The sequence below is a fragment of the Podarcis muralis genome, chromosome 6 (genome assembly GCF_964188315.1).
Source record: "Podarcis muralis chromosome 6, rPodMur119.hap1.1, whole genome shotgun sequence".
Classification (NCBI taxonomy): Eukaryota; Metazoa; Chordata; class Lepidosauria; order Squamata; family Lacertidae; genus Podarcis; species Podarcis muralis.
The window spans coordinates 68,931,474-69,053,369 of NC_135660.1; the positions used below are offsets into that span (position 1 = coordinate 68,931,474).

Here is a 121,896-nt window from a genome sequence, read left to right on the forward strand (position 1 = left end):
AGTTATACTGCTTACTCTCTTAAGTAAAATACAACAGGAACAGGTGCTTGTGAAGTGTGTGTGTGTGGGGGGGGGAGATAAAAGGAGAGGTGAAAGAGAGAGACCCATCCTCACCTTAATTCACCCCTGCCCTTCACCTGGCCAGGTGGGCACCATCACCTGCCTTGTCCAACTCCTTCTTCCCAAGGACTTCCGCCCAGTCAAGACGATGGCATTTGCTTACTGTATGGTGGCACTTTTGGGGAAGGGTGCCCCACTACAGGCTCACCATGGGGGGGGGCAACTTGAATAAAATGGGGGGGGTGAGCCCCGCCCTGTGTAATTGATTACATGATGCATGCACACTATTTGAATGGTGATGCCCATCAACTTTGGGGGGCTCTATCCCCCTCAAGTATTTGAGGGGGGCCCTGAAGGAACCTTGGCGCCTATAAGATGGCACAGCTGAGGAGGAAGAAAAGGAGAAGCGTCCTTCCCTTCCCTGCTTGGCCGGCAGCCTCACGGGGCTCCGGGGGCTCCTCCTCCGGCCACTTTTTGCGCCCGTCCCGCCGAGAGAAGGTGCAGCCGCCACCGCTTCCTCCTCCTCTTCCTCCGCAGCAGCAAGGATTGCCAGGGTCGTGCTGGCCAGCGGCGGCGGCGCCTCCCCTGCCCTGACTTGCCGCTTCTGTTTCGCCGGCCATGCGGGCTCCGGGGAAAAGGGCGGGCAGCGCAGGAGCTACGCGCGCAAGGCGCCAAAACTGAAAAGGGAGAAAGCGCGCGCGCAGGGTAAGCGGGGAGGATTGGAGGTCTGCAGGCTTTGGAGGGGGAGGGTGGGGTGCAGCAAAACAGTGAAAGGGGGAGAGCAAAACTGAGACGACTAGTACATTTTTGTCCCACCTATCAGTTTCTGAAAATATCATCAACTTGCTCTTGGACTCTTCGACTTCTTCCTAGGCGGAGAGGCAGACAGCCCTCCCGCCTCCCTCGCGAATATCGCTCGCCTCATTTGCTGCCTCAGTCCCGGCGTAATTATTCCTTATTTTAGCAAAGAAAAGGCATATGCATTATAAAAGCCTATGGCACCAACCATGTCTGAGGGAACCAAACAGTTGTCGGGACCCATTTGGTAAAGACAAAAAATGTAGAGTCCTTTAAGTCATCCCAATGAGGACTGAGCAAATGTGAGCTGACTGCGGAGTAGCGCTAGATTTAGGGCCGTGCAGGACAAGCCCAGGGGGCACATCCTCCTCCTCTATTTATAGGGTGTACCAAATTTTGTCTTTGCTCAGGGTGCCATATTACCAAAGTCCACCTGGGGGCAGGGAATGAGAAGTAAGGAGTTTGGCTGAGATCCTTACTTAGGCCCCACTTTCCTTCTTCAGCATCCTTGGATTTATCACCACAGTCTCCTCCTGCACCAAATCCTCTGTTCCCTAGCACCCTCCTTCGATGCCCTCAGAATGCCTCCTCCATAACCCCTCTCCTCACAATATTGCACCTTCATAAATCCTGAGCTCACAAACTTCTATTGCTGCTTTCCCACCTGAACTCCAGGTGAAAATCATTGTATGTAGTTTTATGTTCAAGAATTGCCTCATCCACTCTTACGGATTCAAAACTCCCTTCACCTTGGATCTTTCACAATTCTGCCACAGGCCTACATTTCTCAACTTTTTAGCAATAAACTCCCTGCGTTGTCTTCCTCCTGGCCTAGAAGTCTGTTATCACCATAATCAATTTAACCACAACTCTCACAACAATCTCTCCAATCCCACACCAAATTCCCTTTCTCCAGACTCTCCTGCATGTCATAGCAAGAAATAATACCTTCCTGACTCATCCTCACAGCCTCCATGGTTCTCTGATTCACTTTATACCCTCACACCCTCCGTAGCTTTGAATTTCTTTTCAGGATGCAACTTTACATTATTAATTATTATTTAATAACACCCTTTAATATAAATATTTCCAGGGCTTCAAACACTTCTTAATAAAAGCAACAAAACAACAAACAGATGTAACAAAAAGAGTAGTGATGTATGGAAGTGAGAGCTGGACCATAAAGAAGACTGATCACCGAAGAACTGATGCTTTTGAATTATGGTGCTGGAGGAGACTCTTGAGAGTCCCGTGGACTGCAAGATGATCAAACCTCTCCATTCTTAAGGAAATCAGCCCTGAGTGCTCACTGGAAGGACAGATCGTGAAGCTGAGACTCCAATATTTTGGCCACCTCATGAGAAGAGAAGACTCCCTGGAAAAGTCCCTGAGGTTGGGAAAGATGAAGGGCACAAGGAGAAGGGGACGACAGAGGACGAGATGGTTGGACAGTGTTCTCGAAGCTACTAACATGAGTTTGACCAAACTGCGGGAGGCAGTGGAAGACAGGAGTGCCTGGAGTGCTATGGTCCATGGGCCACGAAGAGTCGGACACGACTAAACGACTAAACAACAACAAACAACAACATGCTGTCTGGCAAACGAGTAAATCTGCACACCCAAGTTTCTGAAGCTACGTCCATCCTTCGGCGGTTCAAAACATGCACTGAGCTTTAGGTTTAAGTTCTGCATAATGAGGTGTGTGCAAAGAAAGAAAGAAAGAAAGAGGAAAGGAGGGGCGGGGCCGAGTGCTGCTTTTTCCTGGGACGGGCGCAAGAGCAGTAGCTGAAAAGAGCCATCTGTCTGCGCCGGGAAACAGCTGCAGCAGCTGGGAAAGCGCAGCCGGCTGCGCATGTCCCTCCCTCCGCCGCCGGCGCTTTTGTGCGCACATTTGTAGCCAAGCGAGGGCGGCCGGTGAGCCTGAGGGGGTTCCGTCCGCTGGAGAAGAAGCGGCGATCGGAACCTGGAGCTTCGGCAAGAGGCAGGAACTCCGCCCGGCTCCTTGTTTTGGGGAGGGCGGGCAGCCCCGAGAGGCGCGCGCGGCAGTGGATGCGCCCCGGGCGCTGGGGAGGAGGAGGAGGAGGAGGAACAAAAGGCTGGCCCAGGCGGCGCCCCTCGGCGCAGCTCCTCTCTCCAGAGCCGGCAGGGGATGCCGTCCCTCCGGTGAGTGAGTCCCCTCCTTTGGTGCTCCGCCTTTTGGGTCCGTCCCGCCGCCCTCGCTCCCCGCGTCTCCTGGCGAGCTGGCAGGAAGTGCTGCTGCTGCCGCTGCTGCTGCCTGAGTCTCGTCTCCATGCACCGGTTTACCGCTAAGAGCCACCGGGAAGGAGGAGAGGCATCAGGGGCCGCCTTGAGTTCCCCAGCCCTCGTGACTCCCGCAGCCCGCCGGGGATCGGAGCCCTGCCCTGGCGAGGGCAGCTGTCGGGGCTGAAGGGCAAGATCTCAGCCGTCGCCCCTGCAGACTTTCTTGGATGCGAGACGCTCGCTGGCTTGGCCAAGGGAACCTCGCGTTGGCATCCCGGCGCGCTTCATGCCTACTCGTAAGTAAACCCCACGGGGCTCATTGCAGCTGGCTTCCTAGGAAGGGGTCTTAGGGTTGCAGCCTCACAGCAGGCCGGTCCATACATGTTTACTCGGAAGTAAGTTTCCTTCAGTGGGACTGAATTGGGTTCGTATCCTATTGCATGCATGCATACTCTGAATGGATACTCTGTGTGCGATCCAATATTTTTCCTTGAAAAAAAAGAAACACCCCATTCCTGGTCGGAGACCAAAAGGCATTGTTAAAAGGCATCCTTTGCATAGGTAGGGGAAGATGTGGGTGCAATTCTCTGTGTGGGTCTCTAAGGCAGTCATCTCCATCCTGACCTCTCCAGATACCTTGGAGTACCAGTTCCCATCAGCCACAGCCAGTGGGGCTAGTGGCCAGGGGTGATGGGAGTTTTGGTCCAGAACATCTGGAGGGCACCAGGTTGGGGAAGGCTTTGTAGAGGGTATGAGCCTCACTTTGGAAGAGACACAGAGCGAAAGGTCCTGTGTTCAAAACCTAGGCACTCTCTTACATACAATGGTAAACAGCCCTCTTGCGTTAGTTTGTGGCCATCATCTAGAAATAACTAATGTGAATCTAAGTAGGATCTGGGTTTTTTTGTATGTGTGTTTAGGATCAGTTTTAAAGTGAGGTAAGTGGTGGTTAGTGCATGGCTAAAAGAATTCACACGTGTATTATTGTTGGTGTTTTTACTCAGAGTAGACCTATTGAAATTAATCAGCCCAACTTAGCCGTGTTCATTTATTTCAGTGGGTCTACTCTTAGTGAAACTTAGTGGAATGCCACCCTGTTCTGTTCTGATCTCTTGTCTCATGCCTTCTGTTTTAAGCACTTCTTTGTTCACATAGTCAATGGGGCTGTCTTATTTCTCTGCAACAGCCTGATAATCCACAATGTTGCTAAGTGGGGGGGAAACCCACCTTCCTAGGAAATTGAGCTTTCTCTGCTTCATCTGCTTCCCTTTTGACTCTTTAGCCTTTACCCTAAAAATATATACAGTATATCTTCCCAAAAATACCCTCAGGGAAAAAAAGAAGAAAACATTCCACATCTCCCCATGGGATCCCTGATGGAATCAGTACTCTGTAGTCTAGCACAAAAGCCTTGCAACCAGAGGAGGCAGTTCCTTCCATTAGGAAGGAAATAGGTTTGCTTTGCCTTGGGAGTTACAAGGCCTGCACTGACTGGGAGCGATATTTAGCATTTTCGAGGCTTTCCCTTCTAGACTTGGCCATGGACCAAACCACATTGTGTGCTTACTGCATGAGTCTTCTCCAAATGCAACTGTAATTTCTTTGCCTCACCTCACTTGCTATGCTGCAAGATACAAATGGACACGATCATAATAGAAAACCCTTACTGAGTCAGCACAGGCTGCTGTTGGTTTCCATGGCATGGCTTCTGCTTTTACTTAAATACAGTATAAATGGGTGCACCCAGACCTGTGATGTATTGCCCACCCTCCATCCCTTGACATGCCGCTGTTGCTCCTTTCTAAGTGAATTTTCTCACAACAGCACCTGCTTCTCCTTATAGATCTCCTACTGCAAATTGTTTTGGACCCGTCTTTCTGAACACTTCCCCTCTTCCCAGCCACTGGCAGTGTTTGCGCATAATGCTAAGCCAGCATCCGCCAGCCTTTTGGAGCCTGTGGGCACCTTTGGAGTTTTGAGAGAGTGTGATGGGCAACATTCCCTCTGGTTGCTTCTCTCTTCCACCCCCCCCCCCGGTTCATGTTCCCCCTACAGAGAAAAAGAGGTTTCCTTTGCATAGGTAGGGGAAGGTGTGGGTACAACTGGGGTCCAGGTAAAAGTAGGATCCCATGGAATTAAAAACAAATCCACTTGAATTCGCATAACTTTACAAGGAGACTCCAAAAAGCACACTACAAAATGAAAGCTTACAAAGGTAGTAAGGCATTGTAGATCCTGTGCCTGCTATTAACAGGGAGAAAAAACATTGATCCTCCTAGATATTCATGACATAAGATGGCAGCAACACCATCAACAAATCACAGATGTCATCTGTAAACAATAGAAGAGACCTATGATTTAACAGAGGTTTTGAGTGGATCCCTTGCTAAAAAAAAAGTTATGAGGATCAAAAGGATTCGTGTATCAGGGCCATGTTTTTGCAGGTCATTCCATGGAGATGTGATTTCAGGATGGTTTGGTGGGGATGGAGGGGAGGCAGGATCCATGGGGAGATTATTCCATTTCAATATTATTCAATTTACTGTGTAAATTGCACCTGCCTTAGTTCTCTGGCATTCCCTCTTTTCCCTCTCTGGCACTGTCTCCCTCTTGACTCCTGCAACTCCCAGCTTTGTCTTCTTTGCCTCCCCTCCGATCACTGTTTTCCTCCCCCCCAGCCGCTCAAACCCTTTCTCTCCTGCCCTTCTTAGTTGCTCCAATTTCTGCTCAGGTGCCGCTCTGGGCCTTGAGAAGCATATAGAGCTGAAAGAGGAAGTGGGAAAGAGCGCCACTCTTCCCATGCTTGCCTTCATCTCTTCATCTCACAAGAAGAAAGGTAACCCTTGCCCCTTCACCAGGAAGTGCGGAGGACGAGCACTGGAGTGTGTGCAGTAGCTTTGTGTGCACTAGGGAAAGTCTTCAAGGGTGCCATTGTGCCCAAGGGCATCACGTTGGGGACCCCATAAATATGGTTTAGTAAGCCATAATGTGCATGAGCTGTGTCCTGAGCACTCCTGCTTTGCTCCTGTCTTTGCACAAATGCGTAAACAAACCATGATGGGGATAGCTTACCACAGGGATCAGCAAACTTTTTCAGCAGGGGGCCGGTCCACTGTCTCTCAGACCTTGTGGGGAGCCAGACTATATTTTTTGGGGGGGATGAACGAATTCCTATGCCCCACAAATAACCTAGAGATGCATTTTAAATAAAAGCACACATTCTACTCATGTAAAAACACGCTGATTCCTGGACCATCCGCGGGCCGGATTTAGAAGGTGATTGGGCCAGATCCGGCCCCCGGGTCTTAGTTTGCCTACCTATGGCTTAGCATGACGTCCAAGCCCAGGATCATGGTTGTGCTTGATTGTGGTTTAATAGGGTGAAACAAACCAAGATTCTGGATTTGAATACCGGGCTATGCAGCTAAACTATCTCCATTGTGGTTTGTTTTCTTGCTTGTGCAAGGTGGAGGAGCAAAGCAGCGGTGCTTGGACTGTGTGCACAAGTTAGCTTGCTAAACCGTACTGAATGGCTTAGTGTAATGTGCAAACACTTGTCTTTTATTATCATAGACTTTTTTAAAACAACAACAACATTTTTTTGATGAACGCACATTGTTGCTGCTGTGTGCCTGGTGACCTATGCCTCCGTGTTAATTTTATCTGTTGAAAGGGAAGGACTCAGATCTCAGGCAGAACACATACTTTGAAAGACATTTGATAAGAGGCCTTTTCTGTCCTTGGAGAGCCAATCAGAATATTAGACAATACTGCACTGGCTTTGATAGAAGATTGCTTATTACGTTCTTCTTAAAGAGGCTGTAATGTCACCCCTTCACAATCCTCTCAAAGCTTCTCCTATTTTTGGGCTGTGGTTGGAATGTGTCTTGTTGTTGTTGTTGTTGTTGTTGTTGTTGTTGTAGCATACAGCTTATATTTTACTGTCCTTGCATCTGTGGGTGTTAAAATTCAGCATTATTCCCACCTGAGAGTGCCTCTCTTGTCATGCGGATAGTGCATCAGTGGCATAATCAAGTGGGTGCTCTCGGCTGGTCTGGCAAACTGTCTGTTGTTTGTTCTACTCATTGCTTTCTGAAGCAGAAATCCTTGTGTGCTTAGCTACACCTGTGCATAAAAGACAGCAGTCACAAGCTTGCAAGGGTATCCTAGAGAGCAGCTGGGCTTCTGGTGTTTTGGCTCTCCAAATGTGGAGCTACTAATGTCTTGCCCTTGCTTAGACTGGGTTATGGAGCCTTTGCATGCCTGTATGTTAGTAGTAGTAGTAGTAGTAGTAAGTAAGTAAGTAAGTAAGTAAGTAAGTCCATCTGACTGGGTTGCCCCAGCCACTCTGGGTGGCTCCTAACAAAATATTAGAAACAATTTAGGCTTTAGACCTAAAGCAGTTACCAGAGAATAATTCTCCTTAAATTTCAGTGTAGGCTTACTTTTGAATAGGCATGTATAGGATTGCCCTGTTGATGACAGTTTTGTTCTAGAAATTTGTTTTTGTTGATAGAGAATCACTAGGGTTTCTTCTTGAGCGTTTGTGCTCTGCAGACAAATCCAGAATGGTCTAGAGTGGATCATTAGACTTCCTTTATTTGTTGCTTTTTCACAAAAAAGCCACAGAACCCCGTCACCAATTGTTATGTACAATTCTTATCCATGCATCTTTTAAAATCTTGTGTTCTTATTATACAGTTACAACCACTGCTTTTCTCTCTCTCTCTCTCTGGGGGTACTCAAGAGTACGCAGTACCAGAACCTTTTTTTCTCTAGTAGAAAAGTATAGGTTGCAATTATTTTGTTCTTTCAGTCATTCATGCTGGCATCTGATGGGTCTGCAACCTGCAAGGTTTATCCAAGGAAGGGGGTTAGACAGGCACATCTGTAGGGAGAGTCCAGCTCTCCCTCCCATTCATTGTGGATGCATACCTGAGGTATAAATCCGAAAGCATAAGCAAATGTCCTGGAAGCAAATTAAAATGCACAAGGCATTAAGACTGGTGTCTGAAACAGGTATATCTATATATGATCTTCACGGAGCATTGTCTAGTGGCAGGCATTTTGCACATAGTTTCAAAGTCTAGAGAAGAGTTTTGGAATTAATTTCCAGTCTGCATACCTCACGTTGCAAAAGGGCTCAGTAAACAAACACAAGACCTGTGTTGTTAAGGCTGCAAGCTTTTATAGCTGTTTGCTGAGGACCAACTTCAATGGGGATACAAATTAAGAATTTGATGATAGCATTTCCCTCTAATGACATACTATAGTTGCTTTATATAAAATTGCTGTACATACATTGCACTCTTTACAGATAAACTTAAGCAAAAAGGGGGGGGGGAGGGGTTGCTTGCAATGTAGAGACAGAGGCAAAGGGTTTCAAAGAGTCTGAAAATGAACAAGTGCAATTGCATGCATTTAGGTTATAGAAGAGGAGGATTGTGAATGGCAACTTGCAATTTTATAAACGAAAGCTTTCTTGCACTTCCTTCACATTCTCAAAAGGGCACCTCTCCTGTAGTTTTAATAATATGCAGATGTATCCAAGCAAGAGGAGGTAGTTAATCAGCTGATAGCCCTGTGTATTGTAGGGGGGAAACACCCCACAACGTGTAGTGCTTACCCATGTTTTGATTAGTGTTTGATGTGGGTCAGTGGTGTGAAGCAGTACCTGAGCCCTGCTCCACGTTCCAGATCTTAGGAATATGTCATTTGTAAGTTTGCCTTCAGTTGTTGAGCTGCCCACCACGTCTAAATGGGTAAAATTTCTGTAAAACCTTTCCCAGCACAGTAGTTTCAAACAGAGCTTTCTGAACTTTTCATGTTGGTGATACAGTACTCTTTTAAAACATGCATCATTTTGCGAAACAGTAATTAAGTTTTCCTAGGGAACAGGAGGCTAAACTAACCCTTTCCAGCCCTGGTAGGAGCAAGCTCTGGTTTTTTGTTTAGTTAAAGATTTTGTTGATTTACAAAAGTGTGCAATATTTCTCTCTCGTGTTTTTTTCTTCCCATGTAACATTTTTACAAATCAGTTTCATTTGTTGAGACATTAGGAAGAAAGGGGGGGAAAGATGACTGGGGGTGGGGTCGGGTGGCGATGTTTCTATTTTACTTACTATATGTAGGGCATAGCTGTCAAGTGTCCCTTATTTGAAGGGACAGTCCCTTATACCAGCGCCATGTCCCGCTGCTGTCCCTTATTGATAGATGTCCCTTAAATGTCCCTTAAATGATGTCCCTTAAATTTCAAAGGAAGCAGCTCCTCTCCCTCTCTCCCTGCCAGCCAGGGAGGAGGGAGGCTCCAACTGTGTTGCTTGGCTGTGTTGCCCACCCAATAAGAAGTCTAAGAACGAGTGGGGGGTGGAGCTTGCATGCCTTGTGTGTGGCTAGTTAATGCAAGCTGAGGGGTTTTTTGGATGTTGGACCCCATTTTGTTGCACGTGCTGCTGCAAACTTTGCAGTGCAAAGCCAGGCCGGGGAGCCATCTTAACCTGAGGCTGCATAGGCCTTGTGGTGCATGTGATTCAGATTCTATTCAGTTGAACCTCTTGTTACAAAGTTGGTTGGACAGTGTTCTCGAAGCTACCCAGCATGAGTTTGACCAGACTGCAGGAGGACAGGAAGACTGGAGTGCCTGGAACAGGTGAGGCTGCAGGTCCCTTATTTTGGCTGCTGGTCCCTTATTTTCAAATCTGTAAGTTGACAGCTATGATGTAGGGTTTGGTGTCAGCGTTGCTTGTGCAGGTTCTTTGCTGTTCGCTTGTGTTCCTTTGGTAGTGAGAGAGGTTTGGTAAGCTCTGGTTTAAAGGAAGCAGTTTGTGTGGGAATGCCTTACTTTGCCAGAAGAGGTCCCCATTTGACAACTTATTGAAGTTTTTGATATGCTATAAATAAAAATAGAACCGAGCTGTCCCCGCGTTAAATGTGATGGTAATGAATAAAAGAATACAGCAATGAATAAAAGGTATAGATCTAGTATTAAAATAGCTGTTGACTTTTGTGGTTCATATTGATGGCTTTGCTGTGCACCATTTAGAGATTTTGAAAATATGAAGTGGTTTAGAAATGAGCTTTAGGTGTGGAAGGAAAACAGCAACTGATTGTGGATGAAAAGTGGTGGGAACCCACTGACCTTCTAGATGTTGCTGAACTACAACTCCCATCAGCCCCAGCAAGCATGGCCAATAGCAAGCGATGATGGAAATTGTCATTCAGCATCACCTGAAGAGCCAAAGGTTCCCCGCATGTGGGATAAAGGAAGTAGTACTATCGTGTTTCCATGTAACTGTCTCTTTTTGGGATCTCAATGCTGGGAGAGATCTGAAAGTCATTCAGAACTACCAACCATTGTTAGGTAAAGGTAAAGGGATCCCTAACCATTAGGTCCAGTCGAGGACGACTCTGGGGTTGTGGCACTCATCTCGCTTTACTGGCCGAGGTAGCCGGCGTACAGCTTCTGGGTCATGTGGCCAGCATGACTAAGCCACTTCTGGCGAACCAGAGCAACGCATGGAAACGCCGTTTACCTTCCCGCCGGAGCAGTACCTATTTATCTCCTTGCACTTTGATGTGCTTTCAAACTGCTAGGTTGGCAGGAGCTGGGACCGAACAACGGGAGCTCACCCTGTCGCGGGGATTCGAACCGCCGACCTTCTGATCGGCAAGCCCTAGGCTCTGTGGTTTAACCCACAGCACCACCTGCGTCCCTCTACCAACCATTCTTAGATGTGCTCATTCATATATCAGCTTGCATCCCTATAATTCACAGAGAACTTAATGGTATGTGCCATGCCAGAGGCACCTGAAAGTAAAAATAGTGTTTCTGATCATAACTTTCCACATTTATGTCAACAAAGAGGCTTGTGGCATCTTAAAGATGGAGCAGATTTATTACGGCATAAGCATTTGTGCATCAGGGTGCACTTGGCTCTTGGTGCATGAAAGCATATGCTACAATAAATGTGTTAAGGTGCCACAAGTTGCTTTACTTTTTGTGGCAAACAACTAACAACAGCTACTTCTCTGGAAGATGGCACATTTATGACAACATCAAACAACTTGCGCTGCTTGAAGGAGAAAGGCAGAGATTTTGGCAGTACCCCCACTCCCCCATTTGCATTATCTTTTCCAACCATCTTCTAAAACAAGCCGGCTTTTTAAAATCCCAAAACCCATTCACTCAGGGGACTTAATGGAGGCCTGGGGCTACTTGACCTTTACTGAAGTTAAAATGGTTACCAATGCAGAGGATTGTCCCATATTGGGTTGCTGTTGGTGCCTGTACAGCAAATTTGCACGGTTTCCCTACAAACATCGTTTTTCAGAGCATAAGCGTCTCTCTCACCACGGAACAGAACTCTTGCAAGCTTCCTTTCCTTAGGAAAGTTAATGCTGAGCTGTTTCCCCCTTTCCTCTTGAGCTCTCCGGTTTCACAAATAGCATTGTGGCAGCAAGAGTTAACAACAAAGATCTGTGAAAGGAAATCTCCACCACTTGGAAACAGCTTGGCAACAGTCCTCATTTGAAGAAGTGGGGGGGGGGGGGGAGAAGAGAAAATAAAATGAAAATACTGTAAATCCATTCTCTGGGCAGCTTTGCAACAATTAGCAACGACAGAAAAGTATCCCCCACCCGCCCCCCGATTGTTGCAAAATTCTGCTTAGCTTCGAATTTTGCCTTAAAAAAAAAAAAAAAAAGGCAATATCATGTGAACTTTTAGCTCTCTTCCTTTGTTGGCCTGCTGTGTCTTGCCCATTTTATCTGTTTGAAAGGACCGCTGTAAATCTCCACCACACATTCCTTGCAGGGGAAATTTTCTGATTTCTTATGCCATGCCTTTTAGTTTTCTTATCTTGGTGCTCAGACTGACATATGCTTAAGCCTATGGAAAGCAAACCCAGGCCACAGCACCCTCAGCAGCGTGGCCAACAAGGAGTTCCTGGGCCAAGCCAAAGTAAAATGAATTCCTCATGCCAGCTTGTAAGGAGCCAGTGTAGTTTGGCTAGTATCTTAACAGCCCATAGCATGAGCATTGTATTAACAGCCTTCCAGGCCTTCAAGCCTTACCATTTTCGGGCACTGCCTGGGTTCCCTTTACATTCCTCCTGATGTTTATTGGGCTGAATGCCTTTTCACTACTTTTCCTTTGGCTCTGTGGCCTCCTATAAATATTTGGCTTCTGCTTGGCAGCTGCAGTGCAAGTTGGCAGTGTCGTAGTAGGAGGAAGCATAATATTTAAAGAGCGTGTCTCGTTTATGCATGGTTGCCACTTAATCCAATGCTTTCTCAGATGAAACTTACTGACCGTAGAGAGAGACTCCAAAAGGTGAGGGATGTGATAATGTTAGGGTGGGCGAAGATATTTCGTAGCCCTACCTGGAGTTGCCAGGGATTGAACCTGCGATCACCTGCTTACAAATAATCAACTCTACAACTGAGCTAGCTGCAGACGTTAAACAGTTTTCCACAGAAACATTTTAGAAGCCAATGGCGAAAAGGGTCACAACCATTTACTAGCAGAGCTGGCCCTACTATTAGGCAGAGTGAGGCCATTGTCTCATGAAGCTGATTTTGGGTGTCATGAAATAATAGCAAATTACTGTTTTGATTGTTGTTGTAGTTTCACTCCCAAGGTGAGATGCTTGTGAGTCCCCCCCCCCACATTTTGGGGGCCAGAATGTGAGTACTGCACACCTTGACTGGGGGGAGGGCACTAGGAATTTCTGCCTCAGGTAGGAAAATGTATTGGGCTGACTCTGTAAAAGAAACAACACAGCAAAAGGCTATGAGATTGGGAGGATTTGGATGCGTGGTGGGTCTCCTTAGGCAGGACAAGATCTGTTTTGCTGGGTCTGGTGTGTGTGTGTGTGTGTGTGTGTGTGTGTGTGTGTGTGTGTTCTCTGTCTCTGTTCTGATGTCTGCAGCTGAATCTGAAGAGAAACCTGAAACTGAACTTATATATTTATATTAGTTGGACCTGGAAGCTTTTGCTTTTCTTCCCTTGTGCTATGGTGCTGCTCTCTGTTTTAGTTTTTTGGGGGTGGGGCAAAACTGCAGACTGCAGGTGAAAATGGATGGTGGATGAGACACGAGGAGTAATAAGCTTGGGGCTGCTTCGTGCATTCAGCGAAATAGTGGGAAAGGGATGCGCAACTGAATTGTGCTTCCAGGTATCGCGAAAGGAGAATGGGCGCATCTCTCCTGCAAAGTGATGCCCATTTGGAACACTGACATCTTGCCAGAGAGGAGCTAACAGTTTCTTATGAAACTGCTGAGTCAACATTGTGCCAGCCATCTCAGGACCTGGTTCACTGCGGAAATGATTAGCAGTTCAGTGCAATAAGATGGATACATTTAAAAAATCGACTGGAAGTATTGTTGCATGTTAAAACTAATGGACCTCACATTACCTGCCCGGAGAGTGGTTAATACTAAATTGAGCAATTTCTGGTGCTTCCACCGACCTACACAGTAAGAAATGAGTCTTGAGTTTTTGCTCCAAGCAGATTATAATTTAGATTTTTAAACAGCAGCGGAAGTGATAAGGGATATGTTGAAAAGTTATCAGCTAGGATGAAATAGAATGAATGCAATCAAGTGCAGTTGCACGTAGGCTATTTTCCATTAGCATCTCCCTTTTCAAAGAGAGAAGCTTTTATTAATTCTCCTCACTTTTCCAAATACTCAAGGCTGCCTATGCTTTTGAAAAAACACGATGAAAACCATAGACACCAGTATGCAGCCCCTGTAAAGCCAGGCAGTCGAAGTAGATAATGACACATTCTTATGTGATTGTATACCAGTCCCTGCCTGTTTAATTTTACATACTGATAGTTGGGTGGGAATAAAATATTTTAGTAATTACCTTGAGAGTGTTGGAGCATTTCAAGGAAAGAACAACCAGCAGTCGATTCCTTGTTTTACGGATTCTGCTTTTCTTCCTGGATTGGTGGTTGCTGAGACATCTCCTGAAAAGGAGAATAAACGCGAAAAGCAAATGATGGCAGAAAGCTACATCTAGAAAAGCATCCCTGTCAGGGGGAGATGGTGATGTTTCTCAAAGGTGCAGAAGAAGCCCGTCCAGTGGTTCGATTCCTGAGCCGAGAAATCTGCGCTTTCCTCATCGTTTGTACGAAACCTTGTCCTGCCTTGGCAGTCTCTCTGGCCTGTGGTCTCCTAGTGCCTTGTGGCTTTGGTTGCCAGGAATCCCAAGCTTTTCATTGGCAGAGAAGCCCACTGAGCTGGCCCTCTTTTTATATAAAGCCCACCCCCCCACACCCTCCAGCGCACAGACAGCCGAGGCTGTTCTGCTCAGAGTGTGCAGATTCCCGGGGCTCTGCCGGCCCCTGTTTTCATTGGCAAACGGGATAGGATTTTTGATCTCTCGAAAACAAAAGTGCTACAGTCTCTCGGCTTCGGCTGAGAAGACTCTGCGGCAGCAATTGTTTTGCCCCCCCACCCCCAGAGATGGTTTTAACTGCCTAGCCACCGAAGTAGCAGCGGCGACAGCAGCAGCAGCAAAGCCTTTGATGGAACGTCCTGATAATTTGCAGAGAGGAAGGAGGGAAGAAGCTCCCTTTTAAATCGCTCCCGGCATCGTTTGAATCGCCGAAGTTTATGTATTTATTTATTGTTGTTCTTCAGTGCACCAGGGAAAGGATACTGGATGCGCTCCCCTGATTCCTCAAGTCAGGTACCTTCGGAATTTTCTCCTCTCTGCTGTTCTCTTTTATGGTTCGAAACCCTTTCCTCCCGCACTCTGGCATGGAAAAAGGGTCAGTTCTTCCATGCATGTAAAATCTTTGATACCTGTTTTGCTTGCCTCGTTTAAACAGGTCCCTCTTCATCTCAGCTCTTCACTTACTGATTTCTGTGGCTATTTAGTAGGTTTGTTTGTTTATATATCTATAAAAGCAAATCAGAAATGTCAGGTGCTTAGCCCCTGGATCTTCTATTTTAATTCTCAGGTTTGTGGAAGGTGCCTTACATTCTTGGGTGTTGCATGTTGTCTTGATGCTGTTGAAATGTAATTTGCTTTGAGCATTGAGGAGCACATTGCTACCTTTCTGCACCAAGTGCCCTTTTTTTAGCTATATGAAACAAAAGTAATCTTTCACAAACTGGAGATTGACTTTGAAAAAAGAAAGAAAGAAAGCAGATCAATACGTAACATTTATATACAGCTTTAGGTTGTTCAGTGTGTTATCTAGATAAAAACCTTGATATATGACCGGCAGGAAGTTATGAATGTTGGGCTTATCTGTGAAATGGAAATTTATTCTCTCTGTAATCAAGGAGGGACTACTCTCCCCTCCCCCCCCCCACTTTTCTGTTATTGTTTTTAAAGCTAGGATTCTGAGATTTCTAATTTGGAACCTGTGGGCAATAAAAAATGTCAGTGAGACCCTAGGTGGGCAGTATGTGGTGCATCTCTGTTTTTATTTTCTTTTTTCTTAAGGACTAGCATGCTGATCTGGAAGTGAATGCTGCTGGCAGTGGAATGCATTTCCAAGTGCGCTTAGAATTAAAGCCATAGTTTTATTTCTTCTCGTGCCAGATTTGGAAAACTCCCATGCAGCAAGTTTCTTTGGCAGCCTCCCAAGTCTATTTGTGCCTCCCATGGCTTGTTTGTAAGCCTAACGGTTTTCAAGACAGTATGCTATAGCAAATGGGGGTGGGGAACCCATTGTTTCCCCAGCAGAGGCAAAAGGCACTTTGTGGAGAAAGGAATGGGAAGGAAAGGCCTTGTGTGATGTTATGCTGAATGGTTTGTTTGTTTTTTAAATGCTTTATTGTTCATACTTGCATCTGTACATCAAAGACATCTCTTCCTTATTTTACACAAGTCAGTTTTGTCAAAATGAAAACCCAACAAAAGAATATAAGTCCTCCTAAAATATATTTAGTATATAAGTTTGACTTCCTGTCCTTTCCCAATTTTTCCACTCTAACAAACCTATTGCCTCAATATATTACTCATGAAACAATAATTTTTGTACATATATAAATCTGTTTTCTCCCTTTTATATGCTGAATGTTTTAAGAGATGGACTTAGGGCCAGGGCCTTTTCAGTGATGGCTCCGATCTAGTGGAATGCTCTGTCCCATGAGACTAGGGCCTTACGGGCCTGTAAGACAGAGCTATTCCACCTGGCCTTTAATTTGAATTCAGCCTGATCTTTTATTTTCCCTTTCTCCCCTCCCCCTCCCCTTTTATGAAGATTCCCACTCTGGGACCCCACAGCTAATTCTCCCCTGGCCTCCTCGCTGGCCCATGTAGGACTAATTCAGCCAGTTAGCCCTGGTGACTATCTATAATGTTTATTGGATGGATTTCCCCCAAATTGATTTTTGAACTTTGAATTTTATTGTCATTCCTGCTTTTATACTGTATATTATGCTGCTTCTATGTTGTATTACAATTGAGTGTTTTAAATTTGTTGTTAGCTGCCCTGAGCCCAGTTTTCTGAACCGGGAAGGGCGGGGTATAAATAACAATTATTATTGTTAATTTTTTTTTTATTAGGCTGCAATCATGTATCCCAGGAGTAAGCCCCCATTGAACTCAATGGAGCTTATACCTGAATATGTTGTTATAGGATTGTGCTGTTAGTTAGCTCGGAGGGCAACAGAACATTTTGCACAGCCATGCGCTGCCCATGAGCCTGTTTGAAACCTTCAGAATGAGGGTATGGGAAGGTTTGAAATGGATTTGTGTCCTGGGAGTGGCTTCATTGGTCTGCTGTAGCAAAAGCAACCTTATAGCTGCAGCTGGTTTACTGTGTTATATACAAATCATATCCACACCATGGCTTCCCCCAAGGAATCCTGGGAACTGCAGTTTATGAAGAGTGCTGGGGATTGTAGCTCTCTGAGGGGGTAAACCACAAATCCCACGATTCTTTGGGGGAAGCGACTTGCTTCAAATGTGTGGTATGGATGTGACCCCAAGGTTTTTGTGGGCTAGAAACTTGCCCCATCTTCATCAAAGATGTTTGAAGTAGTTTTCTTTCTACTCTCTCTTGTATTGCTCAAACCATTGGCTTACCTTTTGTATGGGAGAAAAAAACCAACTATGTGTGTAGGGCAATGGACCTACCCCAGCAAACACTTGATGCATGTGATATAGTAGGATAGTGGTTTTCATCCTTTTCGAGTCCACGTCTTTCTTGACAAGCTACATTCTTTCTGTGGCTTCTTTGTGGAAGCCATTTACACTGGTACGCGGGTTTCACTGTGGTCTAAACCACTGAGCCTCCTGGGCTTGCCAATCAGAAGGTCGGCAGTTTGAATCCCTGCAACAGAGTGAGCTCCTGTTGCTCTGTCCCAGTTCCTGCCCACCTAGCAGTTTGAAAGCACACCAGTGCAAGTAGATAAATAGGTACCACTATGACGGGAAGGGAAACTGAGTTTCCATGCGCTCTGGCTTCCACCATGGTGTTCTGTTGCACCAGAAGCGGTTTAGTCATGTTGGCCACATGACCCAGAAAACTGTCTGTGGACAAATGCCAGCTCCCTTGGCCTGAAAGCGAGATGAGCGCCGTAACCCTATACAGTGGTACCTCGGGTTAAGAACTTAATTCGTTCTGGAGGTCTGTTCTTAACCTGAAACTGTTCTTAACCTGAAGCACCACTTTAGCTAATGGGGCCTCCCGCTGCCACCGCACAGCTGCTGCACGATTTCTGTTCTCATCCTGAAGAAAAGTACTTAACCCGAAGGTACTATTTCTAGTTTAGCAGAGTCACCTCTGCCTGGACTTAACCATACAGCAGTCCTTTACCTTTTACCTTTTTACACTGGGGTTCCATTACGGGATGCTTTCACCTTGAGCAAATAGACTCTTCCTACCCTTGCTGTCAGCAAACTGTAACAATGAAGTCACACTTGACAAGAGGAAGCTCTGGTCCCTATGTTGTTTTTTTGGCTTCCTTAACCAGGCAGCCAAGAATGGTGCCTAGGAACTCAGACTTCCCCTAACTGGTGCCCTCAAGATCTTGCTGGACTACAAGTTCTATCATCCCTGACCATCGGCCATGCTGGATGGGACTGATGGGAGCTGGAGTGCAGCAATATCTGGTAGAAAAAAAAGGATGAGGTAACTGGAGAACCGAAGTCTCCTGAACGATGTCTATGGGGCTGCTGTTTTCTTTTGTTTGTGTTTGGCAGGTCTAATTTTTGAAAAGAGGAGTGCTGGGATTTGGGCTTTTATGGCGCTCACTCTGCCTGATCTGCAAGCCCTACCACACCCTAGATTTGTGAGGTGGGAATGCAGCCTGCATCTTCAGAAACCCTTAGGTTGGTTCATGCGTGCCTCGGCTGAGTCTTGACGTTGGTAATGGGTATCAGGACTGAGGTCTGGCTCAAATTAAGCCCTGGATGTTGAGCAGAACTCTAAAATTACACTTCTGCAGGCACTGAGACGTGTCTATTATGGAGGGTGTCTGCCAGCTGTCTGACGGGATCAGCCTTTGTGTTCCTAACCCGGCTCCAAACCATGCCTTGTCACAGAACTATTGTTAAGAGGAGCTGCTATAAGGAGCTATAAGGCAGTCTGTCTGTCGGCCTCTGGGTGTCTTTCTGTCTTGTTTTCAGTAATTTCGTAGAGTAGTGAAGCAATATAAAGCTTGCATGTGCCAGAAAAGTAATTGGCCTTTTTAAAAATTAAGATTGTTATCTAAATCTAGGACATGTGCTAAAAATAACTTAGATATTCTTGCTGAAGGAGTGGGGAGGAGCGGGGTCATGTCTTGCTGGCCTTTTTGTAGTGTCCTGTGAAAGATCACTTAAAGGGGACAAAATGTGTGGGGCAGTATGAAATATGCCCCTATTGCTGAGACAGTGAGGTTGACCATCCCTCCCTTGCTGTATTGCAGAGAGGATGGCCAGGTAAACTGCCGCAGTGTTTTCTCTGTTTCCTTGGCAGTGGGTGTGGGAATGTTCAGGGAGGCAGGAGAGGAGATATTGTTTAATGATATCCTTCCTAACTTGTGTTAGCAAGTTCTATGTCTTAGCAGACTTTAAACATTCCCCTTTAAACGCACAGCGGTTTGTTTGTTACAGGTTCGTCTGAACCTCTCTATATAAGATTCCTGGTAAGATCCCTTCTTGTCCCTCTTTAAAAGGATAGACACGACAATCTTATTAAAGTCTATATAAAAGTAATTTACTCACATTCTTTCAGTTCACAGTTGGATCCCTGAAGGCAGACTTAGGTTACAAAGGTATATATACATGCGGAACTATCCTATAAGGGATTCAGGTAGGTAGCCGTGTTGGTCCAACACAGTTGAAATAAATAAATAAATAAATAAATAAATAAATAAATAAATAAATAAATGGTCTAGTAGCACCTTAGAGACCAACTAAGCTTGTTCTGGGTATAAGCTTTTGTGTGTATGCAGTCACTTCTGCTAACATGTAGAAAAACAAAACTGAGAAGAAGGAGCAAAAGAAGAACGTGTGCTCCCCTACCCAGATTAGGCCACGCCGACATCTAGTCACATGCAGGGGAAGTTTGTCCCAGCTCAGGAGGAAACAGCATGTCCACTCTAGGAATGTTGAACTTGACTGCTATGTGTTTCACATCCCACTGTGGGTGGGTGGGGGGCACTCCCTTGCATGCAGGGCAGGGGTAGCCCTCTTTGTTATCAGTATTGCCCCACATGGCCAAATATGATATCAAGCATGACTTCATCTTGCTCCCTGCCTGATCCTGGATTGGGTGGGATTACTCAAAGAGGGATATAGAATGGCAGCAAAGTGGAGAAATTTTATACCGCAAAGTAGACAGCCGTGCAAAGAGAGGATGGGCAGGGGGCGTCACTTGTCCCCTCCAAAATCACAACTTTCTTTTTGTCCTGAGAATGTTTAAACATTCAGCCACAGCCCTAATTCACTGTACAGTGGTACCTCGGGTTAAGAACTTAATTCGTTCTGGAGGTCGTTCTGAAACTGTTCTTAACCTGAAGCACCACTTTAGCTAATGGGGCCTCCCGCTGCCGCCGCGCGATTTCTGTTCTCATCCTGAAGCAAAGTTCTTAACCCGAGGTACTATTTCTGAGTTAGTGGAGTCTGTAAGCTGAAGTGTCTGTAACCCGAGGTACCACTGTACAGAAATTAATACAAGGTGGGACTGGCAAATCCACTTATTTATTTTTGCTGTCATTTTGAAAACTGCTATTACTGAAACAAGTAGACTGAGGATTGTGGCATAGGTTGCATTTTTTAAAAATTCAGACTTTGTTTACATACAAATGCATTTCTAAGCTGCATAACATTTTTAACATTTGCAAAATGAAAACACTAAAACAATGTAATAAAAGCTGAGAGGAAAAACAGAAGTCCAGAGGTAGTGGTACAGGGTCCAGTCTTATGGATCAGAGAAAGCCTTTGCGCATATGCCTTTACAAGACTCCTAAAACAAACAATTGATGGTGTTTCTCTTTTATTTACCAATATGATCTCCAGTTTATTTACAAGTATGATCTCAATGGATGTTTGACTTTGGAAACCATGATGTTTCCAATCTATTATGTAACGTTAAAGAAGTGTTTATAATTCATGATTTTGAATCGGGTATGCGCCCTGAATGTTATTTAACCAGGAAAAATAAATATTGGGAGGAATCGACTTGCTTCTCTGTTTTGCCAGTTTCCCCTCTGCTTTGGCAGAGACTGTGGCGATGGGGATGGATCAGTTAAGATAATCTCTGCTCTTCTGTTTGTTCTCCTGCTGGTTCAAGCAACCTTGTCTCCCAGAATCGCAGAATAGGTACAACCCAATGAAAACAATACATGTAAAATCATGCTAGTTACATAAATTTCCAATCTTATGCATATGTGCCCCATTGCATTCAACAAAATCTTACCTGCATATAAGACACCACAGTGCAGGATTGCAACCTCCCTCAAGATCCCTTGAAATTAGTGGAGCTTACTTCTGAGTAGACATGTATGGGATTGCATTAGATGCACGCTCAACTTAAGGAGATCGACATTTTTATGGCATTCAGTGTCGCAAAATGTGGAATTGACTGCTAGGATATAGTTTAAAATAATAATAATAATAATAATAATAATAATAATAATAATAATAATAATGAGGCAGATGATGGAAGATTCGCTGCTATTAGCCTTGATAGCTAAATAGAAGCCTCTATCATCACAGGCAGACCCTGCTTGTCATCTTCCCAAAAGCAATTGGATAGCAATTGTTGGAAATGCCATTTCAGTGTTTCGTATACCAAACGGATCACTGCACTTTGCAAGGGAGGGCCTCCTTCCTGCCAGTAGGATATCTCTTCTGTGCAAGGTAGGAATTATGTATTTTCTGTGGTGGCACCTAGACAGCTCTATTGTCTTTTTGAGATGAGCATAAACAGTTGTGGAGCGTAAAGTGGGACGTCTGGTAAAACCTTTGTTTGCACTGGGCAGAGTGGTGTGCAGGGTTCAAGAGCCCTTGTGCTTTGGCAGCTCCCAGAGAGATGCATAATGAGACGTGGTGTTTGGGAAGCTCACAAGGACTTCAGTTGTTGTCTCCTGCAGTTATATGCTGCTAGCCAGCTCGTATTTTCCATTGCAAGTCTTGGCCTTCTTCCACCTCGCTCACCTTCTTTCATGCTCATAGCTCCTAGAAACCTTATTGACATTTATATTCTAACTTTCCTCCAAGAACTTCAAGGGGGTACACACACATGGTTCTCCGTCTCTCCATTTTGTCCTCAAAAGGCTGAGAGACAGGGCAAATGGCCCAAAGTCACACAGCCAGCTTCGTGGCAGAATGGGGATTTGAACTCTTGACCTCTCGGGTCCTAACCTGACACTTTAACCACTACACCACATTGGCTCTCCTGATGGGAGTTGCAGTCCAACAACATCTGGAGGACCACAGATTCCCCATCTCTCCTGTAAAGGCTGTTAATCTGACAAAAATACAGTCGTACCTTGGTTGATGAATGCTTTAGCAGTTGAACGTTTTGACTCCCAAACACTGCAAACCCAGAAGTGAGTGTTCTGGTTTGTAAACGTTCTTTCGGAACCGAACGTCTGGCGGGGCTTCTGCGGCTTCTGATTGGCTACAGGAAGCTCCTGTGGCCAATCGGAAGCCGCGCCTTGGAAGTTGAATGTTTTGGAAGTCGAAGGGACTTCTGGAACGGCTTCCTTTTGGCTTCCAAGGTACAGCTATAAATCCAAAGTTAGGTATTGGAATAAAATAACTGTAGTGAAAGGGGCCAGACCATCAACACATCCCCTCCTGCCTGTGACACACCTAGATTGAGGCTGCAGTGTACCATATTTGGAGAGCAACTGTACCCCTACGGCTGCTGGAGGAATGATTGGCTGCAGGTGACAGAAAAGCTGTGTGTCACAGCAAAAGGCAGAAGCCCCCTCCCTTTCTCTCTTTTTGCAGCTCCAAATACAGTGGAACTGCAATCAAACTGGTCAGGCTCCCCACCCCCAAATTTCTTTCCGTGCTGCTCCCTTTCCAGTTACTAGCAGGTAGATGGTTCCGAAGCAAGTTTTATTTGGGTGGTTGCTAGGCTGCATGTGTATAATCTGGCCATGGGTAAGAACAACTTCTATGAGTTGACGAGAGCCTTCCGATAATAAGCATATTGCCTTTCTGGGCTAACCTCAGATTGCACTGCAGCAGCTCCAAGCAAAACTGGAGAGCGCCAGGGTCCCCTGCCCTAAAACAGGGAGGGAGATTTTTGCTGATCTGCTTTGTGGTGTTCATCTGGTCCCCATTAACTGGTCTAGTGCAGAGGTGGATCAGGAGCTTAATTCTATTTTGTAAAGTATTGTATTCATGTATTTAGAATGGCCATGTACTGCATTTAATAACTTGTCCCATCATAGACGATCAGGAATCCCATACAGGGGAATGAGCAGGCTGGTGGAGGCAATGGTTTTTGTTTTGCTTTTAAGAAACATAATTTGCAGGGCACTCCCCCCCCCCCCCCTTACAGACTGTGCTCTCAGGTGTCTTAATTCTTCCAGTGTGGAAATATTACGAGTGTCTTGTAAACATGGTCGTTGCTGTTTTCAGGATTCTCTAAATTGGCAGGAGGAACGGTGGTTTTTGCTACGAATAGAACAAAATCATAGTCTTGAGTTTCCAAATATACATCCTTTTGTATGCTGTGTGCTCTTCCCCAGGCCAAAGCTTACACATGAGTGTTTCTTGTTATCTTAAGTGCTATGTAGCATTTGGGTTTTGCCTGGGTGTTTCCTCTTATACTGGGTCAAAAACCTCATACTGATCCTTAGGTTCTTTTCCTTCTCTTGGCTTCTGTACGAAGAGATTTCTGGTCACCACGAAGAGCAGTTATTTGCAGATATAGATAACCACTTCATTCTTCTTTTATGCAGAGGCATCAATAGATGTGGTGCCTGTAGAATCAACATGAGTAAGAACACACCAAACCCAGTTTTGTGGTTTCACACACACCCTTTCTTTCTTGACCCAAAGTACATCACAAGATTGTGGGGCGATAAGATGCATGCCATCCATAGCTCTTTAGAGGAACAGTGAGATACAAAAGAAATGGCAACCCGCTATTTATTGTGTTATGACACCATAATTAGGGGCCTCTCCAGATTTTCCTTGTATTTGTGCATTCATGATGATTTGTGCATGTGATAGTATTGGGTAGGTTATACATGATCCTGCTTTCAAAATTGTTTGCTTTTGCAAAAGCTTTGGGAGCAGACGCTCTGCTTCATTTCTAACCAGTGCATGCCCTGTGGCTTCCTGCTGAAATCCTGTAATTTTTCATACTGCAAACGTCCCCAGGTTGTTGTTTTTTGTCTCGCTTTTGTTGCACAAGAGTGCCCCTCCAGACCTCAATAATGTGATAACACTGGGGGGAGAGCATAGCAGAACAAATAATGAAATGGAATGATGTGTGGATAATACAGTATGAAACCACCACGAATTATTGCAGTTGCATCAGTGGCATGCTGCAGAATTTACCTTAAAAAACCCACCTATCTAGAGGGGCCCAAGTCAATTTTTAACATGTATTTCTCTGCTATTAAAAGGATACTTATGGTCCAAAAACTCTAGTGGTTGTCTCCACCTTGGGGGGGGGGGGGAATCTCCATTTTTAAATTTATCCCAGAATATTCAAGCTGTTCACACCTACCCACTACTCTGTTCCCTTACAATTCAAATTTTGCTGTTAATTGCATGGCTTCAGATGCTTCTCAGATAAAACTCAATTCTGGGCTATAGGATCCCTATCGCAACCCCTGAAATTGGCCCCAAGCAAGTTTTAGGAATAGACCACTAGTTCCTTTTAAAAATGTGGGCAATAGCCTGCTTCAGAACAATATTTTAAGGGATGCTTGGAGAAGCTACTGGAAACTGAGGCTTTAAAACTCCATTTGGCTTAAGTACTCATGTTTCACTGTGCATAACAGTAATAAATTTGGGGGAAAGAAATTTAATCTCCCTCTTCATGTAAACACACTGAGGTTCTAATAAGCCATCTAGATTCCTTGGTTTTTGGCAAGCAGCTTCTTCCTTTGCACATATTTGATGAAAATTATATCTGTTATGTCTAGGTTTCCACCATTTCTCCTTACACTGAAAACAGATGTTGTTAATAATATTTCCTCAGCAGTGCATGCCTCTGTTAAGTTAGTTCTTGTTCTTCATACCACGATTCCAGTTATCATTGTATGATATCCCTTCTATCTTCTTGAAGCAATAGCTGCTTCAGTTAAGTTGCCCAGTACAGTTATACTGGTAGATATAGTTTAGTTTAGAGTAATTTAGAAGCACAGAATTTGTAGAGTCGGAAGGGATAACAGTGGTGGCCAAATTTGGCCCTCCAGCTGTTTTGGGACTACAATTCCCATCATCCCTGACCACTGGTCCTGTTAGCTAGGGATGATGGGAGTTGTAGTCCAAAAACAGCTGGAGGGCCAAGTTTGGCCACCACTGGCACCATGAGGATAATCTAGTCCAACCCCTTGCAATGCAGGTATCATTTGCCCAACTTGGGGCTCGAATCCATGACCCTGACACTAAGGGTCTCATGCTGTACCAGCCGAGCTATACCAGCCACAAAAACACTTGGCAGAGGTGGGATTCAAACCCACACCTCCAGAGAGACTTGCCCCATAAGATAGTCCCTCTTCCCATTGACATATTATTATACATAGTATGAAATATCTGCTTGCACCCTATTGTCATTTTAAACATGAAAAAATAACTCCCAAGTTTTACCCTAATGTTTATCTTTAAGGCAACTAAAACAGCATGGGTTTTTTTTTTTAAATTTCAGCCCAGCAATTGCAGAGCTTTGCTTGACAGCCTCCATTGCAGATTTTATTTGGTGAATTCAGCCCTGTATATAGGCTGGAGGGTTTTCAGGGATATAAATACAGTGGTACCTCGGGTTACATACGCTTCAGGTTACAGACTCTGCTAACCCAGAACTAGTACCTCGGGTTAAGAACTTTGCTTCAGGATGAGAACAGAAATTGTGATCCGGTGACGCGGCAGCAGTGGGAGGCCCCATTAGCTAAAATGGTGCTTCAGGTTAAGAACAGTTTCAGGTTAAGTACAAACCTCCGGAAGGAATTAAGTACTTAACCTGAGGTACCACTGTATTGGTCTAATGAGTAACACCTAAACAAACCTCTACTATCTTGCAGCCGTGCAAAATTTCCTTTGCTGTGCAGTCAAGGTAATTCTCAATTAATTTATGGCTCAGTGAAATGAATTTTCTAAGGTTTAACGTATGACCTACTGGGCTGCGAGCCTATGTACAAGGAGGATACTTAATGTGTTACTGCTTTACCAAAGACAAAGGATTATTGTAAGGCATTTCAGTCTCATTACTGCCTGATTTGCTGTTGTCAAAAGCACTCAGCTCATCTATCAGGCAGACTCTGCTTCTGTGCTGCACAGTCTGAAAGCCCCTTAGTGCCCAGTTTAAGAGGTCTTGGCTGCTGTTGACTAGTTTCTTCTTCACTTATTCTATTCTCCGTTTGCAAGATTGGATTATGGTGCAGCTGCTATATGTGAGAGTTTCATGACTTAAGCGTAGTGCAGTAGAAGGATGGAGCAGGGCCTCTGTGTGGGAGACCCTGCTTTGTCACAGAGCACCTCATGTGCAAAACAGCACCTGCTCAATTGTGAGCTCTAGGGAGACTCTAGGAATTTGGTCTTTGCAAATTGCTTTGCAAAAAGACCTGATCTGCTCTTCTCAGACTATAACACACGGGTCGGAACATAGCTGTTGGGACCATGTTCTAAAGTGTAGCTAGGCAATGAAGCAGCTGTTACAGGATTGGAAAGCTCTGAAGTGCATAGCCCGCTATTTGAAAGGGACTTTGCACTACAGGCTGAGGTTCACCAGTCAGAAGAGTGGTGGTCTTGAAATCTTTGCAGATGCTCATTTTGGAAGTGACACCACGGATGGTACAAGCACTTCTGGAGTATGCTACATGTACAATGGTTGTCTGTTTGACTGGCTGTGCAAAAAGCAGACGACAGTAAGCCTAAGTTCCTGTGAAGCAGAACTCAGTGCTCTGTCATTTTCAGTCATGGATTGTGAATGGTTGATGCAACTGTTTCAGGACATCAGAGTTTCTGTGAAATGTCCTATACAAGTGTATCAAGACAATAGATACTGTTTGGCTTTGTTGAACTCAGAGTTGCAAGCAAAGAACCAAGTACTTGCAGATTATGCTACATTGTGCAAGAGAGTGTATTCAAAAAGGACTCATTCAGGTGTCCTACATGCCAGGAAATGAAATTCCTGCTGATCTGTTGTCTAAGGTTGTTAACAGAGAACAACTTAAGTACAGAGGTTGCAATTGGGTTGAACCACAGGTACTACAGGTTACACGGAAAGGGGGAGAATGTTAGGATATTTCCTAACAGCAGCATGCTTATTTTCTATTTCTCCAGCTGTGGAAACATAGCTTTTGTTAGTTGAGCTCTACAAGTACGCGTTTAAATGTGTATGTTGACAGAAAGTGCACATGTAAATATTTTGAGATGATTTAAAAAACAGACAGGCCTACAGATTAATGTGGGAATGAAATGGAGCAACTCTGCCCCGCAGTGCCAAGGACTGCCGATATCCACACGGCAAGCTTGCTCCTCTCAGTGTTAACTGTGCTGGCAAAGAGGTATAAAGAATTAAAACTCCTAGGCCTTTTTTTTTTGGATAGCCTGTTTGTTAGCAAGATGATGACAGCTTTTGCCTGCTTTGTATAGGTCCTCATGGCTGCAGCCTTCAGCACAATCACTCTAGGTTACAGTCCCCCTGAAACTAGCAACACACTTTGAAAATGAATGGTTTGAACACTCTTAATAAGCCCTGCAAGGGAACTCTGAATTTGAATTGTCTCCATGCTGGAGCCCTGGTCGCAGGGCGTGTTGATGTGCCACAGAGCGACAGGGCCACAAATGTTCTAGGAGCAGGGTGAGATCAGACGAAGAGGTGTTGCCGATTATAAAAAAGGCCTCTCCTGCTGCACAGGAAGTGTCTCTTGGCACGGATTGAGCTTAATTAAACAGCCCGCAAAAGCTGCTGCCTTGGCTTGAGTGGGGGAAACAGGAACCTTTTCCTCCCCTCCTAGAACTGCGTGCCTAATGTTCTTTCCGGCAATTATAAGGGGGCAGGCTGCTTTTGCTTCCAGTCCCTTTCTTCCTTTTTCCAAGAGGTTTTGGTTTCAGTTGGTTTGCAAAGGAACCCCTTGTGCTGAAAGAAACCTGGCGAAGTTTGCCCCCTCTGCAAAAAGTGGGCCACTTTTTGCAATTCATGCTTCTCTCCTTCTGTCACTGTAGACCCTTTGGCTTTTGATTGACCTCTGTTTTGAAGCCTTGAAGAAGCAAGGTGCTGGAAACCACGGCGCAATTAGGAGATACTGTGTAATTCATTGGGACAGCCTTACTCTTTTGTTTGTTGAAAATATGCCTTACTTGCTTTTCTTCAGTACAGCTGCTAGGGGTGGGATGCAGAATACGTATTAAATAACAATATGTATTAAATAAAGTACAGTCAAACCTCCGTTTACGTAATCCTCTGGTTACATAAGCTTTGGGATGTGCGTGCGGCAAGCCCGGAAGTATTTTACTGGGTTTCTCCGTGTGTGCATGCGCAGAAGCGGTCCTCAGGTTGCGGAAAACTCGGGATCTGACCGGACCTCCGAAACAACAGATCCCATCTACAACCAGAGGCACCACTGTATATAATCAAATAAATACAGCAGCTGAAAACAATAGTGCAGCTTAAACAATACAGTTGTACCTTGGATCCCAAACGCCTTGCAAGTCGAAGGTTTTGGCTCCTGAACGTCGCAAACCCGGAAGTGAGTGCTCCGGTTTGTGGACGTTCTTTGGAACCTGGACGTCAGATGGGGCTTCCGTGGCTTCCGATTGGCTGCAGGAGCTTCCTGCAGCCAATCGAAAGCTGCCCCTTGGTTTCCGAATGTTTTGGAAGTCGAACGGACTTCTGGAATGGATTCTGTTCAACGTCCGAGGTACCACTGTAATCAGCCTTAAATGCCTGGGCAAATAAAACAGGTTGTGCCCAGTAAAGATGTCCTGTTTTCACAAGGACTTCTGCTTCTACATACAACAGAAATTCCCCTCCTCTTCCATTTGTGTACCTCCCATATATAATTGTTTTTTGGTGGTGCATTTTGTTGAATAAAACCCAGGGTCTTTTAAATAAAGTATTATTATTATTATTATTATTATTATTATTATTATTATTATTATTGTAACAATAGCAGAAAATATCTAAAAAGTAAAACAGAACTTTCTGCAAGAATACAGAATCGTCTTAGACTTAGAACATATAAGACAAACTGGCACATAAAATTGCACCTACCTGCCGAAAAACTTCAAAAAGAAAAGAAAAGCTGACATCTGAAACCCAACAGAAGATGACTGGCTGTTACTCATTGCTGAAATATATCATACCATATATGGTCATGGGTTGGGGGGGGCTGCTGACCAGGACTACCTCTGTTTATATATTCAGGGAAGCTATGCCAAGTTGTCTCAGAAACAGTGCTGCTTGTGTTATTTCTGACTGCTTTAACCAAACTGAGTTAGCTTCTCAGCTAAAGCTGCCTGCCATTTATTCCTCATGCACGGAAAAAGAGATAGACTTTAAGGCTGGATAAAAGAGGCTTGCATGGCTGGTAACAAATCTAGGCTGGATCTAGACACATCAAAGAAGCGTTTCTGTTGAGCGCGTTGCATACTTTGTATGAAAAATTGGGTAAGCAAATACCAAACTCCACAGCGCCATCTGGTGTCACAGTGTTAGAATGCATAAACTGTCCGTGTAAAGCGTTTTTTCTTTGCCCGTGTAGCTGAGTCCCTGGTGGAGACTTGCAAACTGATTGGGGCTGAATAAGGTTTCCAGTGCTCCTTGCTCTCCCCCATAACAAGCAAAAGCAGACTAACTTACATAAAACTTAGTGGGACCCTCCCCCCACCCACTTGCAGCCCAATTCTGTGCATGCTTACTCTGAAGTAAGTCCCATTGTGGTCCATGGGACTTTATTCCTCACCTTTCTTTTATCCAAAGGAGGCCTTAAAATGGGGGGGGGGATTTTGGGAGGGGCACACATCCCTTCCATCGGAATGAATGTGCATCAAATGCTACTTTCAGGCAGAGCAGTGCTTTAAAATGTTGTAGCATCCATGTCATACTTTTTGCAAATTTCTTAGATCCAGCAAGATTTACTTAGATTGAGTAGGATATAAATAAACAGGGATTCAGGATAACTCATTTTGCCTAGTCAACTATGATACATGTCACCAGATCCTATGCATGTTCACTCAGATCCAAATCCAATGAGTGCACTTATTCACAGCTGAGTGTGCATAGGATTCCTGTTTTAAAGTGGTTGTATGCTGCTGAAGAGTTCAACGTTCTAAAGTTTAACTGATTTTTTTGTTCTGTTTTTTTGCTGCTTAATTGCATTATATAGCCTCCTACCTCCTAAAAGTATGACCTGGTTCACACACCAGATTTATTAAGCCATAACTAAGTGTTATGTGTGAACCCTGCCCAGAAACCTAACTGTGGTTTGATTGCTACCAGCAAACCATGAACTGAAGCCACAGTTGATTGTTGGCTAAATAATCTGTGTTTCAGCTATGGCTTGGTGCTATGTGTGAACCCAGCACCCTTCCTTAACCATAGTGTGTCCGGCCACCCCATGCCAAATGCTCACTAAACTACAAAGCCATGGGGCAAGAGCTGCTGGAGAACAAGACAAATGTTGGACAAACAGGGTCTGTTTGATTATCTGTAGGACAACTCATAGTTAACTCATGGCTTACGAAACAACCATGGCTTAGCGTTATATGTAAACCAGACCTATGAGTTTGCTCTGTTTCTGCAATATGATACTGATATCTGTATACAGTTTCTGAGCTTTGATAAACTTGATTGTTTTCAACTATGTTTTCCCCTAAATTTCCCCAAAGGCCTAAACTAAGACATTTGAATACCTTCGGGTGTGGTTCAATTCTCCACAAAGTTTGAGGTTGGTTTTTTTTTCCTTTTTATAAAAAAGTGGCAACCCTAGAGAGCCTATTTACTTTCTTCTTCCCACTCCCTCCCTGGCTTCAAAATTCCCAGAAATTTCCCATTTCTACTCAGTGCTGTCCACCGCTGCAAGTAAAACATAATCCTTTTAAAATGCCCTTTGCCTCTCCACCGCTTCGTTCTGTCTGAATTTCATCAGCAAGCCTTATCCAGTACTGTTTGTTGCTTTTAAAGTCACTCAAAACAAGGAGTGCAAGCTGGTGGCTGCAATTACAGAGATAAGGTCCCATCAAAACCATCTCTGTTGGAAAGAGGACGCACCAGTGACTTTAAAAATGCTGTTAACTTTTTGACAGAGGACTTGAAAAGAAATGCATGGGATGTGCCGGATGTTCCCTGGGAAATGCCAGAGGACAACCTGCTCAGTGAAGTCATTTCCTTCCTTGTTCTCCAGAGCGCTAGCTGCTGCTTTCTTCCACAATAACATTTCCATTTTTACTGCCTGTTGCTGTTGCCCCATTTTCCTCCCGTGGTTCAGGTCATCGGCAGATGTGATTCTGAATTTGCACGCTGAGCTTTGAAACGGAAATATCTTTGTCTTCCTTGAATGATCTCTCTTTCCTGTCAAACGAGGCCCTTTCAGAACAGACTGTGTCAGCAAAGGTGCAGTTCTTTTTTAAAACAAGTTATTTTTAAAAAAAGGAAATACCAATACTAAGCCTTGGAGATAAAACTAGAATGCTACTTTTGCTAAGGCCAAAACAAAAAAATTCCTTCCAGTAGCACCTTAAAGACCAACTAAGTTAGTTCTTGGTATGAGCTTTCGTGTGCATGCACACTTCTTCAGATACGAAATGCACACGATACGTGCATGCGCACGAAAGCTCATACCAAGAACTAACTTAGTTGGTCTTTAAGGTGCTACTGGAAGGAATTTTTTTGTTTTTTTTGACTATGGCAGACCAACACGGCTACCTATCTGTAACTGGAACTTTTGCTAAGGGTTAGCAATGGTCTAAGGGACGCGGGTGGCGCTGTGGGTTAAACCACAGAGCCTAGGACTTGCCGATAAGAAGGTCGGCAGTTTGAATCCCCACGACGGGGTGAGCTCCCGTTGCTCGGTCCCAGCTCCTGTCAACCTAGCAGTTCGAAAGCACGTCAAAGTGCAAGTAGATAAATAGGTACCGCTCCAGGGGGAGGGAAATCGGTGTTTCCGTGAGCTGCTCAGGTTCGCCAGAAGTGGCTTAGTCATGCTGGCGATATGACCCGGAAGCTGTACCCCGTCTCCCTCGGCCAGTAAAGCGAGATGAGTGCTGCAACCCCAGAGTCGGCCACGCCTGGACCTAATGGTCAGGGGTCCCTTTACCCTTTACCTAGCAATGGTCTAGATGGGTCCTCTAGATGGGCTTTTATTAATCTTCTTGGCTCTGGTTCCCAAAGGTTATGACATAGAGCTTTTCAGCATCCTCCTCCTTTCTGGGGAAGGAGGATATGGGGAGATGCCATGCAGAACTAGTTGCTTGAGATCCCTTTATCCCCAACTCCCATTCTCCTGCTGTACTCACAGGGGCGGAAGAGAATCATGGACCAGCGTGATGCATGGTTATGCAGCCATAGCCCATGTCTTACTGATGGCCAAGGTTAATTCTCCTGGTAGGCATCCCCTCTGACAAAGAGGTGGCTCTGAATGTGTTGCATTCTGTCCCTGTTCAGGTGAATTTACGCCTGACTGCCAGGTAGGGATAGGGGAGCAATTCTGTTCAGTTGACATTTAAAGGCAAACCTACCTGATGTGCACTTTCCAAACTATACACGAAATGATACAGAGCCATTCTTCAAAATCAACATTTCTCTGAGTTTTGCAATGCAGTTCTCTAGCCAAATAGTGTGTACCAAAATGCAAATACTAGGGTAAAGTGTGCATTAAAATGCGCGCATATATATATATATATATATATATATATATATAATATACATATATGTGTGTGTGTGTGTGTGTGTGTGAAAATAGCATTAAAACGTATTAGGGAAAGCTGCTTAGCAAAAAAATGTGCATATTAGCTAAGATTAAATACAGACATGTATATTTGAAGAAAATCACTGATGCATTTTCATGTGGACTCTTTTTTAAAAAATGCAATCTGACGTGGAGAACTGAACTTAATATTGGAAAAAGGAGAAACTGAAATCGACAGATGCACCCATCCCTCCTAATCTACACGATCAGGAGGATCAGCTCTTTCTGGACTATATACTATTTTAGGCGTCAGATGTTGTTTTGTATGCTTACTGTTTGTTTACATGGCGGAGTCATACCTTAGCCTTCAGTAAATTCCCAGCAGGGCTTACGAAACTTAAACCAACATTATTTTGAAAGGAACAAAAACAAACAAAGAAATGATGCCTGGCTAAATATTGAAAACGAGTGCGGGTGGAGCGTTTACACATTTCCTACCTGCAGGCTGAAATAGAGCTTCATTGCAATAATTTAGCTGATCATGTGGCTCAACTTGCTTTGCAAGTCTGCAACACTCTTGGGTTGTTGGTGTGCATTATGGTTTTCTGTGGTTCCAGGGTGCTTCCTCAACTGGCTTTTGAATCCATGTACACACTGCATTACCCACAATGCAGAGCTGCCCTGCCGTTCCTTGAGAAATAGTACTGTTCGATGCATTCCCTCTGTCAAACCACCTTCAACCCAAATTGAAAGCTTAAGCCACATTTACTTCGCAGTTGAGCTGAGGTGTACATATATGAGACCAGCTGTTGCGCATGCGCAGATGACAGCTTCATGAACAAGAGCTAAGGGGATTGTAAGTGTGGGGAAACCAAGCAGATAATGAGCATTAAGGCATCCCCATCTCCTCTGTGTACAACAGTGTGTGAACGCAGCTTGAAATGCAGCTGGGGTGGAAGGGAACTTGCTGTGTTTTAAGCTGCTAACGTGCATCTAGCCTTAAGTTCTGTTATTGAGCAGTAGTCTATTTAACAAGAAAGTAGAGGTTAAAAACCGGTGATTTGCTGAGACCACTATGGTTCTGCGGCTGATGGAAGTATTTGACCAAGTCCAACACTCCAGCCACCAATATTTCACTGGCTTTCAAAGAAGGCCATGAGTCTGTAGAAATCCACTTGTGTTGTGAGTATCTTCTCTGCTTAGGTGTGCTAGAAGGCATTTAAGTGCCAGTATTTGGGATGCAATGGGATGAGGGGTTGGTGGAAAAAGAAGAATTTTCATGGCGCTGCTGTCTAGCTCACTGGCCTTTCAAGGTTTTTTATTTATCACATTTATACAGTGGTCCATGGGGTCATGAAGAGTCGGACTGAACGACTAAACAACAACCTCATTGCGAGAAGTGAGGTTACAGGGAACCAGGCAGAGGGCCTTCTCGGTAGTGGCACCCACCCTATGGAACACCCTCCCTTCAGATGTGAAGGAAATAAGCAGCTATCCTATCTTTAAAATACATCTGAAGGCAGCCCTGTTTAGGGAAGTTTTTAATACTTAATGCTGTACTGTTTTTAACACTTGATTCCCCAGACTGGCTGGGGAAACTCAGCCAGATGGGCGGGGTATAAATAAATAAATAATTTATTATTATTATTATTATTATTATTATTATTATTATTACCTTGGTTTTCAAACAGAATGTGTTCTGTTCGACTCCTGGAACTGTTCAAAAACCAAAGCGTGGCTTCTGATTGGCTGCAGGAGCGTCCTGCAGCCAATTGGAAGCCACGGAAGCCATGCCAGATGCCCGGCTTCCAAAAATCATTCAAAAACTGGAACACTCACTTCCGGGTTTCGATCGTTTGGGAGCCGAGGCGTTCAGCTTCCAAGGTACGACTGTATACCCCTTTTTCCTCCAAGAAGTTCAAGGTTGTTTGACATGGTTTCTCCCTTCCCCATTTTACCCCCACAACAAACCTGTGAGATAGGCTAGGCTGAGTGACTGGCCCAAGGTCACCACGCAAACTTCATGGGGATTCGAACCCTGGTCTCCCAGACCATAGTCCAACACTCTGACCATTGTGCCACACTGGCTGTGACTTGGACAGAGGCTTTTGGGGTTAAAGATGAGTGCCTGCATGTTTGGGCATTTGAGGGCATGAGTCTAGACTTTCCCCCTCCCTTTTTCTTTGCATTGATTCTCTCAGCTCAGAAAGAAAGAAAGAAAGAAAGAAAGAAAGAGAAAGAAAGGTGAAGAGATACATCCATTGAACAAGCCCAGTCCTGGACAGATGTATCCTGCAGCTGTGGGCCTCTTTTCTCCTCCCCGATAGACACACTGTCTATATTTAGTTCCATTGTTATGTTTGTCTCTCTGATTCCTTGCCAAGCTTGCTGCTTTGGTGGAATGTAAATTCAAGATGTGTGAATAATTGTGGCGTTGGACAACCCAGGGAAAGGAACGAGGCTCCCATGCGAGGGGCTGGTGCAGGATTTTGATATTTCTATGGTAGTTAACTCTGCAAAGCAGGGTTTTGAGCAAAGGGTTTTTAGATATACTAAAAACAACCAGACTAGGGCTGAGCGATATCTGGTTTTCAACATCCTGATATGTCAGCAGCTAAATATCAGGATATTCTGATATATCGCAGTGTCTGAAATTGGAGATCAGGCGTGGAGGTGAGGGAAGGAGCAGTCAAGGAGATCTGGCAGGTGGTGTGTGTGTGTGTGTGTGTGTGTGTGTGTGTGTGTGCAGATCAGGTTTGGGAATGAGGGAAGGAGCAGTCACAGAGATCGTGTGGCTTGCGGGGATGGGGCAGCCAGCAGTGGCAACTATCGAAGAAGCACATCCACTGTGGCTGCTGCTGCTTTCCTGCTGACCGAGAAAAGTTGATCTGCCTCAGTGCCAGGGGGAGGTTTTTCCACGGTGCCTTGAAGTGAGGGCGATCAGCTGCCTTGTTCTCCCTCAGTGTGAGGGGAAGGCAGCACCTCATAATCGGCTGCCCTAGTCTCTCTCAGTGTGTGGGAAGGCAGCTCAGATCAACAGCGTTATCAGCTGAGATCATGGCGCGATATCAACGATTCCTTGAAATCGACTGCCCTACTCTCCCTCGGGCGAGGAGTGACATATTGCTGCGTATTGCTGGGTCAAAATCGTTATCGCGGTACGATTTCAAAACCGATTTTGGCCCACATATTGAATATTTGCACAGTGCAAAAACAGACCATAAAATTTGTGATATTACAAATGACAAAAATGTAGTTGGTGGGAGGCACGGATGGGGCCGCGGACCCCCTGGGTGCGTTCTGGGGTCCCCGGACCCCTAATTGGGGGCCACTGCTTGAAAGAAATGCTTGCCTGACAGAATCTGTGTCTTCAGCACTGGGTTGTTGCAGTGTTTTCAAGCACATGTCTCTAATCTGGAGCCACAAGAGCTCAAAGAAAAGATGTATGCTGTAAATTCCAGTGAACCTGGAGAGCTATCTTCCTTGGGAGTACAGTGGTACCTCAGGTTACATATGCTTCAGGTTACATACTCCGCTAACCCAGAAATAGTGCTTCAGGTTAAGAACTTTGCTTCAGGATGAGAACAGAATTGTGTTCCGGCGGCGCAGCGGCAGGCCCCATTAGCTAAAATGGTGCTTCAGGTTAAGAACAGTTTCAGGTTAAGAACGGACCTCCGGAACGAATTAAGTACTTAACCAGAGGTAGCACTGTACATGCGAGGTACCTGCATGTTACTAACTCCTGAGTGACCTATTGTAAAGAGAGAGACAACAAGTTCCTGCAGCAGTCTTGCCACCTGATCTGGTAGTGATTGGGGTTAGCCTAGATTTGGTGCCTTTGTGGATTTTGAAAGCAGGTTTTCATGTTTAATGCAACTGAGGGGACGGGCAAACGTGTACACTTTCTAGTGAATAAAATGAAAAGCAAACGCTGACTCAGCAGTTGAGGCTGCAGCTGCTTTGCAATCTGAGAGCACTTTCCTTGAGATGTTTGGCGCAGAGAGGAAGCAGACTTAATCCATTACAAAAAACCACTTGGAAGACTATGAGTCCTTTTTAAAAAAAAATGTGTTGTTTTTTTATTTGGGGAGAAAAAGGCAGATGGTTATTTCTGTGGATAGTTTGGCCATTCTGGAAAGAAACTCTGTGTTTGTTCACTCAGTTGTGAAGTCCCTATTCTCTTTGCCCTTTGTTTCAACTCCTTTCATTCCCCTTTGCCTTGGTCCTTTTTAATTTGCTGCCCCCAACATTCTTCTGGAAGAGCTGAAGGTTTGGTCTTCTGCCAGACTCTGTTGGTTTTGAGGGGTGCTGCTTTCTGTGGAAACGAGGTACAAGACATGTAGGAATTTCAAGCATTAGAAAGAAAAGCAAGCAAGGTGATTTTCGCTCTCCAACGACTTTCCACAGAATTGCACCAGTCACAAAATTACATCAGATTGTATGACCATAGGTTCTCTCTGCGTTTGATCAGGAATCCTGCACAGTCCCTGGGAATGCACAGTCCCTGATATTTCTTTCTGTAAAAAATTGAGCAAGTTTCCACCCTTTAAGAGAGAGGCTTTAGATTCAGATTTCTACAATACATAAAATTCATTTCCCTACATAGCTTTCTGACTTTGCTTGGCCAACTTTGAAATAACTTGCCGATGAGGTAGTTTAAAAGTATGTTTAGCCAAACAGGTAAATTTAAGCACATAGGCAAATCAGTATTTGGGGAGCCCAAATTGTTGAGGTGTATTCGACGACAGCAAGGAACCGAGCCATTAGTGTCATTGGCCCAGTTCTGTGGAATACTCTGCCAATGGAAATTCATCAGGTGTGTTTGTTTCAACTTTTAAATGCCTGCTCTAGTCCATCTGGCATATTAAGAATTGCATCTTTCCACAACAGTTTTCTGATTTTAACTGTTTTATATGGCTTTTAATGCATGGTTTTATGTACAGCCGTTGTGAACCACTTTGATAGTTTCCTTAAGGATTAGCAGAATACAATTTTTTAAAAAATAAATAAAATAATGTACAGTCCACAGAGTTTCAGTTTTTTTCCTTGGCTGCAGAATTTGATTTTAAGACACAGATTTTTTTTGGTCTCCTTTAAAAGTACACTTTATACTTGACAGTTTACTATGGTCCTCTGCTGAAACGAGCCGACAACAAGCGGCGATGTACTAACTTTCCTGAAGGCTCTTCTATCTTTGGCAATCATTCGTAGCCAAGTAAGGTTGTCTTCCATAAACACTGTTTTAACAGTGAGTCCATAGGTGACTGTGGAGGCCAATTCTGGATCCACACATCCTTCCACATTGGGTACATAGGTTTCTGGGTGGGTGTTTATACTACTGGGTGGGTGCTCTTCTGAAGTTTACTATACAGCGGAAAGGAGCAGCCAAGCATACTAGGACTCAATTTCTCGACTGTAAGAAAGCCGACTTCATAAAACTTAGGGAAGTGCTGGGTGAGATCCCATGGACAGTAATACTAAAAGGAAAGGGAGTTCATGATGGCTGGGAGTTTGTTAAGAGGGAGATAGTAAAAGCACAACTTCAGGCAATACCAATGAGACGGAAACATGGAAGGTGCCTAAAGAAGCCAGGGTGGCTATCTAAAGAACTTTTAACTGAGTTAAGATTTAAAAAGGATGTGTACAAAAAATGGAAAAGGGGGGAAACCACCAAAGAGGAATTCAAACAAATAGCCAGCACGTGTAGACACAAAGTCAGAAAAGCTAAAGCACAGAATGAACTCAGGCTTGCTAGAGAGGTTAAAAGCAACAAAAAAGGCTTTTATGGGTATGTTCATAGCAAAAGGAAGAACAAAGAAACAGTGGGGTCACTCAGAGGAGAAGATGGTGAAATGCAAACAGGGGATACAGAAAGGGCTGAACTCCTCAATGCCTTCTTTGCCTCAGTCTTCTCCGATAAAGAAAACAATGCCCGACCTGAAGAATTTGGAGCAAATGATTCAGCAGAGGAAACACAGCCCAGAATAACTAAGGAGATAGTACAAGAATACTTGGCTAGTCTAGATGTATTCAAGTCTCCAGGGCCAGATGAACTGCATCCAAGAGTATTAAAAGAACTGGCAGATGTGATTTCAGAACCACTGGCAGTCATCTTTGAGAATTCCTGGAGAACAGGCGAAGTCCCGGCAGACTGGAGGAGGGCAAATGTTGTCCCTATTTTCAAAAAGGGGAAGAGAGAGGACCCAAATAATTACCGCCCAGTCAGCCTGACATCAATACCAGGGAAGATTCTGGAGCAGATCATTAAGCAAACAGTCTGTGAGCACCTAGAAAGGAATGCTGTGATCACTAATAGTCAGCATGGATTTCTGAAAAATAAGTCATGTCAGACTAACCTGATCTCGTTTTTTGACAGAATTACAAGCCTGGTAGATGAAGGGAACGCAGTGGATGTAGCCTACCTTGATTTCAGCAAGGCATTTGACAAGGTGCCCCATGATATTCTTGTAAAGAAGCTGGTAAAATGCGGTCTTGACTATGCTACCACTCAGTGGATTTGTAACTGGCTGACTGACCGAACCCAAAGGGTGCTCATCAATGGTTCCTCTTCATCCTGGAGAAGAGTGACTAGTGGGGTGCCACAGGGTTCTGTCTTGGGCCCGGTCTTATTCAACATCTTTATCAACGACTTGGATGATGGACTCAAGGGCATCCTGATCAAATTTGCAGATGACACCAAACTGGGAGGGGTGGCTAACACCCCAGAGGACAGGATTACACTTCAAAACGACCTTGACAGATTAGAGAACTGGGCCAAAACAAACAAGATGAACTTTAACAGGGAGAAATGTAAAGTATTGCACTTGGGCAAAAAAAATGAGAGGCACAAATACAAGATGGGTGACACCTGGCTTGAGAGCAGTACATGTGAAAAGGATCTAGGAGTCTTGGTTGACCACAAACTTGACATGAGCCAACAGTGCGACGCGGCAGCTAAAAAAGCCAATGCAATTCTGGGCCTCATCAATAGGAGTATAGCATCTAGATCAAGGGAAGTAATAGTGCCACTGTATTCTGCTCTGGTCAGACCTCACCTGGAGTACTGTGTCCAGTTCTGGGCACCACAGTTCAAGAAGGACAGTGACAAACTGGAACGTGTCCAGAGGAGGGCAACCAAAATGGTCAAAGGCCTGGAAACGATGCCTTATGAGGAACGGCTAAGGGAGCTGGGCATGTTTAGCCTGGAGAAGAGGAGGTTAAGGGGTGATATGATAGCCATGTTCAAATATATAAAAGGATGTCACATAGAGGAGGGAGAAAGGTTGTTTTCTGCTGCTCCAGAGAGCGGACACGGAGCAATGGATCCAAACTACAAGAAAGAAGATTCCACCTAAACATTAGGAAGAACTTCCTGGCAGTAAGAGCTGTTTGACAGTGGAATTTGCTGCCAAGGAGTGTGGTGGAGTCTCCTTCTTTGGAGGTCTTTAAGCAGAGGCTTGACAACCATATGTCAGGAGTGCTCTGATGGTGTTTCCTGCTTGGCAGGGGGTTGGACTCGATGGCCCTTGTGGTCTCTTCCAACTCTATGATTCTATGATTCTATTCTATGATTCTATGATTCTATACATTTTTTAAGATTTGCCTTGAGACAGTCTTTAAACCTCTTTTGTTGACTACCAGCATTACGCTTTCCATTTTTAAGTTCAGAATAGAGTAGTTGCTTTGGAAGACGATAATCAGGCATCCACACAACATGACCAGTCCAACGAAGTTGATGTTGAAGAATCATTGCTTTGACACTGGTGATCTTTGCTTCTTCCAGTACAATGACATTAGTTCACCTGTCTTCCCAAGTGACGTGTAAAAATTTCTGGAAACACAGTTGATGGGATCTTTCGAGGAGTTGGAGATGGCATTTATAAGTGGTCCATGTTTCATAAGCATACAGTAAAGTTGTAAAGGCTGTAAACACAAGTGTTTTTTGTACTTAGCACATTTCCTTTGTTATTGTAGATCAATAGTCCACCTGGTTAAATGTCCATTTCTGGTTGTAAATCCCCCAGCACCTGATAGCTGGAGATCTCTAAAAGAAAAGTGGAGGTTACATAGGTGACTACCATGGCTCTTAGTTACATCCTTCCTCCATATCGTCATCTAATTCTATTTTTAAGAAATAAAGAAACACTTAACCCCTGTCAGCCCAATACATTTGAAACAGTATCGTGCCTCTTCAAACAGTCATGGTTTCCTCCCCCCAAAGCATCCTGGGAAATGTAGTTTAAGGGTGCAGAGTTGTTGGGAGACCCCTGCCACTTTGTAATGTACAAAGGTAAGTGCCACATCCATTGAACTGCCCGTTTTTGTCGCTAGCCTTGCCCCGCACTGATAATATGGTCTCCAAAAGACCTACCCCTTCCATCACTTCCTCCAGGTAGACTAGAGTTGTCACTGTTTTTTATTGGTTCTGCTCCCGACATTTGGCTAGCAAGCTACTTTTAGCCTTGGCCCTAAGCTGTGCAGGCCTGCCTGGTGTTATATAGCATTGAGAGGTGAGAAACAGCCTGAAATTCTTCTCCCACTCCCCATTTCATGGGTAGGCAAACTAAGGCCTGGGGGTCAATCGCCTTCTCAATCCGACCCACAGACGGTCCGGGAATCAGAGTGTTTTTACATGAGTAGAATGTGTGCCTTTATTTAAAATGCATCTCTGGATTATTTGTGGGGCATAGGAATTCGTTCATTCCCCCCCAAAATATAGTCTGGCCCCCCACAAGGTCTGAGGGACAGTAGACTGGTCCCCTGCTGAAAAAGTTTGCTGACCCCTGCCCCATTTCTTTGCTTGACCCCACCATCACCACACACACTTGAGATGTTGTTCTATAATATTATCCCACTACCTTTGCCTCCAGTGAAACTCCTGCATACTCTGAAGGAGTGAGAGTAAAAGAGACAGAGAGCAGGGAAGAGAATGTCTCTTGTTTCTTTGCAAAGAGAGGCTTGGGGAATAGCTGTCCCTTCTCCTATACACATGTAAATGGGATGCATTCATTCTCTTGTCTTGACTGGAGGACTGTTTGAGGCATGCTCTGTGTGCCAATTTGCCATCTTCACTGGAACTGGGTCCAGGCGCTGCGGCATAATTCTAGCCTGTCAGTTTGGATTGGCTGTTTGGGAGCTTCACTGAATGAAACGGCGTTCTGTAGCAAATGAGGCTGGCTAAAGGTCCATTTTCCCCAGGCCAGAGCACTGCTGCTTAAAACCAGCTGATTTCCTGGTGATGCCGTGAGAGAGAGAGAGGCTGGTGTATGTTTGGCTGGCTCAAATGCTTATTAATCTTCCTTCTGTGGATGTGGACACAGATGAATTGTGCAAAAACTCTGCTGGTTTTTCTACATGCACCCCACACACAGACAGTTGTTTTGCATGATTACAGCATGATGTTTATTGTGTGTGTGTGGAGGTAATTTCATGCACATTATCAGCAAATGTATGTACAGTTAATCTTAGCTAAAACGAGTGTCTTAGTGTTCAATTTTGCATGCTTCTGAAAAATCGTAGATGGATGAATGCTAGATTTTATTACTGGAAGAGCATTCTTGTACATTAGTTGGGCATTGCATTGGTGGTTGATGTTGGCTTCTGTTTTCCTATATAAAAGAACATCATACTTTCCAACATTTCTCCGACGAAATTAGGGACATCCCATTCCATAATGATAATTTTACTATTTATACCCCACACATCTTACCTGGTTGCCCTGGCCACTCTGGGCAGCTTCCAACACATAAAAAACATAATAAAGCATTAAACATTTTTCAAAAGAACTTCCTTATACAGTGGTACCTCTAGTTGCGTTCACCTCTGGTTACGTATCCTTTGGGATATGTACACGGCAAACCTAGAAGTATCTTTCTGGGTTATGCCGTGCACACATGCTCCGGAATGGATCCCATTCGCAACCGGAGGTACCACTGTACAGGTTTGCCTTCAGAAATCTTGGGAGTCAGATAACTCCATACCCTCCAACATTTCTCCAATGAAAATAGGGACATCCTAAGGAAAAGTGGGACATTCCAGGATGAAATCTGAAACCGGGACGGCTTCTCTAAGTCAGGGATGCCCTGGAAAATAGAGACACAGAGGGTCTGGAACCTTGTTGAGGGGAATTATGAAAAAGCTTGTGAATTTAATATAATTTTGCAATTCCAAACACAACTTGCAAGACAACCCAAAGCAAGTTTACCTAGAAATAATTCCAAATGAACTTGATAGAGGCTTGCTTTCTAGGAAGTGTGTGTGTGTGTTTTAAGATTGCTAACTTAGTCAGATAGGGTTGGCGAGGCTCTTTGGCATGTGTGGCAGAAGTCAAGGCCAAAACAGGGGACAGCCTTGCTTTTGTGAAGTATATGGAACATATGCAGTGACTTTTGCTCTGGACTCCTCAGCCCAGGAGTAGGCTGCAGATTAGTGCCAGAAAGGCTGACTCCACAAAGGAGACTATTGTGATTAACTGGGGTTCCTGTTCATGTGAAGGAGCTCCAACATGGGTGCATCTGTATGTGCACAGATACCAGATGCCAGGGAGTATGGCGGAGGCTATGGGGTATGCAGTGTTGGAGTAGGGCCTGGAAATGTGGTCCCACTTTCCCTCTACACCAGTGTTTCTCCAACTTGGGTCCATAGCTGTTGCTGGACTACAACTCCTATCACCCCTGGTTAGCAGGGCCCTGTGGTCAGGGGTGATGGGAGTTGTAGTCCACCAACAGGTATGGACCCAAGTTGGACAAGCACTGGTGTAGAGGGAGAAGTTGGGAGTCCAACAATGAACAGCCTCAGTGACTCCTGGTTTCTTTTTGTGTATTTATTGGCTTGGAGATAAAAATCATACAAGGGGCTATTAACCCATTTCAAGTACTTTTGAGGTCTACTAGGCTGAGAAATAGAAATAAGCCACGAAAATCTCCTTCAGAGTTGTGTGTGGGTTTGAATCCAGGTTTTACAACACTGTGCTGACTCAAAAGCGTATTTGACAGGAAAAGTTAAACCAGATCTTTCAAATAAACATTCTCCTTCTGTCATGTGTATCAGCATTTCTTTTTTTAAAAATAAAAATACTCCCATTATAGTAACAAATGAGGGGAAGGGAGAAGCAGAACTGCCTCTGAAGAGAATTTTCTGCAGCTTTCTCTGAAGTGTCAGCTGTCATTTTAAGGACATCGTGTTTCTGTGGGAAGGGAGTCCTTACGAACTCCTTCATGTTTCAGATCCTGACAATATAGCTGCCGTCTCTGAGAGCATCGTTTCCATCTGTCTCCTCCAAGCTTTCCTACGTCTCTTTGAGACTGTTGCGGTGAAATGTTTGGCAGCAGAAAAGAAATCTTATTTTCTTCTTTGGAAAGTAAATGCGGCTAACCGAGGAGGACTATTAGTAGAGTGATGACACTTGCTTTCCCAGCGGAAAAAGGCTTTATCAAAATTTGCTGATTGGAGATGGTGCTCTCCACTTGAAGCATTGCATAGTGTTTGCCAGTTAGGAGTGATGCTTCCTACCATAGGCGCCAACTCCTAGGGGCCGATGGTGTGTGGGCACCACACCTTGCGATCAGTTATGTGGGGGAGGGGCTTACTTGCCCCTTGGAACCCCTGCTTCCCATCCCCCTTGCCCCGTCCTGCTCTTCTTTCGGAACATAGAAAATAATGAAGCTATGACTGCCAAGCCAGTAGCAACTAGTCTGGCCATTATTCCTTCGCAAGAACAGGGCCGTTATCTGAATACGCATAGCTTCTGCACATGGTGAACTGGATAGAGCTGGTGAGGCCCGAGGGCCAGGCTTAATGCAGCTTGAGGCCTGTTGATATCTTTAATTGCCCTTTCTGAGGCTGTGTGAGGGAAGGAAGGAAAGAGGCACTTGTGGGGTTTCCTGTCCCAGGTGTGGAACATACATCGACCTTGCTATACACCTTGACCAGAACCCCTTCAACCCTCCTCTCCCCTTGCCCCAATTCTGTATTCAAAGGGGGTCATAGCTATGTGCAAAAAACAAAATGTGAAGAACGGCAATGGGAGACCAATGAGCTCACTGGCCCATATGCTTTCTGTGTGATTCTTCTCTTGTTTGCACTTTAAAAAAAAGATTGCACTCCGACTCCAATTACTAGGTCACAAATTGCCCCCTTCCCATGTCACCGCAACTGCTTGGGACTTCCTTCCCTGTAGTGAAATTCCCGTGAAGTGTGGTGAGCATGAATGTGAACAGAACAACCATATAGGTGGGGCAGTAGTATGAGACTTGTCCAGCTAGGAGCGAGGAACATCCCATCCAAATGTTTGTGCGCCTCTAAATGTCTGTGCCTGCAAAGCCCCTCTCAACCAAGGGAGAATGGGATGTATGTTTTCTCGGAAACACGCCTTCTGCTTGATCCTCTGAACGGGAATCAAGCGAAAAGTATTTAGACCTATTGAAGAAGAAGATTGAAAAGGATGAAGCAGGTTTTGGAATCCTACCCAGACACGTTCTTCTATTACGTGTGTTCTTAAACTCTGTCGATTTTATCCATATTTTAATAATTCTGCTATGTCGACTTGTGATTAAAGTTTGTTGATATTGTCATTTTCTTACGCATATTTGCTACTATTTTATGTAAACTCTGTAGATGTTTTTCCCCCCTGGTCACCGTAAGCAGTCTGTAAAACTTGTTAAACAAAATAACAGAAAGGTTGGGATTAGCGACTGCATCTCAATGCATGTTCTTTGCTACTTAGTGCAGCAGCATTTTAGAGACCAGTAACGGCCTCTTCTGCCTGGTTCAGACAACAGGAAAATAATGCCCTTCTTCATAGAAATAGGATGCAATTTAAAAAGAATGGAGAGACTGGGAGAAACTGCCCATACATGCCAACAACTCTTCTATTTCTTGCAACATCTGGAGTTAACTTCTTTTAAAAGAGAGAATTTGAGGTTTTTGTGGCCAAAGGGTTGTTTTGCCTTCTAAAAAGCCATTTATTTTTAATGATGTGCCAATTGCCCTTGTGCTGCATTTCTTCTTATGTGTGGTTGCGGCCAGGAATATGAAAACACGACTAAATGCTATCACAAATGGCAGCGTTTTTAAGATCAAAGATTTACAGATTAACTTTATTGAAACCTAGCTGTGTAGGAAGTTATCCTCCCACACTGGCTTTTTTCCTTTAAGTGTATAGCAATTTCTGGCTGGATGGTGAATATGGTATGCCCAGTTTCTCCTGTGGGCTGTTTTTAATATACTGGGTCTAAGATGGTAACAGTTTCCCATAGACATTGGTGCCATTCAGAAGATTGCGTATGTTGAACTTTGGTTTGCTCTTGGGGAAATTACTGCCACAACAGTACACCAAGTTACAATTCACTATTATAGCCTGCTGTTCAGTCCTGTTTGAAAGTGCTATATGCTCGTCCTTTGGTTAATTTCCACAATAACCCTGCATAGTAGCAAGAATGTTTATGCCACTCATTCACCTCGATTGATTTGCTGAAATACAATCTGGTCAAGTTACTTCTGCATTTTCCATATTCGCATCTGTGCAGTGCAATATGAACGGTTAAATCTTGCACCAGCCTTTTGAAGTAGATTGTCTCTCCGGTCAGTAAAGTCCTAAATGGTCATTTAGGAAGATCGAATACTTTGGGACCTTCTCATATTAATATTTGTGATACGGTTTTTTCTATAAAGGTAAAGGGACCCCTGACCATTAGGTCCAGTCGTGACCAACTCTGGGGTTGCGTGCTCATCTCACTCTATAGGCTGAGGGAGCCGCCGTTTGTCCTCAGACAGCTTCCGGGTCATGTGGCCAGCATGACTAAGCCGCTCCTGGCGAACCAGAGCAGCACACGGAAACGTTGTTTACCTTCCCGCCGGAGCGGTACCTATTTATCTACTTGCACTTTGACGTGCTTTTGAACTGCTAGGTGGGCAGGACGGTTATTTCTATAGTTATATGTAATTTTTTTAAAGCCACCACCACCATTGCTTTTAAACAATTCATTCTAGGATTCCTCTTTAATTTCAGTGCCTTTGCCTTTAATCTTCCTCTACTGTGCTTCTTGCTATGGTATTTCCTATATGCCTTTCTCATCAGTTCATAGCCTTTAAAATTTAACCCACTGAGAAAGAGAGCTTGCAGCGCCCTGATTGTATTGTCCTTCATGAACCACATGTTGCAAGATGCTTTTGGCTGCCGCCAACACAGAGATAGGAAAGCAGGGTGATATTTATTGCCATGTTTTGCTTCAGAAGCCTTGTGAATCAGTGCATCGCAATTGGCCTGGACCAGATTAGCTTCTGCTGCAATTGATCCTGGGGTGTGAAGGAAGTTCAGGTTGGAGTTAGACATTAAGGCAGTTGTAAAGGTGCCGCGGGAATACTTGTGTATCATCCTCCTTGATTACTCCTACCAATATGGAACATGTGGTGTCATTTTACTGCGTGTTTCTCTCTCCCGCTCAAGAAGCAACTAACAAAGCAGATTCAAATTGGGGAAACCTGCAGAATAATGACGACGGTATGTCATGTGTCTTGGGTGACCCAGCAAAAGAGGCGCATGAGAGATGGGGCTGTTGTTTATGGGAGCATTTGCACACCATTCCACTAGAACTCAAAAGTGCACAGTGCACAGGGTAGGGAAGAAAATTGATTCTACCAAGTATATTGTTCTCGACTGGCTGAGTTACAGCAGCAAGTGTAAGCCAGGGGGTTGGGGAGACTTCACCATCGGAGTTTCGTGTGACTGGCTTTCCGAACTTTCAGCTGTAAACATCAGTCTCTGCTGCTTAGAAGTCAGCCAGCTGCTTTGAGCAGCTGGAACACGTCACCACGAGCGTGTTGTTCTTGGGAACTGAGAGAGCTCCAAGGAAATGTTGCGTCCTTCACTCAAAAGTCACCAGTTCTGGGAATAAACAAATAAAGCGGCTAAAACTTTCACCTAAAAGTGAGCTTCGGAAAAGTAATTTTGTGGCCAAGGCTGTTTAGCAGGAAAACATTTCATGGTTCAACCGTGCCCACTCCCATGCTAATATAGTCAGGATGTGTTGACTGGGTGGGTCTATATTTGGTGTGTCTGAAATTGCTAGCAGAATTCTTGACTTCCAGGAACAGAGTCTCTGCTTCTCTGATTCCTAGAATTATTTTCCTCCTCTAAGGTGGCACACAGTTTTCAGTGTGACAACAATTTCATTTTTGCTGTTCTTGGTAACGAAAGCACATCCCTCCATTGCTCTAATGATGCAAAGAACCACTCCACTGCGGGATAAATACACAGTGTGGATGTGACCACTTGGTTAGGCTGCAGCATCCTGCTTGATGGCAAGAAGAATTACATCATACAATGAAGCCACCTGATTAGAAGTCTGGGGAAACAGTAAAATTCTCTTTACCAGTTGGCAGGATGCTGCAGATAAATCAAATGTCCGTGTGCAAGTTACCGCTGGGTAAATGGCAGTCTGAAGCCACCCATGATAAGGCTTTCTTCGATATGTTGCGTCCTAACATTCTCACTAAAAAAACCTCTAGAACACAACAGAAGCACGTTGCAACCCACTCATAACCTTTTGACCCATGGTTTTTTTAAGAGTTTGGGTGGGGTAGGAATGGAGGTAAGGCTATTGATCAAGATAAAGGCTTTCTTGGCCTAATTGAAGTTCTTGGTCTGCTCCTCTGCAGACCAATTAGGGATACGGGAATGCAGCCAGGTTTGCATTTTGTTAATGAAAGATCCAAGCAGGCAAGGAAACGAAGCTCTGATGTTCTCTCCCCCCCCCTTCTAGCTGTCTTATTATAGACCATTCGTATAACACCATCTGTTTTGTGGCACTTGTCAAAAAGAGGTAGGGCTTGTCCCTATCCCAAGAGACTTACAATCTGAAATAGGCACAGGGGAACAAGACAGGAAATGGAAGCATGGGCAGAAAATGGGATTGCTTCAATTGCATGCACTTGGGTTAGTTACAGGGTTGATCATGAGCAATAGACCTAAGTGGGAGAGAATCAGGACCCAGCAAGCAAACAGGAAGTCAGGGAGAGAACCCCACCCATGCTATATCTGAGCTGGAGCAAACTGGTGTGTGAACCTGTGCAGAACTCAATCCAGCATTTTACCTCCAGTCTAAATCCTTCAAGTGCTTTGTCACAGGTAAGGAAGACGAACTTGCAGCCCATAATCCCCCCTGGGATGGTGGTGGTTGGAGTCTAGCATCTGGAAGATCACTGATTTCCTCAGCCTTGCAATAATGTGGAGGGGCTACTGGGATTAAGGAACAGTAATCCTGTGGGCTATACACGAGGGGGACAATGTGCTGAACAATATGAACAGGCTTTTCAGAGGTCTGTTGTTGCAGTTCACAAGGTTGGAGGAGCGCTATAGAGCCCAACGGGGCAAAGATGCCACGCCCAAGCAGCCTTTCTTGACACACAGTGTTTATTCCACCTATTGGCATCCTGCAGGAATATTCCAATTTTAAATATTCTTCTCTGTTTCCCCATGTACACTGTGTACAGCCTGAAGGAAGAAGGAAATGTCATTGAGCATGCATGTAATAGTGCTTTATAAGGGATGTATTGAGGCTTTCCCCCAATGTTGCAGACAGCACATTCCTACGGAAGGCAACAACTCTTTATAAACTAGTCTGACAAAGTAGACTTTGCCAGCTATACAAACAGAGGCCAAGTCTTGTTTAAAACGTTTCAGTAACTTCTGAATATAGTCACACAAATGCTTACTAGGCCTAGCATCTCCTGAGTCTTAATTACCAGGTGTGCTGGGCCAGGTGTTAATATAGTCTGCTATAGAATATCTAATTGAATACTAATTTAATACCTGTGGGTCTGTTGTTGTGGGTGCTTCTGGTTAAGTTCTATTTAAATGGGGGAAGACTGGAGTCAGGTCTTATTAGCAAAAAAAAAGGCTGGTCTCTGCTCCAAGGTGCTTGCAAAATTTTAACCATGAGTGGCAGGACTGGAGGCAAGGGTTACAGGAGAGGAAGATAGGCAATTGAAGTTACACATGCTTGGGCTTTGTTTAGGGTGGTAGTAGGGGTAAGCTAAAAGTTTCATTGAAGAGGTGGGTTTTGAGCGATGCTTGGAATGACCTGATTCAGATTAACCAACTCACTGTATTAATTTTTAAAAAATCTCTGAACTGCACCTGAAAGTAGTTCATATAATTTCTAGGTGAACTGAACATGAATTAAGTTCCTTGGGTGATTTTTAATTCAATTCCAAATTTAATTCATTACGTACTGTATACATGCTACCCCAAGCAAATGTTACTCTATGCTTTCTGGTGAGTTTTCCTAATATTTTTCTTATCACAAATTTTATATATATATATATATATATATATATATATATATATATATATATATGCAGGTTTTGGTGTCCTCGGGTGTCTTCCCGTGTAAAAGTTGGGGTGTCTAGGCGACGTTTCGACGAGGTCTCACTCGTCATCTTCAGGCTGGTGCTTTCGGCTTCTTGTTACTGGAACAGAGCCAAACAAGAAGCCGAAAGCACCAGCCTGAAGATGACGAGTGAGACCTCGTCGAAACGTCGCCTAGACACCCCAACTTTTACACGGGAAGACACCCGAGGACACCAAAACCTGCATTCCTGTACCCGTGAAAATCTACGAAAGCAAATATATATATATATATATATATATATATATATATATATATATATTGGGGGGAGAGTAGGTTTGTGCCCCCCCCCTCTATATATTGTCCAGTAGCACCTTAGAGACCAACTAAGTTTGTTCTTGGTATAAGCTTTTGTATGCATGCACACTTCTTCAGATACATTTCAAAGACTTAAGGCATTGATAGTGGCATAAGCTGCTTTCTCAGGCAATGGTCATTCCTCTTCATCTTTCTAGTCCACAAGTCTTACTACATAGAGGAATATACACATTGTTAAGTGGTTTGCAGGACGTGGGTGGTGCTGTGGGTTAAACCACAGAGCCTAGGGCTTGCTGATCAGAAGGTCGGCAGTTCGAATCCCCGCGACAGGGTGAGCTCCCGTTGCTTGGTCCCTGCTCCTGCCATCCTAGCAGTTCGAAAGCATGTCAAAGTGCAAGTAGACAAATAGGTACCGCTCTGGCGGGAAAATAAACGGTGTTTTCATGCGCTGCTCTGGTTCGCCAGAAGCGGCTTAGTCATGCTGGCCACATGACCCAGAAGCTGTACGCCGGCTCCCTCGGCCCATAGAGCGAGATGAGCGCCGCAACCCCAGAGTCGGCCACGACTGGAACTAACAGTCAGGGGTCCCTTTACCCTTTAAGTAGCTTGCGGTGTGCACCTTTAGGCTGCAGCAATACAGCAAGCTCCATTTCTGCTTCACAATACCCTTGCTGTGAGCTACAACTGTTTGTTAAATTGCCTTTACAAGGTGGCAAGAGAGCGTGGCCTTAGGAATTGCCCAAGTAAAAAATAGGTGGGGTGTATCGGGGGTGGGGGGGCCGCTGAACATTTTGCACATGCTCACGGCCCCCTCAAAATACAATAAATAAATAAACCAACTCAAACAAAACTGGTGATGTTTGGGTCCCCAAAACAACAGACAAGCCCCCTCCCACTCTCAAAACAAAGGGGAAGTCACCCCCCACAAAGGAACAGACAGCCCCCCCCAACCAAACAATCACCAAAAGTATTTTATTTTAAAAGTTGAAAGGGGTAGATGACATTGGTGGGTGCAAAATGTGGAGGCCCGCAGGTGCTGTGATCCCCAGAGGTTGCCAGATACAGTGGTGCCCCGCAAGACGAATGCCTCGCAAAACGAAAAACTCGCTAGACGAAAGGGTTTTCCGTTTTTTGAGTCGTTCCGCAAGACGAATTTCCCTATGGGCTTGCTTCGCAAGATGAAACGTCTTGCGAGTTCCTGCGAGTTTGTTTCCTTTTTCTTAAAGCCGTTAAGCCGTTAATAGCCGCTAAGCCGCTAAGCCGCTAATAGCCGTGCTTCGCAAGACGAAAAAACCGCAAGACGAAGAGACTTGCGGAATGGATTAATTTCGTCTTGTGAGGCACCACTGTAAATGTCACGGTCCAGTTCACAGGCGATCAAAGTCCTGGCAGGGGGACCTCAGGACCGGGAGCAAGATGGCAGGGTAGGAGCAGGAACGGGGGTCCAGAGGCCAAGAGTCCGAGGGTCAAAGATCCAGGAGTCCAGAAGCCAAGGGTCCGAGGGTTAGGAAGCAAGGAGTCAAGAAGCCGAGGTTCAAGGATCAGGAAGCAAGAAGCCAAACGCTGCAAGGCAGGGAGCGTGTTGCTGTGGCAAAAAGCTGAAGGGAAATGCTGACCTTATATCCCTTCCCAGCTCTTGCCACCAGGTGCTGTGAGTTACCAATCGGCCTCACCTCTGGGGCCGCACCTTGCCTCTTCAGAACACACTTAGGAAGGCCCCAGTCCTGCAAAGTCCTATGGGTCACGGGGCCTGGCTCCTGCACGCACTCCTGACAAAAAATATGACTCTTCCAAGTATTGCCTTTGTGGCATGCTAGACACACGGTTAGGAGTGTCATGTTCCAAATATTTACATGTTTCTGCATGGGACCAGACATGAAGGCAGTGGCACTCCTGATGCTCTCTGTATAGCTGTATGTGAATTTGGAGAAAGATGGGTAAATAGATTACGGTGACAGATAAAGAGAAGCCTCCAACGCCTATGTGGATTTGATGCTGTGGGGAGGAAAGGGTGAAGAACAAGCCGTTAATTAAAAATGGGATACTGGCTCCCACTATCATAGCCACAAGCTTCCAGTTCAAATATTGTCTTTGTCACAAGCTCTCTAGATACAAAGGGTGTCCAAGTTCCTGTGAGAGTTGGAATGTTTTTAAGCTATTTATGAATAGGATTAGGAAGAAACAGGGCTCAACTTCGTACTTCGGTGCTGGAGTGTGTGTGTGGTGTGTGTCCTGCATTTTGCAGCTTAACCTGACTTAGTTTCCAAGAGTTTTAATGAAATCGAATCTTTATTGAGTCACAGCTTAGCCTTGGAACCTAGAAGGTAGCACTCAGGATGTATCTCTCTGTGTTTTCCCAGTAATGAAAGAAGGCCCATATATCTGGGATTAGTTTGGGGAGGGGGGAAGTCCGTAGTGGAATCCAGCCACTGCAGTAGGCGGTGCAAAAATATCCTGCATATTCCTCGGAGGATATGGCCACTTCCTCAAACTAGTCCTGTACTCCACTAATGCTTAGAAGCCAACAAAACCCATCTATAAATGTCAAGATAAGCATAACTGGTGGAACTATAAATGGATGGCTTTCAGACTTACTGCTTTCAGCACCAGCTCATCTGCTAAGGATGCTTGGCACATGTGCCACAGAACTCCAGCACTGCAGAGTGGCTTTTTTGGGAGATGCACAATCACTCATTTCTGAAGGGCGCAGGCCATCTTCCTTTCCTGAACTGTGTGTGCAACATTCTCTATCACAATCTACCTACCGTAGGGGAAGATCAGTGGTGGTGGACAAGCTTGTCAGTCATTGCTTACCTTTCTGTTGAGGAGGTAATGGTAAACTTCCATGGAGGTCCAGGGTTTCCCTGAAAACACTGCCGTTCTAAAAGGATTATGTATGTTTGTGTCGAATCCAAATTTCCTCTTCCTGGATATCTTTGTATTCCTTCCTCCTCACTCCAGAAAAAGCAGTCTTTTGATCTTTCCATGTATCTCTTCTTCACCTTCTGATTTTGCACAGTTGCCTGTGGATTATGGGTACAACTGCCAGCACAGCTCAGCAGACGACGACGGCAACATTTGAGAATATCCACGGCAGCAGCGGAACGATGGAAGACCGCCATTCCCTCAGCATCCACTCCTTCCAGACGGTCGGCCTCCACAACAACAAGGCCAAGTCGATTATTACCAATAAGGTGGCACCTGTAGTCATTACGTGAGTTGCCCCCCAACCACTGATGTTCCTGAAATTCCTTGAACCTCTGTGCTGGTAGCTTAGAGAACCGTTGTCTTAGAATTGCAGATCATGGAATCATAGAGTGGGAAGGGACCCACCCTGAGGATCATCTAAGTCCAGCTCCCTGCAATATGCAGCTGTCCTATACAGGGATCGAACCTGCAACCTTGGCATTACCAGCACCATGCTCTAACCATGCTCTTCTGAAATGCATGTGGCTGCTTCCCCCTGTCTTCCTGCGTCAAAGGAATGCAGACCAGATTGTTGGCAGAAGAGGCATCGCTCAGTGTTAGAGCATCTGCTTTCAGGCAGAGGGCGCCAGGTTCAATTCCCAGCGTCCCAGAACCTTGGAGAGCTGCTGCCAATCAGTGTGGACAATTCTGAGCTATCTGAACTCTGTATAGGGCGGCCTCCTCTGTAATTCTGCCTGTGCAGTTTGGTAGAAGAGGCAGTTTGCACAGACACCTCTTTTCATCTATTCTCAGTGCTCCAAACTAACTAGGGGTGGAAAGAAAGTAGACTGGGATCTACTGCCAAATCTTTGGGTGATTTGCAGTATTTGTTACACTGCTAAAAAAAGAAAAGCACATATTTAAAGCCCTATTTAATTGCAGAAAACCCCACTATGAATTTCTTCCATGTGCTTCTTACAGCTACAATTGCAAAGAAGAGTTTCAGATTCATGATGACTTATTGAAGGCCAGCTATACTGTGGGGCGGATTACAGAGTCTACTCCGGAGCATTACCTTGTACAGGTGAGCGCCGTAGACTTGGCTTGGGGCATCCAGCATGCAGGGACTGAGGCATAAGGATGTAAGAAGAGTTTCTCCCCCCTCCCCCCTACTGTGACCAGCCAGATGCTGCTGGAGAAAGCGGAGCATGAAGCTAGTTGCCCCCTCCTGCTGTTGTCTCATCTGGCAAATGGCCTCTGAGTAGGAGGTTCCCTCCAGCCAATACAGCTGGAGGGAATAGCCGTATCATCCATGAATCTGTGTCAATCCCCTTTTAAAGTCATTTAAGCTAGTGGCCATTACTGCATCTTGGGGCAGCAAATTCTGTGACCGATTTATGTGTTGTATGAAAAAGTTGGTTGGAGATGGTTCCATCAGTGTGAGCGTTTCGGCTTCTTGGTTGGAATGATCTCCCCTTTCCTTCCCCTGGACACTGTTTTGGAGGTTCCCCTGACCTTCCCAAAGTCAAGTTTGTGGGGTTTGGGTGCCCAGTAGGGGCAAAAGGGCTCATTGCACTAGCAGAAAACCTTGCACTGTCTTCTGCTAGCAGGACTTACCAGCCAAATCTGGCCCATAGCATCCTGCCTTCTTTTCCATGTTGAAATATGCATTATACTTTTTCTACTTTCTTTTTCCCTTCCCTATTACAGGGGAAATACTTTATGGTCCGTGACGTATACAGCAAGCTAGATGTCCTCAACACTGCCAGCAGTTGCGGTGCTCCAAACTTTCGGCAGGCAAAAGGGGGATATTCTGTGTTTGGGATGGGCCAGCCCAGCTTAAACGGATTCAAGCAGGTCCTGCAGAAACTGCAGAGCGACGGCCACAAGGTCTGTGCGTGCATGGAAGTAAAGCTAATGCATAACTCAGAATGCAAACGGGAACAACAGTTCACTACTCCCACAACCCTCCACACGTTCTTTCAACGCATAAGGGGGGTTCATGTGAAGCCCCTGCTGACCATTTTACTTTTAAAAATCCTATTTGCTTTTCGCTTTGATGTTGTTTCGCTTTGAGGTTGTTGTTTTTAACAACCATGGGGTGTATACATGTTAATGAAACAAAGAATAAATAAATCATTGGGCACCAGCACAATGACCCCCCAAATTTTTGTAAACTTTTAATTATTGTTATTTTTTTTATGCATATAAAACAGAGAGTGCAATTATAACAACCTACAAAAATTACAAGGCGAACAAACTATGAAATAGTAGGATGAGCAGTTGCACCGGAGTCAAAATAACAAAGTCCAAGTAAATCCTGTCAGTTTTATCAGATTGAGGGCACAGGCGCTACTGAAATTCGTTGCCCATCCGTTTCTACATTTGAGATGTTAGCAAAGCATTTTGTGTGTGCCTTTGTGTGCTTCTGATTATGTCGTAAGTTCCTATCTGCTTTCAGCTATGATGTGCCGTTAGCCTCATGCTTCCGTGTCCCTATAACTATACGAATATGTGCGTGGTGTTCTTATACTCCCACTCCCACATGTGTGCATGTATTTGATGAATCCAAATATAGCTGTTGAGTGGGAACAGAACAAAAAGATTCCACTTTAATATGTACATGAAGACCGTGATGTAGCGACAATCTTTTATTCTTCTCGGAACAGCACCTAGGAGCTTTGCCTTGAGCTGTTGTGCATGTAGCACATAGTCCATATAATTAGTCAGGGTCACTAGAGTCAAGAAGAAAATGCTAGAGGTTAAAAAGAAAAGAGGTGACCCATAGGAAAGTGTCAATGCATGAAATGGGCTCTTACCTGATATCAGCTTGCAGCTTAGCTTACCGACATGGCTTAGCCAACACTTTCCTCTCTGTTGCAACAGGAGTGCATCGTATTCTGTGTGCGCGAGGAACCTGTGCTTTTTCTGCACGTGGACAATGACTTCATGCCCTACACTCCCAGGGGAAAGGAGAACCTGCACGAAAACCTGCACAACCTACACAGGGGTGTCAAAGTCGAAAACCTGGAGCTCTCTATTCGGAAAGAGGTGAATTTTTTTGAGTGTCCAAGGAGGTTGCACGGTACGGTGGGACCTGCTAGAGATGGGATAGTCCGTTCATTCCTTGTCTCAGTGCCTTGCCACTTAATTCCACTACAGCAGACATAGGAAGCTGTTCCATGTACCTGTTCCTGGGAACCGGAAGTGGGGAGAATGTCTGTGGTGCTCGGATCTTACTCTGAGGGCTTCCAACAGGCATCTGGCTAGCAACTGCTGGGCCAGTTGGGCCTTATGTTCTTAAAGTCAGACCATTGATCTATCTAGCTCAGCTGGCAGCACTGGAGTCCCATTGCACGTAACGTGTGACCTTTATTCCAGATCTTCTCATTTATTTTTTGGTATTTTTTAAAAATATAGCTAGATGGTAGGTATGCAGTGAAATTATTGAACTGATCATGTAGTTTATTCATGGGAAGTCAGTATGTGTGTGGACATTCGCTGATAATTCTGTGTTGTAGAACTGGGAAGCCATATTATACAACTTCATATTCTGCTGAGAGGACAAATGGGTATATTAATTAGCATGGCATTCTGTGAGCTCCTTTGTCATAGTGTAGTCCAGTGTTGTTTCAGTAGCATCTGCCTTACTGGATAGGACTGGACTAGGGATAGGAAGTGGTTCCCAGGTTGCCATGGTGACCTATCCGTGGCCAAACTCGGCCCTCCAGCTGTTTTGGCACTACAACTCCCATCATCCCTAGCTAACAGGACCAGTGGTCAGGGATGATGGGAATTGTAGTCCCAAAACAGCTGGAGGGCCAAGTTTGGCCATCACTGCCAAAGGTTTCAGCGGGATACACAGATATCTGCCATGGTGCCTCTTGGTTCAGTGGCACAGGTGTGTTTGTAGGGAAGTTGTGAAGGCGTGTTTTATAAAGCAAGGCTCTTCTCAGGTTGGTTTATTGGATTTATCTGTTGAAGATACACGACTTCGCCCAGCTGAAGGAGAACACGTATTACGTCTACAATGATATCGAGCATTTCAAAGACGAGCCCCATTCAGTGAGAATCCGCTATGAAGAAGACATCCACGTGACAGAAGAAGTGTATAAGAGGCCTGTCTTCCTGCTGCCATCTTACAGGTAACTTTTCCATGAGAGAAGAAGATGGTCCCTGCTTGATTATATCATTTGTGTTAACTTGGCTATCTCTTCTTTACAAATGTTCTTTGCCCATCTTCATCTTCCTTTTCTGCAGTGTGTGTGTGTGTACAGTGGTACCTCGGGTTACATACGCTTCAGCTTACAGACTCCGCTAACCCAGAAATAGTACCTCAGGTTAACAACTTTGCTTCAGGATGAGAACAGAAATCATGCAGCGGTGGCGCAGCAGCAGCAGGAGGCCCCATTAGCTAAAGTGGTGCTTCAGGTTAAGAACAGTTTCAGGTTAAGAACGGACCTCCGGAACGAATTAAGTACTTAACCTGAGGTACCACTGTATTACTAAGGGTTCTGTCCCACCCCCCACCCTCGTAAGGTAATAGAACTGTAAAAACATATTGTACTTTCCTCAAGGACAAACATTTTACCTGTAAATAGATTAGATTAGCAGTAGTGTCCCCCTTGGTATTCCTCTGCTTTCAGAAGTGGTGCCAGCCTGGAAGAGGCCTTTTCTGTGGCAGCCCCCCGCCCTAAGTTATGGAACACCCCACAGAGGTGTGTCTGGTATTAGATACAGCCTGGCCTTTGACACTTGAGATGAGTGTTCTCGGGACTATCCATCATATTCCTGTGACTGTAATTTGTTTTAACTGTTTTTAATTCTAAATTTCAAATTATTGTCAGGACAGGTAATAATAAATAACAATAATACAGTGGAACCTTGGTTCTCAAACTTAATCCATTCCGGGAGTCCGTTTGACTCCCGAAACCATTCAAAAACCAAGGCGCGGCTTCCAGTTGGCTGCAGGAGCTTCCTGCACTCAAGCGGAAGCTGCACCAGACATTTGGCTTCCGAAAAACGTTCGCAGACTGGAACACTTACTTTCGGGTTTTCAGCGTTTGGGAGCCGATTTGTTGGACAACTAAGCCGTTTGAGAACCAAGGTACCACTGTAATAATAATGGTAAAAAGGTAAAGGTAAAGGTACCCCTGCCCGTACGGGCCAGTCTTGACAGACTCTGGGGTTGTGCGCCCATCTCACTCAAGAGGCCGGGGGCCAGCGCTGTCCGGAGACACTTCCGGGTCACGTGGCCAGCGTGACAAAGCTGCATCTGGCGAGCCAGCGCAGCACATGGAAACGCCATTTACCTTCCCGCTGGTAAGCGGTCCCTATTTATCTACTTGCACCCGGGGCTGCTTTCGAACTGCTAGGTTGGCAGGCGCTGGGACCGAGCAACGGGAGCGCACCCCGCCGCGGGGATTCGAACCGCTGACCTTTCGATCGGCAAGCCCTAGGCGCTGAGGCTTTTACCCACAGCGCCACCCGCGTCCCTAATAATAATGGTAGTGGTGTTTAAAGAATAAAAGTATTTTTGTTGAGAGGGGAAGCCTTGCACACAGCCTGTAATTTCAGAAAGCAAGCAGGCTGTTACACTGCTGAGGTACACAACAATGGCAAGAACCAAACACGGCCCTACCACAGAGGCTTATAACTGAACAACTGACAAAAGAAAGAGTTGGGGGACAAGTGGAGTGAATATAGCAGGTTGCCACAGGCATCGTATGTGGGTTCCTCCTTCTTTCCATGCTGGCACATTGAATTAACCTAACTTCTGGGTGCGTGGAATTGACAACGCAGTATTTTATTTTATTTTTAAATCGCCTACAGTTTTGATCCTGGCTGCTTTTGTCTCTCTGCTCCCAGTAACACCCCCTGCGTGGGCCTTCTTTCTTGGCAGGTACCACCGGCTGCCTTTGCCTATGGACGGAGCCCCCTTGGAAGCGCAACTTGATGCTTTCATCAGTTTCCTCAGGGTAAGGGCTTCCAAAGAATGTTAAGGTCTACAAGCTACCTTGAGTGTCGCATCCTCTGTTTTAAACAGGCGGCAACATGCAAAGCTGTTGTTGTTCAAGGCAGCACAAGCTGGATGCCATTGGTTGGTGAAAGATTTATCTTTCCTTCCTTTTGCCTGCTGCTGCCATGCACATACAGCTAAAAGCGGTGGCTATTTTTTGGCACTCTGGAGCTTGTAGCTGAATACATGCATTTGTTGGCAAATTCGCTATATTCGTTGGGAGCATGTCTGGAGTTTCGCGACCAAAATGTCTGATGTGAAAAACCCAAATGTCTACCCACACAGGTTTTTGTTTTTTTGTTTTTTTTAAAACAAGGTGTGTGACCCAGCCAGAAGTTTAAAATACTTTTTTAAAAGTTTCATTGATTTCATTTGAAATCAGTGGGACTTGAAACTGCAAGCATAAGATTGTCTTAGAAATGAGATATTGTTCTGTTGATAACAAGGAATGGAAATGTATTTTTCAATATTTCTGCCTCCCAAGCAGTTTTCAACCATGTTTAATATATGAAACTAATTTGAGAAAGGGGTTTTTTGGGGGGGGGTGGGATAAGAAGATATTCCTGGCTTTGGGGGACAGTAAGCCATTTTGGAATGTGTTTCTCTTTTTTGTTGTTCATTTTTATATTCCACACTCCAAAAAAGAGCACTCAAGGCAGCTCATTTTTAAAAACAAACTAATGGTACATAATAAAAAAGAAATCAAACAGTAGTGAAAGAAACAGCAGCAGCATGCAGAAATCAATCACTTTTTATCTTCTTGCCAACTCTTCTGTTTATTTATTAAGGCACCCGGTCAACTATATACTCTATACCACTCCAGTGTAAGTTGGGAGTTGACGCATTCTGGTTTTCCAGATTCACTTTAGAGACTTATTAGATGACTGAAGTTGTACGTTTTATGTAAGCCCCAAATAAGTTTGCGGGTTGGACTCTGTCTGAAATCAGTGGTTTCTTTCCCCCCAAAGGTTGCAATCTAGCCTGAGGTATCAATTGCAAGTCCAGTGTGCTTGGTGGGATACAGAACCCTATGCCCTTCCAGATGGCATGGGACTCCAACTCCCATCAGCCCCAGGCAACACAGCCAAAGGTCAGGGATGCTGGGAATTGGAGTCCCAGCAGCATTTGGAGGGCTACAGGTTCAGCATCCCTGGATTAAACCATATGTGACATGAGTAACATAACTATCAACCCCCGATAGCAGAACGAACAAAATGGCAGACTAGTTTGGGAGAAATGCCGCTCCCCTCTTTCTGCCATGTCCTTTTCCTTCTCTCCCTCCTGTGCTTGTGATACAAGCCTGTTATTTCCCAGATTGTAAGAGAGGCCTCTCCTCTGGCCCCATCAGCTGTCAATCTGAGGGAATGGCAGCCCAAGAAATGTCCTTGCACTGTATTTTTGTCCTGCAGGAAAGTCCAAATGTGCTCCTTCTCCAAGACCCCAGCAGGCCTCCTCCTGCCCTGCTCTTCAGCTGCCAAACAGGAGTCGGAAGGACCAACCTAGCTATGGTTTTGGGCACTCTGGTGCTTTATCACCGCAAGGGTGGGCTGCAGAAACAAGAGTAAGTATGCCTTTTCATCCTGAGCTAGCATAATGGAAGCTGAGAGGGAGGAGTGTTGGTTTGACTGGCATTGGAGATTCTGGCTTCCCTTACATCCAAATGTTGGGTCTGTACTCCATTTGGAACTATATAGTTTCAAGGGGACAGAAGACTCTTTTAGGTTTCGCCTCCTTACACCACTCTCCCATTGGTCCACAGTGTCTCGCTTTCCATTGTTGCTATAACTCGGATTGGTGGGAGCAGGTATGACAGTGCAAATAGTTGTGTCTCAAGTAACTGAGCCACACCATAAACTACAGGGGAAGCATTTGTGGGAACCCTAGACGTTCTAGGGCAGCCTTTCTCAATCTTGGGTCCCCAGCTGCTGTTGGACTACAACTCCCATCATCCCTAGCTAGCAGGACCAGTGGTCAGGGATGATCCCAGTGGTCAGCCCAACAACAGCTGGGGATCTAAGGTTGAGAAAGGCTGCTCTAGGGTTATTATCCTGGGAAAACAAAGCATGCACTGCTTACATTACTACATTGCAGGGGGTTGGACTAGAGGACAGTTTGGGTCCCTTCCAGTTCTATGATTCTGTGATTCTATTATCTAAATCTTTGATTCAATGATTTTAGATGTTGCATGTAGATGACCAAAATGCAGAACAGGAAAATAGGATTACGAAATAATTGGCTTAGGAGACATTATTGACTCCTGCACTAGTATATAAGTGGCCAGCTCTTGAAGTGGAATGATATTTCATTGAGTGTGGATGTAATAAACACCATGGCTTGTGTGTGTCTATATGAGGGTGTTGGTATATGAAGCAGGGGATTACATCTGATGGATATTTTTGAATGGGTCGAATTGTGCTCTCAAGTTGGCATAGCTGTGTGTGTGTGTGTGTGTGTGTGAGAGAGAGAGAGAGAGAGAGAGAGAGAGAGAGAGAGAGAGAGAGAGAGAGTTCACTTCACATTAAAGAAATCATATTTTGGCCTTTTCCAATTACAGCCTTCCACAGCCCACTAAGTCTTTGCCAAGGGATCGATTTCGAATTATTCAGACCTTTATTGACATAGTACCGAAAGGCCAGCAGATAGTTGAGGAGGTAAGCAAATTTGCATTGATTTGCAGATGGAGCCTTGGCAATAAAGTCCCCTGCTGCCCTTGCCCTTCTCTTGACTCCCTTTCTCCCCCCCCCCCCAATTTCTGCTGTCTGAAGTCCTTGCCTGCGGCAGCTACTGATGTAGAACCAAGCACACCATATCTCTTTAAGGCTAAGATGGTGTTATCGGGCACCACTTGTTGTTCAGAAGTGATTGTCAAAGCTCTCTTCACAACAGCTAGTAGAACAGAGCTTTCCAAACTGTGTGTTGCTTGAACACACCCCAAGCTCCTGGGGCTGGAAAGAGGTTAGCTTAACCTCTGGTTTGCTAGTAAAGCTGAATTACTGTGCCGCAAAATGATGCATGTCCAAAAAGTGTGTCACCAACATGAAAAGTTTGGGGCGCGCACACTGGTTGCAGTGCTCCCTTTAGCATTCTTTGCATAATGGTTAATGTCGGAGGTTGATTATGGACTTTCTTTCTTTTAATTAGGTTGTACTTACCAGTACCTTTTTTGGGGGGGGTTCTATACAAATGCATGGAATAGTAAAACAAATTTAATAAAACCTGGATTAAGAGAACAGCACAGTCAAAACCAAAGCTGTTTATTCTCCCCAGTTGTTCTCAACCCCCCAATGAAGAAAGGGAATGCATCGACGCTGGAAACTTTTTGATTACCTGTGAACTTGATAAGTTTGAAGGTTGTCCAGAAAGTGGCCGCAATTTTGAACTGTGCCGTTAAACTGGGGAGTTCCTTTCCAGGCGATAAGACCAATGGGAGGCAAATGTAGCATGCAAGAGATTGAAGGAGACAGAATCCTCTCTCTTGCATAGATTGATATTTGCCTTTTGGCTTTCTCAGGTGGATTCCGCCATTTCCTTGTGTTCGGAAATGCATGACATGAAGGAAGCCATCTACGAGAATAAGAAGAAGCTGGAAGGGATTGGAGAAGATTATCGGATTCAGGTATCGGTTGGGTGGCGCCTCCTCCTTAAATTTTTAAGGAGCATTTAATTTAATGATTGAATTAGTTTACTACTTAAAATCTTGACCTAAGCGTATGGCATTATTAAGTTTCCTAAAGTGGCGTCCACAGCTGGGTTTGACCCATGTTATGATTATGCCTTTCTAAGGGACATTGGGACATTTAATGTACGTCTACCTCAGCTCACAACTGATGCTTCCTTGGAAGAAAGCCCACCTTTTAAAATTTGACTTAGGCTCCATCTGTGTTATACATTAAAGCCATCTCATACCACTTTAAACAGTCATGGCTCCCTCAAAAGAATCCTGGGAACTGTAGTTTGTTAAAAGTGCCAAGAGTTGTTAGGAAGCCCCTATTCCACTCACAGCACTATAGTTCCCAGAGTTTCCTGGGAAGAGGGATTGGTTGTTAAACCACTCTGGGGATTGTAGCTCTGTGAGGGGACTAGGGGTCTCCTAGGGACGCAGGTGGCACTGTGGTCTAAATCACTGAGCCTCTTGGGCTTGCTGATCAGAAGGTTGGTGGTTTGAATCCGCACGACAGTGGTGAGCTCCCGTTGCTGTGTCCCAGCTCCTGCCAACCTAGCAGTTTGAAAACATGCCAGTGCAAGTAGATAAATAGGTACCACTGTGGCAGGAAGGTAAATGGCATTTCCATGCGCTCTGACTTCCGTCATGGTGTCCCGTTGCACCAGAAGCTGTTTAGTCATGCTGGCCACATGACCCAGAAAGCTGTCTATGGACAAACGCCGGCTCCCTCTTCCTGAAAGCGAGATGAGCGCCGCAACCCCATAGTCACCTTTGACTGGACTTCACCGTCCAGGGGTCCTTTACCTTTACTTTTTTTAGGGGTCTCCTAAAAACTTTCAGGAGCTTTGGGGTATTGGCTTAGTTGTGTTGCTGCAACTCATTCTAGCTAGGAATTTACATTGGTATACATGAACATGTGACTTTGCCTCTGCAGAATATCTTAGCATCTTGCTTCCCTAGAATCATTAAAAATAAATATTATACTTAGCATTTTATGTAGTGCATTAAAAATCTTCCAAGGGCCATAGAGTAGCATTCAGTAGCCCCATTCAACATAACACGTTTTATAGCTCATTAGTTCTCCCAAGCTTCATTAGACATTTTCTCCTTTTGCATACCAGATCATTGTCAGTGTTATGTGTTGCCTCTTATTGGACCCACTGTTGTTAATTAGTGTGTACAGTTCTCAATAGTTCCGGGACTCGGCTCCATCTGTCCTTGCTGCTTCTTAGATTTTTTGTTTCGCTTTTTGAGAAAATGCTCTCTCCGTTCCTGACATGCAGCTTTTTCCTAAAAGTTGACAAGAAATGTGAAAAAGGAAATATGAGCGCAGGGGACACACTGCTTCAATTTTCCTTTTGGGTGCCTCTCTCCCCTGCCCTCCCTGCACCCCCCCCCCCGCGTGCCTAAAAGACATAAACAGGATAGACTATATAAAATTCTTCAGGTGTAAATTATGGCTATAAACAAGGGCGGTTTGTACTGAAAGCCAGAAAGGTTTCCAAATGTTTATTCAGGAAACCGGAAGGATATATTGTTTTTTCAAGAGAACACTTGCCATTGAAGATAAAAGCACTTGCTATTATTTGTTTTTTTATCATCACATTTGTAAAGGAGGATCCAGGCTTTGGGTGGTGGCAGGGCTCACACCAGAAGGGATTTATCTTCTGCGCCACCTCCTGCTTGGCTGAAGGAGACTTAACTGCACTTGCAAGGAAACTGTCTTACACCGCTAGGGCAATGTGTGTGTGGTGGTAGGGCTGAACTCTCATAAAAGCTCATTCCCTCCCATACCTGAGGGTCTTTTTCTCTTGCCAGCTGTGCAATGCCTTTGTCTCTTTTTCTTCTCTTCCTTCTTTAGTAAGGGCTGTGTCTAACAGGCATGGAAGGTGCAAGGCAGGACTGGTGAGGATGTGGCCTGGGGGGCGGAGAAGGGCCTTGGCTGGGGAAGGGGTGTGGAATGAGGAGAATCTTGAGGGCCGGATACAAGTGTCTGGAGGGCCACATTTGGCTCCCGCCCTGAGGTTCCTCATCCCTGCCTTAATCCAGCTCTGTTAGCTGCAGTTAGTCTCCTGTGAAAAAAGTGTTATATGCAAGGCTGTGTAAGCAACTCTTGGTTTTTAATTTGTGCAAGGAAGATGTGGCAGCTGCACCTCGGAAAAGAAGATTGAAGTAACAGCCCTTCAATTTTTAATGTTTCATCAATGTTTCCTGTGCTTATTAATGTTTTAATTTGTTGGAAGCTGCCCAGAATGGCTGGCGACATATAAATAACAACTACTACTACTTCTTCTTCTTCTTCCAGCGTTCCAAAGCCCCAACTCCTTTGATATTTGCCTTTATAGCAAGGTGCATTAGTAGGCACAATACAGTTAATTAGTTAGCATATAAATGAATCTTTAGAACATTATTCAGTTAAATACAAAGTTCATTCTGTTGATGCATACTGAAAAACTGTTGCCAAGTACTTTAATCAAGGGGTTGAGAACCCTTTTATTGGAGAGTCTTAATTCCCTTCTAGTCATCGTTCTGGGGACCACACTCACACAGCCCTCTCTGTCCTCCATCCAACTGAATCACCTGACATAATGCTTTAAAGCATTATGGGAGTTCACAGATGCATTCTTGCCCATCAGAAACACACAAAGGAGGGGCACAGTGGGGAAAGGGGATGTGGTCTGGTGGGAATCCCAAGGAGCAGGCAGAGAGGCCAATTTTCACCCCTCAGGCCTGAGGTTCTCCATCACTGCTCTAATCCACCCTCTGCAGACTGCTTGTCACTGGTAGGCGGGACAACCCACTTGTCAGGGATGTGGCATCCTATGGTGTCAGGTGATACCACTTTAAAGGAAGAATCAGGAGTGTGATTTAAGCACGTCCTTATAATTCTTTGAAAAGGTGGCAGGTGTAAGCCCTGCTTGCAGAGGAGCAAGCTGGCTGGTGTGCCAAGCACTGACCCACTGCTTGAGGCAGCTACCTTACTGTGCCTCATGATAGGGCCCGGCTCTGAGACTCAGGTTTGAAGATCACTGGGTGACCTTGGGCCAGACACTGCCTCACCACAACCGTATCTACCTCATAAGCATGTTGCGAGGGGAAAAAGGATGGGGAAGAACCACTCCATTTTGCGAATGGAGCTCTGGAGCAGCCATTTTGCGAATGCAGCCCTGGATTTCCTGTCAGGGTGAATTTCAGTTTGGCCTTTGCAGGATGCGGCTGGCGTATGTCTTCAGCGGCTCTGAGAAATAAGCCTTTGGACCCCGCTCTACATTTCAAACACAGGGACTGTTTATTTGAAGTTCAAACACAGCAACAGCTCTTCTTAAAACAATGGAAAAATTTCCTAGGGTTATGTTCTCATTGGACAAAATGCATCATGGAGGAAGAGCGATGTGTGTCTCTGTAAATCTATGTTTATAGTGTATACCATGCCTTTCCAGCTTGTAAATCTCTTGATTCCATCTCAAAAGCCACTAATGGCTGCCTGCTATAGAGTGGCTAAATATCCCTCGCTTCACCTCCCCTCACCCCCAATCTGGAACTGCACAAATGGGAGAGGTTGACAGGTACCTGGCAGGCCACAGCGGGTGGGCAGGCTACATTTGTCTTGATAAATCACATATAAATCTGATATCTGCACCATTCAGTCTTGTTTCACTGAGAAAAGGCAAGAAGGGATCGTTTTGTTTAACAGGCTCGTAAATAAGTTTACGCTAACAAAAAACATGGTATTGCTCACTCGACAAATGAATGTTAGAGGGCAACCATAAAGTGTGTCACAGTTTTAACCTCTTGCCTCACCTTCACCCCACAGATAATTAGGGAGACTTTAATGTGGAGCGTGCCCAGTTATATCTTCTCTCTCCCCCTTTAACGCATAGCTGCATATTTTCCATGCAGGAGAATGTTCAGTTCACTCCTAAGCATGTTCCTTAATCTTTTTGATAAATGACTTGTGGCCGGATTTCTCTTAAGGGGGATAACAAGTAAATATTAACGAAAGACAATTATGTAATGTCGCAGATTTCCAGTGGACTGCTTGCCAAATTCTTTCTCTCCCCCCGCCACACCTCCCCAAAACAGAATGTAGTCCCTTTATAAATAGAGTCAAATGTTAAAGTTCTACATTTTCCATATAGAGAGCCAGTATGGTTTAGTTTTGGAGTTGGACAGGGGAAATCAGTCAAATCCTCACTCAACCATGGAACTCCCTGGGAGATATTTCAAAGTGTTGAAAACCAGATATCGCCTAGCCCTACTCTGCAGGTGAGGGCCTCCTGGAGATACCCTCTTATTAGGATGTTCATTCTGCACTGTCGGGCTTTTAGTGCGGTATCACCTACGCTTTGGAATCCCTGCCCCATGAATGTTAACACAGCTTCCGTCTTCTTGGTGCCTACCAAATACAGTCCAACTTCAACAAAACTTTTAAGCTGAGATCTGTCCCAGTCTGTGTCTCTTTTGGAATTGCTTTTAAGATGTTTTTATTTTTTTGTCACTTGGTGTTTGCTGCCCAGGGCTCCTTTGGGAGGAAAGGTGGGATGCAAATTTAATAACAACAACAACAACAACAACAATGGCAAGTGCCTCTTATTAATATTACTATTTGTGTGTTTGCATTGTAGGGGAACAGCACCAAAGAGTATTTCCTACAGAGGACGTTGCAGAGCCTTGAGCGCTACTTCTACTTGATAGCTTTCAACTATTACCTTCACGAACAGGTGAGTATTCTTCCCTGAGCTCCTAAACGATGCTGTGTATTTTCCCACCCTTGCCGGGTGTACCCAGTGATGGGGTGCAGACATCTTACATATGTCAGGGAAAGTGGAACTAGATGTTGCAGTGCCGGGGGGGGGGGGGGTAGGAACCGGACACCAAGCCTCTTTCTTCAGAGCCAAAAAAAAGGCTCTCAGAGCAGCTTACGAAAGCCAGTTCCAATATGGTCCCTTGCCCCCTAAGACTTGCCGTCTAAACACAAGAGGAAAATGAAATGGGAGGGAAGAGGGGAAAGCAAGCTTGGAAATGAAACAAAAATATCCTTAAAAGCTGCAAGAGGCAAAAAAACAAAACAAAAAAGCTTTTAAATCAGGCCAAAACTTCTCTTAAAAAGCCCCATTTTCACTTTACAACAAAAAGTAATGAAGCAGACAGGGTCTCTGTTGGGTGTTCCACAGCCTAGGCACCACAGCTGTGGGGTGGGGGAAGCCTGAGCAGACCCACATGGAAAGTGGGGGTCCTTGCGAAAAGCTGAATCCACATTGTTTAGTTCCACCCTTATAAACATTTCACTTGCACGCAATGGAAACTGAACGTGAACCCCAGAGAGACTGAAGTGAATGTTGAACCCAACCAGTCATCAAAAGTTTCTTTGCTGGCAAGCTCTTGGGCAGGTATAGGCAAACTCGGCCCTCCAGATGTTTTGGGACTACAACTCCCATCATCCCTAGCTAACAGGACCAGTGGTCAGGGATGATTGAAGCTGTAGTCCCAAAACATCTGGAGGGCTGAGTTTGCCTATGCCTGCTCTTGGGAGTTTGTGGTCAGATCAAATTGTAAAGGGAGATGGCTTGTGTTAGATAAACTTTTATTACGCTAGCCAAAGGCCATGGCATCAAGTTGGCTGTTGTCAGTGTCACTGTTGTTCCCACTGCTCTTTACCGTTCACTCAGTGGCCACTATGATGAAAACATTACAAGCTCTGTAATAAAAGAAACCTTCAGCTCAGTCAAATCAAGCAAGACCCCCTTGACAATTTGCCGCATTGGTTTACAGCAAGTGTTCCCCAGACTTGGGTCTCCAGCTGTTTTTGGACTACAAATCCCACCATCCTAGTTAGCAACACCAGCGGTCAGGTTGAGAAACACTGGTTTACAGGAAAGGAAAGGGAGGAAAGGACAACCTTATATCCTGTGCTGCGACAGCAGATTTGGCCACCATGCCTTGTGTCTTCCATTCCCAACAAAACGTTTACATAATCTTGCTAAGATTAGGGCCTCAACTAGCAGCATCTTCAGCCAATGTGTGTTATTCCATAAGGCAAAGCTAAAGTGTTTTTAGTGCCAAAAGGATGCCACGTTTTCTAATGATTACTTGTGATGTGTGCAGTACATTGATTTGCAGCCTGCTTCTGACAGTGTCCCTGTCTGTCTTGTCTCCCTTCCTGGGCTGGAAGTACCCCCTTGCTTTTGCCCTAGAGTTCAGCCGATGGATGTGCAGGCATTCTGAACTATACAGGCTTCAGGCCAACATGAACCTGTCGGAGCTTGTGGTCACAGGGGAGCAGATAACGAAGGGGGCACGGGTGCTGGTGAGTCAACTATTTTGAGTTATTGCTGTTGTTTTTTTTTTTTTATTATTATTAAATATATTTACCCTGATCAGCCTTCCTACACTGCCTGATTTGAACACCCTTCCTTGGAGCCATCTTGGACAGCAGCTCTGCATTTTATTACATTTCTGTAAGAATTATTATTATTTATTACTACCACAACTACATTTATATCCCACTTTTCCTCCAAGGAGCTCAGTTCTCCTCCCCATTTTATCCTCACAACAACCCTGTAAGGTAGGTTAGGCCGAGGCCGAGTGAGGATTCGAACCCTCGTCCCCCAGGTTCATAGTCCAACACTCTAACCACTGTGCCACACTGGCTCCTGCTTGTGGATGTAATTGATCTCCTTGTTAAAGGGTTGGACTATATCCCCTTTCTCCCTCACCCCTACGTGCTCAGCCTTCTTCTGAGGACGCAGTCAGGTTTTATGAAACGTAACAGCACGTTCTTCCAGGGATTCTGTTAAACTGAGTGTGCGCAGGCATGCCTGAGCACCAGCGGACGTTGGGTGGCATTCAGTGCTAGCCCTACTCAGAGTAGCCCCATTAAGTTAGTAGATGTGGCTAAGTTAGGTTCGTTAATTTCAGTGGGTCTGCTCTGGGTGGGATATAGTTGAATGCCACCCATTGGGCGGATTACCCTCTGTATCTGCGTATGCTTTGGGTGATTTCAGATCTGCATTGCATTAATGTGGTTTGGGGACTATTGTTGCTCTTTCTGTAGGCCACCCTTCCCCAACCTAGTGCCCCCTGGATGCTGTTGGGCTGCGCTGTTCCTCATCCCTGACCACAGGCCGCGTTGGCTGCGGCTGATGGGCTTCATCTGGAAAGGCACCACATTAGGTTTTTAGTTTAACTGGGATTTGGAAGGAGGTTGTTGGTGTAAGACTTGCTGTCCTTCCCGGTATGATCTTGCTGAGGCAGGAAGTGCTTGAGGAAGTGTCTCTGGGAACCGCATGTGCAAAATGAATGTCCAGCTTTTCCTAGTTGGTTGCCGCAGCCTTCAGAGTTCTTCTGCTTCTGCCACAGGTGGTGGATGAAAGGTTTTCTCCAGATGTGCTCAGCACGGTCAAGGAGATGAGCGTGGCCAACTTCCGGAGAGTCCCCAAGATGCCTGTGTATGGGATGGCACAGCCAAACACCAAGGTAATTGAACAATGCTGTGTAGTTTCTGGGAAGAGAGACTGAGATAGGGTCAGAGAGCTCTCAGATTAAAAACAGGCATCATCATCATCATTATTATTATTATTATTATTATTATTATTAAAATCAAAACAGGAATTTGATCCTTAAAAGAATAAAATAAAAAGACAGTGGAGTTTCCAGATTTCCCACACCTGTGAAACCCAGTGAAGTTGTGGAAACAAAAGGAAGCTGACTGAGAGCCCTTGAGAAACAGTCACACAACTAACCAGTTGTAGGGTTGTTGCTTTTTTAATCTTTATAAATGCAGGCAAGATTGTAGTTACTCATTCTCTGATTGATTGATTGATTGATTGCTTTTCAGGTTTATACATTTCACTAATTTTGCAATCATTTTAACATTTCAGAACTTGACTTCCTTCCCCTTCTTTCTGCGGTTCCTTAAACTTATTTTTAATATCTTTTGCATATCCAGATTAACTTAATTTGTTCATTTATTCATCTACTGTAAATGTATACTCTTATAAAACTGCAGGTTATTACAACAATCCTGCCAATGTTCTTATCTGCTTAGAATTTATCTGTAAATATTCAATAAACCACTTCCCTTCTTTTATAAAAAGTTTGTTATCTTGGTTTCTTATTCTTCCGGTAAGTTTCACCATTTCTACATATTCCATAAGTTTTTGTTTCCATTCTTCCTTTGCTGGGACTTCTGCTTCTTTCCATTTTTCAGCGAGTAGCATTCTTGCAGCTGTAGTAGCATACATGAATAAGTTTCTATACTGTTTTGATAGTTCTGTCTCTATAATTCCCAAAAGAAAAGCTTCTGGTGGTTTTTATTTTTTTTTATTTTTACAAACGTTATTTTAAACATCCTTTTCAATTCATTATATATTGTTTCCCAGTAAGTGTTAACCTTATTACAAGACCACTATTACTCATTTTCTTCAGGCTATCGGGAATGTCTTGAGCTACCTGACAGATGCGAAGAGGAAGTATTCCCACATCTTGTGGGTCAACCTTCGTGAAGATGTGGTCCTAGAAGGCAATGAGCAAACTTACACCGTCCGGGAGGTTAGCAACCTGGAGCAGCAGATTACAGTGCCTGCAACGTCACCTGAACAGCTGGAGGTGAGAGCTCAGGCGCTTTTAACTTCTCTTTTCTCCTTCGCCAGGCAAGTATTGGGAAACTTTTGGCTTGATCTGGGGCAGTTAGCATTTCACAACAGGCAGCCAATCTGCAGGAATTGGGGAAAAAATGATAGTGCTCCTCTAGGCTGGCTTCTAAGGATGCTATGCAGTTAAAAAGTATCCGACAAGGAGATTCTTACTATCTGTTTACACTGGAAGGCACGTTGCATCTTTCATTGTGGCTGTTGTTTTATTGGTGTGACAGGCTAACTGTTGCGCCCCCCACCCCAAGCCCTGGTTTTTAAACTGTTATGATGCAGGAGTGAACAAGCGGGACTCATCCATGGTGACATTTTGATGCATCCAAGCAAATAATGTCTGCTCATCACAAAGGACATTTTTCAGCCTGTTGTCTTTTCCAGATTTAACTTTTGCGTCTCCATTTGGAGCTGATCGATCCTCTTTCTTAGAAATAATAGAAGCCGGCCTTGCTTATTCTCCCCTTGCATTATTTATCAGACGAATTGAGTTTGAAAGTATTATTGGCTCACTCCATTTATTTTTTTAATTCCACCTTGGAGCCTTAAATTGATCAGCTTTCTTTTTTTTTTTAATTGATTTTTATTGTTTCTCAAAGATTTAAACAAATTTACTTTGTATACAATATACCATTCTCTTATATGCTTCTTTTTGACTTCCCACCCTGGTGTTTTTCTTCTTATCCTTGGTTGCTGCGTTATGCTTATTATCAACCCCCCCCCCCAACTCCATCTTATATTTTCCCCACCACCACTCATCTCTCGAGTCCTGCTCACAATTTAATATCGCTGTAATACTTCAACAGTATAAAAAGGCCTCCAGTTTTCCATAAACAGTTCATCATTTGGGTCTCTTAGTTTTACAGTCAGTTTCTCCATTTCAGCATAATCTATTACTTTTATAAGCCATTCTTCTTGGGTTGGAATCTCTTCCTTTTTTCCATTTCTGCGCATATAGAATTCCGGTCACGGTTGTTGCATACATAAAACAATTAGCTTCTTCGGAGCCTCCATCCCAATTACACCTGGCAACAAGGCTTTGGGGTTTTTTTGGGGGGGGGGGAAGCACCAATTTAAAGATCTTTTAAAATTCATTATTATTAATGGCACTGGCTTTCATAGACCTCATTCCTTTTTGTCAGATGCATGCAGTTACGAAAAGTAGGCACACAAGGATTGTGGGGAGGGGAATCGTAAGTAAGTGAGGCCAGAGGGAAACGAAAAGTGATAATTGCATAGTTAACTGTGGTAATCCCTCATGAGCCTTTTTGTTTGTTGGTTTGGCCTCATTGCTTCCCTCCTTCAGAAACTCGAATCTGTTGTGAAGAATGACCTGCTGAAATCCCAGAAATGGCTCGAGGTTTATCTGGAACAGGAGAAGCAGATGAAAATGTTAAAGACATGCCTGACCATACAGGAAGTCTTCAACCAGCACAAAAGCACCTGCCAGGGGCTGGTGTATAAACGGGTTCCAATCCCAGACTTCTGTGCTCCTAAGGAAAAGGTAAGCACCACACAGGGACCCCATATCTCCGCCCCCCCCACCTTCTTCCACATGAAGAATTTTAAGATGGCTGATACTTAAGCAACCCTTCTCTCCGCTTGCTAGTCTTCTACTGAATACAGTGGTACCTCGGGTTAAGTACTTAATTCGTTCCAGAGGTCTGTTCTTAACCTGAAACTATTATTAACCTGAGGTACCAGTTTAGCTAATAGGGCCTTGCGCCGCCAGAGCACGATTTCTGTTCTCATCCTGAAGCAAAGTTCTTAACCTGAGGTACTATTTCTGGGTTAGCGGAGTCTGTAACCTGAAGCATATGTAACCTGAGGTACCACTGTAGTCCAGCCTTTTGTAGGTGCCTTTCTTCTTGGGGTAGGTGGGGGGGCAGGGAAGTGAAGGCTCTTGTGGAAATATAATTGCACAGCTGCACATGTTTTGTCCTAAAACCATTTGTTCAGCTAGACAAAAACCAGGAGCCATTATTTTTTCCCACCCCCCTTTGCCCCATCCACATGATTTTGCAATAGGGATGTCCCCAAGGATTTTGTCTAGTCTTCGTGTTTTTAAGTAAACAGACCTGATTTGTGTTTCATGAAATGCAGTTGTCCTGTGGTTTTTTTGCACTTCTCCAAATTATGTGACACAGTTCACATGGCTCAACTAAAGTCTCGGGCTGCTCAGCCCCTGGATAGGGGCGAGCCCGTCCCCCACAATAAACCCTGTGTACGCTTCCTTAAAAGAGGCATTGGAATATACATTAAAAAAGGTAAAGGGACCCTTGACCATTAGGTCCAGTCGTGGTGGACTCTGGGGTTGAGGAGCTCATCTTGCTTTATTGGCTGTGGGAGCCGGCGTACAGCTTCCGGGTCATGTGGCCAGCATGACTAAGCTGCTTCTGGCGAACCAGAGCAGCACACGGAAACGCCGTTTACCTTCCCGCCGGAGCGATACCTATTTATCTACTTGCACTTTGACGTGCTTTCGAACTGTTAGTTAGGTGCTATTTAGAATCCCTTTGCAGCAACTTAGTGTGATTAAAATCTGGTCTGTTTGTAGTGGATTTGCCTCATCAGGGCATTGCTGCCACCTAAAGGCCTTATGAGGGACAGAACATACATTTGGCATGTGCCGTGAGTACAGTACTGAGCACGTGTGAAAATCACACACACACCTGAGAAAGACTAGGCTGCTCACAAATGCCCTTTGTGTGCCACCTTTAGGACTTTGACCAGCTGCTGGAAGCCATGAAGGGTGCTCTGGCTGAAGACTCCCGCACAGCCTTTGTGTTCAATTGCCACAGTGGCAGAGGAAGAACCACCACAGCCATGGTCATTGCTGTCCTCACCCTCTGGCATTTCAATGTATGTATTAATTTGGAGACCTGTGTCCCACTTTGGGAGGGGTCTGGGATTCTGCAGGGAGGGGTACCTGATATTATGGGCAAAATCCTTCCTGAAATGTGTGCAGCGCCAAGGGTTTAAATCTTCTTGGTGTTAAAAGTCTCTTGGCTTCTGCAGAACAATTTTAAGGACTAGTCTTAAGTTTCAACTTTTTTAACATATACAATCAAGACACAATAATATATTTTCTCTTATTTTTGTTGACTTCCCACCCCCTTTTTCATGGAGTTGTTGTTTCTCCCCTTCCACTGCACCCTATTTTCTAACCATTAAATCAAAACTACAATATTATAATCTAATTACGCCTGTTGCTCACAGCTCAAATCCTGTTCGTGAGTTCATCGTACTATAATATTTCTTTAAGTAGTCCGAAAAAGGCATCCATTCTTCCATAAAACACTCATCATTAGATTCTCTTAATTTTGCTGTTAATTTCCCCCAGTTTTTCATAGTCCATTATCTTGCTTATCCATTCTTCTTTCATGGGAACTTCTTGCTTCCACTTCTGCGCACAAAGAATCCTAGCTGCTGCTGTTACATACATAAACCACTTTAATATTTTTTGATTGGGATTTTAAGGAATTTTCTTAACCTAGGCAAGATACATAAATAGAAATAATGGATAAAGGATACATTTTTAGAAGAATGATACCTTTTCTAAAACGCAGAAAGTGAAAAGTACCAGAATTCTACAATATTCACAGTTCCTTGTGTCTTACATGGCATATTACTAACTTCATAAGCAGCCATATATTGCAGTTAGTAATTCTGTGATACTGTTGCTTATCTCCTGTGTTGTTCAATAATCAAACCTAAGACTCCTCTTCTTGGTGCTTCAGGGAATCCCTGAGATGGTTGAAGATGAAATTGTGAGCGTGCCTGATGCCAAGTATACCAAAGGAGAGTTTGAGGTGCGTATCTTCCACTTTTAAAATTAGGCGACAGAATATTCTTAAGGTAATGTTTCTGAAAGGGCAGCCTTAACCACCACAAATAAATAAATCAGTACTATCACCACAAACACATCTGAGTGCACAGGTGATCTTCCATCTTGCTCGGTTGCTGCTGACATCAGTTTCTTCCACATCTCTCCCGCTGCCTCTGCAGTAACTGAATTTTGGGGACCCCTCCCCCTATGTTTTCAAGAAGGGTTCCCCAAATGTGGTGAACCTCAAAAGGACACACCAGGACAAAGATGTTTAGCCCTGCCATATCCTTTTGAGTATTGCCAGGAACCTGGCAATGTGAAGCATCTTCAAACCATGTGTCCTTTTGATGCTCGCCAGAGCACCTTCCCAGAAGGCGCGCAGGCGATCTTTGCCAGGGACGTGCAGGGTAAAGCATCTTCGCCTCCACATCCTTTTCAAAAAAGTAAGGTGGCTGGCAGTAGATGGGTATGGGATGGTGGGCCAAGTTGGCCTGGCTGGATTGGGTGGGGGGCATCACACGTGACATTATGCATGTGCGCACCCCCCCCCCCCCCAATATTGGGTGCAACTCGGCACTGATGCCTTAGTTTGCAGCTCAGAAAAGAAAGGGACAAAAACAAAATATTGAGGAACAGAATCTTTTGTCAGTGCTGATGTGAATCTGGCATGATCCACATCTTCCATGCTGTTGGGTGGGTTTGTACCGCCATACCCAGCAGGTCAGTAAGATATTTTTGCAGGCTGGTAACTTTTGTGGGCTTATTTGCAAGGCTGCTTTAAAGGGATCTAAAGAGTCGGAACTAAGTGTGACGTGTTGATTCCTGTGAACATTCTTGAGACTGGCATTTGCACTTGTCAGAAGGTACTTTTGTGTCCCTTATGTGATGTTTTTGCAAAACTAGTAGGTAACGGAATGCCAGAAACGGGGGGCAAACTATTTCCCTCTTTACTTCCCCCAGAAGAAAATTTCAGCGGCTTAACATTTGCTCTTTGTGAAAGAGAACATTCCAGGTGGGAAGGTTTCATGTTAAGCTGGGCCCTTGCTTTTGTCTGCCAGGTGGTCATGAAGGTGGTTCAGATGTTGCCGGAGGGACACCGAATGAAGAAGGAAGTAGATATGGCACTGGATACCGTGAGTGAGACGATGACACCCATGCACTATCACTTGAGGGAAATCATCATATGCACCTACAGACAGGTAAGCCTAGCAAACTCGTACCACGCCTTTGGTGGCTCCCTCTGTTCTTTGCCGTTTCACTCTGCTGTTAAGACAGACATAGATCTGTTTATACTTGGTGATTAGTTTCAATGGGCAGGGCTGGACGTGCAAATGAGATGGCGGGAGGAGTTCAACAGGGAGAGGACAGAGACATCAAGAAGCAAAGGGTGTTTGCTGTCTGTTCAGATTAGATAGAGATCAACTGCTGATCTCAGGAGCTGAGTGCACAAGTCAATGGAGAATGGGCTGCAGTTTTGTTTGGAAATGGTTTGCCTGCAGTTTCAGAGAGCTCGTCTTTGATTGATCCACATGTTGTTATAGCTGGGGCAGGGAGGGTCTGGCCGCCTGCTGCAGAACCTTCTGCCAAGCTTGTGTTCAGGGACTGTAAGAAATTCCACACCTAGACAATCAAAATTATGTGGCCTTTATCAGTTATAAGCATTAAGCAAGCTTACATAATTTCTCATATTTAGCTTAGTATATTCTCCAAGTGATGCTTTGCTTTTGTCGCGTATTCCACGCGGCGTTTTCAGCAAAGCATTAAGAGTTCCAGGTTTTTCAGTGCAGTCCTTTTTAATGTGAGCTATATGCAGGCATTTACAAAAGAAACAGTCCATACAGAGTACTTACAAACGAATACTCTCTACCACAGCACCACCACACTACAGCACAACCACCACCCTACTGTTAAACAGGCTTTCCTTTTTAAAACAGGTGATAGCCAATTACACTAATCACACTCCTGCTGAGTCACTCTGACCCAGCAGAGTATTGCATCATCCTGTTGAAGCCTGCAGACTTATCCAGTATCCTGCGAATCCCAACACTCCTCCTTAAGTCAAAGGCTTGAGACCTAATAATTCTCTTAAGTCTCGAAATTTAGGAGCATCCAAACATTTTGTATACAAATCTGCCACATTACATTTTGTGTTACAGTGCTGTACCTTTAACACACTTCTTTCCAAAGCATTTTTCACATTTCCGTATCTTATCGCAATATGTTTACTTTTGCTCTTAAAGTTCTGTTGGTTGGCTAGCTGTTGTGCAGCCATGTTGTCACTTAGCACAGTGATTGGCATTTCAGAAGGTATTCCAAGCTCTTTTGTTAGGCAAGCAAACCATTCTATTTGTGACACACATTCGCTTATGGCTGAGTACTCTGCTTCACAAGTACTTGTGGCAACAAATGTTTGTTTCTGGGATTTCCACAGAACCAGGGCATTTCCAATATATATGGCATAGCCAGTGGTAGACTTTCCATTTTCTCTGTCCCCCCAGCTGGCATCAGCGTATGCATACACTTGCTGATCATATCCTGTATCCAGCACCAGTTTGTAATCTTTTGTGCCTTTTAGATACCTTAGGATTCTTTTAAGTGCTACCCAATCTCTCTGAGCCGGGTCTGCACTTCTTTGGCTTAACATGTGCACTGCCAATGTTATGTCGGGTCTTGTCCAACAACTTAAATATAACAGAGAACCCAACAGAGAATGAAACGCTGTTGCATTCTCACATTTTTGCCCTTCTGGTTCATTTTTGTACTGGGTAGTTATGGGAGTGTCAACCTCATTTGCCCTCTCCATTCCATATGTCTTCAGTAACTTTTCAATTTTTTCCTTCTGACTCAGAGAGTAGACACCCTTTTCATTTCTCTGAACCTCTACTCCTAAGTAATTCTGAATCTCTCCCAAATACTTTAGTTTATATTTGTTACCTAGGCTGTTTATAAACCAAGACACTTGCTTTTGTGCAGTTGTTATTAGACAGATATCATCAACATACAAAAGTAAATAACAAACACTTCCTTGCACCATTGCTGAATATAAACAGGAATCAGCCAGGCTTTGTTTGAATCCCATCTTTTTCAAAGTTGTGTCTATGCATTCATGCCATAGACGTGCACTTTGGTGTAAACCGTATAGTGCCCTTTGCAGTTTTAACACCATGCTGTCTTTTTCCAGCTCATAACCTGGTATTTGCTGTAAATACACCTCGGCGTCAATAGGAGCATTTAAATATGCTGAGGCAACATCAAAATGATTAACTTTTAACCCTTTCAGACTTGCCATTGCTAAAACTGATTTTACTGTTTCAGCCTTTGCTGTTGGGGCAAACACTTCATCATAATGTATCATTTTCCTTTGTGTAAAGCCCCTTGCAACCAACCTGGCTTTCCTCTGACAACTACCATCAGCCAGTTTTTTCACTTTAAAAACCCACTTACAGCTTATGGGCTTTTTACCTTTAGGCAATTCTGTAGGTACAAACACATTGTTGTTTAGCAGAGAGTTATACTCTGCCTGCATTGCCTTTAACCACGCCTCTTTCTCTAGAGTAGGTAACTCTTGCACTTCTTCAAAGTTTTCTGGCTCAGTTACACAAACCTGGTTTATGGTGGCTGGGAACCCATAACGGTCTGGAGGTTGACCTTTATTACTTCTTGCAGACCTCCTTGGTTCATTAATCTCACCCCCTGGGCTACCTTCAGGACTACTTTTGGGGTGGATTGACTCTGGAGATCTACCTCCTCCTGTCCCTGTTGCACTTTCTTCTCTCCCCTGCTTTATGCTAGCAGCTGGAGAAAAATGCTCAGCCTTTACCTCCTCCCTTTCAGTTTCTCTGGGAGAGGTGCCAATTCTCAGCTTTGTTTCAACTGCCTTATCAGGTATGCTCGGCAGTAAAACTTTTTCTGGCAGCAGGTTTGCATGTATATTGGGCCAATTTCTTTGCTCATTAAAGCTGGCTGATCGACTATAACTCAAAAGGTTTTTATCATCTTCAAACCTGTAGGCTTTCGTACCACTTTCATATCCAAGAAATAGCAACTGCTGTGCCCTTTTCCCACCTTTTCTTCGGTTCTTTACAGGTATGTCAACCCATGCCTTTGTCCCAAAGATTCTCAAATGTTGCAAACTGGGACTTTTGTTATAGAGAATTTTATAGGGTATGTCGTCTAGTACCCTTGACCACAAGCGATTCCCAATATAATTCGCGGTCTTAATACTTTCAGCCCAGTACTTAATTGGAAGATTTGCATCTGCCAACAATGTTTTCATTTGTGTCTGCAAGACACCTCCCCTACGCTCTGCTACTCCGTTCTCCTGAGGCGTCGCCACATTGGTAAGCCTATGTTTAATCCCTTGGGAACGCAACCAGTTTCTTAGGGAGCTTGCCATAAACTCTCCTCCCCTGTCTGTCTGAATAGAGCACACCTTTTCGCCAAGTTGCCTTTCTACCCTTCTTACCCAAAACTTCAAAGTTTGGGCAACGTCAGACTTTTGCTTTAATGGATAGACCCAGCCAAATCTAGAATAGTCATCCACTAGGATCAAACAGTACTTGTTGTGGGAGACACTTGGTGGAAAAGGACCAGTTACATCAGCATGAATCAACTCCAGTGGTTTTTTGGTTTCTCTCTGGCTTGCTCTTGCTACTGGGCAAGCCCTGCTTTTAACCTCCTTGCAGATATTGCAGTCTAAATAATTATCACAACTTTTAACGTTTTTCATCCCCCCACACAACTCCAATGTTTTGTTTAGCACCTTATAGCTAGCATGAGCCAGACGCCTGTGCAGGAGATGAATACACATATCATGGGTTGGGACATTTTGCACATTCGCAACCTTAGACTCACACTGCAGTACATACATATTAGTTCTAAGGTTAGCATTTGCCAACACTGCCCCATTTTGCTTTATCTGGCACTGATCTCCCACAAAGTTTACTTCAAAGCCTGCTTTTGCCAAGTCAGGAATGCTCAGGAGATTGTTTTGCAAACTAGGCACACACAACACATTCCTGAATGTGTGTCCCAGCTGTGGGAACACAACCTCCCCCTCACAAACCACATTAGCTTTCTGGCCCGTAGCAAGACTTACATGTTTTTTGTTTGAAGCCCTAGCATCAGTTAGCAATGCTTTTCTTTTACAAAAGGTTTGAGAAGCTCCACTGTCCAGAACCCACAGCTCTTCATTTTCTTGACCATCTGCAGACACCCAAGCAGTAGACTCCCTCTGCTGCCTCTTGTGCTTCTGCTGTTTTTGTTGTTTTCTTGGGCAGTCCCGAAGCAGATGTCCACTGGACTTGCAGCAAAAACACCTTTTTACTTTGTTGACCACCGGCTGGTCTGCAGCAGCTCCTCCTGGCTGTTTCTCCGGCTCCCGACACCTCTGCTCTTCCTGGCTGTTGTTCCCTCTGGGATGCTCCAACAGCTGGGCTGAGGTCATCTTTCGCTCTGCACGCCTGTCCTCCTCTGCATACAACCGTCCGGTAACGTATTCCAGAGTCAGCTTATCAGTCTCTACAGACTCAAGGGAGTTGACCAGCATATCATAGCTGTCATCAAGGGAACTCAGGACTATAAAGACTTTGTCCTCTTCCCCCACAGCCCTCCCTCTTAAGGCTAGCTCCTGGAAACAGCCTGTTAGGAATTTTAGGTGGTTTACCAGGGAGTCCCCCGGTTTCTTCCGACACCGGTACAGTCTCCTGGTCAGTGTTATCAGTGAGCCAGCTGTCTCTCGCACATGGACAGCCTTGAGCGCATTCCACGCCTCACTTGCCGTCACCTTATCAGCTACGTAGACTAGCTGGCTGTCGTCCACTCCAAGGATGATCGTAGCCAAAGCTTTCTCATCCCTTTCATCCTCCTCAGAGGGCTGCGGTCGATCTTCCACCACTTTCCACAGGCCCTCACGCTTGAGGAAGTGTTGCATGCGGACCGACCAGGTGCTGTAGTTCGTGGCCGTCAGCTTCTCCAGCAACACGCCAGTTCTGGACTGCTCCATCCCTGCAGCTCACCTCCAGCACCCACGGCTAGATAACTGCCACCTGTACTCTTGCGCAGCGGAAGCGTGCTGGGCCCATAACCCTGTCGCGTATTCCACGCGGCGTTTTCAGCAAAGCATTAAGAGTTCCAGGTTTTTCAGTGCAGTCCTTTTTAATGTGAGCTATATGCAGGCATTTACAAAAGAAACAGTCCATACAGAGTACTTACAAACGAATACTCTCTACCACAGCACCACCACACTACAGCACAACCACCACCCTACTGTTAAACAGGCTTTCCTTTTTAAAACAGGTGATAGCCAATTACACTAATCACACTCCTGCTGAGTCACTCTGACCCAGCAGAGTATTGCATCATCCTGTTGAAGCCTGCAGACTTATCCAGTATCCTGCGAATCCCAACAGCTTTGCCTCTCTTGGCTTTTGTAGTCATGGGAAAGGGGGCAAGGAGCTCTCTTATCTACCCAGAAGCTATCCTTCCTTGTAAGATACATGCCCTGATTTGCACTGTCTATAAAAAGGACATCAAAGCCTGCCAGTTTCTACCAGAGCTGCTGGTTGGTTACAGCAATCCTGTGCACCAGCGCTAGTGCTCACCATTATACTGCTATCAAACACCCACCCACCCACAGACATTTGCACATCCTCTGCAACAATATAACTGGAAAGGCACTTCTTGCGTACAAGTTTTTGTGAGGCTTTCTTTGCATGATATTTCATGGATTGCAAAGGAGCTTCTTTAAAAAAAAAAAAATGCTATCACATACGTAACTGAATCATGATTCTGTGCTAATGTATAAAGATCACTGATTCCAGCACCACTGCCTCCCTGGAGTCATTGAAGCCTAAGGCACTCTGACACCAGTTACAGAATGCTGAACAATGTGGGTCACTGTCTGCAAACACGACACCAGTCCCATGACAGCCTAACCTGCATGGAAGCTGTTTGCAATTGTTGATATACTGAGCAACAGTAGTATATATTAGCCGAATAACTAGCCTTCAGGTCAGAGTTCATTATTTACCCAAAGCCAACAGAGGGCAGCCGAGTGCCTTTGGATTTTCTGATAATATGTATAGATGCTTTTCTGAAATCTGCAAAAATCCAAACAAAAATAATAGGAGGAATCGCATACTACTTTAGAAAGCTCAGGATACTGAGTCAGTGTGACAGTCATTTTCCTTCCAATTTAGAGATGGCTCACATCTATGTGTTTGCTTCTTGATGCCCTGCATGTGTAAATGACCCACCGTGCATGAAATTATTTTTATTTTACTCCATTATTACTTACTTCATATATGTAAACACCGCAGAGGGAAATTTCATGTCATCTCAGAACCCAATCCCAAACACAGTCCTTTTCCCCCCAACAGGCTTCGTGGTTATTCTGCCTCCTGTAGTGAAATAAACGTACATGCATATAGGAATCGGATCCAAGATCTAGCTTAGGAAGCCAATGTTCGGAGCATTCAATGCCCAGACCCAACACACAGCTTCAAGCTGTTTGCATATAGGGTGGTTTCTGCTAGTCATTAAAAGAGACCTTGTGCAGTATTGCAGACACAGAACTGAGCCTGTGTGTCTTTTTTTCCCTTTTTCACTGGCTTGTCTTTTTCCCCATTACCCTGTCTGGAAAAACCTGTTTGACTTCCCTGCTATCAAAAGCCCAGCAGTTCAAGATGAATGAAATTTGGCTTTCCTGCCTCAGCCACAAAGCTCTAGGGGAACTGTGGTTCTTGACAGATGTGGGCTAGTTTAGAGATCACATTGACCTCCGCTAGTGTGCCTAAGGTTTATGAGAAGCAAGAGCCTATACCTGGCGGGGGGTGGGGGGTGGAAAGGGCCTTAAATGTGGAGGTGTGTGATCTTGGTCCTGTTGAAGACCTTGTTGCTTTGATACTTACCCTCTCTCTTTCCTTCAGTTAATAAAAATGAAATCCAGCATCCTAACTACGGTAATATTTATCCCTGAATACAGCTCTTCTCCCTTTTACAGCTGTGGGCCTTTGTCATCATGTGAAGCTTTTGGGTGTTCTTAGTGAGTGGGAAATCCCACTAGATGGCAGTTTTCAACAGCCAAGCACTCTCAAAGGCTAAGAACACAGCATTATTGCATGACATAGTGAAAACAACAAAACCTTAATTTTTAAACCACATTATCGAGGTGTGTTTTAAAATCTCACTGTCAATCTTGTGTGTGTGCTTTTCTTTAAAAAGCAAACGAACTGTTTTAATATCTCCATATTCTGGATTGTGAACATTTTTTTAAAAAACCAACAACAACACATTTGTTCATAGAGAGCTGGTGGAGGATTTCCCCATTTGGTAGCACAGTCCATGCAAGACTTACTAAAACTAGCAGTGAATCTGATCCTTGCATGTGCTAGGCTGTGTGCAGGCATTTCCTCACCTGGCAAATGGTTTGTACTTTGATTTCTAATCAACTATTGGAAAGCAGGGAAAAGGTGGCTGAAATAGACTTCTCGTTGCCTAATCCTGAGCAAGTATTTACTATTGTCAGAGCTGGCAGCAGCAGCCAATAGTCTACTATATATTGTGGGGGAGGAAGGGAAAGGAGAATGTTAGCCGCTTTGAGACTCCTGAAGGGGAGTGAAAGGCGGGATATCAAATCCAAACTCTTCTTCTTCTTTTTCTTCTACTAATGTGTGGGTAGCACACATCCCCTAAATTAGGATATGTATTGTGCAGTCCTGGTTATGCAGAGGACTCTGTATGCAGAGGATTTTCCCCGAACTATGGCCTCTTCTTTCTGACTTGCGCAGAGTCCGGTTTGGAGGGCAATACGTGTAATCGTGTCTCAACTCCCGAATTGCGCTTGTGGAATTGTGGAATGAACTAATTTAGTTCATTCATGGCTAATATTTTATCAATGATCTCTGTGGCCAAAAGCACTAAAGGTCTGTAACACATAATTAACATGTGAAATAGGTGGAAAGGCCACAAAGATGCAACAATGGCTTTAAATTTTTTTATTTTATTTTTTGCTAGAAAAAAACAACAACACAATGTCTGTTAACCATTCCTGGCAATAATGCCATTACAGTGTGACACTCTGAATGCACATAATCATCATCATCATCATTCATTTATTTATTTATACCCTGCCCATCTGGCTGGGTTTCCCCAGCCACTCTGGGCGGCTTCCAACCGAATATTAAAAACAATACATCATCAGACATTAAAAACGTCCCTAAACAGGGCCGCCTTCAGTTGTCTTTTAAAAGTTAAATAGTTGTTTATTGCCTTGACATCTGCTGGGAGGGTGTTCCACAGGGCAGGTGCCACTACCGAGAAGGCCCTCTGCCTGGTTCCCTGTAACTTTGCTTCTCACAGGGAGGGAACTGCCAGAAGGCCCTCGGAGCTGGACCTCAGTGTCCGGGCTGGATGATGGAGGTGGAGACGCTCCTTCAGGTATACAGGACCGAGGCCGTTTAGGTCTTTAAAGGTCAGCACCATCGTAGGAAGGGCAGTTCCACAGATTTACAGATAAATCAGCCGTGGCAATGGAAGGAAACCTTCATGTTAAAAGGCATACTCATGAATAGCCGATGGGCAGGAAGAATAATGGGGTGGCTGTCACCTTCCAGTGCTGTTTGTGAGCTCCCAGAATTACCCCTACCAATGGAGTAGATAGCCTGGATCCAGCTAAGGCATTATCCCCAAGAATACAAAGGGAACAGGGCACAAGGAGGCCAGAGTCTTTTTTTAGATATAAACGTCTTTAGTATGGTTAGTAGCACTTAACAGTTGTTTTAAAAATGGGTTTTAAAACAGCCTTCCCCCTCCCTCTCGGATTTATAATCTTCATGAGGGCATATCTTTCAATACACACTTTTTTAGACCCAGGTTTTTCTTCTTTGCTGCTGCACCGATGCTGGGAGCACTGGTGCCTTTTAAGTTTTTCAGGTTTTCCTGGTCGGTATAAAATGTAAATACAGAGCCGTGGGACATAAGCAGGTAGTCTTCTCCTGCGCCTCGTGAAAAGAGTCCTCTTTCCAGTGACCTCGAATCAACCCTGCACCACGTGGTGTTTTTGGAGAAAAGGAAAGCAGAAATATTTCAGAAATAACAAACATATACCTCCCAGGGCCTTTGCAAGGGGGAAAATGTCAGCCTGGGCTCAGTATTCGGGATTGGTGTCTGTATGGACTAACAATAAACAAATAAAAAGAGTTGTTCTGGAGGGAAACTTCACCTTGAACTTACTTAAAAATTAAAAAAGAGAAATCCTGGTCAGGATTGCAGAGAACACCTCATGCTGAGAGTTTCAGCAGCGCTTGCAGCCTGCAACGGGAAACGGGAAATTATCTCCTTCCCCAGCTCCTGTAACTGTTCAGTTACTGACTGTGTTATCAGAAATTTGTCTCTCCTAGATTTTCCAGTGTGGCTGTGACATGGCCTGACTTCTGTTCTGTTAGAGGTACTAGTAGCATTATTTATATGGGTTGGGAATCTATGGCCCTCCAGATGTTGTTGGACTCCAACATCAGCCCCAGCCAGCATGCCAATGGTCAGGGATGATGCGTGTGTTGTCTCAAGCAACATCTAGTGCACGGGTGTCAAACACAAGGCCCGCGGGCCGAATCCGGCCCGCCAGACCTCATCATGTGGCCCGTGTAGCTGCCGCCGGCCGCCACCTTTTATTCTCGCTTTTTTTTTTTTTTGACACAAGAAAGCCGCCTCTTCAGCGCATGCGCGGCAGCCTACAAGCCAGAGAACGTCTGCCCTCTAGCGGCGCCGGCAGTTCTGCACAGGAAACCTCCACTTTACATGTCCTTTACATAGTCCTACAGATATAACCGGCCCTTTGAGGGTGACCAAACTGCTGATGCGGCCCCCGATGAATTTGAGTTTGACACCCCTGATCTAGTGAGACTCATCACGTTCCCCACCCCTGATAATAGGGAAGAAAGAGTTTTATTCTTTCTCCTTAGGCTTTTCTTAGGACTAAAATGTCAAGATGTGCTGATGTTTTGCTTTGTTTTTTAATTTACAAATGAAGAGTGTGTATTTGGACTCTCTTAATGCATAGCTAATCTGCGCTAAGTGATCCCGAGTATGCACTTTTTTTGCTTTGCTGGATCAGATCAAGGCCAATCTAGGTCAGCAGCCAGCCGGCACTAAGCAATTCACCAGGAATTTGGCCAGTGAGCCATGAACTCTCTTGGCAACGACAGAATTGCTGCTAGTAGAATAAGGGTTATTGGCAGGCTATAAAGTGAATAAGGAAGCAACAATTTTATATTTTTTTAAAGGCATTAGTGTAACAACAAATTAAAGAAAGACGAAGTTGATTTTCTGCTATAATTGGAAATCATGGCCAATACGATATTTTGAAATTGAAGTATCAAATAAAATGGACAGTCTATATGCAAATGATTATGAATCACTTTATATGGAATTTGGTACTCTGATTAAACAGTGGAGAAAATTGACTCTTCTTTTCAGGAAGGAACTCTATGGTTTTGTTATCAAAATTAAATTTACTGCTTCACAGCCGAGGTGTGTGGCTAAGTATAAGGGAATTGTCACTTAACAAGGGCTCCCTTGGAAGTTCATATGTTACACCAATGCTCATTTTCTTGGGGGGGGTATTTGGAATTGCTTCTGTCACATGGAAAGCCCTTGATGCACCTTCTGGTGAGTGAAGAATGGAAGCAATAAGGCAACTTTTACTCGTTACCTTAAGATTAGTACGGGCTAGAAATCAAAATGAATATTAACTGGGATGTTATGAATCCAGCGCTAAGGATTCAACCTCATGTGTAGCCTCCATCCCAAAATTTATAGATTGCTGCTCTTGGCTGCATCCAGTAGTCCATTTTTAGGCCACAGCTGTGATGACAGTATTCCAAGGTCAGGGAATTTTTAAATTCCACATCATATGTGTAATAGACAAGATTGGTCTCCCAGTGAATCCGCAATTGTTCTAGTAGAGGGGGACTTGTATGTAGGGCTGCTCTAAATATTCTCCTGTTGTCCTTTTCGGTCCAAAAATACTGCTTCTGGGTGGCACTGTGTTCAGAAATATTTCCTAGGGAAAAACAATTTTTTGCATTAGAGAATATTCACCATTTATTCTCATCCTGTTCACTGATGCTTTAGCATTTTCTCTCTCTCTAGATACTGATTCTTTCTCCTTCTGAGTTTAACACAGAAGAGACCATGTCACGATGGAGTGTGACATGTGAGGGCATCACAGACCTGTTACTGCTCAATTGGAGTTAACTTTGATGATATCACTGAAGTAAAGCCAGTTCAGGAAGAAAAGACAGTGTAAATCAGTGGTGGAAAACCTTTTACCTTCAGAGGGCCACGCTGCTTTCTGAGTAACCTTCTGGGGGCCAGATGCAAGCGGTAGAAATTGCCAGAGGCAAAAGTGGGCATAAGGAATGAATGTAAAATTTAGGTTTATACAGAAGGGTAGTTTCTACACACGTCCTTCATCCCGGCAAGCAGGAAGCAGGATTCAAAGATAACATTCCAGCCAGACAAAATCACTCAAAGCAGGGCCAGGAGGGGTTGTGGCTGGGGAGAAGGGGGCGTGGCTTTTGGAGTGTCCCAAGGGCCAGGTGGAGAGGCTTGGGTGGCGCATTTGGCCCCTGGGTCTGAAGTTGGACTTCCCCAATGTAAATGAACCAGGTGAACCTTTTTTACAACTGTTGCTGGGAAATAGTTGAGAGCTGTGTGCTTTTTGGTGGAAAAGGTTTCTGAAATAGAGTAAGTGCTCTCAGTTGAGCCCTGCTTTGTATGTTTCTGTAAGCATTTTAAGCCACCGTTCGATACTTAACATGACAAGAAGCGATGTGGTCCTTTGAGACTTAACGTGGTTTATTATGTACAAATGTGGAAATGTTTAACATCTGCCCAGTACTAAATCAGGGGAGGCGTTGCTCCAATCAGGCTGCTTTGGGTTGTCTTTGCACTCTTCAACTGCTGCTGTTTTCACCCCAAGGTTCAAGCAAAGCTGACTCTGGGGCCTGGAATGTGTGGGGTTGTTGTGTGTTTTTTTAGCACGGCAGTGGTTTTTCTTTTCTGTACTAAATTGTTTCCAGGTGACAGAGGAGAATGCCATGCCCCTGGCTCTCTCCTAAAACACCGGTGGATTTTAAAGGTCTCCCCACACCCCACCCCACTTTGTTTCTAACGCAAGTTCAGGTGCCTTTTAAAACCATGTGCCAAAATTCCAAAACGGCAGCCTTCGAGCCTTGCCACGGTATTGGCACAAAGCTCCCTTTCTCCAGCCCAGTGAGGTCAGCAAAAGGTCAGCAGGGAAATGGGCCTTTGGCCGCTAACTTGCTTTCAAATATTCATCCAAAGCAGTAATAGGTGGGTGCAGTTGTTATCTCTGCCATTCTCTTGCTAAAACCGGCTCTTGCTCAAAGGTTCAGTCTCCATCAAGGTCCTCCCAGCTTTCTTTGCGACTTGTACCAGCGACCTGATCACAGCCAGATGTGGCCCCTTCAACCTTGCCTGCCACATTAGAAACAATGATGCTTTACCCCTCCTCTTTTCTTGACTCATGTAAACTGCTGCAGATTTATAATAATAATAATAATAATAATTTATTATTTATACCCCGCCCATCTGGCTGGGTTTCCCCAGCCACTCTGGGCGGCTTCCAAAAGAATATTAAAATACTGTGATACATCAAACATTAAAAGCTTCCCTAAACAGGGCTGCCTTCAGATGTCTTCTAAAAGTCTGGTAGTTGTTGTTCTCTTTGACATCTGGTGGGAGGGCGTTCCACAGGGAGGGCGCCACTACTGAGAAGGCTCTCTGCCTGGTTCCCTGTAACTTGGCTTCTCGCAGTATATTCCTTGGAGAATATTCCCGGTTCGTCATAACCTGTTTGCAAGTCTCCATGTCCATTTCTTTCTTTCTTTTAATGCATGCTTGTTCATTTCTTCCAAGTAAACCTCATGGTTCACATGCCACGATGCCTAAACGGCAGTTGGGTGACTTTTTGCAGGCATTGCCCACACCATCAAAACTTGCAAAGGGAGGGAGAGAAATAAATTGCCACACGGATCATCTTGTTGCATATGGCGTTCATCTATGTGAACGGTGGGTTTTTATTGCGGCACGAGCCTTCCAAGAAGCTGCTAGTAAGGAAACTTTGCAATGAAATGCAGGCTATTTCTTCCACCCATATTAGGTTCATATTGCCTGCTTTTGTGTGGCAAGAGCAATATTTGCCACACAGAGTTGCAAGAGGTGTTTGGTTAGGCACTAGGTGTGTCTTTGTCAGGAGAGCAGCTTGTTGTTGAATAGGCGCCTCATCAGATGAGCACGATTTCCAGGTTGCGTGTGAATTTGGATTAGCTTACTTCATCTTGTCCGGATTGTTTTTGTTATTGCCAGGGTAATGGAACTGCTTTCTTTTTGTCCAGCAGCTTTACTCCAATCCCTAGCATTTGAATGAAGGCATTAAAAGTTACCCCACGCAGGTGGGTTACGACATGTTCCTCCCTGCAGATCCTAAATGGCACATCTTACCTGCCTGTGCTGTACCCTGCAGGCTTTCCGCAAACAGCTTGAAGTCTTAACTTTCTGCACAGGCTTTTTCTTGAAGGAGAGGGCTGAGTTGGTGGGTTTGTTTCCTACTGTTGCACTAGAGGCTAAATCTCAGTAATTTTGTGTCGACTGCTTCTTTTGTTTTTATATATTACTGTTAACAAGTTTGTTTGTTTCTTTGTTTTTGTTCATCACATTGTGAGCAGTTTCCCCAAGGTTGACTGGTAGTGCCTATACATGTTTTAAAACCCAGGGGACTCAATGGGAAGAAGAGTTTGGATTTGATATCCTGCTTTATCACTACCCCAAGGAGTCTCAAAGTGGCTAACATTCTCCTTTCCTTTCCTCCCCCCCCCCCACAACAAACACTCTGTGAGGTGAGTGGGGCTGAGAGACTTCAGAGAAGTGTGACTAGCCCAAGGTCACCCAGCAGCTGCATGTGGAGGAGCGGGGAAGCGAACCCGGTTCACCAGATTACAAGTCCACCGCTCTTAACCACTACACCATGCTGGCTCCAGTGGGGGTATTGGAGGGGGAAAAGTGTGTCATATGTGCTTCTAAAAGAAACATATTAAATAGATTTCTTTCTTTCTTTAATCCCACTTGCCCCAGCAAGAAAATGTTGTAATAGTATTGGAATACTCAGATACAGTAGGTGAAGAGAAGAAACTCAACTTAAGGAGAAGTTTACACAGAGGCTACAAATGAGCATTCAAGCCTCTTGTAAGCCACATAGCTCTGTGCAGATGGCTAATGTTTTCTCAGTGACCCATCTGTCAGTTCACTTTCCGAGTCAACACCTGGTGGTTTCTTTGACTTGGATCAGCAGAGGAGAATAAGGATGTTGCAGCTATTGTCTTCTTTGCGATCCAAGAAGAAGCTGGAGGGGAGGCTGAGCAACCAGTGGCACTGGCAAAGAGTTAGCAGGGGGCATCGTCAACTGACTGTGGCAGCTGTCATATTTGGTAGCTATTGCAGCCACCTGGAGGCTTCTCAATGTGCATGGGCTCATTCATGGATTCCTCTGTGAACCGGGCAACGGATTTTAGCAGTTGTATTTATTCCGAGCACTATGAAGGGAAACTGGGCTGTCACAGAGCTTATAATGTGTAGCTGGATAATAACTTAAGTGGTAGATTTAGACAGAGGAGTGGATTTGCGGTGGCTTCTAGGATTTTTTTTAGGATGTGGGTTTCTTCAGGGTTTTTTTAAAGTAGTGTCCTAAAAATAAAGCTCTAACGGCTTTCTGCATGCTCTATTCAGTTACATAGGACAGAGCTGAATAACTGGTGTCTGTGGAAGTGCTCTGCAACACAATCCTGATCTTAAACTGCTATTGATGGCAAACCTCCTGCCGGGTTTGATTGACCAATTGATCAGCATCATATTTTGAATGCCTCCTATTGTGCATGCCTGTAGATTAGGTTGCAATGTCATTTTTTCAGTGCCCCCCCCCTTTAATCCCTGCTGAGTTGGACTTCCACAGCAGGCAAGTTTCCTAAGTTCTAACTAGGAGGGATTCATCCACCCTCCCCCCAAAAAGAACCTTCTGCCACACACCAGGACAGACAGGCATAATTAAACGAGAGTTTCTCATTGACATCTGTGTATAACTTTCTGGGAGGATGAAACTGAAACATAATTTGTACATTAATGTCATCTGCTTCCTGTCAGCTTGGATCTCAATTTATATGTAGTCCTCTGACTTTTCCGTTCAAGAAAATGACAAATTGGACATGAGCTCTTTGAATACAGGATATGCTTTATTTATGTAACTTCTTTAAAATTCGCTCACATTTTATAAAATGGGGAGCTGATGTAAGTGAGAAGTACATATAAACCCCATGTGGCTTTTCTTTAATTTGGTTCCATTTTGATGCAAGAAAGGTTGGGTTAACGTAACCACCCATATTTCAGTCAAGCCACAGGCAAAATTTGAGCTGTGGAGGGGGCTTGTTCATACCCTCCTCACCTAGGAATTGTCTACACGGGGGGCTGCCTTATCCTTTCAAGAATCTCTGCTTTGGAACTGTAAAGCTCAAAAGAGAACTGGCAGGCTAGCTGGTGAAACCTTGTGCTTTTGATAGGCTTAAACTAGTTTAATGGTGAGATGAAGGCAGGTCAGGAAGTACTGGTAGATTTATAGTTAATCTGCAAGAGTTTCTGATTCTCAGCAAATGAACAGTCTGCCCTCTGCCCCACAAATTAAGTTGTAGACTCCCTGATGTAGCTTAAGGTGCTGATTTCTACGTGTTTATTTGCAGCTCCTCTCATCTCATGGCATGGTGGGTTTTGGCTGCACCCCTTGCCACTTGGCTCTGGTTAATAGACCTTAGGGTTTTTGTAGTAAGCGTAAAGTAGATTGTGTAGACCTAAAGTCTCCCCACACTTGTGCTGGACTTAAGTTATCCCCAGCTGCTGTTCAGATCCAGAAAGCTTGGTGGTGCCCTTGTTTCTTCCCCTTGCAAGCAACTCTTTCTCAGCTGTGTCCATCCGAGCTCCATAATAAATATGTTTGCTGAGCCTTTTAGACCATATTCTTAGACTGCAGTAGCCGCATCATGTGCCCGTGACTCCTTGGCCTGTGCATACAGGTACATAGTCAAAGATACATAGTCAAACAGACCAGTGGCACATTAATGTTCTCCCAGGTTCCAGCATAGCTTCACCACTCCAGGCACCCCAACATTTCTAACCTGACCTGTAAAGAGCTAGTGTGGCGTAGTAGTTAGAGGGTTGGGCTAAGACATGGGAGACCAGGGTTCAAATCCTCCCACCAGCAGTGAAGCTCACTTTGGCTGGTCATTCACTCTCAGCCTAACCTCCCTCAAAGGGTTATTGTGAGGGTAAAGAGGGGGATGAGGAGAACTATGTATGTCACCTTGGGCTCCTTGAAGCTGAGAGATATAAATTAAATGAGAGAGAGAGAGAGAGAGAGAGAGAGAGAGAGAATGAGAGAGAGAGTGTGTACTTCCAGATGAGACCTGAGGTACTGTGTGGGCAACAGACCGACTGTGCCTTTGTTCAGGTAGTACAGTAGTATTGCTCCTGCCTGCCTGCTGCTTTCCTGGTCTGCCAGTATCAGGGCACCAGTGCTGTTGCCTGGGTACCTGTGGTCATGTTGCAGCCCCACTCTTTCGGTCTATATGTACCAGGTACTCATGAGAACAAGGCAGACTTACTGGTTGCAGCACCACGGATAGCTCCAAACGAGCAACTTGCCCTGGTGAAGGCTAGAAGAGAATGGAGGCTTTGTTAAGTCACTTCCTCCAGCCCCCGTTTCCTGAGGTCCGGCCCCTGAACCTAAAGAGATGGTGGCTGTTAAAGAGCCCAACCTCTTGGCCTTCATACAAGCACCTTCTGTGGCCTCCCTTCTGGCATGCTCCCTGCAACTTTCATCAGGTGCTTGATTCTTCCGATAAGTCAAGATCATGAAACAGCATCTGTGCTGGCTCAGGCTCTGCAGGCTCCAGACCACCAGCCTTCGGTTCTGTGAGCACCAACCTTTGGCTCTGAAACGCCAGCATCAGGAACGTGGTCCAAGTCCACCCAGACGTGGCTGTTTCCTCCTCCTCTGAGGCCAAGGCCACGGCAGATTCTTGACTTGGAGCCTAGATTGCAGCTGACTTAACTATGAATCTATCCCAACAATGTGGCCATCTCTAGTTCTAATCCTGCCAGGATTCACACTTCGGCTTCCTATCTACAACCCAGCGATGAGAGGTGACTCCCACCTCCAGGTGCCTCGTAATGGTTTTGCGAAACCTGGCACAGTTTGGCGTCTAGCGTGGTGCTGTGGACACCCGCCAGGCCCACTTTCGCTGTGGCATCCTCCTTCCCCACTTGCAAATCTGAGCCAAATTCTGTGCATGCTGTCTGCTTCCATACAACTGTACTGTGTGGCACCTGCAGCTGGAAATGGCCATGCCCCTAACGCCTGCAGGACTTTGAGACTAGGGCCCCAGGTCGTAGAAAACACAGTCCCCTCATACAGCTGTAGGCACATCTTTTTGCTTTGTTTTCACTTTAAAGCGCTTCTCGGGGGAATGTCTTACCAATACCAATTTTAATCCCCAAATGTAAACTCTGCATTGGCCTTCTGCCAGGCAAGGAACCCCCAGCCGTTGCAGTGCTGAAAATGCACTGGCTAAAAGCATAGCAGATGGTGGCTGTGTGCCATTTTTCTTGGGGGTTGCTTCCTATCTGATGGCTATAGGCAAGCCAAACTTGCAAAAGTGATGGAAACTCCCTGCTTGGATATGAAGATAGGTTACCTGAAGGAAGCTCATGGGAGTCAATTTTCCTGTCCTGACCTTCCCTCTGTGTTTATCAGTGCCCCCCCCAAAAGCCTCCCATTTGTGGGTGGGGCTGCGGTCTATGCCCAGTGTAGGGATGAGGCAAGGTGGTTGCTGGGAGAGGAAGAAATAGCAGAGGATCAAGTTAGAACCCCAGCCAATCCAAACTTCATCCGAAGATGGAGCAGCCCCCAGCCCAGCTGTCGACAGATAAAACTCTTTGAGTTTAATAAATTCTTTGGTGCTATAAGGATACATCAAAATGAATGTAGCACACCAAAAACACACACCTGCATAGCAAACCAAGTTACATTACAGATATCACCCATTGGATGAAGAGAGTCATTGAGAAGCTTCCACAAATCAAAGGTCTTGGAAATTCTTGGCATATCCCAACAACTCAGGACTTTTATTCATCATCGACCCGCTGCAAGTTTCTGAGAATGCCCATCTAAGATGAGAGGACAGTAAGCATTTTGGGGAATGACACAGGATGCTGCTGCAAGACAGGTGGTGCCAGTGGTTTAGATGACTTCTTTGGTCCTCGGTACCATGGAGGATGCAAACCTTGGTGTCCAGCTTAGGTGGCATACAGAATAGAATTGCAGAGTTGGAAGGGACCCTAAGGATCATTCGATCCAACCCCCTGCAATGCAGGGATATGCAGATGTCCTATACAGGAATCAAACCTGCAACCTTGGTGTTATCAGCACCATACTCTAACCAACAGAGCTATCCAGGCTGGCAATATGAAGGTGGCCGTTGTCTCTTTAGGGGTCTGCTGCCTGCTAACTCCACACTGATTTCTTTGGCTGCGAGTGACCACCTCTGGCCCTGCAGAGTGAAGAGAATAAGCCCTGTTATGTAAAGCTAAGCATTCCTATTTGAAGAGTGGAGAATTTTGTGCAAAATCAACACGCCAGAGCTAATCCAGCTACAGACACCACATTGCCCTGCAGAAACACTGCTGGTGAAACCTATTGCCTCGATTACACTGAAACCCAAATAGAACTTGGGCATTAATCTTCAACCAGCATCTGGAGCCTGTCTAGCTGCATCTGAGCTACTGGCACATACCGCAGCTTGGCTGAGATCATCACATTTTCTTCCTTTGTTCTCTCCTCCCCTCCCCTAATATTTCTGGGCCGGGGAGAGTGCTTTTTGAGAAAACAGGCCGAAGTATTGAATAAGCTCTAACTCAAGTAGGAGCTTTCAGCAGCATCAAGTGTGAAGCTTACATGGAAAATATACTGTTCCCTGGAGAAGTTTTTACCAAGCATCTTTATCTTGCTAGTGGATAAGGCATAAAAAGCTACACTTTCCCTAAAGTACTTTTAGAGTGATAGATTGGAGGGCCTCATTGGTAGGGGGAGAAGTAAGGCCCTCACTGGACTGTAATGGCTTCCAGCCCTTTTGAGTAGAGAGAGGGAGATATATAACTTTAGTATGTAGCAGACAGATTGTCTGCTAAGAGAAACAAATGGCTTTAGCAGACAGAAATAATAGAAAGACACTAAGTACAGGCCCTAAATTTTCTCTGTCTGACTTGCCTCCCCTTTTTTATTCTTTAAATAAATCCTCTAACTTTTCTATTTATACAGTGGTACCCCGCAAGACGAATGCCTCGCAAGACGGAAAACCCGCAAGACGAAAGGGTTTTCTGTTTTGGAGGCGCTTCGCAAGACGAATTTCCCTATGGGCTTGCTTCGCAACACGAAAGCCCATAGGGAAATCTCCGGGGACCTGTTTTAAATTGCTGGCGGTCGGGAGCAAAGACTTTCGCCCACAGCCGGCCTTCAGAAGAGGTCCTGGACCTCTTCTGAAGGCTGGCGGGGGGCAAAAGTCTTTGCTCCCCCCCGCCTGCCTTCCCGGGACAGCGGAGACTTCTCCGCTGCCCCGGGCGATCTTAAAATGCTGGCGGGCGGGAGCGAACGCTTCGCTCCCGACCCCCAGCATTTTAAAATCTTTGGGCGAGTGTCTGCAAGCCTCGCGCGCCCGGCAGGAGGTCCCGCCGGGTGCGCGAGGCTTGGGGCGGTAGCCTGTCACCCGAAGCACGGGGAGCCCTCCGGAGGGCTTCCCCTGCTTCGGGCGAGTGTCTGCAAGCCTCGCGCACCCAGCAGGAGGTCCCGCCGGGTGCGCGAGGCTTGGGGCGGCAGCCTGTCACCCGAAGCACGGGGAGCCCTTCGGAGAGCTCCCCTTGCTTTGGGCGAGTGCCTGCAAGCCTCGCGCGCCCGGCAGGAGGTCCCGCCGGGTGCGCGAGGCTTGGGGCGGCAGCCTGTCACCCGAAGCACGGGGAGCCCTCCGGAGGGCTTCCCCTGCTTCGGGCGAGTGTCTGCAAGCCTCGCGCACCCGGCAGGAGGTCCCGCCGGGTGCGCGAGGCTTGGGGCGGCAGCCTGTCACCCGAAGCACGGGGAGCCCTCCGGAGGGCTTCCCCTGCTTTGGGCGAGTGCCTGCAAGCCTCGCGCGCCCGGCAGGAGGTCCCGCCGGGTGCGCGAGGCTTGGGGCGGCAGCCTGTCACCCGAAGCACGGGGAGCCCTCCGGAGGGCTTCCCCTGCTTAGGGCGAGTGTCTGCAAGCCTCGCGCACCCAGCAGGAGGTCCCGCCGGGTGCGCGAGGCTTGGGGCGGCAGCCTGTCACCCGAAGCACGGGGAGCCCTCCGGAGGGCTTCCCCTGCTTCGGGCGAGTGCCTGCAAGCCTCGCGCGCCCGGCAGGAGGTCCCGCCGGGTGCGCGAGGCTTGGGGCGGCAGCCTGTCACCCGAAGCACGGGGAGCCCTTCGGAGAGCTCCCCTTGCTTTGGGCGAGTGCCTGCAAGCCTCGCGCGCCCGGCAGGAGGTCCCGCCGGGTGCGCGAGGCTTGGGGCGGCAGCCTGTCACCCGAAGCACGGGGAGCCCTCCGGAGGGCTTCCCCTGCTTAGGGCGAGTGTCTGCAAGCCTCGCGCACCCAGCAGGAGGTCCCGCCGGGTGCGCGAGGCTTGGGGCGGCAGCCTGTCACCCGAAGCACGGGGAGCCCTCCGGAGGGCTTCCCCTGCTTCGGGCGAGTGTCTGCAAGCCTCGCGCACCTGGCAGGAGGTCCCGCCGGGTGCGCGAGGCTTGGGGCGGCAGCCTGTCACCCGAAGCACGGGGAGCCCTTCGGAGAGCTCCCCTTGCTTTGGGCGAGTGCCTGCAAGCCTCGCGCGCCCGGCAGGAGGTCCCGCCGGGTGCGCGAGGCTTGGGGCGGCAGCCTGTCACCCGAAGCACGGGGAGCCCTCCGGAGGGCTTCCCCTGCTTAGGGCGAGTGTCTGCAAGCCTCGCGCACCCAGCAGGAGGTCCCGCCGGGTGCGCGAGGCTTGGGGCGGCAGCCTGTCACCCGAAGCACGGGGAGCCCTCCGGAGGGCTTCCCCTGCTTCGGGCGAGTGTCTGCAAGCCTCGCGCACCTGGCAGGAGGTCCCGCCGGGTGCGCGAGGCTTGGGGCGGCAGCCTGTCACCCGAAGCACGGGGAGCCCTCCGGAGGGCTTCCCCTGCTTCGGGCGAGTGTCTGCAAGCCTCGCGCACCCGGCAGGAGGTCCCGCCGGGTGCGCGAGGCTTGGGGCGGCAGCCTGTCGCCCGAAGCACGGGGAGCCCTTCGGAGAGCTCCCCTTGCTTTGGGCGAGAAGTCTCTGCTGCCCCAGGCGATCTTAAAATGTTGGCGGGCGGGAGCGAAGCGTTCGCTCCCGCCCCCCAGCATTTTAAAATCTCCCCGGGACAGCAGAGACTTCGCTCCCGCCCGCCAGCATTTTAAAATCGCCCCGGGACAGCAGGGGCTTTTAAAATGCTGGCGGTCGGCAGCAAAGCCCTCCTGTCCCCGGAGCTTGCGGGGCGGGAGGTGGGAAGAAGGGCTTTTTTTCCCACCGCCAGCCTTCAGAACAGCCTTCTGAAGGCTGGCAGTGGGAAAAAAGCCCTTGTTCCCCCCCCCCCCCAGCCTTCAGAAGAGGTCGGGGAACAGACTGTCCCCGGACCTGGTCTGAAGGTGGTTTCCCTAGGAACGCATTAATTGATTTTCAATGCATTCCTATGGGAAACCGTGCATCGCAAGACGAAAAACTCGCAAGAAGAAAAAACTTGCGGAACGAATTAATTTCGTCTTGCGAGGCACCACTGTAATTAAGTTGTAAGAATCTTCTTTGGGTAGATCTTTCTCCTTGGGCAAGAAAAATCAGCTAAGCACAGAAAATCAACACCAAACTGAACTTCCGTTTACTTTGATCCAAGTTCTATTAACATGTTTTACTCTCAAATGCCGTAGTTTTATGACTGCGGATCAAGATTGGTTTTAACTATGCAGCTATACACACACACACACACACAGAGAGAGAGAGAGAGAGAGAGAGAGAGAGAGAGAGAGAGAGAGTTCCCTGTTTATTATATATAGAGAAGATTACTTCAATGCAGGATTTCGCTTCCCCGCTCTTCTGTTCTCATTGTTGTTTTCGTTTGTTGCTTTTATGGTGCAAATTGTCTCTCTGGTTTTTATACCCGCCACCTAGGGCCAGGTTGGTTGAAGAGAAGGAAAGTAAGAGTATACACATAAGTAAATCCCCCATTGTAGATTGGAATTATGTCCCCCAAGTTAATTTCATTTCACACTGTTTAAATGCAGCTGGCTATTTAAATGAATACTGGTTAATTTCGGGAGGGGGAACCTCTGGGTTTGGGTGGGATATGGACTCTCAAGTTCAAATCTTCTTAACAGTGAAGCATACTGCCTATCCTTGTAAGTTCCTTCCTTCTATCCTGAACAAACCCACAAACAAACTTAAGAACGATGGTTTCCTCAACCATTCCCTCTTTTTGAAATATCCCTTCATTTTTTAAAAAAAATTAAGTTACAAATGGAAGAAAAAATTAATACTTGCATCTGTGTCCCTAAAGTTTGATGCTTTGCATGTCAGAACTGTGCTTTTGCTTACCACAGAAACCATATTTTTTTCAATGGACTTTCTTCTTGGCATTTTTGTGTGTGTGGAATCGAACCCTTATCACTAGACCCTTTTGAAGCAATAGTGTGCGTTTAACCATGCAGATCCCCAAAGGGCATAGGAAAATGCATAGCTGATAGGATATTTGGGTCAGGAAGTGGGTTTTTGGGAGCGAGGAGATGGGTTACCTACACAGCTAAGAGCATACTACCATAGAGACATAAGGAGTAGTAAGCATTGCTTGGAAGGAAGCAAAGCATGTCTTTGTGTCCATGGAAAGATTTTAAATCTGAACGCATACTGTTCTGTTCTTTCAAGTGCTGAGAAGCAGCTAATATTAAAGGTTCATGACGAAGTTTAATAAAAAAAAAGAGAACTTGAGGCTGCACATTTTCACCTTTTTTTTATTTTTTTGCTTGGATATAGCCAAAGAAGAATGTCCCAATCATAAGCAGGATGAAATCAAAATCAGATGAGTTAATTGTGACATATTCTAGACTGTATTAGCAGCTCACAAATGCTATGCCTAGGAAAAAAACTGAATGGACTGTCCACACATTCCTTGTATTTTTGATGAGAACTTTTTGGATTTCTTTTTGGACCCCGGTTGATAAGCTTTTCTCTTTGCTGAGAATGAATAACATTAAATGAAGTAAGTGTGACTTCTGAAGGGAAATGGGAATATTTTTATGTGCTGGTTATTTTGGGAAGAAGGGACTTGCAGCAATAGTGAGAAACCATATTCCAAATGCCAACCCATCATATGCCAGAAACCATCAGCCTTTTAAGACCACCAACCTGACTGGGATGTTCTCTAGAGATACCTCTTTGGCAGATCGCATTTCTGAGGTCTCGCCACGTGTAATTAGAGCAGCTTTGGAATGCTGTGAACTGTCATGTAAATTGCAAAGTCCCTTAACTCTGCCTTAAAATTGATCTAATGGTTTTCTCCTTTTGGTACTGGCACATTTTATCTCATGACAATACAGAGTTTAGTATCACTCTACTTAATCATTTAGTTTTGTCTCATGGATTGTTTAGATCATTTAGCTCATCATAAAAGCTGTGCATTTTTCACAGTCATTGGGGCAGTGGACTGTAAGGAACAGGGCAGAGGAAGTGCAAGAAGATCTTCACTTTGATGTTTAGCGAAGCCAAATCAGAATTCTAAATTGGCAGTTATTAATAATAATAATAATTATTATTCATACCCCACACATCTGGCTGGGTTTCCCCAGCCACTCTGGGCAGCTTACAGCATATATGAAACCTTCAGATGTCTTCTAAAAGTTGTGTAGTTCTTTATCTCCTTGACATCTGAAGAGAGGGTATCCCACAAGGAGGGCACTACTACTGAAAAAGGCCTTCTGCCAGTTCCATCCCATGTGCCTTTGGGTGACCCAGGTGGTTTACCTGGGATCACTTTATGCCTCAACTCTAGACTAAATATGCACATGCAGATGGCCTTCACAGATTTTGCAGTGGCCACCACTGATTTTTGTACTCAAAGCTTATGTTTTTCCCAATGGCATTCACACATGATTGGCTGCTGGTAATCAGTTGCAGATGATTCAAGGGATGTAAGTCCAAGAATGAACCACTTCAAAAGCTCACCAATTTTCACTAGAACCTACTTCACACTCAATATGTGTAGGAAGCTCTGGCATGAACCATCTTTCTGCAGTTTATTTGAAATTCTGCAATGGAATGGTTGCATACCTCCTGCATTTTTTCCAAGGGCGGCTTCTGCTTGTTTTGTCGTGAGGTTAAAAGCATTGGGAGTGGAGAATCATGTACCCCGCCTTCAGCTCTGCGGAGAAAAGCCAGGATATATATATATATATATATATATATATATATATATATATATATATATTGCCAGGATATACATCTATATATGTGTATGTAATAAATAGATGAATTTACCAAAAAAGGAAATTGGCAATAAAAGAGGAAAATGAGGAATAGCAGCCAGTGAATAATGTTGTGCTGGAGATAGATGAAACACAAGGAATTAGTCCAAATGGATGAAAAGTACCAGCCCAAATAAAATAATTACCAGCTCCGCTTCTCTCACACAAAGGTTAATCAATCTGTAGTCAGGAAGAAAGAAAAAGAACTATTTTATAAAAATGTTCTGCTTGGTTGCCTGAATACAATTCTTACTCACCACAAACGAGTGGCTGTTTACAAGATTGCTGAAATATAATGATTTAAAAGCCAGGCAGAACTCGGGGCAGATAGACACTGTAGTGGAAGAAGGACCTGGCAGCCGTTTGAAACGGGGAAAGTCACAGTAAGATCAGGTTGCCTCTAATAATGAGCTTCATGTCCTCTTCCTCCGATTCTTTATGATAATATTCTGGCAGCTATCCCGCGGGTCCATTAATTTTTCAAGACAAGAGATCACAGACGAACAGTTCTGTTTTGGATTCTTAAAAGTTGTTGCATTGCAGTGCTGCAGTTGGAATATATATATGTGTGTGTGTGTATGTGTATATATATATATATATATATATATATATATATATATATATATATGTATGTTGCACGTGTGTTTAATTAGAACGAAATGTCTCTTGAGCGTCTGGGTTGTTTCCAGTTTGGGTAGCTGTCAGTGGAGCCTGCCTTCCAGCTGTGCCGAGTCTGAGTCCAAAATTTGGTCAGTTTGTTAGCATTTGGAATACTGCAACTTCCATCGGCTGCGTTCCCGCCCGCTCGCCTCTCCAATTAATATTTGCAATCTAAACAAAGCGATGTTTAAAACTGAAAATAGTGGCGTGTTGTGAAATTCTGCCAAATCAAAACAAGGAAATAACGGCAGCGTTTGCCGCTGTTTGCTGTCGTTTATTTACTGGGATGCTTTGGATGCAGTTAAAAGCAAGTGAAGTTGCGTCTATACCCTGAATGAGCGAAGTGTTAAAAGAGGAGTAGCTGACTTTTCTAAACTGTTGTAGCTGACAGTCCTAGCCACATCGACGCAGAAGGATGCCCCACTGAGCCCAGTGGGGACTTAATCTTTGAGCAAGATGTGTAGGATTGCAGCTATAGGGTGTTCGTTAATGGCCCTGTTTTCTCAAGCCCTCAGGTTCTTCCTCTCCAGTTTTGTGGTGTTTCTATTCTATGAAGCTTTAATTGGTGTTTTCTACTTATAGCAAAGTAGCTGCTTAAGAGGTCGTTTTGAACTGGAAGATGGCTGGTCTCCGTGTTTGGCCAGAAACTATGAATAAAACCCCTAACACACCTCAGGCTTCTACCTCGGTCGGCCTGCTGTTGTGTGGTCATGACTCAGTTGAGGTCAAGGCAGGGACAGACGATAGGAGGGGACTAATTCTTGGTCACCACAGCCTTTCAGGAATAGAAGCACTATATAAAATAATGGCACCATTTATAGCTTGGTGTGTGTGTATGATTTATTTTTTTTAATGCACATGTGTACGTGAAAGTAGATGCATACAATACTGCTTTAAAAAAACACCACACTTATTTCGGAGGGGTCTTTGTGTTTAAAAGAGGAAAGCGTTTGCCTTAATGAGAGCCTGGGCTGCCAAGTTTAAATGCCACCCTGTTTTAGCCACCTTCCAAACACTGCCGGTTCTCCTGGCATGAGAAGCAGGTTCATTCTAAGTTGACCACAGCCAGAGTCTTCAAGGGAAGTTTCCCACAATACAGTCCCCACACCACATGGTTGCAGAAATTGCCGTGTGTGTGTGTTGGGTACGTGTATGCATCGATTTGTAACATTTGCAAGTCTCTTCCCACACCAGCCCCATTGTCCCTTTAGTAGCCTTTGGATAATGTGCAGCCCTGACCCGGAGGAGGTTCTCCAGACCATCAGGCCGCTGCTGGCAAGGTGGTTTTCCATGCTTGGCACACTGCTGTATGAATCAGTTTGTGAGCTGCTTCCATAGAGGGGCTCCCGTGACTGAAGCATCCCACAGTGATCTTAAATGTCAAAGAGGAACTAGGGTTGAAAACAACTACATAGCGGCAGGCCCAGCCTTTCATCAAGATGCCACAAAGTACCCCGCTTTGGGTGGCAGGTCCTAGGGTGGGTGACTCTTAATTTCCTTCCATTTGTGGTCTTCAAAAGCAAAGTCCACTCCCATCCCCCAAAGAAAACCAAAACTCCCCAGTCTATGGTGTTGAAGTTGGGCTTCAGGTGCAAAAGTATTTAAGGCCCTAGGGTCTTTCCCAGCCCTGCCCTGGGACTCAGTCTACGACCTCCTGAATGCAAAGCATGAGCTCCACCAAAGAGCTTTGGCCCTTCGCAACCTTTCTACGGCACTCCTCCCATCCGACGGGCAGCTTCAGAGCTCAACCTCCTAGCACAGGAAGGAGGAGCCATGCCGCTGGAACTCTCATTCCACCACGGTCATGTCAGAAGCAGCATTTCCTTGGATAAAATGCAAGATGGCCTGCCCTAGTTTTGGGACTGCTGTCTAGTGTTGGCCCTTAAACAATTGTATTATTATTATTATTTTCAGGGGAAAACAGCTAAGGAGGAGAAGGAGATGCGGACATTGCAGCTGAGGAGCCTCCAGTACTTGGAACGCTATATCTATCTCATCTTGTTCAATGCATACCTGCATTTGGGGAAAAAGGACTCCTGGCAGAGGCCTTTCAGTGTTTGGATGCGTGAGGTAAGCCCTTTTCCAACACCATTCGCTTCTGGCTGTGCCAGACAATGCCCTGAAAAAGCCCAGATATTAACTTGGAAGGAAGCACGCCAACATGTATGCTTTTGTCTGGTGAGCAGCTCGCCATTCAAACAATTGCAAAGTCATTATTGTCATTATACTGCCGTTTGCCTGCGATGCGACATTGGTAATCTATTCTGTTATAGACAAACCACTGAGTTGCTAACTCCAAATGCTAAGCACTAACACTAGCCATTTAACAGATGTTGAGATTTGTAAAGGTCGCTGATTTGTTTTATTACGTTTTGAACTTGCTGGGTGTTTTCCCAGCCCCTGCCGCTTAATTGTCATCCTTATAAAAAAAAAAATTTGCAGCCATGCTTTTCAGTATGTAAAAAAAATGACCGCCGGAGAGAGCTAGATTCTAACAAAATCATAAGTTACATGAAAGTGCTGTGGAAATATTGTTTCTGTTGTATATCCCACGCACTCTTATTTAAGTCCAAAGCGCAATATCTTTGCTCAGCTGGATTGACTGCAGTCATCTCGACTGCTGCGGTACCGGGATGATGAGATGGTTATTAGGCTGTCGGGAGACCCATTACCTTAAATGTCTACATTGTATGTCTTTTCAGTAATGGTGCAGTGGATGATGACCTATATGGGAACAGCATTTTAGGGTCTTTGGGTTTTGTTTCCCAAGCCCACATTTCTGCCCTCTCAGTTTCACCAGTTGCTCATAGCTGCTGCTAGCGGTTCACCCAGCTGTCGCAGAGAGCTTTCTCAGCCTTCCACCCCACCCATCATCACACCATGACCTGGGGGAAAAAAAGAAAAGCACAGCAAACACAGGCTGCTGCCGTTGCATTCCTTCTGGATTGATTCCCATGGAAAACAGCTGTTTTTGTATTTTATTATTATTTTTGGTTCATTGTCCTCGGAGTATCTTTTTATTTAGTAAGCATATTTGGCAGAGAGCAAGTCTCATCTGAGCGGCTTCAGTTGACCAGGAGCCGTCGAAATGCTCTGGTGGCAGGCTCACAGCTTCAGCAGGACCTAGCTCTTGGTCGGCCAGTAGCTCTGTGAGAGCACCACTTTGAGGGGAGAGTTGCTGAAGGAACCTACAGCCCCATCTTCCTCTCCCTGGAGTCCACATGCTTTGGGCCCCTCTTGGGAGCAGCCACAGTTCTGCTCTTGGCCGCTCCAGCTAAAAGGATGGAGGCAAGCTATTCATGGATGCATAAACAGGGTTCTTGACTTCAGTAGGTAGGGATGCACACCTGGCTCCTGTTTCCATAGATCAGGGTGTGTGCTATCCAGACCTATTCCAACAGAAACCAAGAGGCAACTTCATCCATTACTTATTTACATGTCATTAGTTACCTGGGTGGCGCTGTGGGTTAAACCACAGAGCCTAGGACTTGCCGACCAGAAGGTCGGCGGTTCGAATCCCTGCGACGGGGTGAGCTCCCGTTGCTCGGTCCCTGCTCCTGCCAACCTAGCAGTTTGAAAGCACGTCAAAGTGCAAGTAGATAAATAGGTACCACTCCAGCGGAAAGGTAAACAGCGTTTCCGTGCACTGCTCTGGTTTGCCAGAAGCGGCTTAGTCATGCTGGCCACATGACCCGGAAGCTGTACGCCGGCTCCCTCGGCCAATAAGACGAGATGAGCGCCGCAACCCCAGAGTCATCCGCGACTGGACCTAATGGTCCCTTTACCTTTACCTTTAGTTACCTGCTAACTTAGTCTTCGAGTCTTCAAGACCAGTGTTCTTCAACCTCAAAAGTTGTTGTCCTGCAGCTCCCATTTTCCCTGACCATTGACTAAGCTGGGTGGAGATGATGGGAGTTGTGGTCAGACAACAACACAACACAAATTTTAAAAACGTGTTAAGAATCAGATCAAAAAACTTCACCATAAAAAATATACCATACTTTTCTGTGTATAAGACGCCCCCTATTTTGGGGGACTCAAATTTAAGAAAAAGGGGTGGATGGCACAGAGTTGTTGAGCTTTTTTGGGGGGGTTGCCAAAAATTGCTCACCCGCATGTGTCGCAAAATCTGCCTCCCGTCTGCCATCTGTACCATCACCGGCAGAAGCTGCCAATCTCCCGCCCAACTGCCGCAGCGTCAGACAATCAACACCTGCCATTGATGCAGCAACCAATAACACGCACAATAGCTGCTGACAGCTGTGGCAGCAGCCAATCAAACGTCCACCCTATGCACTATCCATGTATAAGATGCCCCCACTTTTTAGCATGATTTTTGAAGGGGGAAAAAAAACCATAGTCTTATACAGTACATGGAAAAGTACGGTAATACATGAAAAGGGGATACTGCAATCCTATAGTGGGGTAGCGGGGAGTGTTGTAATGCCAGGAAAGGAAGGTGCAGAAAGCAGGGGAAGATAGGTTAATCAGCGGATCAAACAGTTTAGCTTCACCAAGCACTGCATGGAAAATAGAAGCCAAATATATTGCCCCACATGATGACAGGTATGCCTTTCTGTCCCCAGTGTGTCACTTTGGAATGCTGTCAGTGCAGAGGAGTAAGTGGAAGGGAGGCGTTTTAAAAGCAGCTATATGTCCTGGTCAATATGGATGTTTCAATCAGTGTACTGACATGGAAAGCACCCAGTTTTTAAATCACCCGTGGAAATGCTTCATCCGAGCTCTCCCCGACCCTCCAGATATTTAGATGCTGTGCCTCTGCCATGTGTGACCCAAATGAAATAACATAGCTAAGGGCCAGTTCACATATTAAGCCGCCTCATCTAAATTCCTCACTGTATCCAGCGAACTTTGCATGGCATGCAGTGGAGGAGCGGGGGGGGGGGGGGCATTCCTTTTTCTCCAGTTCGACTGATTCCACCGGTAAATACAAATGAGCAGGTATTAACAAACAGCTTAGGGAGGACTGCATGCAACCGCTTGTCTGTATCATCCTGCCGAGTGGTGTGGAGAACATTATCACATGCTCATACCTCATTAGAATCTGGGAAGCAGTAAAATTTTGGGTTTCCCCACTGATACTTAAGTGTTCACTGGAAAGGGGAACTGGCATCCTCATGCTTTGGTGGGGGGCAGCTTTCCAAAACAAAGTGGACTGGGGATTTTCTAGGGAGGACAGAGTACAGAATAGTAGCCTAGTATTTGAGTGCTGGAGGGAGGCAGGATTAGATCAGATAGTCCTGTGACTATCAGGACAGCTGGCAACCCGGAAGAATTTCCTCTCTGCAGGTTGAAGAATGCATTAAATATTTGAGGAGCTGAACAAAAAGGAGATCTGAATATCAGACACCGTCCAGAATAGCTGCAAGATGGTTGCTCTTAAGTTGCATTGCGGCAGAGGGTGGAATTCTGCATTGCTGCTTGCCAAGTGGAATGATTGCCCCTCTTTCCCTCCTTTTGCTGTTCTGGGCTCCTCCTGACCCCACAGGGTCAGTGGTGGGGGGCACACAAGGGAGGGGAGGGAAGCCCCAGTGCACAGGTGGAAGTCCTTGCACAGGATGAGGCATGTTAGGAGAAACCTTCCCAGAATCTCCATAGTGCTGCTGCCTTAGAGTGAGTCATTCAGACAGGAGACTGAGGGGCCTCATTGACCTTTTTGTTATGTTTAAAGCCACCCATTTTGTGCTTAAATAGAAAAATTTGGGGTTGAAAGAAGCCACGCAAGTACATCTAGGCATTTTGCCCTCTCTGTCTCATGCTGCTACCCTGTCATGTTCTCCCCTCCAAATATTGGTCTTGTTTAGTGCTTCCTCCTTGACTGCACTCCCAGTTCCGTTCTCTGTTGCTGTGTGTGTGTGTGTGTGTGTGTGTGTGTGTGTTGTGTGTTTGTGCCTCCCACATGGCTGTCCTTTCCTGGTTTATCCAGAACTCCCACAAATACTATTATGTTTTTTCTCCTGCCAGTCTTTGAGAAGGCACCTCAGTTTCACACATCCAAGATCTAATTTTGTCCTGGAGAGAAAGAATTGTGGTTTGTCCGTAGATGAACTCCCTGCTATTTCTCTGTTTTGCTCTCCCACTCTTTCACGCAAGCAGCTTAGAGAAGATGGAATATTGTTGTGTTAACCTGTCAGGGCTAACCTGCTACACTTAGCAGCTAAAGAAGATAGGTGTGTTTTGAGTGATTCTTGTTCGTCTCTGTCTCTCTCTCTGCTCCTCCAGGCTGCTGGTTTTCTTGCAAGTGTATTCTGCAACATCTCATCGATGAAATTAGAGTGTATTAGTGGTGGATTTATACTGGACCGTCCACACCTCATTCCGCTTTCTTAGTTGTTCTGCGTTGCTTCCTTGGTCCTACTGGAGGGGCAGTCTTGTGCTATAGTGCAGCAAAGGTGGAACAAAAAATAAACCGAAGCGTTCATGGTGTTATGGTGTCAGGAAGTTATGAGGACATACACTGACTAGAAATGAAATGGTTTGTCCGCGCCAAAACTTGCAGACACAGTGTAAAAAGTGGGATCACATATAACCTCTGCAGTATCCTCCTGAGCACAAATCATCATGAATGCATAATAAGAAGGATGTCTGGAGGGACTCCAAATCATAGGCATCTTCAGAAGTCCCTTTCTGAGCATCAACAAGAGCAACAAAAGGCTCGTAAAATACACTTCAGAAATTAGGATGGTTTAATTTCCTGGACATCGTCTGGACCTCTGTAAAAAATCAGTCTGTAGGATTGGACCCCCTATTCCTGGCATGCAGCTATGATGCCCTCTAGAACAAACTTTCTCAACATTGGGTCCCCAGATGTTGTTGGACTACAGTTCCTATCATCCCTGACCGCTTGTCCTGCTAGCTAGGAATGATGGGAGTCGTAATCCAACAACATCTGGGGACCTGAGGTTGAGAGAGGCTGCTCTAGAAGCTTTTAATCCTTACTTTAATTTGTGCTGCAAATGTGTCATGCTGTGAAAAAGCCTTGTCAGTTTCTCCTGCTTCGAATAGCAGAAGTCAAATTAATATTGTCCACTTGCAGCATGGGGGGGGGGCAGGGATGGAAAGAATGGGGGAAGGGGAGTTAAATCTGCACTGCTTCTTTTCTAGCACAGAAGTGTGCATCTACCTCTACACTTCTCCAAAATAATACAGCTTCATTGTCACTTGCTGAGAGACTCTCAAAAAGGGGGGAAATAGGCACATTTGACTTCTTGGCATTTGCCATTTCAGTTAAGAGCCTGTGTACCATATCCCAGGACTAGATCTCAGTCTGCTTTCCTTTCCCATATTTTCTCCTTCTTGCCCCCCTTTGAATCTTCCTACCTCTTCATCATTCTACCTCTTCCTTGCCACTTCCTACCAAACTTTCAACCATGTCCTACTTTTTGTTTGTGGTGCATGGGAAGGGGGCGGGGCGGAAGACACAGAGGAAAAGGCAGTTCTGCCCTTGTTGTAAGAATGTATGTATGTATGTACCGACATGTCATGGCTCCCTATTGTTTCCAGCTCTGCTCTTTCCACAAGTGAGGTTTCGTAGTGTCTGTGGCTTGGCGAATTAATCTCCATGCAGTTTGGTCAGATGGACATACACAGAAGGGAATGGAATTCATGTGCATTCTTCACAGATTACAGCTGATTCATCAGCTCTCGCCACTTCGATGCGCTATTTTGCTCTTCTCTCTTTGCTGAAGAGAGCTTAGTGACAGCAAGAGGGGAATGTTGTTGCTGGATAAACCTGGGGTGCTGGTGAGGATTGCAAGAGGAGACGTTAAACTCTCTCCCAGACTCCCCTACCTACAGTAATGCCTGCATCTTTTTGGCAGCTCGTGCCGAGAGACCAAAGTGTGAACACATCTTTCAAGTTTTCCTAGGCTGCATCCCTGTACACAGGGAGACTGGCTTTCGAATTAATACGTACAAGATTGCACTGTGAAGAGTACTGTTTTCTTGACAGGTTTTGTAATCTATTTTACTTCTTTTTGCATGGGACAGTTGTGCACAACAGAGCGTTTCTCCGGTACAGTAATAGAGAACAAGAAATATCCATTAACACTCCCCAGATTCCACATGTATCTGAAAAACTCATGCATGTTTAAAGCATGGCATACAGACTTCCATCTCAAGAGGTTGTAGTCTTGCCATTTGTCTTAGAAGTAGGTTTCCACCTAGGGGAATATTTCTCTTCCTTTGTGTCTGCCTTCTGCTTAGGTAATGGATCCTTGCAGGTACATCCTTCTACTTCAAACAAGCCACGCTGCTTCCTTACCCACAAAACAAGTCCATTGCAAAGAAAGTTGACCCCCTTCTCATGCCCACTCTTCTCCAGAGACAGTGAATTATTTTGGTGTGAGGTGGCATGGTGGTTGTGTACATCTCCGAAGAAGCAGAATAGGGAGCCATGTCACTATATTCAAAGCTTGGCTGAGTTGCTCTTCCCAGGGGATGAGGTCATGTTGAGGAAGTGAGGGAGATCAACTGCAATCCATTGCAGTGTTTGCCACCAAGGCACAGAGTCCCCCTGTTTTCATTCATAAGGTATCAAAGCTGTCCCTTGAAAAGCACCCTCCTTCACCCTATTATTCCCAGGCACAAAAGGGTTTTCGAGGCCTTTCATTTCATTGGACCTTTGGCCTTCCCTCTCTCGTTTTTTTTTATCAGACCTCTGCCTGTGCTGTGGTTGCCCCAGCGCTGCAACTTGAAAGGCTTTGTAGAGGCAGCCAGCAATGTTGATTGAGCCAGGGTGGTCCCCTCATCCATCTCTCGCCCTCTGTCCGTTTGGAAATGAGAGCTTTTTGTGTGCATGAGAATGGGAGAGGCCTGGAGAACTGTTGGCCGATAGAGCACCATCTCTCTCTTTTGCTCCCGCAAAAAGGAACCTTCCAAGGCATCCCTCTGCAACAAATTAACCCTCCAATTAGCCTCTTTGGTAAGAGACGCAAACGACAGCTCCATGTTTTACGTGACAGGCATGATTATGCAGGTGTGCTAATGCAGCACCAGAGTTTCCTGAAACCAGTATGGAGAATGTGGGTGACATCTCCCATGTTTGCAGATACCCATAAACATGCACCTGGAAACCAGTTGGAAACCATGATCAGGCAGCAGTTCTCAAACGTTTTCCCTTCCACCCCAACCACTCTGAAATAGTTGAGGGGTCTTCCCTTGTTTGCCTTCCATGCCAGCATTGTGATCAAACCATCAGCATGTTATGAAAATCATGGGTGTCCTAAGCCAGGCCACTAAGAAGAGCCCTATATGAGGGGAGGTTGTGGAGCAGAAGGGGTCTGTGGATCACAGCTGAGAACCTCCAAGCGATTTCAGAAGGTGTACATATGCTTGCCGGTTTAGGACTACACCTTGCATCAGATGAAGTGGTCTCTGCTCTACAAAGGCTTGTGCCGTAATCATTTGTTAAGCCTTTTCAGGTGCCAGGAGGCTTGTTAAAAGAATAATTCTGGAACTTTAAATCTGTCTGTGTGTGGAGAAAGATACAAATTTCTTATTGGAAAAGCCGGTGTGTGTCCTGTCTCTTCGACTGCATGTTTTAAAACTCAAGCGAGGCAAAGTCAAAATGAAAAAGAGGAATTCCAGTGACTGTTACCAAGTCTGCTGATCTTTGGATCAATGATTGGCAGCTCCTAGGCCAAATCTGGCCTGTACGCCAGTTTCCAAGAAGTAAAAGAAGGGTGTGTGGAAGGAGCGGCGGTGGCTGCAGCCTTGTTAAAAAGAAACTAAGAAGCTGCTTTAGACTTTGCCAGATTATTAGTGCACCTAGTCCAATATTGTCTTCTCCTAATAGGTAGTGGGGTCTTTCCCATCGCCACCTGCCTGAGATCATTGTCACTGGAGATGCCAGGAATTGAACCAAATACATTTTGCATACAAAGCATGTACTCCCCACCCCCCGGCTCCTTTTGGAGGAAGGGCAGGTGCAGAAGATGGAGTAGGAGGTCTGATTTTTTAAAAAAGTAGCTGCGGGTTGATTTGGTAAACTGCGGTTGCAGAATGCTTCTGTGATTGTCAACTTCCATTGAATTTTGAATCTTGTATTTCTTGGGATATAGGCCACCCTCTGAAATGAGACCACAGCTTCTCTATCCTAGAAGAGTGTGGTTATAGGCCACACTCAGGTTCTTTTACAAGCCAGATTTTGGGGGGAGTCGGGGAGAGGACCCTAGCCAGTGTTCAGACCAATATGTCATTCACTGAATAGTCCCCAAAGAGCCACCTCCTCCTTCAAAAGACAGGGTTTTTGCGCATTTCGAAACACTCCTTAGCATGGACAACTGCATTGCAAATGTAGCTCCGGTGGTAAAAAATAAAATAGAGAAATGAGTGGAATTGCACAACAAAAGTGCTGCGATTCAAAATAACCGTGCGGTGACGGGAGAAGGTGAAAACTGTGCAGACGGAGGAAAGCGGTGTGGGTGTCGGAACGGGCTCATTTTATCGGTGTCCTTGAGACGAGCCTCTCTCCCTCTCCTGTTTGTGTCAGCTCTAAGTGGGGAGTCGCTGACTGGTGTGTGATGGGAAAGCTTCGGCTCCTCTCCGTCTCAATTAGCTTTGCTAATTCATATTGGCATGTTTGATCTCTTTGGTGAGAGATGAAAGGGGCACCTGCCAAATGCGGTTACAATCAGAGCCCCGGCCATTCTTGGTTGAAGGGACTTGCTGGAAAACGACATTCACCCCGCATGCATGTCTGGAGCGGGGCGGGGGGCGGGGAGGAAGCGCTGGAGGGGAAATGAAAGGGAGGGAACGTTGCTGGCGTCCCATCGATGTACAGCATGAAGCGGAGCAGGAGAGAAGGAAGGAGTATTATCTGCACGAGCTCACTTCGTGCTTGGTTAGAAAGCAGAATGGAGCTGGAATGTGCTCTGTTGCTGAACTGAGATAAGTCAAAGATGGTGGCCCTTGTTTATTTCCTTCCCTTAGGGAAGAAGGCTCAGCTTCACTCTTTACTCCTGCCTTGAGCAAGTTTTCTTGAATCAGGAAGGCTCCATCTTGTAGATCCCATACCATCCAAGGGAGTTTGTTGCACCAGGAAACTGATTGAATAATGTTTAGACTTCTAGGAATACTGAGAACAATGATAAGCACTGGGAGTTCTAAGCCCTGCTTCGTGCTTCCTGATTCATCAGTAACTCACCACATGGTCCACCTTGAAGCCTAGGAAAGGTGACTTTTTAAAAACAAGAAACAAACATGTTGACTTACAAAATGGTTTGTTTGTTTTTTAAGCCTTTGCCCATCATTTCAAACACCAGTCACTAGATGTTTGCAAGAGTCAAATTTGTAAAAGCTGCAGTTTCTTCCGTAAAATAAAGAGCACCCACATGAAGAAACCTACAGACTGCTAAATTAAGAACTTCTCAATGATTAAATCAAAAGATAAGTTAAACTTATTTCTTTTTTTAGAAAAAGAATTCGTTTGTTCTAATTAATACAGAGGGTTTTATAAAAAAATATTCTATCAAAAATTAATAATGTATGCACATTACATAACAAAAAAATCCAGAAAAAAATGAATACACATGGAGCAAATTTATGCAGGTGTTCCCTATAAAATACATACGTTGTCCTGCTTCTAAAGAAATTGATTTAAAAAGATGTTTCTATATGTGTTACATCACAATGTTTATCTAATAGTAGTCAGGCTGAAAAATAGAAATTTGTTATACAATGAAAGAATGACAAACCGTCTCCAAACATCTCTCCACAGAGAGGTATGAGTCAAAGGAGAAGCCCAATCATGTTCTTTGTTAGCCGCAAATTTTATAAAGCAAAGCCAGTTCTCATGAAATACACCTTTCTTTCTAGGACCACGGCCTCTTTGTTATTTGCTTGGCCAATTTCTCCATTATCACTAGACACAGGGGTTAACATGAGGTTATGAGTCAATCTTAGTGAGCCAGACAGTTAAAAGTTTTTTCACCGCACTACTTTAACAGGAAGGCCCTCCTGAAGGAAGGAAGAGCTTCTGGCTATGAGCAAACGGTCCCAAATAGATGGACCAAAAGTTATTTAAGCCACATTTGATTTGATAATGCTTAGAAATTTCCGCTAACCCCAGCAGCAAACATGTTGATGTCACCAAAAGCAGCCTTTGCCAAGCTGCAACCCTCCAGATACTTTCAGCTACAGTTCCCATCGGGGCCAGCTGTGGCATGGCTGCACTGCCTGGGGCTGATGGGAGTTGTAGTTCAAAACATCTGGACAGCACTTGGCTGGTAAAGGCTGCTCCAAAGAAAGCGAGCAGCCATGCATGCATTGTTTGACTCTAGGCCTTGTCCTTCTTTCGACATTCCTATTCCCCATTTTGACTAAGGTTGCATTAACATGAGGAATGTATTTCCAAGACTCCATCCTGTATCCAGGTCTCGTATGTAATCTCTTACATTTTGAAAGCAAACAGGCTTGCAAATGGGAAAGGCAAACACTAATGGAGCAAGATTCGTAGTCTTAGATGAACCATTCTAATAGGTAAGCATGGATAAGGGACGCGGGTGGCGCTGTGGTCTAAACCACAGAACCTAGGGTTTGTCGATCAGAAGGTCAGCAGTTCGAATCCCCGCGACGGGGTGAGCTCCCGTTGCTCGGTCCCAGCTCCTGCCAACCTAGCAGTTCGAAAGCACATCAAAGTGCAAGTAGATAAATAGGTACTGCTCCGGCGGGAAGATAAATGGTGTTTCCGTGCGCTGCTCTGGTTCGCCAGAAGCGGCTTAGTCATGCTGGCCACATGACCCGGAAGCTGTATGCCGGCTCCCTCGGCCAGTAAAGCAAGATGAGCGCCGCAACCCCAGAGTCGGTCACGACTGGACCTAATGGTCAGGGGTCCCATTACCTTTACCAAGCATGGATAATGGCGAAAATAGATTCTGTAGTGAGTCCCAGTCGATTGGTCATCTGAAAGGTGCAGTATAATTTGCTAGGTAGGAAAATAATGGAATAGTCTCTCTCTCTCTCTCTCTCTCTCTCTCTCTGTGTGTGTGTGTGTGTGTGTGTGTTTGTTTGTTTGTTTAACTAAATCTATTTTCATACCACCGAGATAGATAGCATTTCCTTATATAACATTTTGTATTGCTTGGAGTCATTCTCAGGCAACTGAAGGTTTGATGAATGGATGGGCAGTTGGGGTGGGGGTTATGAATGAAAGTTTCAGGGAAATAGTGTGGATTATGCCTTTCTGGAGTGCTTGGGTAGGAAGTTCTGGCTTAAGAACAAGCATGGAGAGGAACACAAACAAAGCAGATGTTTGCCTAATCCGCTGCCGCAGCAGAAGTAGATGAAACATACTCTGAATGAGTATCTGGGCTCTCCTCTTGCATGTATCTAAGGGGGGCAGGGAGACATCCCAGATGTTCCAGGAACAGCATTTCCTCAGGTTTTATAACCCATCACTCCCCCCCTTCCTCGCAGCCTCCTTAATACTGACTCATATGCATTTTTGTTGTGAAATAACTTCATAAAGGCAAGAGCATACATTTCCCACAATCTGAATCTCATGTGAACACAGAGAAGGAAACAGATGCATTCGTGTTTTCTCTCTAAGTGTAAAGCCAATTTGAGGTTTTCTGGCCATTAGTTCCAGCACATTTTTTTTTTTTAGAAAAATAGCGCCGATTAGGGTGGTTGTCCAAGCTTGATGTGGGAAGGGGACAAGGAACAACAGCAAGAAGAAGGTAGACATAAAAGTGGGGACGAGAAGCCACTATGGGATGGAGATATATATGCTTAAAGGTGATGTGGCAGAAGGGAGATAGGAATTCTTTAAATGAATAAATGATAGCATAAAGGTGCAGGGGGGAGTCTCAATAGCCAGAAGGGAAAGAATTTCAGAATATGAATTGCTCATTTTGTATGAAGCCCCATCCCCTAGGCTAGGGAGCCCCTCCTCCATAGGACAAAACCCAGGATGAAGTGCTGCAGAGTGCAGAAGTGACGCTTGCAGGAAGCACCTGCGAACACTAGCCGTGTTGAATTGGAGCAGGGTCTAGGTGTGCACACAATCAGTACTTACCTGTCTGCAGACATGTCTGAAATGGAAGGAAAATACGGCAGTGTTCCTCAACATGCTGCTAACGATGCATACAAGCAGTTCTTGCAAGAGCTGCAAAGGACATTTTAGACCATTCCTCCTTTCCTGCCCTCTGCAAATGACTTTGCTGTTGCTCTCCAGAGAACCAGAGCTGCCTTGTGGTTCCTTGCCAACCCCCAACCCCCATATGCTGGTCATTTATTTAGGATGTCGTCTCATCCCGTCCCCCCCACGCTGCAAAATGTGGACATAATGTGGCATGCCACCTCTGCAATGTGGACACTTGCTCACCTGTATACATGGAGGAATTTAAGCGTATATTTCCCTCCCTCCTTTTCTTTCCTCTCCCTGCTTCCAGGTGGCGGCCAAGGCTGGCATCTATGAGATCCTGAACCAGCTGGGTTTTGCCGAATTTGAGAAGCTGGAGGACAAGCCGCTCTCCCAGCTTCGCTACCGCTGGCAGGAGCAGAGCCAAAGTTCCCTGCCATTCCGGGGAGAGTTTGTTTAGGACCTGGCCTTTTCCAAAGCGCAGTGAGGATCGCAGCACTTCTCCCCATGCGACCGCATCACTCTCTTTTTGCTTTTCCAGGTGGATTTTTTTAAAGACATTTTTTTATATATAAATATAATGTGGAGAAATACGTCTTAAGGGAGGACTGTCAACTGAAGAAGACATTAAAGCTGCCTTGAAGACGTTTTCGTAGGGTTCGTTCAGACACAATAAAAATAAATTAAGATAACTGCAGACGAGTGTCGAGGCAAGTGGTGTGTCCTTCCCTCTCCCTCCCCCCAAAGTCCCTCCCAAATGGGAGCTGTCCTGCCTTATTTTTACCCCCACCCCCAAAGACTTTTATCCCCTACAGGTCTGTTGTATACTTAATGTGCTAAATAATATGCATGTGCAGGAAAAACATACGTGGCATTACTGCGTTTGGAAGTGGACAGTTTGGGATCGTTTTGTTCTTTCTTCCACGTGAATCTCCTGACATTTTTTATGATGAGGATTTCAATTTGTATGGTACCCTTTTTTGACGGTGCAAGAAGCTACTGCTGTTAGAGAGTTTGGCTCGACAAAGAATGGGAGAGGTCCACGGGGGGGGGGGGGGGTGTCCCTCTGCATATCTCTCCCATGGAACATAGGATGGAGAAAACATAGGATGGTTGTTCATGTGTGGTGCTTTCTTCATCTGGCCATTGAGTGCAGCGGAAGGCTGCTGGGCACACATGCTTTCTAATCTCGGTCTAGATCATGCTGTGGTAACCTATGGCCCTCCATATAATGCCGGACCAGAACTCGCACCATCCCTGTCCATTAAGCCATGCTGGCTGGACCCAATGGGAGCTGGTGGAGTCCAACCACAGCTGGAGGGCCACCCTGTTTTAAGTAAAGACTAGACTGGCCATTAAGGGAACACCTTTCTGTTCACAAGCAAATGCAGGGCACTAGAGAGAGGGAACTGTTCTGCATAACAGAAGAAGCACTCTTGACACACTTGCCCTGTTGGAAGGAAGAACATTGTATGTGCAGGTTCTGCTTGTGGTTCTGAGGACCAGGGTAAGTAAAGTGACACCATCCTGGTGGACCTGGTTGAGGACTGGTTGGGGCAGTGAGTAGAAAGACCCTGATTTGCAGAAAGGCATGTCTGAGCAGCCAGAAGTGAATAAGTGTGTCAAATTGTTGTAAACAGTCCATCCTTTTGGCCATTAAAAATTGTTTTAAGGGGGGGGGGGAGGACTGGAAATAAAGAATCCGATTTCAGGAAATGTAGTAGGAGACACAGATAATGAAGCAGGTCACTGGTCCATCTAGCTCAATATTGTCCACACTGACTGGCAGCAGCTCTATGAGGTATTGGGCAGAAGGCTCTCTCCATTCCAGCTGCAGTTGACCTGGGACCTTCTTGCATATGAAGCCAGTGCTCTGCCACTGAGCAACAGTCCATCTGACTTAAAAAGAAGAAGCAAGAGCGTCTCTCAAATACGGGGAGAAGAAATTTGCAGCAACTGAAAGGTCTAAATGTAAAGAGCCCTGTGCACAGCTGGGCCCATTTCTGTGCATTCTGGTGCACTAAAGATCTCCTGTTTCAATCACTGAGCCTCATGTTGTACTCAGGGGCTGTTGCAGATGGGGCAACACAGAGTCTGCAAGGATGCTCCTGTGATGCTCAAATGGTCCTTATGGAGAGATGCAGAGAACGCCCACTTTCCTAAAACCAGGGGTCTTCACAGAACAGAGAAGTGGAGGAAGCTTTGGTCCTCTAGATGTCAATGGGCACCAACTCCCACCAGCTCCTGCCAACTTATCCAGTGGAGAGGAATTATGGGAGTTGTCATCCAGCAACATCTGTTGAGCCACAGGCTTCCCATTCCTGCCTTAGAATGTAACAGAGCTCCCTTCTTCCAAAGCCTTAAACCCATTGCATTTCACAGAGCATGCTTTTTTTAAAAAAGAAATGTCTTTGCCCAGGTAGTCTGAAGTGTGCAATTTAGTGATCAGATTTGCATCATTTCTCCTGTGCTTGCATGCTTTATTTTGGCTTTGCTAGAAGCCCAGCAGGATGCTCCCAAGCATACTTTTGCACCCATGAGAACCAGAAAGATGCCTTAAAAAAAATAAAAAGCGGAGATTCCCAAGAAGCAGAATTCTGTTCTGTGTTTATCTCTTATGTGTGGCTCTCTCTCTCTCTTTTAATCCTCTTGCTTTTTAACGCCTGTATCGGGCACAGAGAAGCTGTGACTCTTCAGGTGTTGGTCCAATACACCTCCCATCATCTCTGCCCTTTAGACTTGCTGGCTCAAGCTGAAGGAGTTGCAGCTTTAAATGTGGAGGAACCCAGGCTCCACAGCATTTACCTAAAGAAGTAGTGCCAGCTGTGTTGGAAATTACCGTATTTTTCCCTCTATAACACGCAGATTTTTTCTCCTAAAAAGGAAGGGGAAATGTCTGTGCGTGTTATAGAGCGAATGTGTGGTCCCTGGAGCCAAAAAATCAAGCAAAAGTCAAATCTCGAGTCACGGAGAAGGGAAACCTGAAAAGAGGAAGTGGTTGCTTTCCTGCATTCTGCCTCAGGGTCTTACTGCCCACCCTTCTCTGTTTCGTTGCTGTGATTGCTGAAACGGAACAAAGAGCAGGGAAAGCCCCTCCCCTCCAGGCAAGCAGAGTGTCGTTCTTTCTAATTCCTCTCTGTGCTCCGTTGCTGCTGGGAGAGAGGGAGAGAGAGTGGGGGAGGGAGAGGGAGAGGGGGGGAGGGTGAGGGAGAGAGGGGGGGAGGGAGAGAGGGGGGGAGGAGGGAGGGAGGGAGGGAGGGAGAGAGAGAGAGAGAGAGAGAGAGAGAGAGAGAGAGAGAGATGGCTGGCTTGGGGGGGAACTTTTGCCTTTCTTTCTTTCCTCCCACCCTTAGCCAGCTGCTTCTCTGCACACCCCTCTCATGTCCCTTCTTTGTTTTTCCTTCGCTCCCCACTTAAAATGTGGTTACAAAGCATAGATCAACATGGATCCTCAGGATCTTTGCATTGGGTCACCCCAAATTCACCATCAGATCACATAGCATGTCCATGGCTACAGCCTGCCCCCCCAAAATCACGCACCCATTGTTGCCTGGGGCTGCAATGGTGCAAAACGTGGTTAAAAAGCATGGATCCACATGGATCCTCAGGATTTTTGCATTGGGTCACCCCAAATTCACCATCAGATCACATAGCATGTCCATGGCTACAGCCTGCACCAAAAAAAGCACGCACCCACTGTTGCCTGGGGCTGCAATGGTGCAAAAATGTGGTTACAAAGCATGGATCCACAGGGATTCTCAGGATCTTTGCATTGGGTCACCCCAAATTCACCATCAGATCACATAGCATGTCCATGGCTACAGCCTACACCCAAAAAATCACGCACCCACTGTTGCCTGGGGCTGCAATGGTGCAAAAACGTGGTTACAAAGCATGGATCCACAGGAATTCTCAGGATTTTTGCATTGGGTCACCCCAAATTCACCATCAGATCACATGTCTGTGGCCACAGCATGAAGCACAAAAATGATACATCCACTGTTTCATTCAGAATGTTTTTTCCCTTGTTTTCCTCCTCTAAAAACGATGTGCGTGTTATGGTCAGGTGCGTGTTATAGAGCGAAAAATACGGTAGGTGAGGTGCATCAGAAAAAGGAAACCAGGTACTTGCAAAACAACAACAACAACAACCCTGCCTTATGAATTTGAAGGGTTACAATTTTATGCGGATGGTAACGAAAAAAGACAATGCATACAACTTTTCAAACAATGCATGAATGGAAAGGAAGGATCAAAAGCTTGGGTTAGAATAATGGGAAACAGAAGGGATGTCAATCATCATACCCACAACCAATGGTGTAAATCATATTGGGGTTCCCGCCTCACTTTGGAGTAAGCTCTGCCACAACTACAAACTCTGAAAGCCTTGTGCCAAGTATCTTGCTTCTGGGAAGGAAGTAGTGTGGCTCTCCTCCTCAAATGTGAAACATCTGATGTAGAATTTTATTGTTCCAGTGGGATTTTTAAATATTTGTTTTTTAGCATTTGAATAATTTACAGGTGATGTCACTGAACAATGGACTTGGTACAATATGTAGCAGACCGTTTCTATTAGCTGTTTCTAATGCAACTGTCCAAAAGCTAGAATCTTACTCCCGTAGACACTTGTGAACTGTCAGAAGATATATTGTAATTTGGGAATAAAAGGAAGCTGCTGTATCATATTTACGGAGGTGCACTGTACATGTGTGTGCTTGCATGCACACAGTTCTGGTTTGTATTGCAAAATCTGCTTATCCTGCCTCTCCAGTCACCATCTGGAACGTGGAACTGAGGCTGCATTTCTTTGCAAGGCAACTGTTATATACTGTATTACTTTAACTACATGCTATGTGAAGATATGGGTGGCGCTGTGGTCTAAACCACTGAGCCTCTTGGGCTTGCTGATCGGAAGGTTGGCGGTTTGAATACGTGCAATGGGGTGAGCTCCCGTTGCTCTGTCCCAGCTTAGCAGTTTGAAAGCATACCAGTGCAAGTAAATAAATAGGTACTGCAGCTGCGGGAAGGTAAACATGTGCTCTAGCACTCAACACAGTCCACCGTGCACCAGTAGGAGTTTAGTCATGCTGGCCACATGACCCGGAAAACTGTCTGTGGACAAATGCCGGCTCCCCCGGCCTGAGAAGTGAGATGAGTGCCACAATCCCATAGTTGCCTTTGACTGGACTTAACCGTCCAGGGGTCTTTTACCTTTTACTTTCCCTTATGTGAAGAAGTACTTTCTTTTGCTGTGAACCTTCCAACAACATTCAGCTTCATTGGCTGTCTCCAAGTTCAGGTGCTATGAGTTTTTCTTGCCGCTGTCAAAGTCAGTGAGCCCTTGGAGTGGAAGGGGAGGGGAGCAGAAAACAGTGCTTAAGAGGCAAGATCAGACCCCTGAACTGTGGTTGTTAGCCACCCCTACTTTAAAGGTTTTCCCTTTCACAGGCACCGGGTGGTACGGACCCATTCCTGCAGATGCTACTACTACTTTGCAGTCAGCCTGTGTCAAGGCATCTCAATCACTTCCCGAAAATTGCCTCGCTGCGTCTGGGCCACTGTGCTATGGTGATAACTTGTGAAGCGAAAACAGCAGCAAAATCCCAGCCTCAGCCGCGGATCATATGCTAGAATCGGACCATAGTGAGGTTAAGGATATGAATAAAAGCCTCCCAAGCCTGCAGCTTGCCTTGAGATCTTTTGTTTCGTGGGGGGGGGGGGAGGAGGCCAAGGAGGATGGCGATGATGCATGAGGATTGAATTAAACAAAAGAGCAGATTATAAACTTTCCCAACAATGGCCCTTTTGTGAAATAACTACCCACTTCCCCTCCAGCCATGCCCCTGTCACTCAGCAGAGATCTTTGGAAGCCTTGCTCTAGCCTCCCTGTGCAATTAATTAAGCCGTAATTGCTTCGGAAGTCCACGCTTTTGATCTTATCGGTGTAAATGGAAAGCTGGGATGACATCACCTGGAGGCTTCCTCTTCATTCACCAGACCCACAGCATTAGGTGGCTTTGATAAGCCTCCTTTCTTGAGCTTTCAGCTTCCCTCTCCCTCCAGGGTACTTTATTTATACCATTAAAACGCAGTTTAATGAGACAAAGCGGAGGAGCCGTA

General features: G+C 45.3%; 1 protein-coding gene and 1 long non-coding RNA gene across 4 annotated transcripts; one reads left to right on the forward strand and one right to left on the reverse strand.

Moving 5' to 3' along the window:
• Window positions 1-2,702: 2,702 nt before the first annotated feature.
• On the forward strand, window positions 2,703-116,473 carry PALD1 (phosphatase domain containing paladin 1). 3 transcript variants are annotated; one of them, XM_028729568.2, is made up of 20 exons: window positions 2,703-3,395; window positions 53,284-53,478; window positions 54,153-54,255; window positions 54,882-55,061; window positions 56,058-56,222; window positions 57,156-57,316; window positions 59,074-59,149; window positions 60,600-60,751; window positions 61,745-61,841; window positions 62,702-62,806; window positions 67,480-67,575; window positions 69,027-69,161; window positions 70,214-70,330; window positions 71,282-71,461; window positions 72,806-73,003; window positions 74,221-74,361; window positions 75,240-75,311; window positions 76,387-76,527; window positions 103,587-103,742; window positions 109,514-109,592. In XM_028729568.2, exons 2-20 carry the CDS (start codon window positions 53,297-53,299, stop codon window positions 109,559-109,561), a joined length of 2,505 nt encoding a protein of 834 aa, XP_028585401.2. In that variant the 5' UTR covers window positions 2,703-3,395; window positions 53,284-53,296; the 3' UTR covers window positions 109,562-109,592. The 3 variants fall into 3 exon arrangements, with proteins under 3 accessions (XP_028585401.2, XP_028585398.2, XP_028585399.2); XM_028729565.2 differs by lacking the exon at window positions 109,514-109,592 and adding an exon at window positions 116,087-116,473 and having other exon boundaries at window positions 2,708-3,395; XM_028729566.2 differs by lacking the exons at window positions 2,703-3,395; window positions 109,514-109,592 and adding exons at window positions 14,618-14,797; window positions 116,087-116,473.
• LOC144328040 (uncharacterized) lies at window positions 7,674-14,634 on the reverse strand. Its single transcript, XR_013393263.1, has 2 exons — window positions 13,970-14,634; window positions 7,674-11,621 (listed from the first exon to the last, which is right to left on the reverse strand). It is a non-coding gene; the product is annotated as an uncharacterized LOC144328040 (long non-coding RNA).
• Window positions 116,474-121,896: the final 5,423 nt, after the last annotated feature.

Bases quoted from the DNA above. Each gene is read 5' to 3' on its own strand.
- PALD1 (XM_028729565.2), top strand. From the start codon at position 53,297: ATGGGTACAACTGCCAGCACAGCTCAGCAGACGACGACGGCAACATTT. The intron at 57,317-59,073 runs GTAACTTTTCCA...CTTTCTTGGCAG, and splicing joins TTCCTGCTGCCATCTTACAG to GTACCACCGGCTGCCTTTGC. The intron at 74,362-75,239 runs GTATGTATTAAT...TTGGTGCTTCAG, and splicing joins TCACCCTCTGGCATTTCAAT to GGAATCCCTGAGATGGTTGA.